General features: G+C 43.6%; 1 protein-coding gene across 1 annotated transcript; it reads left to right on the top strand.

The window, feature by feature from the left end:
• Positions 1–24,142: 24,142 nt before the first annotated feature.
• gipc2 (GIPC PDZ domain containing family, member 2) lies at positions 24,143–97,279 on the top strand. The gene is made up of 6 exons (XM_043698703.2): positions 24,143–24,516; positions 71,935–72,120; positions 82,067–82,247; positions 92,308–92,420; positions 94,379–94,460; positions 94,860–97,279. The coding sequence occupies exons 1-6, from the start codon at positions 24,235–24,237 to the stop codon at positions 95,009–95,011; spliced, it is 996 nt and encodes a 331-aa protein (XP_043554638.1). The 5' UTR covers positions 24,143–24,234; the 3' UTR covers positions 95,012–97,279.
• Positions 97,280–144,179: the final 46,900 nt, after the last annotated feature.

Genomic DNA, 144,179 nt, shown 5'->3' with positions numbered 1-144,179 from the left:
GGTCTCCGCTTACCCTCTGGCTCCCCTCTCTGTGTGCCCACTGTAGCACTGACGTCGAAACCTCGGAGGTACGCGCTTTTAAATCAAACTTCTTACCTTCCCAGAAGCCTCTGTTGACAACTTCCGGGTTCCCGCTCCTACACAGACTCCCCTCTGTGTGCGCCCGCTGTAGCACTGTCTCTTGGTGCTCACCTCCCCTGTGGCAGGTCTCAGCCTTGTCTCTTGGCGGTGTCCTGGCTTGGCTTGCGACTGGATCTTTCCCGGGCATGTTCCTGGCACACCTGGGTGGGGTGGGGGGAGGAATCGGAGAGATGGTAGTTTCAGCAGCAGCAACAGTATCTGTTGTGATGGCATCGAGAGCAGATAGCTGAGGTCTCCCAGAGAGCGAGATAAGTGGAGGACTCATCAAAGACTATTGAACTTTTAACTTATACCTTACTTTCTCTCGTTGAAACTACGAAAGACTTTAATGTTAACTATTACCTTATTTCTTTATTTTTCTACTATTCTAAGAAGTAATGCTACACTTTCAAATTCTCATTTTTTTTAAGACTTTGTAACCAAGCTTTTTGTTCCTGGTTAACTTGATACCTAAGATGGCACCATGTGTATCACTTTTTACTGTACTTCTGTACTTGAATACGCGTCACAATAAAAATCTGAAAATCTAAAAAAAACTACTGGGATGCTCACAGCATCTTTGCTTTTTTGCAAAGTATCCCCTCATCCTCATAAAGGCTCACATTACCTCTGACTTGCTCGTGCCTTTTTCTCTCAGACAAACCATTATATCTTGTCATGGCTCTCAGCAGTCATCAGCCAACAGGATGTAAGACACTGTTTTCCATCAATGATAGTCTAGGTTAGAGTGGTGCTGAAAAAGCACTGCAGTTCAGGCAGCATCCGAGGAGCAGTAAAATCGACGTTTCGGACAAAAGCCCTAAAGCTTCCACAGCAAATACACTGCATGTGCTTCAATGTCTCACGACTATGGATAGAGTTCCAGGATTGTGATGCAGCAACAGTCAAGGAACAGTAATATAATTGCAGTCAGGACAGTGTGGACGTTGTAGGAGAGCCTAACGGTGGTTTTATTCAGCTACTGCTATGGATCTTTTATCTGAATATACAAACAAGAAACAATAATCGACCACTCAGCCGTCTGAGCTTGTGCTGAGATTCAGTAAGACCATGGCCGATCTGATTTGAACCTCAACCGTACATTTCTGCATTTCCCTGATAATCTTTCATTTCCCTGAATGTTCACCTTGTTACAACATGGAGACAAGGTGAAACAAAATCAATTTTTCTACCTCTGTATTCACAACACAATAACCTTTAAAGACCCTAATGGTTCCTAACCACACTTTTCAATCCCAGACCCTGCAAACAATCAATTCCAGACACTGCTTTGTATCTTAAAAAAAATCTTAGAAATTTATGAACAATTTAATCGCAACAATAAAGCAAAAATTAAACAATAAATCTCATTAATCTTTGTTATAAATCAAAAAAAAATCTTAGTTTTCAGCCCCATTCACTTGAAAGACAGACAAAAAGAGTTAACAGATAAACAGAAGAATTCAACACAACTGGCCAGGTGAGTTAAGTAGTTTTCACAATGTATTGTTCCACAGGCAAAGCTGATCCCTTCTTGGTTGATTTTCTGAAGATGTCGATCAGGGTCACCTTTCCAGCACACTCAGATAAAGGCAGTAATACTTACAAGTTAGTTTTTTATATGCTGAGCTTCCAAGAACTGCTCATGAGTGTTTAAGGAAGGAGCTGTTAAATCTTAATGCTGAAACATCAACAATCAGACTCTTTTTCCACAGAAAACACTGTCCAAAACTCAATTCAAACTCTCGCTCCTCCCCGACAAACTGATCATCTCCGCCCTGTGGTCCCAATTACCATTCAACATCTGCTATCTGCTTGAGCAGGAGGGCTTTTCCAAACTTGCTGGAACCAATTCCCACATACTGACCTCATTAACAGCCAACTTTTGCTGTCTGGTTAAACAAAATGCTCTTTCCTGATGATGAAGCTTCTGCAAAACAATTTCATCGGGAACCAATCTGCAGATAACCTCCAGGCCGGGCCTCACAAAGACACAAAAAGCTTGTTTGGTCTGTTTCCCTTGTAACACAAGTGGTTATCCACATTTCAAAAGTTATCTTCTGTTCTAAAATAGATAAACGAACAAAATAAAGTTCATGAGAAATCAGCAGGAGTTCCAACAAACTGAGCAGGTGACATGACCGCACTGAAATATCAGCCTAAATTGTTATATCCTTCAGTGCAGCTTAAATCCTTGACCTTCTGAATTAAAGGCAAGGTTCTGGACTAAGTAAAACTAGCTGAAAACATAACTGCCTCTGAAATAAAAAAGCAGGAGACTGCTCCACATCATGAGTTTTTTTCATGTGAAGTCCCCAGGAAGAGGGTCAAGCCCAGAATACTTAGTAAACTGAAGTAAAGTTTTAAACAAAAATAAAAACCTAAACATGAATGTGGATGTATGTATACCGGAAATTGTTTAACATTTATAGGGATCATGGTTGGTAAGCTGAGGGAAGACATTAAAATTGGCAGTGTAAAGGACAGTGGAGAAGGTTATCTAAGATTACAGAGATCTTGATCAATTGAGTCCATGGGCTGTGGAGGGACAGATGGAGCTTAATTTGGATAAATGTGAGCTCCTGCATTTTGGTAAAACAAACATGGACAGGAGTTATACAATTAGTGGTAGGGCCCTGGGTAGTGTTATAGAACATAGACCTCAAGGTTCAGGTACATAATTCGTTGAAATTTGCATCACAGGTGGACAGGATGGTTTAGAAGGCATTTATCATGCTTGCCTTCATTCCTCAGAACTTTTGAGTACAGGAGTTGGGAGGTCATGCTGAGATTGTTCAGGATATTGGTGAGACCTCTTCTGGAGTACTATGTGTAGTTCTGGTCACCTTGTTTTCGGAAGGATAATTGGAGAGGGTTCAGAAAAGATTTACCAGGATGTTGCTGGGAATGGAGGGTTTGAGATACAAAGATAGGCTGGGACCTTTTTCACTGGAGCAAAGAAGGTTGAGGGTCACCTGATATAAATTTATAAAATCATGAGGGGCACAGATAAGGTGAATGGCAAAGATCTTTTCCTGAAGGTGAGGGAGTTTAAAACAAGGGGGCATTTTTTAAGGTGAGAGGAGAAAGTTTTATAAAGGACGTGAGGGGAAACTTTTTTTAAAAACACAGAGGGTGGTTCTTTCATGGAATGAACTTGCAGAGAAAGTGGTGGATGCAGGTATTGTTAGAATGTTTAAAAGACATTTGGATAAGTTCATGAAGAGGAAAGGTTTGGAGGGATGTGCACCAAATGCAGGCAGGTGGGACTAGTTTAGTTTGGGAACACGGTGGGTGTGAACTAGTTGGACTTATGGTCTGTTTCCATGCTGTACGACACTACAACTCTATTTACCAGTTAGAAATTGAGTTCTAGCAAGAGTGATTTGGAGATGCTGGTATTGGACTGGGGTGTACAAAGTTAAAAATCACACAACACCAGGTTATAGTCCAACAGGTTTAATTGGAAGCAATAGCTTTTGGAGCGCTGCTCCTTCATCAGGTAGTTGTGAAGTACACAATTGTAAGACACAGAATTTATAGCAAAGGTTACAGTGTGATGTAACTGAAATTATACAAGTATGTCACTGTGCAGAATAGATCCCTCTGGTGGGGAGGTAGATGCAGATTAGACAGTCTGGCTACCTCCAATCTAATTCCAATGCTTCCTTTCTTCTTTGTGTTCATTGCAACAAACAGTCTTACATTGGTTATGCGATGTCATTACAGTTTTAAAACTTCCACATATTGGCAATGATAGTGTAACTGCTGAAGACTACTTCATGGGAACAGTGTGTGGAGATAAGTTAAAAAAACCAAAGATAGATTTGCATTTATACGTATCTTTACCAGACTCCGGGTACCCCAATAAAGTGTTTGGCAGTCAATTTAGAGATTTTGATGATTGGTTATTGTTGTGGTATAGGATATGAAGCAGTACATGTGCACATAGAAAGTTCCTAAAACATTGTGATAATGACCAGATAATTGGCAGCAGTGATGTTGTTTTGACCATAAGATCAGAAGCAGAGTTAGGCCATTCAGCCCACTGAGTTTGCTCTGCCATTCGAGCATGGCTGGTGTGTTTCTCAATCCCATTCTCCTGCCTTCTCCCGGTAACTCTTGTGCCTCTTACCAATCAAAAACCTATCTATCTCTGTCTAAAATACACTCAATAACTTGGTCTCCACAGTCGCCTGCATTAACGAGTTCCACAGATTCGCCACCCTCTGGCTAAAGAAATTCCTCTTCATTTCAGTTCGAAAGGGTTGTTTCCTTCGCTCCAAGGCTGTGCCCTTGGGTCCTAGTCTCTCTTACATCTTCTCCTCATCCACTCTATCCAGGCTTCTCAGTATTCTCCAACTTTCAATAAGATCCTTCCCTCATCCTTTTAAACTCCATCAATATACAGACCCAGAGTCCTCAACTGCTCCTCATGTGCCAAGCACTTCATCCCTAGAACCATTCTTGCAAATTTCTTCTAGACCCCCTCTAAGGCCAGCACATCCTTGCTTGGATATGGGTCCCAAAATTACTCACAATATTTCAAACTATACAACCTTATAAAGCCCAGCAGTACATATTTGCTCTACTACTCTAGTTCTCCTGAAATGAATGCTTACATTGCATTTGGCTTCCTAACTGCCAATTACACTTGCATGTTAACCTTAAGAAAATCCTGATCTAAGATTCCTAAGTCCCTTTGTGCTTTAGATTTCCGAAGCCTTTCCTCATTGAGAAAATAGTCAATGCCTCTAATCTTCCTACTCAAGTGGACAACTTCACACATTCTTACATTGAATTCCATCGGTCAGCTCTTTGCCCACTCTCCTAGCCTATCCAAATCATTTTGAAGCCTCCACATTTCCTCAACACTAGCTGTCTTTCCACCTATCTTTGTGAGGTCAGCAAACTCAGCAACAATGTTCCTTTGTTCTTTTGTCCAGATTGATAATACATAACATGAATAGTGTAGTCCTAACATGGACGCATTCGGTCCAACCCGTCCACGCCGATCAGATATCCCAACCCAATCTAGTCCCACCTGCCAGCACCCGGCCCATATCCCTCCAAACGCTTCCTATTCATATACCCATCCAGATGCTTTTTAAATGCTGTAATTGTACTAGCCTCCACCACTTCCTCTGGCAGCCCATTCCAGACACACACACCACCCTCTGCATGAAAAAGCTGCCCCTTACGTCTCTTTTATATCTTTTCTCTCTCACCCGAAACTTACGCCATCTAGTTCTGGACTCCCCCACTCCAAGGAAAAGACCTTGTCTATTTACTCTATCTACATCCCTCATGATTTTATAAACTTCTATAAGGCCACTGCTCAGCCTCTGATGCTCCAGGGAAAACAGTCCCAGCCTATTCAATCTCTCCCTATAGCTCAAATCCTCCAACCCTGGCAACATCCTTTTAAATCTTCTCTGAACCTTTTCAAGTTTCACAACATCCTTCCAATAGGAAGGAGACTAGAATTGCAAGCAATATTCCAAAAGTGGCCTAGCCAATGTCCTGTACAGCTGCAATATGACCTTCCAACTCTTGTACTCAATACTCTGACCAATAAGGGAGCGCACACCAAATGCCTGCTTCACTATTTTATCTACCTGTGACTCTATTTTCAAGAAGCTATGAACCAGGACTCCAAGGTCTCTTTGTTCAGCAACACTCCACAGGACCTTACCATTAAGTGTACAAGTCCTGCTCTGATTTGCCTTTCCAAAATGCACCACCTCGCATTTATGTAAATTAAACTCCATCTGCCACTCCTCAGCCCATTGGCTCATCTGATCAAGATCCCATTATAACCCGAAGTAACCTTCTTCGCTGTCCACTACACCTCCAATTTTGGTGTCATCTGCAAAGTCACTAACTATACATCCTATGTTAATTTCCAAATCATTTATATAAATGATGAAAAGTAGTGGACCCAGCACCAATCCTTGTGGCATTCCACTGGTCACAGGCCTCCAATCTGAAAAACAACCCTCCACCACCACCTTCTGTCTTCTACCTTTGAGCCAGTTCTGTATCCAAATGGCTAGTTCTTCCAGTATTCCATGAGATATAACGTTGCTAACCAGTCTCCCATGGGGAACCTTGCCAAACGCCTTAATAAAGTCCAGATTGATCACGTCTACTACTCTGCCCTCATCAATCTTCTTTGTTACTTTTTCAAAAAACTCAATCAAGTTTGTGAGACATGATTTCCCACGCACAAATTAGTCCTTGCCTTTCCAAATACATGTACATCCTGTCCTTAAGGATTCCCTCCAACAACCTGCCCACCACTGACGTCAGGCTCACTGGTCTATAGTTCCCTGGGTTGTCCTTACCACCTTTCTTAAATAGTGGCACCACGTTAGCCAATGTACAGTCTTCCAGCACGCCAAACTTTTTTAAGTAAGTACAAGCTTTGGAGGAAGCCTTAACACACTTTGCAATGCTTGCGAAGCCATGTCAAGAGACCTCTCTTATCAAAGGGACCAGTTCTTCCTTTATATTTGATATCACAGTCAGTCATGCCCACAAGACAATCCCCAGCCACTCCCCCATAGTCACATGCCACTCAAGAAACAATGTAGTGATTTGATTATTTTCAGAAACAATGTGATTTAGATCATTCCTTAATTGCAAGATCTGGTGCAAATATTTTTTAAACTGCAGGGTGTGGTTAGAATCTTAACTGCGATGATTCTGAATAGTAGGTGATGGCAATGTAAATCTTTTAATTCTACCTGCAAGACAGAGAAACATACCACCCTAACCCCGGGACATCCAATTTATTGAAGGTCAGCAGAGCAAATTGACCCCTCAACATCTCATTACCTCCTTTTATCACTCCATGATAAGCACCTAAATGGGGGGTGAGAAAGGTGCTATCAGCTTGTCCCTAAGAATCTGACAGCCAGTACTTAAGCAAGTTATCAACATATAACTTTATAACAACAAAATTACTGATCCATGCGGTAGATAGGATCTGCAGGATCCTCCTACGTGAAGGAAAAGTGTTCACCAGTAAAGTTCTTAAATCCACAGTCCTTAGTGACCACTCCATTCCCTCTACGTTGAATGGAAACGAGCCAGTTCTCCAAAATCTCCTTGGATAAGGGCAGTTAAAAACTTAACAAAACTGACGGGACTTCTATCTTTGCAGAGATGCTTCAGCTGGAGGATACCAGCGCATCAGAGTGTGAAATGCAGCAGCAGGCTAGGTGAATGCAGCATTCTTTACTGCTTCTGCTCCCGCGCTGCTGTCAAATGTAATAAAGTCGTGGCTGTTTTGATGTTAGTTTGATCAGTGAACCTTCATATTTCTTAAATGATCGAAAGAGAAGGCAAAGCTCACATGATTTCATATCCATAGGAAGGCCACTGACAAAAAACTTAAGGACTTCTTCTTCACCATTGCTAGCTTCTTCACTTTTCGTGCTCATGACTGGGGAGCTGATTGAATCCATTGCATCAGGTTGTGGAAGGATGGGCAGTGGTCCGAAGGCATGCTTTACCTGTGAATGAAGAAACTCTAGACATTATGTTCGCTGATGAAAGTATCTTTGCATTTCCTCTCTCATTCCTTCCTTACCAAGGTGGGTATCAGTATGAAGACAGTCACATATTTAACTACATTGTGTCTGCCTATTTCAAAATTCTCAGTAGTCTTGAAGTCTATTACTCTGTTCACTATTTATGTCATGATCAAGTTTTATACAATCCATAAACTTCTAAATTGTACTGCCTAAACAATTCAGTCATTTATAAACAATAATCAATGGCCCTAAAACCAACCCCTTGGGGGACCCCTATCAGGTTTATTCAAAAATTATTTTCCTTTGACAAATACTTCTGTTATGAAGGTGTAGAGGTGTACTGCACCTTTAAGAGTGTTGAAAAGCTAGCAGAACTACCTGACACAGTAAAGTGTTCTGAACAAAGTAACAATGTAACATTTGGTCAAACAGTTAGAGTAGCTGGGTTGCCTGGATATAAAACAAATTCAAATTCGGCCAATCAGTTTAAATTATGCCCAAAGATACCAAACTCCAATCAAGTTTGAATTTAGTACTTTGACAATATTAAAACCAGTGAAATGATCTAACAATTTGGTGTATAAATATTAGCCATTTTGAACAACTACCCAGAGTGGCAAAGAGAACTGCCGGAAGACCAAGAGATATAAGCTACTAGTAAGTACTCTCTGAGAGGTACCTGCCTGGAGAAGGAGTTTGCACAGAAAAAGAAACATCGACACCGACCTGGAGGGAAAATCTACAGAGGAAGATACAAAGCTAAGATTCGACAGCTGGCTGGTTTTAAAATTGGAATTTTTTATAAATCTTAATCAGGGGTTTTATTGGACCAGTGTTGTAGAGGGGGAGGTAAAAGATAGGTTTAGAGAAAGGAGCTGTAAATAGTTGTTAGTTAATATTCCCAGTTAGACTTTAAGAATAAAGTACTTAATTTTTTTGTACTTTAAATAGTTACTTTAGGATAGTTCCTTGCCTCTCAAATTTTAACAGATTACAGCACGGGATGAATCTTTTTTGTGTTGCTGGTTTAAATTAGCAGAGGGTTTTACCCTGTGTTGTAATACTTGGCGAATGTGAAAGCTGTCAGGAAAAGTATTTCACAGTTCCTGATTGCTAACTAAGTTTTTCTTTAACTTCTGTTACTATTGCCTTTATGCTTAGTTGTAATAAAGTTTAATTTCAAGTCTTCTACTTTTCTGATCACTTAAGCAAGGCTTTACCAGCAATATTCACACATAGACTACTAGACAATTTTTAAACAGCTGAGACCCATTCAAATGGAACCGATAGCCCATTCTTGGACTCACTGCATTGTGTCCTGTCCAAAATTACAGTAAGCACTATATCAATTAAGTTCTTGTGTCATCTCACATACAAAGAGTTCTAATTCTAAAACATTGGAAATAATTGACAGAAATAATATGTTTTACATTGAATATGAAACCAATACACAATAATTTCAATTTTCTTTACCAAGTACTAATAGCTAATAGTATTGTGTAAACTTATAAAAAATGGAAATGAATAGTCACTTAACACAAAAAAAAAAGCAGGGCGGCACGGTGGCTCAGTGGTTAGCACTGCTGCCTCACAGTGCCAGGGACCCGGGTTCAATTCCAGCCTCAGGCAACCGTCTGTGTGGAGTTTGCACATTCTCTCCATGTCTGCGTGGGTTTCCTCCAAGTGCTCCGGTTTCTTCCCACAATCCAAAGATGTACAGGTTAGGGTGAATTGGCCATGCTAAATTACCCACAGTGTTCAGGGATGTGTAGGTTAGTCAGGGGTAAATGTAGAGTAATAGGGTAGGGGAATAGGTTTGGGTGGGATACTCTTCAGAGGGTCGGTGTAGACTTGGGCTGGAGGGCCTGTTTCCACATTGTTGGGATGCTATGGAAAGCAACATGTGAATATTTTCTGAACAGCTGCAATTTAAATTGACATCTATGAACTGAAACTTAAAATGACAATAAAAACATAATAAAATTAAATATTCTGTTTCTATTAGTATTGGTAGCAAAGCATCAAGTATATATGCTTGGCAAATGGGACTGACTCAGAGGTCTTTTGATGCAGATGTGCAAACACCCATGCACCTTCCATATTGGTTTTTCTGGATCAGGTGCATCCCCCATAAATGCTGCACATTGACAATGTCTGGTATGCCTGTTGTTTTTGAGGCAGGTGATTGACTTAGTGCCTGCCACTTCACAGAGGGCAGCACATTTGATTATGGTCAATTGCTTGGGGAGGAGAATGGCTTTGAGGAGATTTCGAACATACAGTGAGTTCAGAATAGGTGCCCCTGAGGTGGTCAGAAATCCACATTGTGACCATAGCTGGTCATTGGTGTCATTATTTTGAAATATTATTGGCAGACCAGACACGTCAGAAGGTGCCTCCATTTTATTCTCATTCGATAGGGCTTTTCCTGTTTTCCTCTACTCATATTATAATCCTCACACTGACTCTTCAGCATTCCCCAAGACTTAGGATTTCCCTCATTATCACACACTTTAATCCCTCTTTGATATGCATTATTCTCCCAGCTGGCTGGTTCAGATTTGTTCATTATTTCCTCAGCAGTCTTTCCCCATGCAGGTGTTAAAAGTTTTCCATTTAGTCACTGTATTACATTTCCAAATGGCCTCCTCTGCTTTTAAACATTTATCTATATCCCAAGTTCCTCCTCACGGCCAAACTTCATTTCCCAACTTTATATTTAAGCATTCTAATAGGCACCTGAACCTTTCCTCGTTTTGGCACTCATCCCGGCATAACCGATGCAAAGGGGTTCTGATCCCTGACTTATCCAACGTTTGCCCCATTTTTAAAGTCTCAACTTCCTAACTTATCTCTATATACTAGTCCCGTGTCATCAGTCTCCATACCCATTTCAGGGTCCTGACCTTCGCATGGGGGATTCCCCCTCTCAACAACTGGTCTAAGGCAGGGTGATTGAGACAGACACAGTAGTTATCCTTTATCTTATGCACTATGTTCCAGGACCTCAAAACCTGCTATTAGAAGACTCTAACCTCCGAATCCGAGATGGACTCTAACCTCCCTTTCCAAGAACTTACAGTTCTGAGGACTCTAACCTCTGAATTCTGGGGCACTTTAAGCTCCCTTTCCAGTGAACGTATGATTCTCAAAGTGAACTTGTTGGCGTGCAAGTGCGTAAATTACCTCAGAGATTGCGTCAGTCCCAGGGGGATGAGGGGTTGACTGATTGATAGGTTAATGAGAGAGATCAAGGTAAATTTTACCTCGTGGGCCCATCCATCTCACACAACTGGCACTCAGGCGATCATTTATTCAGTCTGCCGAGAAACTCCGTATATGTTGGAATCCCACCACTACCACCTTGAGATTCTTACACACTTGATGCAACTGCAATATGCCAACTTCTGTGAACAGCCAAAATTTAATTAGCAAGTACAAGCTTTGGAGGAAGCCTTAATACTCATTGTGATGCTTGTGAAGCCATGTCAAGAGATCTCTCTTAACAAAGGGACCAGTTCTTCCTTTATATTTTACATCACAGTCAGTCATGCCCACAAGACAACCCCCAGCCACTCCCCCATAGTCACATGCCACACAAGACACAATGTAGTGATTTGATTATTTCTAGAAACAATGTGATTTAGATCATTCCTTAATGGCAAGAGTTGGTGTTTTTTTTTCCCAACTGCAGGGTGTGGTTAGAATCTTAATTGCAATGTTCTTATTGATTCTGTTGTTGTGGTTCTGTTCGCCGAGCTGGGAATTTGTGTTGCAGACGTTTCGTCCCCTGTCTAGGTGGCATCCTCAGTGCTTGGGAGCCTCCTGTGAAGCGCTTCTGTGATCTTTCCTCCGGCATTTATAGTGGTTTGTCTCTGCCGCTTCTGGTTGTCAGTTCTAGCGGTCCGCTGCAGTGGTCGGTATATTGGGTCCAGGTCGATGCGCTTGTTGATTGAATCTGTGGATGAGTGCCATGCCTGTAGGAATTCCCTGGCTGTTCTCTGTTTGGCTTGTACTATAATAGTAGTGTTGTCCCAGTCGAATTCATGTTGCTTGTCATCTGCATGTGTGGCTACTAAGGATAGCTGGTCGTGTCGTTTCGTGGCTAGTTGGTGTTTATGGATGCGGATCGTTAGCTGTCTTCCTGTTTGTCCTATGTAGTGTTTTGTGCAGTCCTTGCATGGGATTTTGTACACTACATTGGTTTTGCTCATGCTGGGTATCGGGTCCTTCGTTCTGGTGAGTTGTTGTCTGAGAGTGGCTGTTGGTTTGTGTGCTGTTATGAGTCCTAGCAGTCGTAGTAGTCTCGCTGTCAGTTCAGAAATGCTCTTGATGTATGGTAGTGTGGCTAGTCCTTTGGGTTGTGGCATGTCCTCATTCTGTTGTCTTTCCCTTAGGCATCTGTTGATGAAATTGTGGGGGTATCCGTTTTTGGCAAATACATTGTAGAGGTGTTCTTCTTCCTCTTTTTGCAGTTCTGGTGTACTGCAGTGTGTTGTGGCCCTTTTGAACAGTGTCTTGATGCAACTTCTTTTGTGTGTGTTGGGGTGGTTGTTTTTGTAGTTTAGGACTTGGTCTGTGTGTGTGGCTTTCCTGTGTACCTTTGTGGTGAATTCTCCGTTCAGTGTTCTCTGTACCATCACGTCTAGGAATGGGAGTTGGTTGTCCTTTTCTTCCTCTCTAGTGAATCGGATTCCTGTGAGTGTGGCGTTGATGATCCGGTGTGTGTTCTCTATTTCTGTGTTTTTAATGATTACAAAGGTGTCATCCACATATCTGACCCAGAGTTTGGGTTGAATTTGCGGTAAGACTGTTTGTTCTAATCTTTGCATTACCGCTTCTGCTATGAGTCCAGAGATCGGTGAGCCCATGGGTGTGCCGTTGATTTGTTCATATATTTGGTTGTTGAATGTGAAGTGTGTTGTGAGGCACAGGTCCAGTAGTTTGAGTATGCCATCTTTGTTGATAGGTTCACCGTCTTGTTGTCTGTTCTGTATGTCCAGCAGGTTGGCTATTGTTTCTCTGGCTAGGGTTTTGTCGATAGAGGTGGACAGTGCTGTTACATCGAATGAGACCATGGTTTCTTCCTTGTCTATGTGTATATTTTTGATGATGTCCAAGAATTCCTGTGTTGACTGTATAGAGTGTCTGGATCCGCTGATCAGGTGTTTCAGTTTCTGCTGTAGTTCTTTAGCCAGTTTGTGAGATGGTGTCCCTGGTAGTGATACTATGGGTCTGAGTGGGATGTTTGTGCACTTTAGGTAGTCCATAGAATCTGGGGGTGTTGTTGCTTTCAGGTTTCATTCTGTGTAGGTCAAACCTGGTTATCTGTCCGTTTTTTTGTAGGTTTCTCAGTGTGTTGTTTATCCTATTGGTGAGCTGTGGGGTGGGGTCAAACTCCCTCTTTTGGTAGGTGTTGGTCTCTGCAAGTAGTTGTTGCACTTTCTGGATGTACTCTGCTTTGTCCAGGATGACCGTCATTCTGCCTTTGTCTTCTGGTCGTATGATTATGTTCTTATCGTTTCTTAGTGCTTGTAGTGCTTCCCTCTCCTTGGTGTTGAGGTTATGTGTTTGTCTTTTCCTTGTTATCAGGGGTGCAATACTTTGTCTCACTGTTCGTTGTGTCTCTTCTGTCAGTCCATTGTTCCCGAGTGTGCATTCTAGTGCTGCTCGGAAGTCTGCTGTCTTGGCGTCCCTGTGGTTGTAGTTGGCTAGTATTGTTTCTTCTGTGTCTGTGAGCTGTCTGTGGGAGAGGTTTCTAACCCAGGTATGTGTTGTGGTGTTCTCTCTGTTGTGTGTTAGTTTGGCCATTTTTTCTTTTAGTGCCGTTCTTTTGTGGTGTGTGGTCCTGTTCTGTCCTATGGTGACGGCCTGTTCTATGGTCCGGGTCCATTCCTGCCAACCGGAAGCGGCAGATTCAAACCACTCCAAATGCCGGAGGAAAGATCACAGACGCGCTTCCCAGGAGGCTCCCAAGCACTGAGGATGTCACCTAGAAAGGGGATGAAACGTCTGCAACACAAATTCCCAGCTCGGCGAACAGAACCACAACAACGAGCACCCGAGCTACAAATCTTCTCCCAAACTTTGAATCTTAATTGAAACATACAGAATACTGAATGGCCTGGACAGAGTGGAGGTTGTGGAGATGTTTCCATTGATGAGAGACTAGGACCTGCGGCACAGCCTTACAGTAAAGGGAAGACCTTTTAGAACAGAGATAAGGACAGAGAGTGGTGAATCCATAAGACCATAAGACATAGGAGCGGAAGTAAGGCCATTTGGCCCATCGGGTCCACTCCGCCATTCAATCATGGCTGATGGGCATTTCAACTCCACTTACCCGCATTCTCCCCGTAGCCCTTAATTCCTTGTGACATCAAGAATTATCAATTTCTGCCTTGAAGACATTTAGCGTCCCAGCCTCCACTGCACTCTGTGGCAATGAATTCCACAGGCCCACCACTCTCTGGCTGAAGAAATGTCTCCGCATTTCTGTTCTGAATTTACCCCCTCTAATTCTAAGGCTGTGTCCTAGTCTCCTCACCTAACGGAAACAATTTCCTAGCGTCCACCCTCTGCAAGCCATGTATTATCTTGTAAGTTTCTATTAGATCTCCCCTTAATCTTCTAAACTCGATGGAATTCATTGCTACAGAAGGCTGTGGATGCCAGGGTCATTGAGTATATTTAAAACTCAGATAGGCAGGGTCTTGAGTATCAAGAGGATCAAGGGTAAAAGGGAGAATGGGGCTGAGTAACTTATCAGACTTGATTGAATGGTGGAGCAGACTTGATGGGCTGAATGGCCTAATTTTTGTTCCTATGTCTTATGGTCTTAATTGTCTTTTCCCTAGTGGGCTCCATCACAAGCAGCTTCAAATTCTACAAATTCTTTTTCTTGAGATCTGCTACCAATCTGATTTTCCCAGCCCACCTGCATAGTGTGAACCCCATGATTATTGTAACAGAGCATTCCTTACATGCCTTTTCTATCTCCTGATTTTTCTTCCCTACATCTTGACAATTGCTCAGAGACTTGTACATAACTCCCGTCTTTTGCAGTCCTTCAACCCTACCCATACAGGCTCTAAATCTTCCAACTCTATTTCAATTCTTGCTATTGATTTAATTTCACTACTTACTGACAAGACATCCCTGCCTCCTCTGCCTGTCCAGTCAACAGGACATGTATCTTTGGATATTTAAGTTGATCAACTTGCAGCTACATTTTTGAGCTAAGTATTGACCAGAACTCATCTGTTCTTCTTCAGCATTGTGCTCTCGGATCTTTACAGTCACCTGACGAGCCTTGGTTTAATGCCTCCCATGAAGCTCGATACCTCTGACTGAACACTCTCTGTATGTTTGCATCAAGGTCTGAAAAGGGTTAATACTGAGGACTACCTTTAGCACTGCTTACTATGATTAGATTAGATTCCCAAAGTATGGAAACAAAGATTAACCCACCCCGACCCATTTCCATACCCTATATTTACCCCTGACTAATGCACTTAACACTATGGGTAAATTAGCATGGCCCATTCACCTGGCTTGCACATCTTTGGATTGTGGGAGGAAACCAGAGCACCTGGAAGAAACCCACGCAGATACGGGGAGAATGTCTGTGTGGACATTGCACAGTCGCCCGAGGCGGGAATCGAACCCGGGTCCTAGGTGCTGTGAGGCAGCAGTGCTAACCACTGAACCACCATGCCGCCCCACGATGTCACATGAATCTGGTGGAAGAATAGCTGAGGATGCTGAAGGAATGCAGCTCCCCATTCATGTCCTCCTCATGGTCATTATAACGATGTCTACTGTTATCAGTGTAACTTGTACTTTGTTGCTGACATGAAACAAATTATATACTTTAAGAAAAGAGCCTATTCTCATTCAACTACCAACTAAGGTAATGGTGGCAGAGTAGACAATGTCTGGGCTCCTCTGCCTGGGTTTCTCCATTTTTTCTATTCTTTCTTTTCCTCCCTTCTTTCTCAGTTATTTTCTTAGTTTTTGCTTAAACCTATCTTTTAACGAGAACTCTTTATGAGGAAGGAGGCTTCGATAGGGTCAGGAGTCATGATGTCTTCAGAGGCAGCATGGCTAAACAGTTGGCCGGCCTGTAAAACCTGAATTGGGATGTTGGCGGTGATGGCATGGTGTGGGCTGGTGTAGCCTGGAGCAGGGATCCTGGTGAAGGCATGGTGTAGCCCACAGTGGGACTCTGGTGGTTACATAATGTGGGCTGGTGTAGCCCACAGTGGGACTCTGGTGGTCATAATTTGGAGATGCCGGTGTTGGACTGGGGTGTACAAAGTTAAAAGTCACACAACACCAGGTTATAGTCCAACAGGGTTAATTGGAAGCACTAGCTTTCGGGGCGCTGCTCACACCCACCTGATGAAGGATTAGCACTCCAAAAGCTAGTGCTTCCAATTAAACCTGGTGTTGTGTGATTTTTAACTTGTAACTCTGGTGGTTACATGGTGTGGGCTGGTGTAGCCTGGAATGGGACACTGGCAGCGGCAAAGAAAGTGTTGGACTCGCTTTAAGTTATCTTTCTTTATTTTGTTTAAGCTAATGTGAATGGTGCCAATGCATGGTGGTGGTATAGACTTTTCACTGTATTTTCTATTGAATACACATGACAATAAACAATTCAATTCAATTCAGTTCAGTTCAAGTGGTTTTCTTCTACCACACCAGATCAAGTGAGCCCTGTAGACCTCTACCCAAAAAAAACACTAATGGCCATGAACCTATCCCATTGTAAGAAATGGTGCAGATCCAAACACCACAGTTGCCTTTCATGAGGATTACTCATGCAATGGGTACTGCACCAAATGCCAGCCTAGATTATGCAATCCTACTTTCAGAAATGGGACTTGAATCTCCAACCTTTTGACTCTGGCTGGACTGCTCCCCACTGAGCTATGGCTGACATGAGTCATAAAGTCAAAGAAATGCACAACATGGAAACAGACCCTCCGTTGAAAAATGTGGTGCTGGAAAAACACAGCTGGAAAAACACAGCAGGCCAGGCAGCATCCGAAGAGCAGGAAAATCGACGTTTCAGGCATAAGCCCTTCTTCAGGAATGAGGTTGGTGTGCCAAGCGGGCTGAGATAAAAGGTAGGGGGGAGGGAATTTGGGGGGGTGGGGGTGGGGCGCTGGGAATACAATAGGTGGAAGGAGGTGAGGGTGAGGGTGATAGGCCGCAGAGGGGGTGAGGGTGGAGAGGTCGGGAAGAAGATTGCAGGTCAAGAGGGCGGTGCTGAATCAGAGGGTTGGACTGAGATAAGGTGGGGGGAGGGCAAATGAGGAAGCTGGAGAAATCTACATTCATCCCGTGTGGTTGGAGGGTTCCTAGGCGGGTTCCTCAGAATTCCCTGCAACAACTTGGCTCACTGATCTATAGTTCCCTGGCTTGTACTTACCACCTTACTTACATAATTGTACCATGTTAGCCAACCTCCACTCTGCTGGCAACTCACTTGTGACTATCGCTGATACAAATATCTCAGCAACGGGCCCAGCAATCACTTCTCTAGCTTCTCACAGAGTTCTAGGGTACACCTGATCAGGTCCTGGGGATTTACCTATATTTATGCACTTCATGACATCCATCACTTCCTTTTCTGTAAGATGGACATTTTTCAAGATGTCACTATCTATTTACCCACATTCTATACCTTCCACGTCCTTCTCCACAGTTACACTGATGCAAAATACTCGTTTAGTATTTCCCCCATCTCCTTGCAGCTCCACATAAAGGCTGCCTTGCTGATCTTTGAGGGGACCTATTCTCTCCCTAGTTACCCTTTTGTCCTTATTGTACTTGTAAAGACCCTTTGGATTCTCCTTTACCCTATTTGCCAAAGCTACCTCATGTCCCCTTTTTGCCCTCTGATTTCCCTCTTATATATACTCCTACTGCCTTTATATTCTTCTAAGACTCTGGTGTCTTGATTTTTCTGAGAGATTATCTGCTGAGCAGCCAAATCAAGCAGACTGTGATAGTCCAAAGGTCATCCTAGGTTGGTACTGACATTATCTATCTGTGTTGAACTGATGGTACGAGAGCTGCAATAACACATACCTTCCTCCTGTTAAGGTGATCAATGTTCCTGCTCCATATTGCTGTCCTGTGGGTCCTGATTCAAGATTTCGGGAATCACTAACCTGATTTCATCCGCTGATCTTGCTTCCACTGCCTCCAAGTTCACAGTCTCCAAACCCTCCACAGCTCGTCTTCTACCTCCTTCCCAAAATGCAAAAGCAGGAGTGCCCAGGCAGACCCATTGTTTTTGCATCCCACAGACCTCATCAATTCCTACCTCGACTCCCCTTGTCCAGTCCCTTCTCACTTACATCTGCAATTCCTCCCATGTTTTATATCAGTTTCAGAATTTCCAGTTTGTGGGTTCCAGCTGCCTACTTTTTACCATGGACATGCAATCTCTTTACATGTCCATCCCCCATCAGGATGGTCTCAGAGAGCTCCACTTCTTTCTGGCAAAAGAAAGGCCTGAACTATCCCCATCCATCAGCCTTCTCTGCCTGGCTGTCCTCGTCCTCATTCTGAACAACTTCTCTTTAAACTCCTCTCACTTTCTTCAGGTCAAAGGAGTGGTCAGGGATATCTCTATGGGGCCGAGTTATGCCTGTTTCTTTGTGGGCTACATGGACATTCCTTGTTCCAGCCCTATTGCAGTCCCCACCCACAACTCTTTTTCTGGTATCTTTTTCTATCATCAGAGCTGCTTCCCATTCTCATCTGGAATCAGAAAAGTTTGTCAATTTTCCCTCTAACTTCCATCCTGCTCTAACCTTCACATGGTTCATGTCTGACACCTCCCCTCCCTTTCTTGATATCTCTGTTCTATCTCTGGGATAGGCTGGCTACCAAAATACACTACAAAGCAATCGACTCCCACAGTTACCTTGACTATACATCCTCGCACTTTGTTTCCTGTAAAGACCCAGTTTCTCCATCTCCATCGCATTTGTTCTGATGATGCCAACTTTGACAAGGTGGCATCCAAAATGACCCCCTTCTTACTCAACCGAGGATTCCCCTGCAACATAGTTGACGGAGCTCTCAGCCACAGTTCAACCCTCACCCCCTGTCTTCTCTCCCACAACAACAATAGGGTCCCCTTAGCCTTCACCTACCATCCCACCAGCATCAACATTCAGTGGATCATTAGCCACCACCAGACAATATACACCTGCTCTCCCTTGTCAGCCTTCCGCAAGGACTGTTCCCTCTGGAACATCCTGGTGTACACCTCCTTTCACTTCCAACATTCCCCATAGCCCAACGGCAGCTTCCCCTGCAACCGCAGAAGGTGTATCATCTGCCCATTTATCTTCTCCCTTGTCAGTATCCAAGGGCCCAAACCCACTTTTGAGGTGAAGCAGCCTACTCAATCTAATCTATGGTTCCACTGCTCACAATATAGTCTCCTGTACATTGGGGGAACAAAGCATAGACTGGGAGATTGCTTCACAGAACACTTAGATTCTGTCTGCAGAAAAGACCCGAGCTTCCAGCTGACACGTCAACACACCACCCTGTTCCCTGTCCAACATCTGTCTCAGCCTTGCTGCATGCCCCAGTGAAGGTGAGCGCAAGCTGGAAGAACAACATCTCATCTGAGGAATAAGTTGATTAGGATAGTCAACACAGTTTTGTGAAGGGTATGTCATGCCTCACAAACCTTATTGAATTCTTTGAGAAGGTGACCAATCAGATGGATGAGGATAAAGCAGTTAATGTGGTGTAGATGGATTTCAGTAAGGCATTTGATGAGATTCTCCATGGGAGGCTATTGCACGAAATACGTTGGCATGGGATGGAGGTTGATTTCGCGATTTGCATCAGAGATTGGCGAGCTGAAAGATAATAGAGGGTGATGGTTGATGGGAAATGTTCATTCTGGATTTCAGTTACTCGTGGGGTACTGCAAGGATCTGTTTTGGGTCCACTGTTGTTTGTCATTTATATAAATGATGAGGGCATAAAAGGATGGGTTATTAAATTCGCAGGTGACACTAAGGTGGGCAGAGTTGTGGATAGTAATGAAGGATATTGTAAGTTACAGAGAGACATAGATAAGCTGCAGAGCTGGGCTGAGAGGTGGCAAATGGAGTTTAATGTGGAAAAGTGTAAGGTTATTCACTTTGGAAGGAGTAACAGAAATGCAGAGTACTGGGCTAATGGTAAGATTCTTGGTCGGGTAGATGAGCAGAGAGATCTGTGTCCAGGTACATAGATCCTTGAAAGTTCCCACCCAGGTTGATAGAGTCGTTAAGAAAGCATAGGGTGTGTTAGCTTTTATTGGTCGAGGGACTGAGTTTCAGAACCATGAGATCATGCTGCAGCTGTACAAAACTCTGGTGCAGCCATATTTGGAGAATTGTGTAAAATTCTGGTCATAGGAAGGATGTGAAAGCTTTGGAAAGGGTTCAGAGGAGATTTACTAAGATGTACCTAGTATGGAGGGAAGGTCTTACGAGGAAAGGCTGAGGGATTTGAGGCAGTTTTTGATCGAGAGAAGAAGGTTGAGAGGCGACTCAATTGAGACACAAAAGATAATCAGAGGGTTAGATAGATTGGACAGTGAGAGCCTTTTTCCTCAGATGGCGATGGCCAGTACAAGGAGACACAGCTTTAAATTGAGGGGTGATAGATATAGGACAGATGTCAGAGGTAGTTTCTTTACTCAGAGAGTAGTAGGGGCATGGAACACACTGCCTGCAACAGTAGTAGACTCGCCAACTTTAAGGGCATTTAACTGGTCATTGAACAGGCATATGGATGAGAATGAAATAGTGTAGGTTAGATGGGGTTCAAATTGGTACCACAGTGCAGCGCTGTTATGTCCTGCTTTCCACGTAGGAACACTAAAGCCTTCAGGACTCAATATCATGTTCAACAATTTTAGGGCTTAAGGCACCTTCTCCCGTGTCCTTACCCTAGCTTCCACGTCCTCCCAGCCTACTTCTTCAACCAGGATTCTCGCCCTCTCTCTGACGACCCCTTCTCCCGCCTCCAACACACCGCATCCACCTGGATACCCCGTGTTGGCCTCTTACCCGCCCTCGATCTCTTCATAGCCAACTGCCGCCGCGACATTGACCGCCTCAACCTGTCCACCCCTCTCACCCACTCCAACCTCTCACCCTCACAACATGCAGCCCTCCACTCCCTCCGTTCCAACCCCAAACTCACTATCAAACCGGCAGACAAGGGAGGCGCGGTGGTAGTTTGGCGCACTGATCTTTACACTGCTGAGGCTAAACGCCAGCTCATGGACACCTCCTCCTACTGCCCCCTTGACCATGACCCCACCTCCCACCACCAAACCATCATCTCCAAGACCATCCATAACCTGATCACCTCAGGGGATCTCCCATCCACCACCTCCAACCTCATAGTCCCACAACCCCGCACCGCCCGTTTCTACCTCCTGCCCAAAATCCACAAACCTGACTGCCTTGGCCGACCCATCATCTCAGCCTGGTCCTGCCCCACCGAACTCATCTTTACATACCTCGACATGGTCCTGTCCCCCTTAGTCCAAGAACTCCCCACCTACGTTTGGGACACCACTCATGCCCTCCACCTCCTCCATGATTTTCACTTCCCTGGCCCCCAACGCCTTATCTTCAACATGGACATCCAGTCCCTATACACCTCCATCCCCCATCACGAATGCCTCAAAGCCCTCCGCTTCTTCCTTTCCCGCCGAACCATCCAGTACCCTTCCACTGACACCCTCCTTCGACTGAATGAACTGGTCCTCACTCTGAACAACTTCTTTCCAATCCTCCCACTTCCTCCAAACCAAAGGAGTAGCCATAGGCACCCGCATGGGCCCCAGCTATGCCTGCCTCTTCGTCGGATATGTTGAACAGTTCATCTTCCGCAGCTACACTGGCACCACCCCCTACCTTTTCCTCCGCTACATCGATGACTGTATCAGTGCGACTTCGTGCTCCCACGAGGAGGTTGAACAGTTCATCCACTTTACTAACACCTTCCACCCCGACCTCAAATTTACCTGGACTGTCTCAGACTCCTCCCTCCCCTTCCTAGACCTCTCCATTTCTATCTCGGGTGACCGACTCAACACGGACATTTACTACAAACCGACCGACTCCCACAGCTACCTAGACTACACCTCCTCCCACCCTGCCCCTGTAAAAACGTCATCCCATATTCCCAATTGCTTCGCCTCCGCCACATCTGCTCCCAGGAGGACCAATTCCAATACCGAACAACCCAGATGGCCTCCTTCTTCAAAGACCGCAATTTCCCCTCAGACGTGGTTGATGATGCTCTCCACCGCATCTTCTCCACTTCCCGCTCCTCCGCCCTTGAACCCCGCCCCTCCAATCACCACCATGACAGAACCCCATTGGTCCTCACCTACCACCCCACCAACCTCCAGATACATCGTATCATCCTTTCTCATTTCTGCCACATCCAAACAGACCCCACCACCAAGGATATATTTCCCTCCCCTCCCCTATCAGCATTCCGGAAAGACTACTCCCTCCGCGACTCCCCCATCAGGTGCACACCCCCCACCAACCCAACCTCCACTCCCGGCACCTTCCCCTGCAACCGCAAGAAATGCAAAACTTGCGCCCACACCTCCCCCCTCACTTCCCTCCAAGGCCCCAAAAGATCCTTCCATGTCCGTCACAAATTCACCTGCACCTCCACACACATCATTTACTGCATCCGGCGCACCTGATGTGGCCTCCTCTACATTGGGGAGACAGGCCACCTACTTGCAGAACGTTTCAGAGAACACCTCTGGGACACCCACCCCAACCAACCCAACCGCCCCCTGGCTGAACACTTTAACTCCCTCTCCCACTCCGCCAAGGACATGCAGGTCTTTGGCCTCCTCCATCGCCAGACCATGGCAACACGACGTCTGAAGGAAGAGCGCCTCATCTTCTGCCTAGGAACCCTCCAACCACACAGGATGAATGCAGATTTCTCCAGCTTCCTCATTTCCCCTCCCCCCACCTCAGTCCCAATCCTCGGACTCAGCACCACCTTCTTGACCTGCAATCTTCTTCCTGACCTCTCCGCCCCCACCCCCTCTCCAGCCTATCACTCTCACCTTAACCTTCTTCCATCTATCGCATTCCCAATGTCCCTCCCCCAAATTCCCTCCTCCCTACCTTTTATCTTAGCCTGCTTGGCACACCCTCCTCATTCCTGAAGAAGGGATTATGCCCGAAACATCAATTCTCCTGCTCCTTAGATGCTGTCTGAACTGCTGCGCTTTTCCAGCAACACATTTTTCAGCTTTTTATCACATGGTCTGCTTTTACAACCATCCATTATTACACACTAAGAGTCCCCATTGGCAGCCATTCATTCTCCTAGGCTGACTATTCTCCATTTCTTTGGGTATCCTTCTGCTCTTCTCTCTCTTTAGGCTCTGCCTCGATCTATCATTTATTCCTTACCCTCTCCTTCCACGATATCTTTGCTAAGAAAATTTTTGTTTTTGCAATCATCAGTTCTGAAGAAGGGTCATTGGACCCAAAACGACAACACTGGTTTCTCTCCACAGAGCTACTGAGATTTTCCAGCAATTTCTGCCTTTGTTGGCAATGAAGTTTCACTTGATTGATTATGCCAGGAACCACAGTTCCCCCGTCATTAGAAAGTAAGCAGCTTTCACATTTACTCTGAAGTTGACAGGCCTCATTATAAATATGTAAAATTCTTTAGACTTTTTTTAAAGCAGATGCTGGAAAGCATAACACTGGGATTTATACATTCAGGATTCTTAAAACATTTGTTGACAGGATGTGAAAATTCTACACACTGGATAGGCCAGCATTTACTGCTGATCCCTAACTGTCCTCCAGAAGGTGGTGGTGAGCAATCATTATTGAATAGGGAAGGAGATGAAAGGGATCAATTGATCTTCTCCTGTTATGTTATGTATATTGGTAAATAGTTTCATCAAAATAAACAATTCAGAATCTTTTTCTCGTAAAAATTATTGTTCACACTTAAATTTGATTTAAACATAAATGAGAAGGTACAAAGGTACAGTATCAATGTGCATTCCTATACAATGACAAGCTCACATTCCAGGTATGTCACTCACATAACTCAACCAAGCCCAAATCTTTCCAGCTCACTCCAAAATGCGCATGCGTCCGAAGCCATTGGGCGGAAGCCATTGCGCCTGCGTCCTCAGGAAAATGGATTGGAGGAGGTGGCAAAAACGGCACGACCGAGCATGCGCAATCCGGACTGGGCCATGGTGCGCATGTGCAAACCGGAATTAAAGCGAAATCCTGGATGGGGATACTGCGCAAGCGCCGTAGCGCACGGGCCGGTAGAGTACGCATGCTCCAGAGGGTCGGCGCGCACGAGTCAGTGCGCCTGCGTATCAAACCGGCCCTTCCCCGGAGAGAAGGTGGAGGAGTGCGCCTGCGCGCTGTTGCTCCGTGGTCCCTTCCTCTCTTACCTGCGGAGCGCGGCCGTTGTGGCTAACGGCAGGTCAGTGAAGTGAACGGCAAAGATGCCGCTGGGTCTGAAAGCCAGGAGGAAGAACAAGTCGCGGGACAGCTCCACCTTGGTGGATAACGAGGGGGGTACGGCGTGGAGGGGCGGCAGTGCCGGCGCTGTTTCCCCCGGTGTTGGTGGACCGGGGCTCCCCGCGCCGCCGCCCCATGCCCGGCCCAAGCTGGTCTTCCACACGCAGCTGGCGCACGGCAGCCCCACCGGCCGCATCGAGGGCTTCTCTAATGTCCGCGAGCTCTACGCCAAGATCGGCGAGGTGTTCGGTATCCCCGCCTCTGAGGTAAGGGACCAGATTCCCCCCCCCCGATCCCTCCCCCCCCCCGATCCCTACCCCCCTCCCCCCCCCGATCCCTACCCCCCATCTTCTCCTCCCCCCCGATCCCCCCCTCCCCTTGATCGCCCCCGATCCTCCCCACCCCCTCGATTTCCCCCTACCCCCCTTCGATTCCACCCTCCCACTTCGATCTCCCCTCAATTCCCCCTCCCCCCCCCGTTCCTTCTTGGATCACTCCTCCCCCCGCATCGTGCCCCCCCCCATTCCCACCTCGATCGCGCCCCCCCAGATCCCTCCTCCCCCCCCCCCTTGATCGCCCCCAGATCCCCCCGCCCCACTCGATTTCCCGCCCCAGGATCCCTCCATCATTCCCCCATCACTCCCGCCCCCCCAACACTCTCGCCCCCCCCATCACTCTCGCCCCCCCATCACTCTCGCCCCCCCATCACTCCCGCCCCCCCATCACTCCCGCCCCCCCCATCACTCTCGCCCCCCCATCACTCTCGCCCCCCCATCACTCTCGCCCCCCCATCACTCCCGCGCCCCCCATCACTCCCGCGATCCCCCATCACTCCCGCCCCCCCATCACTCCCGCCCCCCCCATCACTCCCGCCCCCCCATCACTCCCGCCCCCCCCCATCACTCTCGCCCCCCCATCACTCCCGCCCCCCCCATCACTCTCGCCCCCCCATCACTCTCGCCCCCCCATCACTCTCGCCCCCCCATCACTCTCGCCCCCCCATCACTCCCGCCCCCCCATCACTCCCGCCCCCCCCATCACTCTCGCCTCCCCATCACTCTCGCCCCCCCATCACTCTCGCCCCCCCATCACTCCCGCCCCCCCATCACTCCCGCCCCCCCATCACTCCCGCCCCCCCCATCACTCCCGCCCCCCCATCACTCCCGCCCCCCCATCACTCCCGCCCCCCCATCACTCCCGCCCCCCCATCACTCCCGCCCCCCCATCACTCCCGCCCCCCCATCACTCCCGCCCCCCCCATCACTCCCGCCCCCCCATCACTCCTGCCCCCCCCATCACTCCCGCCCCCCCATCACTCCCGCCCCCCCATCACTCCCGCCCCCCCATCACTCCCGCCCCCCCATCACTCCCGCCCCCCCATCACTCCCGCCCTACCGGCCCCCCACCCCCCCCACCCCCCCATCCCCCCCACCCCCCCCACCCCCCCATCACCCCACCCACCCCCCCCATCACCCCACCCACCCCCATCACCCCACCCACCCCCCTATCACCCCCCCCACCCCCCCATCACCCCCCCCACCCCCCCATCACCCCCCCATCCTCCTCCCCCCATTCTCCTCCCCCCATCACCCCAATCCCCCAATCACACTGGATTCCCCTCCTCCCTCCCCCTCCTCCCTCCCCTCCCTCCTCCCCTCCCTCCTCCCGCCCCCCCATCACTCCCGCCCCCCATCACTCCCGCCCCCCCATCACTCCCGCCCCCCCATCACTCCCGCCCCCCCATCACTCCCGCCCCCCCATCACTCCCGCCCCCCCATCACTCCCGCCCCCCCATCACTCCCGCCCCCCATCACTCCCGCCCCCCCATCACTCCCGCCCCCCCATCACTCCCGCCCCCCCATCACTCCCGCCCCCCCATCACTCCCGCCCCCCCATCACTCCCGCCCCCCCATCACTCCCGCCCCCCCATCACTCCCGCCCCCCCCATCACTCCCGCCCCCCCCATCACTCCCGCCCCCCCATCACTCCCGCCCCCCATCACTCCCGCCCCCCATCACTCCCGCCCCCCCATCACTCCCGCCCCCCCATCACTCCCGCCCCCCCATCACTCCCGCCCCCCCATCACTCCCGCCCCCCCATCACTCCCGCGCCCCCATCACTCCCGCGCCCCCATCACTCCCGCGCCCCCATCACTCCCGCGCCCCCATCACTCCCGCGCCCCCATCACTCCCGCGCCCCCATCACTCCCGCGCCCCCATCACTCCCGCCCCCCATCACTCCCGCCCCCCCATCACTCCCGCCCCCCCATCACTCCCGCCCCCCGCATCACTCCCGCCCCCCACATCACTCCCGCCCCCCGCATCACTCCCGCCCCTCCCATCACTCCCGCCCCCCCATCACCCCACTCCCCCATCACCCCAACCCCCCATCACCCCCCCACCCCCCATTACCCCCCATCACCCCCCCATCACCCCCCCATCACCCCCCCATCACCCCCCCATCACCCCCCATCACCCCCCCATCCTCCTCCCCCCATCCTCCCCCCATTCTCCTCCCCCCATTCTCCTCCCCCCATTCTCCTCCCCCCATTCTCCTCCCCCCATTCTCCTCCCCCCATTCTCCTCCCCCCATCACCCAATCCCCCAATCACACTGGATTCCCCCTCCTCCCTCCCCCTCCTCCCCTCCCTCCTCCCCTCCCTCCTCCCCTCCCTCCTCCCTCCCCCCTCCCCTCCCCCCTCCCCTCCCCCCTCCCCTCCTCCCTCCCCTCCTCCCTCCCCTCCTCCCTCCCCTCCTCCCTCCCCCCCTCCTCCCTCCCCCCCTCCTCCCTCCCCTCCTCCCTCCCCCCCTCCTCCCTCCCCCCCTCCTCCCTCCCCTCCTCCCTCCCCCCCCTCCTCCCTCCCTCCCCTCCTCCCTCCCTCCCCTCCTCCCTCCCCTCCTCCCTCCCCTCCTCCCTCCCCTCCTCCCTCCTCCCTCCCCTCCCTCCTCCCTCCTCCCTCCTCCCTCCTTCCTCCCTCCTCCCCGTTCCCCCCTGATTCCCCTCGCCCTCTGCCCTCTCCCTGATTCCCCTCGCTTTCTGTATGCCCTCCCTGATCCCCCTGTCCCTATACACCCTCCCTGATCGCCTTTGTCACCCCCTCCCCAATTCTCCTCCCTGACTCCCCTCCGTCCTCTCTCCCTCTGTCTCCCCTCCCCGATTCCCTTCCCCTTTGTCCCTCCTTTGTCGTCCCTCCCCTCACCTGTCTTCCCCTCCCAATTCACCTCCTGCCCACCAAATCCACCTTGATCCTCCTCGATCCCTCCCGATTTCACTCCCCTCCCCGATCCCACTCCCCTCTGTTTCCCCCTTCTCGATTATCTGCCCCCATCCCCTCTCTGTCATCGATCTCCCACTGCTCCCCCTGTCCCCACCCCCTACCTCCTTGATCCTCCTCTATTTCTCCCCCCCATCCAGATCCCCCTCTCCTCTCCCCTCACACTTACCTACCCTCTCCCATACCAACTCTCCTCTTCCTTCACCTCCCCTGCTTCCCCCTCATCCGTCTAGCATCTACTCCCTCTCACTTACCCCTGTTCTCTGACTCCTTCAACCCCACATTCATTTCTTCCCCCTTTTGTCCACCCCCCTCTCCTTTTCCACTCTTTTCCCCCCTCTTGCCCTCAGCTTCCTTTCCCTTTTTGCCCTTTGCCAAGCATTGAAGTTGATTTGTTTCCTTTTCACTGCTGCATCCACACCCACCGTCCCCAAGTGCAAAGGACAATTTTACTAAGCCAACAAACCTGTTGCAACGTCTCTAAACATTGCTCGATTTTGCATGTTTCAATTGGTTTCTTACAAAACACTCATTGTGTAACTGAATTTGGTTTTGTTACTAATTGTTATGACCATTGTTGTGTATTTTTGTCATGTGATCTGCATACTGAGTCTTGAATTCTTACATCTGACTAATTCCTAAAAGTTCGAGTTGCTGCCTCAGGGTTTATTTCACAACCTGTAAGTGTGGTGGAGTGGATTCAGCTCCATCTTTCAAACAGACATTGAATTAACTCTTCTGGATCAGTGGTGCTGGAAGAGCACAGCAATTCAGGCAGCATCCGAGGACAGGCAAACTCGACGTTTCGGGCAAAAGCTATTCCTGATGAAGGGCTTTTGCCCGAAACGTCGATTTTGCCTGTCCTTGGATGCTGCCTGAATTGCTGTGCTCTTCCAGCACCACTAATCCAGAATCTGGTTTCCAGCATCTGCAGTCATTGTTTTTACCTCACTGAATTAACTCTTGACAAGGCAAGAACTGGTGATATGAAGACTGATTGGATAGCTCTTTCAGAAAGTTGGCATCAGCAACATGGACTGAATAGCTGTGTCCTGTGCTTGAAATCAATGACTGGTATATTATTTGTGTTGTATTTTGTGGCTTCATTGGAGACAAGCATTCAACTCAGCATCGTTTTGCATTTGCATATCACCTTTTGATGTCATAAAACAGCCCCAATCATTCTAAGGTGCTTTATCAAGTTAATCTTGAAAACCTTTTTTGTTCCTACAAAAAGTAGAGAATGATATAGCATTTGGCCCATCATACTTGATGTAAATTTTCTGTTTTTCACCCTGTTTCTAAAATAAAAGATTTTGAAAAGTATATTTGGGAAGGATATTTCAAGAGTGGGGCCTGGATTTACATCAGGCGTTTCATGTCCTTGACAAGTTCCAAAATGTTTTAAAACCAGTGAAGTTACTATTAAATCTAGTCAATGTTGTCACCATCCATTTGCACGTAGCAAGACCCCACAAAATGCAAGTGATAATAACCAGATAGGAGAAAGTGAGGTCTGCAGATGCTGGAGATCAGAGCTGAAAATGTGTTGCTGGAACAGCGCAGCAGGTCAGGCAGCATCCAGGGAACAGGAGAATCGACGTTTCGGGCATAAGCCCTTCTTCCTGAAGAAGGGCTTATGCCCGAAACGTCGATTCTCCTGTTCCCTGGATGCTGCCTGACCTGTAATAACCAGATAATCTGTTAATTGTGTTGGTTGAGGGATAAATACAAGTTGGGCCTCTCCAAAATCAATCATTTGAATTTTTAAAGTCTTTCTGGGTGACAGGCAGTGCCTTGGTTTAATGTTAAGCCTGGAAGGTAGCACTGCTGACAGTACCACATTGGACTGTGAACCTAGATTTAGTGTTGAAGTTTCTGGAGTGAAGCTTGATTTCTGACTCTCTTAACTGATGGGAACCATCATCAACAAGAGTTACACACCCGCTTGACAATTACCTGCTCACTGCCACTCTAATTTCAATTAATTCAGACTCTGGTACAGCCATGATCAGAGATGGACATGTGAGCAAAATGCCAGAACAGATGTGACTGCCTGTGACATTAAGACCTCATTACAATCTTTGGGGCGCAGATACCTTCAGGTGCTTGACAAATGACCATTCCTCTATTATATGAGCTCGGCAGGGGTGCTGAATACTAATTATTTCAGTGTTCAGTTTCATTTGATCAAGATTTAATTGAAGATGAGTGCATAACCTCAGTAATATTTCATGACCTCTTAAACGTATGAAAAATGCTATATCAGTAAGATTTGTTCTTCCAGGATTTGGTGGTTTATTCAGTATCAGTCATGGAAATGTGTAGTGAATAGTTGTATTTGGTTCCTACTCCTTTGAGACCACTGATGTACGTGCATCCTGCATTTTTCTGCCACATAATCCATTTAAAGAGCTGCCTGTGGGTGTATCTCACATCCTCTCTATAACTGAAACCTGATCTGTCATGCCCATTTATTTCTTGTAATTGTCTTTTTCCGATTTTTCTTTAACTCAAGTTTGATTGCAATTAATATATTCTGAGGTGCTTGCAGCTGTTTAGTGTTCCCTCTGTTGAATTGAATAACCCAGTCTTTGTGTCGGCAGTTGTAATATTACCAAAATAATTATCATCGAGGAGATGTTAGTAAGTGGGATGCATTGTAATTCCTTTGTAACAGTGGAGCAGTAACTGGAGTTCAAGCAAAATTGATTGCAGTGTTTAATGAAGATAGGCAAATCTCATTCAACTTTGAATGTGAATGGAGTAATTTCTGTTTTTGTCAATTGGCAAGTGAAGGTTTTGTGCACCAAAATCAAGCAGTCACATGAAAGACTGGGGAAATTGTCTGCATCCTGTTTCGAAGCAAAATGGTTTTGTGCGTGAAACTTTGTGTAATGGTCAGCTCTGACAACTTGCAGAATGTTGTATTGATCCTGTCTTCGTGATCATATTTTAACAAGCACAGAAAAACTCAAGTTTTTCCAGTATTAAAAACTCAGTTCCTTGATTTCCTTAAAACAATCAGATATGCTCATGAATGTAAAGAGAAACAAAAATATTGCACAGTGCCGTTTTCCTTTGTATGCTGTTTTGCATGAATGTTTTGAATATTTTTATATAAATAGAATGCTGTGACTTGGGATTGGTGCTAGAACCTAAACTTACAATTTATATTTGTTATTCGTGGAATGTGGGCATGTGTGGCCAGGCCAACATTATTGCTCATCCTTATTTGCCCAGAGAACAGTTAAGAGTCAACAACATTGCTGTGGGTCTGGAGTCACATGTAGGATGGACCAGGTTAGGATTCCAGATTTTATTCCCTAAAGGACATTAGTGAAATGTCTTTTATAGAGCAATAAGACAGTGCTATTTACTGGGTCTGGAGATTGGAAGGAGTGATATGCTCTTATTGTCGGATGTGGAAATTTAGGGAGAGTTTTAGGGTTACTGAGGATTATATCTGCAATAAATGTTGTTGGCTGTGAATCCTGACATATTGAATGGATTGGTTGGAGTGACAGTTAGAGGCACTGAGGAATTTACAAGAGCTGGGGGTGTGATGGATGGCAGTTACAGGAGGGGAGAAAAGCCACAAATAAAGTCAGATGGAGGGATTAACTCCAGCAAGGTAGGCAGTAGTACGGTGTCTTCTGTGGCTATCCCCATTTCAAACAAGTATGCCGTTTTGGAAATCGTAGGGGGTGATGGATGAACAGTCTGGTATCGAGGCTGGCTCTAATGAGGGGCACATCAGGTTCCAAACGATTGATTCTGTTGGGGGACTCTCTAGTCAGGGGCACAGGCCGATGTTTATGCAGCCAGCAGAGAAAAATCAGAATGGTGTGTTGCCTCCCTGGTGCCAGGTTCAAGGGTGTCTCAGAGGGTGCAGAATGTTCTCAAAGGGGGGAGGGACCAGCAGGAGGTCATTGTACACATTTGGTACCAATGACATAGGAAGGGAAAAAGGTGAGATTCTGAAGTGAGAGTACAGAAAGTTAGGCAGGAATTTTAAAAAGGTGGTCCTCGAGGGTAATAATATCTGGATTACTCCTGGTGCTATGAGCTAGTGTGGATAGGAATAGGAGTTTTGAGAAGATTTGTAGCTCAGTTTGAGGTTCTGGATGCAGGTTTGCTCGCTGAGCTGGAAGGTTCATTTCCAAAAGTTTTGTCACCCTACTGGGCAACTTCTTCAGTGAGCCTCCGGGCGAAGTACTGCTGATGATTCCTGCTTTCTATTTATATGTTTGGGTTTCTTTGGGTTGGTGATGTCATTTCCCGATCTTTTTCTCAGGGGATGGTAGGTGGTGTCTAACTTGATGTCTTTGTTGATAGAGTTCCGGTTGGAATGCCATGCTCCTAGGAATCCTTGTGCGTATCTCTGTTTAGCTTGTCCTAGGATAGATGTGTTGTCCCAGTCGAAGTGGTGCCCTTCTTTATCTGTATGTAAGGATACTAGTGATGGATGTGTTGTCCAAGCTGAAGTGGTGTCCTTCCTTTTGTGGCTGTGACCCTCTCTCACTAGTATCCTTACATACAGATAAAGAAGGACACCACTTTGACTGGGACAACACATCTATCCTAGGATAAGCCAAACAGAGACATGCACAAGAATTCCTAGAAGCATTGCATTCCAACCGGAACTCGATCAACAAACACATCTAGTTAGACACCGTCTACCACCCCCTGACAAAAAGAACAGGAAATGACATCACCAACCCAAAAAAAAAATAGAAAGCAGGAATCGTCAACAATGCTTCACCTGAAGGCCCACTGAAGATGTCATCTAGTAGGGTGACGAAATGTCAGGAAGTGAACCTACTCAGCAAGCAAACCTGCATCCAGGAATAGGAGGATAGAGCAGATGAATGCGTGGCTGAAGTGCTGGTGTATGATTAGATTACCTACAGTGTGGAAACAGGCCCTTCAGCCCAACAAGTCCATACCAACCCTTTGAAGAGTAACCTACTCAGACCCATTTCCCTCTGACTAATGCAGCAAACACCATGAGCAATTTAGCATGGCCAATTCACCTGAGCTGCACCTCTTCGGACTGTGGGAGGAACCCGGAGCACCCAGAGGAAACCCACACAGACACGGGGAGAATGTGCAAACTCCACACAGACAGTTGCCCGAGGCTGGAATCGAACCTGGGACCCTGGTGCCCCATTGGGAGAAGGTTTGACATTTTTGGATCATTGGAATTTCTTCTGGGGTAGAATTGACCTGTACAAGAAGGATGGATTGCACCTGAATTAGAAGGGGACTAATATACTGGAAGGGAGAATAGCTGGAGCTGCTCGGGAAGATTTAAATTAATAAGGAGGGCCAGGGTGGGACTTGGAGTGATAGTGAGGAAAGAGATCAATCTGAGACTGGTACAGTTGAGAAAAGAAACTAGTGAAACTGTTAGGGCAGGCAGGAACAAAGCAGAGAACAAGGTAGGACTGATAAATTAAACTGCATTTACTTCAATGCAAGAGGCCTCACAGGGAAGGGAGATGAACTCAGGGCATGTTTAGGGACATGGGAGTGGTATATCATAGCAATTACAGAAACGTGGCTCAAGGATGGATAAGACTGACAGCTTAATGTTCCAGAATACAAATGATATGGGAAGGTTAGAAAAGGAGACAAGAGAGGAGGGGGAGTGGTGTTTTTGATGAGGAATAGCTTTACAGCTCTACTTAGGAAGGATATTTCCAGAAATACATCCAGGGAACTGAGAAATAAGAAAGGGATGATCACCTTATTGGGATTTTATTATAGACCCCATAATAATCAGCGGGAAATTGAGAAACAAATTTGTAAGGAGATCTCTGTTATCTGAAAGAAAAATAGGGTGGTTATGGTAGGGGATTCTAACTTTCCAAACATAATCTGGGACTGCCATAGTGTTAAGAGTTTAGACATAGAAGAATTTGGTTATAGTGTACAAGAAAAATTTCTGAATCAGTATGTGGATGAATCTACAAGAGGGGGGCAAAACTTGACTTACTCTTTGGAGCACTTTGGGGCCAACCACCATAATTCTATTAGTTTTAAAATTCTAATGGAAAAGAATACACCAGACAGAACAGTTGAAGTTCTAAATTGGAGGAAAGTTAATTTTGATGGTATTAGACAAGAACTTTCAAAAGCTGACTGGGTGCAGATGTTCGCAGGTAAAGGGACGGCTGGAAATGGGAAGCCTTCAGAAATGAGATAATGAGAGTCCAGAGACAGTATATTCCTGTTAGGGTGAAAGGAAAGGCTGGTAGGTATCGGAAATGCTGCATGACTAAAGGAATTGAGGTTTTGGTTAAGGAAAAGAAGGAAGCATTTGTCAGGTATAGACAGGATAGATCAAGTGAATCCTTAGAGTATCAAGACAGTTGGAGTATACTTAAGAGGGAAGTCAGGAGGGCAAAACGGGGACATGAGATAGCTTTGGCAAATAGGGTTAAGGAGAATCCCCCCCAGAGAGTTTTCACAAATACATTAAGGACATATCATCGGTCGTCACAGGTCAGGTGCCAGAAGACTGGAGGTTGGCTAAAGTGGTGCCACTATTTAAGAAAGGTGGTAAGGACAAGCCAGGGAACTATAGACCGGTGAGTCTGATGTCAGTGGTGGTAAAGTTGATGGAGGGAATTCTGAGGGACAGGATTTACGCAAATTTGGAAGGACAGGGACTGATTAGGAATAGTCAACATGGCTTTGTGCGTTGGAAAGCATGTCTCACGAACGTGATTGAGTTTTTTGAAATAGTAACAAAGAGAATTGATGAGGGCAGAGCATTGGACGTCATCCATATGGACTTCAGTAAGGTGTTCGACAAGGTTCTTGTTAGCAAGGTTAGATCTCATGGAATACAGGGGGAACTAACCATTTAGATACAGAACTGGCTCGACGGTAGAAGACAGAGGGTGGTGGTGGAGGGTTGTTTTTCAGACTGGAGGCCTGTGACCAGTGGGGTGCCACAAGGATCGGTGCTGGGTCAACTACTTTTCTTCATTTATATAAATTATTTAGATATAAGCATAGCAGGTACAGTTAGTAAGTTAGTGGGCCAATGGGCTGAGGAGTGGCAGATGGAGTTTAATTTAGCTAAATGCGAGGTGCTGTGTTTTTGGAAAGCAAATCTTTGCAGGACGTATACACTTAACGGTAAGGTCTGAGGGAGTGTTTCTGAACAAAGAGACCTTGGAGTGCAGGTTTGTATCTCCTTGAAAGTGGAGTCGCAGGTAGATAGGATGCAATCTCAGAATAAAGGCTGCACATTAAGACACCGGTGAGGATTTTCTATTCTGATGGTAGTGAATCCGTGGAACTCTGCTCCAATGTCTTATGGTCTTACACAAAGTTTTGCACAGCTTTTCTGCTGATGTATTATTTTCTGTGTCTTTTGATAACACTTAATGTTGGAGCACACACGATTGCTGAATTGTACAATGTGTAAACGTGGACAATGAAGCTTGTAATACTTTTGCAGAAAGCACATCAATACTGTCAAAGTTATGAGAAGAACTGGAGGTCAGAGCTACTAGTTCCTCCTCCACCTTCTCCCATCGATTTTCCCCCCCACTACCCCAAATCCACATTGCAAACTTGGGAGAAGAGGTCTTGTGTTATTCAGCAGGGTAGTCATGGTTCCCCTGTTGATTCTGAAAATCATCAGTGACTGAAGGTTGAAAGCTTCCTTTTGGTGAACTTCAGTTAATTTTATAAACCTAAATTTGTTGAGCACTTCAGATTGTTAGTTGATCCACCCAAATTAATTGAGATGGGGTGAGTTTAAAAAAATGTTGTTTTGTGTGTGACCTTTATTTGAACTTGGTGTACAAATTACTGCACAACAAAAAGAATATTGATGGACATTTGGCAGCATTGGCACAAGACTAAAGATCTGTTAAGGCTAACAATTAAAATAGACAAAAGCACAACGTTGCTATTTCAAACAATGCAAAAGTGAGTTTGTTGCAAGATTGTGGGCGGCACGGTGGCACAGTGGTTAGCACTGCTGCCTCACAGCGCCAGAGACCCGGGTTCAATTCCCGCCTCAGGCGACTGACTGTGTGGAGTTTGCACGTTCTCCCCGTGTCTGCGTGGGTTTCCTCCGGGTGCTCCGGTTTCCTCCCACAGTCCAAAGATGTGCAGGTCAGGTGAATTGGCCATGCTAAATTGTCCATAGTGTTAGGTAAGGGGTAAATGTAGGGGTATGGGTGGGTTACGCTTTGGCGGGTCGGTGTGGACTTGTTGGGCCGAAGGGCATGTTTCCACACTGTAATGTAATGTAATCTAATCTAATCTAATTGGACTGTCCACTTATTGGCCTGTAGTTTTGAATGTTTACAGGTTTTGGATTTTTCTTAATAAACATGGCGAATGGTCCACTCTTGCCGCATAAAGTGCAGCAAAGTCGATTTTGAGTCCAGATTCAGATTATTTTGCCTCAACCTGGTGGTATTCCCCAAAGTTTAAAGGTTTAATTTAGTTGCTGAAATAATGTGTTTCTTCCCTGGGGAAGCTGATAACAAGTGGACGTAAGGCTAAAATGAGAGGTACACTGTTCAACGTTGAGACCATACAAAACTTCTACATGGTCGTGGAAAGTTGCATAACCCATGTTTCCCCAGCTCCCCCCTCAAAAGGATGTTGCAAATTGCTTTTTAAGTAAAGGTATCAGATGGTAGAAATCAGAACAGCATTTGACAGTGTGGCATCAAAGATCCCAAGCAAAATTCAAGTTGATAAAATCTGTTGCTTGGAATATATTAAAGATTGTTGTGGTTGTTTTTCAGTCAATTAATTCTCATGATATGACTCCCTAAGTTTCTCACGGTAGCTTTCAAGGCCCAACCATCTTCAGTTGCTTCATGAATAACCTTTCCTTCAACAGCTGTGGGAATGTTTGCTGATTGCATCCAGTTGAGTACCATTTGCAGTTCCTCAGATAATGAAGCAGTCAGTGTTCCGATGAAATAAGATCTGTATGGTATTTCGTATTGGGCTGACAAATGACCAATTTCTTGATTCCAACCAATTTCAACTTGAGGTTTAATTTCAATGTACTTTGTCAGTTTCTCTTTATAAATGTCTCCAGCAGTTTGTCTTTATGTTGCTTTCCCTTAGGAATTTGACATCATTGGATTGCTACAAGAATCTGAGCTTGGGACCATGTTTATATGAATGACGTGAAAGTAGATCTTAAAAAATTTCCCATGTTCACTGAGTATGTAAATGCATGTGCAAAACCTATAAGCTGGGTAGAAATGCTGGTCCCCCAGCCTGCTCAAGGCACTGAACAGCGCAATTTGAGTCAATACTTACTTCAGTTATCACCCAGGCCAATACAACCATTTTCCTGCACCACTGTAATCTCTGGAGACACAAAAACTGGTACCCAGGAGCAGGCTGCTCAATTACTTAGGTGTGTGTTTGTGTGAGAAAGAGAATATGGACATGGGAAAATGTAAGATTAAGGGTGGTTTATTTAAAGCTTTCAGTAATTTGAAAGGAATCATTGTAAGCTGTTTGCCTCTATTGGTGAAGAAGTCTAGGCCTTTGGGATGCAGACTTAAAATCATTCATGGAAGGTGTTGAGAAGCATTTTCTCGTGCAAAGAATTGTGAAATTTGGAATGTTCTCCAACAACCATGTTTACTTTTTTTAAAAATGTCTGCACTTGTTTTAGCCTGCTGTATCAAGGGATGTGGAGCTAAGATGGACAAATGAAGTTGGGATCCAAATCAGACAGAATCCTTTTGAATGGCAGAACAGTCTTTGGGGCTGGATAACCTAATCCTATTCTCAAGTGAAGAGTACAAGCTGTATGCAATTGATTGCTACGGGAGGGAGTAGGGACTGACTGCATCAACAAATTCAACAGTTACTTGCATAGAAGGAAAATGACCAATCAGGATAGGGATAATGTGCTCATGGAGAACAGCTAGTGGAAATGCAGTAGTTTTTGCTAATCCTGAATGTTTCTGTGTGCATGTCTTTGGTCTTGGGCCGAATTCCTACTTGTTTAAGAAATCCTAGTGTAAGAAGGTTGACTACATTGATTTAACTCCTCACGTATTTCAGGTCCACTCACCGACATTATCTAACTGTGTGGACTGTGTACCATCTGTAGGATTTTTATTAATTTGGGGAGCATTAAGTGACGCAGTAAATTAAAGCTGGCAATAGTAGCGCTCCCTTGTTGAATATTTCTTGAACACAGTTGGTTGTTTCATTATTTAGGAGAAAGTGAGGACTGCAGATCAGAGCTTAAAAATGTGTTGTTGGAAAAGCACAGCAGGTCAGGCAGCATCCAAGGAACAGGAGAATCGACGTTTCGGGCATAAGCCCTTCTTCAGGAATGAGGACAAACTTTCCTCATTCCTGAAGAAGGGCTTATGCCCGAAACGTCGATTCTCCTGTTCCTTGGATGCTGCCTGACCTGCTGCGCTTTTCCGGCAACACATTTTTAAGCTCTGTTTCATTATTTGGCAATGTTTGCACAGGCAAGCCAAATATTATAATTGAAGGTACTTGGAATTTGCTAAATAGTGGATAGAGCTTGGTAGCTGCATTGTGTGGTTCTGTACAGAATGAGAGCATTTCACTCTCGTGTGATAAGCTTGTATAAACATACATTTATATTTGAACTGGTGTGCCATAACTTCCTGCACTGAGTCAGTGCATCCTATTTGGGTAAAATTGTGTCCCAGTGGTGAGATTGTGGCCAGTGTGCTGTACACATTTTGAATTCGGCAGCATGGTTAGGACGCTACTTGTTATGGTCATATTCATCATGTTTAGCACTTTGTTCCCAAGTTCTTGACTAACATAGGCACTTGTTCAAGAATGCTGCATGAAGAGGGATTTGAATTAATTTATTTTGTATGAGTCAAACTGAGGATATCTCATGCTTTACAGCCAGTAAATTACTTCTGAAGTGAGATTTCATATTTAAATCCTTAGTTTAATTTTAATCAATTTGCCACATTTTGCACTGTGCTGTGGTTTCAGTGAAAACATGAGGCTGCTTATCAAAATAGATGATATTCATTTTTTTTTCATCTTGACAGCATGAGTCATCTTGGAACTGGCAAGCCTGATCTTGTCTTTAGATGATTTTCCAGCCTGGAATGGAAACCTTGCTAGCTTTTCTCCTTCCCTTGGAATTATTGAATTATAACAATCAGCTTTTATCAACTAGTTTGCAAACAGTTTATTAATACACGAAATGAGGAGAACTCAAGAGATGGAGAGCTTTGGGAGTTGTGTTGAAAATCACTACCTGTTCATTCCCTGTCAGATACAGCACAAGTCCTTTCTAAAATTACTCATGCAAATTACAATGTTCAAAAATGTTATTTTTGGCAAAATATTTATCCCTTTCACATTCAAGACACTCAATACATTGTACTAAATCTGTGAAACTGTTGTGTGGCCATCAGTCACAGTTGGGATTTTCAATCAAACTGAAGATAAGGGAGGCTATTGATTCTATCATCTTTCATCTTGAAACAACAAAAAAGCTGTCTCTGGATATGAATGGCACTCGATCAGAATTTAATGCCCTACCTAGGTTTTTACTGGAACTAAATGGCTTTCGAGGCTGCCTCAGTAGTTAAGTGCCAACTGGTAAGGGACTTGTCACATGCACTGTGGTTAAAGCTGACGATGCTTTTACAAAGGTTATCAGTGAGCCAGTTAAGTTTCAGGCAAACTTTTGACTTTGTTTTGACCTGGTGGTATTAAGAAAAAAAATAATTAATATTTATGCTTTGTGGTTCAGATGATAGAGAGCTTTCCATGAACATCTGAGCCCACCAACGAGACCACTCAAATAAGGAAGCTGTTTTTGAAATGCAAAAACAAGGATGCAGCGAGGTAAAGTTAAGCACTGCCTGTTTATTTTGTCGTAGAATAGTTCAATCTTTTCCATCGATCCTAAAGTGAACACCAATAGCAGAGTCAAGATTAACTCAAAGGGATAAATCTTGATAAAATGCATATTAGTAGTTTAGAATAGAGAGGGTTGAAGTGGAATGACTGAAGTGATTTAATTGTTTTGCGTATATTTGAGAGTGCATGAAGAGAGGAAGGAATTCTTCAGCGGTTTTACAATTTGACTTGTCAGTTTCTACAATAAATTGATACAGTAGATCAGTGTAAAGCAAAAGCTCTCAATGGTTTAGGTGGAGAGGAATTCAAGTGTGTACAGGAAAATGTTCTGATTTAGTATGTGGATGCACCGACGAGAAAAGATGCGAAACGTAACCTACTCTTGGGAAATAAGGCAGGGCAAGTGACTGAGGTGTCAGTGGAGGGACAGTTTGGGAACAGCAACCATAATTCTATTAGTTTTAAAAAGAATAGACCAGATCTAAAAGTTGAAGTTCTAAATTGGAGGAAGGCTAATTTTGACGGTATTAGGCAAGAACTTTCAAAAGCTGACTGGAGGTAGATGTTCGCAGGACAAGGGACGGCTAGAAAATGGGAAGACTTCAGAAATGAGATAACAAGAGTCTGGAGACAGTATATTCCTGTTAGGGTGAAAGGGAAGACTGGCAATTATAGGGAATGCTGGATGACTAAAGAAATTGAAGGTTTGGATAAGAAAAAAGGGAATAGACTGGAGAGATCCATTGAATCCTTGGACTGTAAAGGCAGTAGGAGTATACTTAAGAGGCAAATCAGGGTGGCAAAAAGGGGACATGAGATAGCTGTGGCAATTAGGGTTAAGGAGAACCTAAAGGGCTTTTATAAATACTTTTAAAGACAAAAGGGTAACTAAGGAGAGAATAGGGCCCCTCAAAGATCAGCAAGGCAGTCGATGTGTGGTCCGCAGGGGGTGGGGGAAGATACTAAACGATTATTTTGCATCGGTGTTTACTGTGGAGAAGGACATGGAAGGTATAGAATGTGGGGAAATAGATCGTGACATCTTGAGAAATGTTCATAATGCAGAGGAGGAGGTGCTGCATATCTTGAAAATGCATAAGAGTGGATACATCCCCAGTACCTGATCAGGTGTACCCTACAACTCTGTGGGAAGCTAGAGAAAGATTGCTGGGCCTCTTGCTGAGATATTTGTATCATTGACAGTCACAGATGAGGTGCCAGAAGACTGGAGGGTGGCTAACGTGGTATCACTATTTAAGAAAGGTGGTAAGAACAAGCCAGGGAACTGTAGATTGGTGAGCCTGACGTCGGTGGTGGTCAGGTTGTTGGAGGGAACCATGAGGGACAGGCTTTACACGTATTTGGAAAGGTGTGGACTGATTAGGGATTGTCAGCATGGCTTTGTGCGTAGGAAAGCATGTTTCATGAACTTGATTGAGTTTTTTTTTGAAGAAGTTACAAAGAGGATTGATGAGGGCAGAGTGGTGGACTTGATCTATATGGAGTTTGGTGAGGCGTTCGACAAGATTCCCCATGGCAGCCTGGTTAGCAAAGTTAGATCTCACGGAGAACTAGCCATTTGGATACAGAACTGGCTCAAAGGTAGAAGACAGAGGGTGGTGGTGGATGGTTGGTTTTCAGACTGGAGGCCTGTGACCAGGGAATTGCCACGCGGATCAGTGCTGGGTCCATTACTTTCCATCATTTACTTAAATTATTTGGATGTGAACATGGGAGTTATAGTTAGTAAGTTTGCAGATGATATCAAAATTGGAGGTGTAATGGACAGTGAAGAAGGTTCCCTCTGAGTACAATGGGCTCTTGATCAAATGGGCCATTGGGCTGAGGAGTGGCAGGTGGAGTTTAATTTAGATAAATGTGGGGTGTTGCATTTTGGAAAAACAAATCAGAGCAGGACTTATACACTTAATGGTGAAGTCCTCTGGAGTGTTGCTGGTCAAAGAGACCTTGGAGCTCAGGTTCATAGCTTCTTTAAAATAGAGTGGTAAGTAGATAGGATAGTGACGAAGGCATTTGGTATGCTTTCCTTTATTGGTTAGTGTATTGAGTACAGGAGTTGGGAGGACATGTTGCGGCTGTCCAGGACATTGGTTGGGCCACTGTTGGAATATTGTGTCCAATTTTAGTCGTTTTCCTATCAGAAGGATGTTGTGAAACTTGAAAGGGTTCAGAAAAGATTTACAAGGCTGTTGCCAGGGTTGGAGGATTTGAGTTATATGGAGAGGCTGAATAGGCTGAGGCTGTTTTCCCAGGAGCATTGGAGGTTGAGGGGTGACCTTTTAGAGGTTTATAAAATCAAGAGGGGCATGGATAGGAGAAATAGAGAAAGTCTTTTTCCCAGAGTCAGGAAGTCCAGAACTAGAGGGCATAGGTTTAGGGTGAGAGGGGAAAGACATAAAAGAGACCTAAGGGGCAACGTTTTCAGACAGATGGTTGTGTGTCTATGGAATGAGCTTCCAGAGGAAGTGGTGGAGACTGGTACAATTACAGCATTTAAAAGGCATCTGGATGGTTATATGAATAGGAAGGGTTTAGAGGGATATGTGCCAAGTTCTGGCAAATGGGACTAATTAGGTTGTGATATCTGGTCAGCATGGATGAGTTGGACTGAAGGGTCTGTTTCTGTGCTATACGTCTCTGTGACTCTATATCAGTTGGGGACCAGCAATGGATTTCATAGAATCCCCAGTGTGGAAACAGGCCCTTTAGCCCAACAAGTTCACCAGAAAAAAAATCCTTTTTTTTAAATCAAGCTTGGATTATGTTAAACCTTTTGTCCAAGGGAGCATTTCAATTCTGTTTGTAATATGAAAGATGAAATCCATTTGATTGCAAATTTGAGTTTTTCAGTTTCATTCTCCTGATTTCATTGGTTAATGAAGTAAACAGATAAACTCTGAAAATGGTAAATAGTGAAAATGGTCATTGCCTGGCATTTCTGTTGTCCAGGTCTTGCTGCATTTTGTCATGGACTGCCTCAGCATCTGACAGAGTTGTGAATGATACTGAACATTTTAGTCATCAGCAAGCATCCCCACGTTTGACCTTATTACGGAGGGAAGGTCATTGATGAGGAAGCTGCTAATGGTTGAGCTGAGTACACCACCCTGATGAATATCAGCAGAGATGTGCTGAGCTGAGAGGTTTGACCTCCAACAACCATATCCATCATTGGATGTGATAAGTACAACTTCAACCAGTGGGGATTTCCCCTGATTCTTAGTGACTCCAGCTTTGCTAGTGCTCCTTGATCCCACACCCAGTCAAATGTGGCCTTGATGTCAAAGGCAGTCATTCAGACCTCACTCTGGAATTCGAGAGGTAAAACAATTGGAGCATTCTTCATTTTTTGCAAACCTTCATAAACACTTGAAATGAGCAGATTGCATTGTCTCCTACAATGTTCGGTTTTTGTACATAAATGTGCTCTGAATTGTTGCTTCTGTTTGTGGAGCTGAAGGAATCTTTTTTGCCTTTGTTGGATAGTGAAGCTCCAGTGTTGGCACTTCAACTGACTTGCAATACTGTATACAAATAAAGTTATCACAATGAGCTTCCTTTTGCATAGAATGACCATCTTGATTCTATTATGCAGACTATCAGTCTAGCTAGTCCATATCAGTGTTTCTGCTCCACCAGAACGTCTTCCTGTTCCCTTCATTGCCTGTCATATTTGTTTTATTTCTGTTTCTTTCTCCCTTGTGTTTATCCAGCTGTTCCTTAAATCCACTTCATTTCAACTCAGTCCACATTCTCACCACTCTGGAGGTTGAAAAAGATAGTTTTCCTGAATTCTTGAGTTAATTTATTGGCAATTTAAATTTATGGCTTGAGCTTTGGACTCCCTGAGTAATGGGAAAGCATCTCTATCTCTACCCTATCAAGCCCTGTCATAAGTTTAGAAACCACACCGTATTTAATTGAACTACACTTCCTAAAATAGTGAATAACTAGAGAAGACAGTAGACCCATGAAAATCCCTTCAGGTTTTCCTTTATCCTAATTTTGTTTGCATAAATTCCCAGAGACAGTGTTGTATTAACCAATTGTCCCTATGTATTTAGGAAGTCTGGAATGCTGCAGGTCACTCATGATGAGTGGTTACCTTGGTTACATTTGACATTAATGGTTGGAATGAGTGTGCAGCTGTTCAGTTTCTCAGCTGTCAGCAGCTTATGGGAGGGAGAATTGTTGAGTTGTCTTGAATTTGTAAGAAATTCCATCACTTGTATGCAGCTAACAGATCCCATGTTCTGTTTTGGGCAATGTGTGAACCTTTGTATTTGTCAAGGTGAAAGATGTTTAAACAAGAGAATGGAACTGATTAAAGCTGCTTGGTTGACTATATGTATGCATCAAGCATGTACTTCTCACACCCTGATGTGAACACAGTAGAGATGCCGGAATATCAAAAGTTAATTAAATTCTGAAGAAAGGTCACTGGACCCAAAATGCTTTCTCCAGACCTGTTGAGTTCCTGCAGCAATTTCTGTTTTTGTGCAAGATAATTGCGTATTGGTTTTAGACTATAGTAGGTTTTTAAAAACTAAGACCACACACTTGAATTAAGTGAATATTTATTTCCTCTTCAAGTTGTGAGATTTGCTTGGTGACCATTAATAGAACAAGGCTGAGACTTAGACTTAGGATTGTTTAAAATATTGTTTCTTTAATATAGGATACAGAGTACCACTATTAAATATGACTGTCGTGACCCATTTTTGCATGTGCCAAGATTAGATTGGTGCTGGAAAACACCCAAGGAGCGGAAAAATCGACGTTTCGGGCAAATTGACATTTTGCACGAAACGTCGATTTTTCTGCTCCTCTGATGCTGCCTAAACTACTATGCTTTTCCAGCACCACTCTAATCTTGACTCTAATCTCCAGCATCTGCAGTACCCACCTCCGCCCATTTCTGCATGTCTCATTACACCTGAGAGTTAGTTGCCAAGACGATCTGCAGCCTTGGGAATAAGCAGGACTGGTCCCAGAATTCGCTTTTGCTGATCCCCCTCCACTTTTGGAAACATTTTCATAGAGTCATAGAGATCTACATCACAAAGAAAAGGCCCTTCGGCCCATTGTGCATGCGCTGGTCACTTCTCTAAAGTCACTTCCCCAAACACCTTCTGTTACTTATAATTTTTCCATCCCTAAATACTGTAGTCCTGTCACATTTTCTCCTCCCCTTCTTAGAGCTGTGTGTTGATGTGTTGATTTAATTTTACAAAGTCCAACCATCATTTAGGGTAGATAATAAACTTTGAGCTTCACGAAAGTGACTTTATTAGGGTGTTTTGACAGATTTGCATAACTTAGGCTGAATGGCTCTTTTTCTGTACTGTTATTACAGTGTAATTTGGGTAATTGCAGGATAACATAATGAAAGATAGGTTGTGCTTAAATTTGTTCCATTCTGTCTTCACCTTGCCAAAATTGACAGTATACCCGTGTGAAAAATTGGATTGTTTGGATGAGTAATTGACTCTTGATTTGAGACTTGATTCTTGAGATTCGTTTAGAATTCACCCTTGCTTGTTACTGCCAACCTATAGCAAGTAGACTGCAGTGGTACAAGAAGGCAGCTCACCACCACTTTCTTGCGGGAAACTCTGAACAGGCAATAAATGCTGGCCTAGCCAACAAAGCCAATGTTCCACAAATGGGAAGAAAATCTCAAGTGCTTTAGTGCAGCAGACAGTACATGTGGTGAGTTAAAGGACTTAGAAATAACTCTGACCTGAAATTGTTTTTTTTTGTTTGAGGTAAGCACATTTGCTTCAAAATTGTACATCAGTTCTTGAATTCGTTCAGCATCTTGTAATTCTTTTATCTCTTCCTCCCTCCTGTAGCTGCTGAAATTATGAATAATTGAATTGGAGCCAATTATTTTAGTTTGTTTTGTTCTGTAATAATTCCGACTCCAGTTGTTCGTCCTTCTGTTTGGGTGAAGTACAGCATGGGTGAGTGAATCCTATATCCATGTACAGCCTCAAAGTGAAACTCCAAACTCTGTTGATAACTGACTTATAAGTAATGAATCATGCAATTTGATCCAATTTAGACTTGAAGATTAGGCTTATTGAAAAGTCTGTTGACAGCATGCTGCTCTGTATGTGTTAACTGCAGTGTAACTCAGTGGTCTAAGGTGACTGTCACATTTATGCTGGCTATTACACCCCAAATGTTATACTCTCAGTGACTAATCTAGGTTGCCACCAAATAGTGAGTGCACTGTACAGTCATGAGATGTTCCTCGGGTTAACATGGAGATCACATGACATAATGTAAAAGGTGAGTTGTGTTCTTTCCAGTGCTTGATCAACAATTTGTCAGCCAACAGGCAAAACCAATACCGTCTTCCTTGCACTAATTGTATTTGTGGGACATTCCTGTGAATGAATCTTTTGCAGTATGTTGTTTAAGTTGCAATTATACTTCAGCAAAGTATTTATTTAGAATATCTTGGTGGCTGTGAACGGTGGTGCAGAAATGAGTTAATGCTTAAGTCTACATAAATAATTTGTCTGCGCCATATTATTATGGATTTAGGACCATTCGGCGCAGTCATTTTGGCGCGAGCGATTTGGCACAGCCTGTTTGGCGCAGCCTATTTTGCCATAGACCCATTTAGGCACAGAACTATTTTGGCGCAGAAATACGGTAGTCATCAACGAAAATCATCAGAGTAGTAGAATTATTTAATGGGTAGTTTCCAGTAGTTTGTAGTTATTTGTGTATCAACTGTATTTAGTCTGTGATTAGTCCACTCCTAACCGTGGTTCCTCAAAATTTCTAAAAAAAAAGAGAATATAACCCATTAAATTCCCTGAATTTCTTTAATTTCAACGGAATATTGTGCCATGCAAGTTCAAAGTCGCAGTTGATAATGTCAGGGCGGCATTCAGGCTGTATTTCCAGAACCATTTCAAATGTTGTTCGTAACTTATTTGGGAGTAAAGCATACAACAGTGGAACACACCTTTATGTCTTTCCCCTAAAATAACATAAACTTGTGAAAATAGAGGTGGGGAAATTTTGAATGCTCCATCAACGTATAACTTTTTTTGATTGTTTCAGAAACTTGGCATTCCCTTTTCTTCCAAATATAAGAATTCTGCAGGTGGTACTACCGCTATCGGCTAGTAAAAATTGTTCTTCATTATATTCATTAACAGAATATGTTTTAAAGCTATCTGGAATTACAAGTTCTTCTAAATTTCTTGGATTTACTGGGTAAGCAGCAATTCCTTTCCTTGTCCTACAAACCATTTTCTTCAGCGCTCTGTTGTTAGGCATCATTCCGAAAAATTTTCTCTGCGCTCGTTAATCACTTGTAAAGTTCCCTTTATAGTTTTTTTTCTTTGATGACTAGTTATTTTAATAATAACTACAAACTATTGGAAACTACCTATTTAATAATTCTACTATTATGTTGGTTTTCGTTGATGACCACCATATATCTGCTCCTAAATGGGTCTGCGGCAAAATAGGCTGCGCCAAACAGGCCGTGCCAAAACGCTTGTGCCAAAATGGCTGTGCCGAATAGTCCCACTACGTATTATTATGGCCTTTCCCAATGCAAGTCCAGGATTTAAAGTTTGTACTCTTGTTTGCTGTCTTTTGAGCTTCTTGAGTATATTGTTTTCATTGATAGATGAAACCTCAGTTGGAGGTCCAAAGTGTGCCTTGGCACCCTTGCTGCATACCAGATTTTTTTGATCTTCAAAATTCAAGCCAGGCAATGCACAAACTACTATGTATGCATAATTAGAACTGACCTTTTTGTATTGGATTGATGAAAGTTTGCAGGGCAACTCTCGATGGGTTGCATTTTGGACACCCTACTTTATGGAAGTGACAGTATGTCATGCAAACTGTCTGTGGACTTCCTTTGGCTGGTTTAATCTCGCAACTTTTTGGGTATACCCATGGATTTTCAGGCTTAGGAATGGGAGGTGGCGGGAGTGTTGTTCCATTTCTCTATCCCCGTATCAGTCAAAGCAAGCACTCAGATACAGTATGGCTTTACCTCCTTCATCTTTACCTTGGGCCATGGAGGGAGAGAAAACGATCGCCCATGTGCACAGAGACATGAGTTCTCAGTCTTCTCTCGAACAGCAGATTCTTAATGAATTGTATAGTCGCTTACAAGGAGCAGCCTCCAAATAAGGCAACATCTATATTGATTGGATGGCAGTTACAATCAGCGAGCACCAACAGTAAAGATTAAGCCATCTGGTGTTAAACAATGAATGTTCTCAACCTTGTTAACTGACTTCACATAATGAATGCTTTTCACCTTGTTACCTGACTTTACATAATGAATGCTTTTTCAGCTTGTTAAATGGCTTTACATAAGGAATGCTTTTTCACTTTGTTAACCCACTGCCCTTGCCTCCAACACCCCATTATTTACTCCAAGTTCTTATCTGATCCATGTCATGCTAGCTGAGCCCCTCTCTCTCTCTCTCTCTCTCTCTCTCTCTCAACCCAAAACTTAACTCTTTCCCTACCTGCTCATGCCTTATACACTTTCTTATTCCATCCTATTATTATTTCATGCTAATGACCTAGATGGCACTACCAGCTTTTATAAGACTCTGACAGCCAGTATTTAAGCAAGTTATTGACACACTGCATACAATTACTATAACAACAAAAACTACCAGTCAGTTAAGAGCAAATAGTGTTTGAAGAATCCTCCCATGTGGAAAACATTCACCAGTAAAGTTCTTAAATCCACAATCCTTCATTACCACACCATTCCTTCCAGGTTGGGTGGAAATGAGCCAGTTCTCCAAAATCTCCTTCATTAAAGTCTAACCTGAAAACAAAATCCAGTCTGTCCTTGTGCATCACTCCATGAAGAAATCTGAATTCTTGGATAAGGGCAGTTAAATACTTAACAAAACTGACGAGACTTCCATCTTTATGGAGATGGTTCAGATGAGGATAACAGCAACAGCAACAGGCTCGGTGAATGCAGCATTCTTTGCTGCTTCTGTTTCCACTCTGCTATTTAAATGTAACAAAGCCAACTGGCTATCGTGATGTAAGCTTGATCAGTGTACCTTCATATCCCTTAAATAGTAGAAAGAGATGGTAAAGTTCACGTGGTTTAATGTCCGTAGGAAGGCCACTGGCAAGAAACATACTGATCTCTGCCATCCCATTTCCCCCCTCCGTCGAAGCAAAATGCTCAGAGACACAGTATAGTTTTCCACCTTCGTCTTTATTCCGGGCCCTGGAGGGAGAGAAAACGATCGCCAATGTGTGTACAGAGACATGAGTTCTCTGTTTTCTCTGGAAGAGAAGTTTTTAACTGAGTTATATAGCCATTTTACAGGGGGGAGCATTCATTGGGTGATCATTACAATCAGTGAGTAACAATAGCAGAGATGAAGCCATCTGCTGTTACACAATGAATGTTCTTAACCTTAACTGGCTTCACAGAATGAATACTTTTCACCTTGCTAAACTGACGGTACATACTGAATGCTTCCAATATTGTTAATTGGCTCTACATAATGAAGTTTTTCCATTTTGTTAACCATTACCCTTGCCTCCAGCTCCTCATTGTTAACTGTAAGTTCTTATTTGAGTCATGCTCAGCTGAACCTCTTGTTTCACAAAACTCCAGACTTAACTCTTTCCCTGTCTGCTCATACTTGGTACACATTCTCATTCCCTACAGTTAACAATGAGGAGCTGGAGGCAAGGGGAGCTGATTGAATCCATTGCATCAGGTAGTGGAGGATGGGTGCTGTCCTAAGGCGTGTTTTACCTGTGAATGGAGAAACTCTAGACACAGTTAGCTGCTGAAAGTAACTTTGCATTTCCTCTCCCATTCCTTCCTTGCCAAGGTGGGTATCAGTATGAAGATAGTCACACATTTAATTTATACTAAATTGTGTCTGCCTATTTCAACGTTTTTTTTTTATTCTTCAAGTCTGTTCGTCTGTTCACTATTTATGACACTTCAAGCTTGGTACAATCCATAAACTTCTAAATTGTACTGCCTAAACAATTCAGTCAATTATAAACAACAATCAGTGGTCCTAAAATCAAATTCTTGGGGGACCCTGTTCAGGTTATTCAAAAATTATTTTCCTTGAACAAATTGATACTTGGCTAATATGAAAGCTGTCAGGAACAGTCTTTCAAAAGTCTGGAACAACAAGAAAACAACAAAATGTTTCCTGTGCTTTAGCAATTGAAGAGGCAGTTTCAATTCAGATTTAGCTCTCAAATATTTGTGGGAAACAAATGCAGAATATTTTAAGATATGTTCTCCAAATGAAACTTCCTAAATAAAACAGTTGAAATTACAGTGGCAACTTTGGTAGAGATCAACATTCTTTAAATTTGCAATATGAAGGAAGCCAATGAAATCTTAATAATTGATAGAACTGAATCAGCTCAGCCTCAAGTTCTAATATTCTGTAAAATCTTAACAAACGATCAAACTCAAAATGCACTTTTCTTTTTGTGAACACTCTACATTAAAAACACAGCAGCAGAAAAGATATTTTAATACAATACTCTCATCTGGCTAAAGCATGACCACTGACCCAACTGTTCCATTTGAAACAGGCATTATAGAATTTCAGATAAATCAGGGACTCAAGGCACTCAGCAGAAAGTGAGGACTGCAGATGCTAGAGATCAGAGCTGAAAAATGTGTTGCTGGAAAAGCACAGCATATGCTGCCTGACTCAAGGCACTCAGTCAATTTGCTTTACGGTTGCAAGTTTGATAATTCTAAAAAGAACAATGTTATACAATTTCAATGTAAAAACAAAATCTGCCCCATTACATAGTCCACAAAACACATTGAATTGAGATTCTGATTCAAACAAGGCAAAACAGTTACTTAAAAGGATTTTCTGAACCAGTATTTTAACAAACCAACATTTTTAAACATCAAACACTCTCAATATGACACAATTTACATTAAACCCCCCCCCCCCACCCAAGTATTAGTATAACCTTAATTTCAGCTTTTATTTTGCATCCTCTTGCTGAAATTACACTTATAAAAAGAGAAAACCTTCGCAGAGGACCACATTATGCCGCGGTCCAAGTCACCCTCTCTTTCCCCCCCACCCCAAACAAAGACTCACAGAGTTGAGTTCACAGCACAAAAACCCAGACAAAATTGCCCAGTGAAAGTGCATTTCACTGTTGGGACCCGAGTGGGCCAGCTCCACTTTCTCCTGTTTCCTAGTGATGCCATGTTGTCTAAAAGTACTTCTGAGGGGAGGCGTGGGGGACAAAGGCAACAATTTAAAGAAGTGCTGTATTCTAACTCTTTTTTTTTAACTCTTTAGCCTCAAATTTCGCCACTAGGGGACTTTAACCCCCTTCTCACTTGACTTCTCACCGGGACTCGAACACATGTAAACTGAGAAGGCGAATGGAATGTTGGCTTTAGCTACATGAGTATTACTAGTTCCCATTGGAATTTTCATGAAAATAAGCATATTGGGTCTGATGGCCTGTGCTACTCCCAGGTCAAAAACCTCCTGACGTTTACTTCCTTGGTTTATGTGTGACTTTATGACCTCTCAGATGATGTACTGGAGAGCAATTTGTGTCGATTCTCCAGCAAGGTTTTGGTGATCAACTGAGAAGGGTACGCTAGATCAAGATGTGCCAACTTACCCTGAATGGATTCCTTCCTTAAACCTCTGCAGCTCCCTTTAATGACCCAATCTCCACAGCTCTCTTCTGCAAAGAATTCCACTCATTCATTATCTGAGAGAAGCATACCTCTTTATTTCCATCTTAAATGGGCAGCCAGTTGTTCTGAGATCATGCCCTCTGGTTCTAGACACTCACACGAGGGGAAATAACCTTTCTGCATCTATCCTGCCTAGTCTCGAAGGAACCTTGCCTGTTTTCTAAGGTTGCCCCTCAAACTTCTAACTCCAATGCGAAAGTTCCAGTCTGTTCAACCTTTTCTAATAAAATAATACCTTTTATAGGAGAAAGTGAGGACTGCAGATGCTGGAGATCAGAGCTGAAAATGTGTTGCTGGAAAAGCGCAGCAGGTCAGGCAGCATCCAAGGAGCAGGAGAATCGATGTTTTGGGCATGAGCCCTTCTTCAGGAATGGCTCATGCCCGAAACGTCGATTCTCCTGCTCCTTGGATGCTGCCTGACCTGCTGTGCTTTTCCAGCAACACATTTTCAGCTCTAATACCTTTTATACCCAGGAACAACCTCGCTGGATTTCCTCCAATGTCAGTGTGTCTTAGGTAAGGGACCAGACGTGTCCACGATATTCCTGGTGTGGTTTAATTAGTGCCTAGTTTTAGTTAGCCCATCTAATTTTATATTCCATTCCCCTTACATTCAAGCCAGCATTCCATTTGCCTTTTCTGTTTATGTTGGATTGAATGCTTTTTGTGATTTATGCATGAGGATTTCTAAATCCCCCCATGTGGTTAGCTTTCTAGGTTCTTTCTCCACTTAAATAATACTCAGCTCCCCTGTTCTCCCTGCTATGTTTTTGCCCATTTGATGATCCTTCTGCAAACTTTGTCATCCTAATCACTTAACTCCTAACTACTTTTGTCATCTGCAAACTTGTTGGGACGAATGACCTGTTTCTGCAAATGTAGGGATTCAAAAAAAAACTTGACGACTGCATGCACCTTCTGATCCAACTCATTAGTGTCTGTTGTAAATAATTGTGATCCCGGCACTGAACCATGTGGCACTGTACTAGTTATGATTATAACAAAAAAATTGTCCATTGTTCAAAGCAAGAATGTTGAATTGTAAGCCTTGTATGAAGTACTTGTACTCTGGGAAATATGTGGAATTCATGTTTTGGCAAAACAAATTCTAATGTGAATAATATGGCACTCCTGGAATGTATCAGGCAAATGAACCTTTTGAATGTGGCGATTTAGATATGTATCTGTTCTCAAACACCAATGTTCGATGGTATGTTATTGTATTTCTTTATGTATAAAGCAGACTGAGAAGCAGCATAGTGATTATTGAGAGTTTACAACCACAGCTAGCTAGTTTGCTGACATTAATGCGCATTAAAAGTACTAAGTGCACCAAGGTGGCTTTTTAAAAATGAAGTCTTCCTGATGATAATAGTATTGCGTAATTGGAAGTTGAGTATTTTGTCTCTGTGTTGAGGGGAAGACATGGGTAATCATTTTTAAGAGTTTCATTTGTGAGTTGTGGTGAAGAATCTGGGAGCTTCTATTGTCTATATTTTCATAAACATGACTTGGAAGATCTGCTAGGGTTACCAGTTCATTGTGCTAAAGAAAACTGTATGATTGCCTTGCAACTGAATCCAGTAACACTGCAGTAGAATAATCTAAAAATACATCACTCAGTCTGTGACAGCCAGAGTGTGGAATCAAGTCTGCTGGACACTCTCTGATTAGGGATCTCTGGTACTTGTTCTGAAAGTAAGTTTGTAGTGAGATTAGTTTGCAGTTTCAGGGAGCGATTATTATTCAGGAAAAATAGCATCTGATGAAAACGTAAATTGTGTTAAGGTGTGTTGTCTCGTGACCCAGGTTTGAATGTTTGTCTGGATTTTGCTGGGATAAAAAGAATGGTGTGAATTTGAATCCTTTTATAGTGTCTGCAGTGAATCCTTTCCAGTCTTTCATTTTGTCTAGTGTATTGAGGCTTGGATAGAATTGAGGTGGAGGAGATATTTGCATGAGAAGGAGAGACCAGGACCTGAGGCTAGAACCTCCAGTGTGAAGGGATGACCCTCAATTGAGATGAGTATGAATTTCTTCAGCCAGAGGGTGGTGAATTTGAGGAACTCGTTGCTGCAGAAGGCTGTGGAGGCCAAGTCTTTGAGTGTATTTATGATAGAGTCTTGATTCATAAGTGAATCCAGGGTTATCATAGAGTCCCTACAGTGTGGAAACAGGCCATTCACCCCCATTGAGTTCACACTGTGACCCTCTGAAGAGCAGACCCAGACCCACTGCCTCTACTCTATCCCTGTAACTCTGCATTTCTCATGGCTAATCCATCTAGTCTAGGAGAAAGTGAAGACTGCAGATGCTGAAGATCAGTGTTGAAAGGTGTGGTGCTGGAAAAGTACAGCAGGTCAGGCAGCATCTGAGCAGCAGCAAAGTTGATGTTTTGTGCACAAGCCCTTCATCAGGTATGGATGCTCCTTGGATGCTGCCTGACCTGCTGTGCTTTTCCAGCACCACACTTTTTGACTATAATCCACCTAACCTGCACATCCCTGGACACTATTGGGCAATTTAGCATAGCCAATCTACCTAAACTGCACATCTTTGGACTGTGGGAGGAAACACTCGCAGATACGCGAAGTTGTGCAAACTCAGACAGTTGTCTACGGCTCGACTTGAACCCAGGTGCCTAGCACTGTGAGGCAGCAATACAAACTGCGGAGCCACTGAGTCGCTCCATTATGGGGAGAAGGCTAGAAAATGGGATTGAGAAACATATTGGCCATGATCAAATAGCAGAACAGACTTAATGGGCCAAATGGCCTAATTTTGCTCCTATATCTTATGGTCTTATGATTTTGTCGTCTTGTTTACTAAACATTTTACTCTTTGTGGGGCAAGTACTCTGGCAGCCTTATGAATGTGTTCAGTAACTGACTTGCATATCTTCCAGAAAAAAAAAGAAGTAAGGATTTTAATAGACCACGTTTCATTCTGGATTCTGACCTGTCCAGCATTAGCGCCTGCTCTGATTATAACAGTAGCAACCTGGCACGTTTTCCAAGTGTTGAGGAGCTGAAAAATCAGCCTAACTTCTGTTTTTTCCATAAATGCGACCTGCCCTGATGAGAATTTCCAGGAATTTATATTTCCATTGGGTTTCCATCATTGCAATATTTTGATTGTCTCACAAAGCTAATGGAATGTTTAATCTTTTTCTCAAGGGTTGTTGAGGAGACAAAACGATAATTGAGTTGCTTTACGCTGCGAGTCAACAAAATCTGGAAAAGTATATTTGGTACAGCACCCAAGGAGGATAGATTTTCTTGAACAACCTGTTCAGGCACGCATCTGGAGAAGATGAGACTTGAACCCGGGTGTCTGGCTGAACAGTAGGAATAATACCACTGCACAGTGAGCCCCCGCAAAGGAAGGATGTATTGGTCTTGGAGGAGGTGTAACAATTTAGATGAAAAAGGTTAACGTGTGTACATTGGTTGCACAGCCTGTATTTGTTTGCTACTGCTTGATGATAGAAGAAGCAGAGGTGATCTAATTGCGATGTTTAAGATGATTAAAGAATTTGTTGGGAGAAGGAAAGATGGAAGAGTGGCAGAAAATCCGGATAAGGACGAATAGCCTTAAAGTTGAAGCCAGGTAGGTCAGTAGTGATGTTAAGAAGCACACCTCTACAGAAGCTTGTGGAAATCTTAAAACTGCTCCAACAGGTCCAAAAAAAGTATCAGACTGAGGCTGGATGAAAATTTCAAAGTAGTTTTTTTTTTGTTGATTATTGATATAATGGAATTAAAATACTTATTAAGCTAATTTCAAGCTCAAGGGGCTGAATAGATTCCTTCTGTTATAAAACAAAGAACTGCAGACAGTGTGCGATTAAAAACCGAAATTGCTGGAGATTTTCAGCAGGTCTGGCTCTGCCTCCGGAGAGAAAGCAGAGTTAATGTTTTGAGTCAAGTGACCTTTCTTCAGAACTGGCTTCCTTCTGTTCCTGTTCTAAAGTTTTAACTTGCCAATGGCAATTTTGGAACGGGTATTGCCACACCAATTGCAATGTTAAAAGAAGTAAGTTTCTACTTGACAATAACTTGGATTTGATATCAGCCCCAAGGTTATAAAGAAACTGCTTGGGCATGTATGTGGTTCTCAGGACTGCAGAAAAGCAACTTCCTTTTTTTAAAGTCGCAATGGTATGCTTCTTTACATCTACTTGTGTTGCACAAAGAATGTTATCAAATCCACTCATGCAGTCTTTTGTCTATTCTCTGGGAAAAAGGAGGTGACTATTGCACCTGCCAAGAATTTCTAACTGGGTTTCCTGTTACTCTAATGCAGTTGGGCAATTTAATCTGTTATGAATATTTTGGTTGGAGTGTGATGGGAAAGCAAGAAGATTGATTGACTGTAAGGCAAATTTAATCTCATAGTTTATGTATTAATTTAATAAAGTTTCCTTATGTCCTGTACCTCTTCCCACATCTACCTCCTGCTTCCCATTACGCTGTGTTTTTTTTTTGAGACAAGTTACTTCAATAAATAAATGTATGAGAGGCCATTACAGGCAGATTAGGAATTGCACAGAGTGAGATGGGCTCACAGCTAATGTAAACCACAATGCATATGACAAAACACACAATCAGGGCATGAATTAACTGGCAACATTTTTCAAATTGTCTATGAAGCTTAACAGAGAATTTAAACCTACTTGTTTTGTTGTTATTAATAGTTTACAGATATGTTAGAATGAAATATATTGCTGTTTTTTATATAGGATTTATATAGTCCACACAGTTTGACAACCTGTATTCATCACATTCCTTTCTTTATGCCAGATAAGTGGAACAAACCAAAATGCCCCTTTAGCTTCATGGGTGCGCAGAGTACAGGGGATAAACATTCCACATATCCAGAAACAGTCTGTTTAAGGTGTGCGCGTGTGTGGCTGTTAGTGCTCATTAGGGTCTCTTATGACAAGGTGATAGTATCCATACCTCTGGATCAGAAGGGTTGGGTTTCATTCCCACCTGCTACGGAGGTGTGTCATGTCTGAACAAGTAGATGATTTTTTTTTAACATGGCTACACGATAATATGTAAAATCACTGCACAATTTATAGACAGCAGAAGGAAATTAGTCACCATTAGACGAAGCGTTGTGCTGATGATTTGCCATTACTGTTGTTTGCGTCACTTTGGTGGAACTTGGCTTTTGAGACACTTTCATGAGCTTTTTGCACCTGTTAGAGTGCTCAACTATTTATTCCAAAATGTGACTACCCTTGAGCATTACCCACCCATTTTTGAATCTCTTTATAGTTACAAGGATCAGATGACTGAAACTGGCAAGGGTTTTCAATTTCAGGCTCTGCAATTATTAATAGTAACAACAACTGATAGAGGTCAGGCTAGACAAGCAGGACGCTGAAAGAACACAACAAGCCAGGCAGCATCAGGAGGTGGAGAAGTTAACATTTCAGGTGTAACCCATATCTGAAACATTGCCTTCTCCACCTCCTGATGCTGCCTGGCTTGCTGTGTTCTTCCAGTCTCCCGCTTGTCTACCTTGTGGATTCCAGCATCTGCAGTTTCTTTGTGATGAGTTCAGGCAGCCATATTAATAAATGCAGCCTGATTTTTGATCAATTCCATGGATGCCACTTTTTAACTCTATTTTGTAGGCAACATGGAGTCTTAGATTTAGAGACTAGACTGGTTAATGGGTAAGTTGTTTTTGCATGAATTTACCTGGCCTTAGTGGAGGAAGCTGTACTGGGCTGACCAAACTCTAGATTCACTGATAGCAACTTGGTGTTTATAAATATTTGTCATCAACCTTGCAAATTGGATGTGGGGCTTGAAATTGTACCTTTGTGGCCCAAGGTAGGGACGCTACTCCTGCACCACAAGATGCTCAAATATTGCACACAGCACCTTTAAATCTCATAAATTCTGCAGCTGTTGATTGCCCACAGTGCTTCAAGGATGCTCAGTCTTGCTAGATCTGTTCAGAATCTGACCCATTTAGAACAATGATAGTGCCCACATGATGGAGGGTATTTTCAATGTGAAGGCGAGATATGGTCTCCATAAGGGTTGTGCAGTGGTCACTGTTAGCCATACTGACATGAACAGATGCATCTGCAGCTGGCAGTTGGTAAGGATGAGGGAGAGTGTTTTTCTCTCTGTTCATTCCCTCACAAACCCAGTCTAGATACAATGTCCTTAAGGACTCGATCTGCTCCATCATTATTGCTGCTGCCAAGCCATTGTTGGTGGTGGACATTGAAATCCCCATCTAGAGTACATTTTGTCACCCTCAAGTCTTTTTAGATTAATGCAGTCCTTCGTATGTAGGGACACCCATATGAGGACACGCCGCAACCCAGAGGACTAGCCACACTACCATACATCAAGAGCATTTCCGAACTGACAGCCAGACTACTGGAACAACGAGGATTCGTAACAGCACACAAACCAACAGCCACGCTCAGACAACAACTCACCAGAACAAAGGACCCAAATACCCAGCATGAGCAAAACTAATGTTGTGTACAAAATCCCATGCAAGGACTGCACAAAACACTACATAGGACAAACAGGAAGACAGCTAACGATCAGCATCCATGAACACCAGCAGCTATCCTTAGTAGCCACACGCGCAGATGACAAGCAACATGAATTCGACTGGGACAACGCGACTATTATAGGACAAGCCAAACAGAGAACAGCCAGGGAATTCCTAGAGGCATGGCACTCATCCACAGATTCAATCAATAAGCACATCGACCTGGACCCAATATACCGACCACTGCAGCGGACAGCTGGAACTGGCAACCGGAAGTGGCAGATTCAAACCACTACAAATGCCGGAGGAAAGATCACAGAAGCGCTTCACAGGAGGCTCCCAAGCACTGAGGATGTCACCTAGACAGGGGACGAAACATCTGCACCACAAATTCCCAGCTCGGCGAACAGAACCACAACAACGAGCACGCGAGCTACAAATCTTCTCACAGACTTTGAACACCCATAGTGCTGCAAGAGAGGAAGTGTCAAGATTTTGACCCAGCAACAGAGGTTTGATTATAAGACAATGGTGTGTCACTTGGAAGTGTTGGTATTCCCAAATATCTGCTGTTCTTATCCATTTCCGTGGCAGAGGTTGCAGTTTCTCAAGATTCTGTTCAAGGAGGATTGCTGAGATACAGCAGTACACCTTGTAATCAATACATGCTACTGCCACTCTGCATTCATGTAAGGACATGTATGTTGAATATGAAGTTAATAGCTGAGGTTAGGTGATATTTCAAAAAATCAAAGTGGCTGCAAAGATTGGTCATCAGTTAGACTCCTTTCATCCTCTTTCTTTAGTAAGCCAATTAGCTGGGAGTTGGTGCCATGTGCACTTCAAGTTTGATAAAAGTTTTGTGTTTGTTCCAAAAAGGCTCAAAATTATTGGGATTGCAACAACAGGATGAGACATAGTTTGGTCTTGAAGCATTGGGTGATCTGTCTACTTTTTATTGCAGCCAATAGCCTATGCTGTTTGTCCGCTACTTAGAAGATGGCCACTTACTGATTGGAAGTCACTCAGAGTGACTTATGCTGTAAGGTGATTGGATATTCTGGATCCTTTGCAATTGAAATTGCCTTTTGTATGAAGAACGCCCTTTGGTTGGGATCTTGGGAATTTAATTTTCTTATTCTTCAGATGATTAGTCATTGGTTTTGGAATGTGCCCAGGCAACCTTTGAATGCAGGAATTACTGTTGTGGTCTAGTCGAGTGGAGCTGAGGTGAAAACCCATTACTTTATGTATAATTATCCATTGATGGTGCAACTCTGTACCTTGGTTTCCATCTGGGAGCGATTGGAAAAACCCCATGTTTTATACATCTCATTTACACAGGTGTAGAAAAGGTTGTGTAGTCTGCTGCCAGTATTCTGGTATGTGTGCTGTAAAGAAGCAAGCATATCACTTCCAGTGTCTTGAAGTGTTACACAGTTGGATAAGCAAAAACTCACCCACTTTGTCAGTGCCAAGACCATTTGTTCATTGTGTGCTTAATTTGTTTCTTTTTTTAAATGTTTGAGAGGGAAGCAGACCATATGAGTTGCTGACACTTGCTTGAATTCACCATGTAGTATCTTGCATTCAGCTCAATTTAACATGCTATCTGAAAAGATGGTATATTTGTAACTACAACATTCATTTAATGATTTTAAGTGTCAGCCTACAATACATGCCCAAGTCAATTGTAGGGTTAATTTTATTTTTTGTTCATGTGATTGGTCTCCACTAGTTAAGGCAGCATTTATTGCTACACTTATCAGTGTTATCAATCCATGTATTTTCCCTTTTTCAGCTGATTGGCATTTTGCCCAACTTGTTTTTTGCATTGTCAAGAAATTGTGCACCATCTTGATACTGAGCTGTCACTATGCCAACATTAGGCATTGGGTTGTAGAGTGCAATGTTGATTATCTGTAGTAATGGAGGTTAATTGAAAATTAATATGTAATTGAGTTATCAAAAGTTGTAGCTTGCATTTGGAGCATAGCAGTAGTCTTGCCATACTTTTCAGGAAGTTTATTCAATTCACTGGCCAGTCTGTAAATTCAAACTTTACTTTGTAGTGAGGGCAATATTTGAATGATACAAGATGCTAGTGAGAATGAGTATGAGGTATAAGTGGGTAGGGAAAGAGTTAAGTTCTGAGTTTTGTGAAACAAGAAGTTCAGTTGAGCATGACTCAGATCAGATAAGAACTTGCAGTTAACAATGGGGTGCTGGAGACAATGGCAATGGCTTAACAAGGTGGAAAAGCATTCATTATGTCCAGCCATTTAACAATATTGAAAGCATTCAGTACGTAAGGTCAGTTTAACAAGGTGAAAAGTATTCATTCTGTGAAGCCAGTTAAAGTTAAGAACATTCATTGTGTAACAGCAGATGGCTTAATGTCTACTATTGACACTCACTGATTGTAACAGACACCCAATCAATATGTATGTTGCCTACTCTGGATGCTCCTCCCTGTAAAATGACTATATAATTCACTAAGAAACTACTGTTCGAGATATAAGACCGAGAACTTATGTCCCTGCGTACATGGGCGATCATTCTCTATCCCTCCAGGGCCCAGAATAAAGAAGGAGATAAAACTATACCGTGTCTCTGAGCGTTTTGCTTCGACTGAGGTGGGGAAACAGGACGACACTGGTGCTGTGTGACGTCAAAGGTTCATAATCGGTTCTCATCATGTGATCACTTTTTGATTCCATATTTGGCCATGCAAACTGGTTATTATGAGATTGTGTGAGTTTGCTCACTGAGCCAGTAGGTTTGTTCTCAGATGTTTTGTCACCATGTTAGTTAACATCATCAGTGAGCCTCCGGTGAAGCGCTGGTGTTCTGTCCCATTTTCTATTTGTGTGTTTTGGTCTTTCAAGGTGAGTGATGTAGTTATTTTGACTTAGATGAGATACCAAATGTTTTATGGTATCACTTGATATTACTGATTAGATTAGATTACATTACAGTGTGGAAACAGGCCCTTCGGCCCAACAAGTCCACACCGACCCGCTGAAGCGAAACCCACCCATACCCCTACATTTACCCCTTACCTAACACTGCAGGCAATTTAGCATGGCCAGTTCACCTGACCTGCACATCTTTGGACTGTGGGAGGAAACCGGAGCTCCCGGAGGAAACCCACGCAGACACGGGGAGAATGTGCAAACTCCACACAGTCAATCGCCTGAGGCGGGAATTGAACCCGGGTCTCCGGCGCTGTGAGGCAGCAGTGCTAACTGCTGTGCCACCGTGCCGTACTGCTTCTGGTTCAGATCCCAGAATGAAATCTGGCTTGATAAGATCACTTTTGAACTTAGCAGTTTATTCACAGCAACATAGACACACAAGGTTTCAGACTTTTATCTAACAACGAAATGACATTATAATGAAGAAAGAAAAAATATCAAGCTATCTAAACAGCGAACAAGGTTTGAAAGATCTTATAACACAGGAAAACAAAGTATTTTTTACCCCAACACCATCACTTGATAGCAATCCAAATTCACAGTTATAAACCTTAGGTTCCAAATCTTGAGGTTTGACTTAAATTCTTCCTACTTCTGACCTGCAAACTGTGAAGTTGCCTTCATGAATGCACAGAATAGTGAAAACTGAGACTTCCTTAGTGTTCCAACAGTCTGATTTCTCACTGAACACCAAGGATCTGGAGGTTTCACAAGTTAAATGTTTACACCAAGTTAACTGAGCTTTAGGTGAACTGTCCTCTGCTTGTTTGCTTCTAACCCAGTCAGGTCTCCTCCAGAATTGCCCTCAAAGCTTTTAAATTAAAATTAAGCCTTGATTATTCTAAACCATAAACAAGTTAATACCTTTCAATGTTTGCACTCCCTGCTGTAATCCCCATTATATCAATTACCTTCTTTTAATATTCACAGTATGCAGTCACTTACCCTCTGACACTTAATGGTTGTGGATCTGGTAGGACATTTTGACATTTTTAAAAATCCTTCACAAAAGTAATCAGCACCCATAATTTGAAATCCAAACTTTTAAAAATGATATTTATACATACAAATAAAACACACGTATATAGAAAGCATACAGCTTTCATCAGACGAGTACTTTTTCCTTTAACTTTTAAACAACACCAAATATTCTTGATGCGCTGAACTTCATTATGTGGATTGACAGCCCAGTTAAAGTCAACTTCAGTTTTATTTTTATATTGCGCGCAGGTATTGATGAACAAGGAAAAGCAACCAAGTTCTAAGTGACGAATATGATAGAAAGGGAGTAGGAAGAGGATGTAGTGATTTCTCTGTGATGGATTTATACTGATTGTGTGATGTCGAATTGAATATTCAGACTACTGTAATGTATAGCAATATCATGGGGATACTTTACACCTATCTATCCAACATTTTAAAATGGACATACCTCATCCTCAGAAAATTGATAATTTCCTCTACTGCCAGAGCCAGATCATTAGATGTGTTGCTTGCTCCTGCAATAAGTTCCTGATATCTGCCTTAACTTTCTTATTCCAGTGATTCAGTCTGTCCTCCCACAGTATCATACTTCTCTCCCCACCCCACCCCCCTAAACACAGCTCAATGTACTGCTCAGGATATACTTCAACTATGATACCTTGTCTTGCAGAGTTCGATATGTTCCCCATTTGGTTGCTTATTTTCTGTCATCTTGCTTTAGAACTAGCTCTGTGAAATGTATGAATATAGAATAGAATATCCTTTATTGTCATTAGATTAGATTAGACTAGATTACTTACAGTGTGGAAACAGGCCCTTCGGCCCAACAAGTCCACACCGACCCGCCGAAGCGCAACCCATCCATACTCCTACATCTACCCCTTACCTAACACTACGGGCAATTTAGCATGGCCAATTCACCTGACCTGCACATCTTTGGACTGTGGGAGGAAACCGGAGCACCCGGAGGAAACCCACGCAGACACGGGGAGAACGTGCAAACTCCACACAGTCAGTCGCCTGAGGCGGGAATTGAACCCGGGTCTCTGGCGCTGTGAGGCAGCAGTGCTAACCACTGTGCCACCGTGCCGTCATGTGTACTCAAGTATAGGAGTACAGTGAAAAGTTTACAATGTCACCTCTCATGGCGCCATCTCTGGTACAAATTACCAAGGCACAAATCAAAAGAGGAATAAAAGAGTAAAGAAGTTGCATTACCTTACAGTGATTCACAATATAAGTTAGACTTAGTTAAAAGGATAAACATTACAGTCAGATAAACAAATTACAGGTTTGGCAAAGAAGCCATTTGCTATGTGTCTTGTTGCCCTGACCTCAGAGTTGATCTAGCACATTATCAGAGATGGCCCATTGGCATAGTCTTATATTTGTTTGATGTTGTCTCACATCACTCTGTACTCTTAGTCACGGAATTAAATGTTCTGATCTAGATGTTTCACCATTTTTCTCATATTGCCATGTGAGTTAATAATATTTTAAGTACCAACATCTGGAATTTAATAGTGACCTCCAACTTCACCATCATGTTGCTTCAGTGCTGGAATCACTGGTCTTCAACTGTCCAAAGTAGAGGAGAAGGAGCATCCAGGAAGGCATCGTGCACCTTGGGACTTGCTGCCAGGGGAAAAGTAAAAGCCACCTGAAAACAGCGAAAGGAGTGCACTTCCATACCAACATCCCACCTACACCTTCCCGTGACCACCTTCTGCCCCAAGTGTAAGAGAGTCTGCAGTAGCTTCAATGGTCTGTACAGCCACCTACGGAGATTGGAAGAGAGTCATCCTCACCTGCAAGGGACTACCGATGATGAATGATGTTTCATAGCAGATTCTGCACATTATCTGTATCTTTGTTCCTACAACATCTTCTGATATTTTACCCTTCAAATATCATCTGCACTTTACTTTGTGCACCTATATCCAAACCCTGGACAGCAAGTGGATGGCACGGTGGCACAGTGGTTAGCACTGCTGCCTCACAGCGCCAGAGACCCGGGTTCAATTCCCGCCTCAGGTGACTGACTGTGTGGAGTTTGCACATTCTCCCCGTGTCTGCCTGGGTTTCTTCCGGGTGCTCCGGTTTCCTCCCACAATCCAAAAATATGCAGGTCAGGTGAATTGACCATGCTAAATTGCCAGTAGTGTTAGGTAAGGGGTAAACATAGGGGAATGGTCTAGGTGGGTGCACTTTGTTGGGTTGGTGTGGACTTGTTGGGCCGAAGGGCCTGTTTCCACAGTGTAAGTAATCTAATCTAATCTAATCAAACAATGCTATGTGCGGACTGCATCCTATCTGCAGCAATGTTATCGAACTGTTCAATTAGACTTGAATTCTTGATTCTGTCTTAGTGTTGTCCACTTGGTTATGTATTCCCATAATACTTATATGTCATTGTTCAAGGTCTGCTTGCAAGCATTGTCATGAAGACTATAGGCATGGAGTGTCACACTTAGGAACCACCAGTTGATGATGGAGGAAAACAGTAATGTCTCCAGTAGGCTGATGTGCGCAATGGACATTAGCTGCAGTAGCTTGACAATGGCTGCCAAAAAGAACAGCCCAAAAGCCCCTCGGCAACTTCGAGTCAGAATCTCCACATAAGGGATAGGCTTCGTTAGTCATCAGCGACAGTGTACGTTATGCAGCTACTCCAACACTTCTCTGTAGATGGAAGAATGCTAGAAAATTTTTTGATTTTCGAAATTCACTGGCCCATACTGGTTACTGCTCCAGACCTGAAACTATAACCCTGTTTCCACTTTCTTCTTTCATCCTTGTCCATCTACAACTTCTTTTTCCTGTTGCCTGCAATATGTTTCACTTCTCTTGCAGATACTCCACCCTCCCCGATCCTTCAGTTCATTATCTTTCCCAGGCTTGGCACTCGTTCAGCTATGTTACAGCTTCCTGCAATGCCTCTTGGCCTCTTATAAAATAGCCCTTTGAATACTTCACTATAAGCAGCAAACAAAGTGCTCTATTGCTGAACTCACTGCCGACTGTGCCCTGGGGTTAATTTTGTCAACTTCCTTCTTACCCCAACTTTCTTGGTGTCTGTAAACTCTGTTGATTGAAGTGCTCATTCTATGTCCTCCTCTGTATCTCCCTCCAGAGCCTTTGTTAATTTGTGAGCAAGGCCTTTCACATCCTTGAAGTTATTATGGATAATTATAATAACATTGTTGCTTTGATGCAAGTGCAGCTTGAGGAGTATTGCAGCATTTCTTTAAATGAATAAATGCACTGGAGTGAGTGTTTGGCTTGGAAGCATCTGACAGGAGGTCGTCAACTGGAAATTTAAATCAGGTTTTTGCTCCGTTCATATCTGACTGGAGTATTTACAGTGCATTATGTATTATACAACAACATACGCCAATAATATGTTCTGTATTAGAACAGTATTCACGTAGTAATTTAATTACTAGATTTTCATCAGGTTAATTTAAACCAGAAGAGGGTGAAACTGATAGCAACTGGTCAAAACTGTTATTGGTTAAATATAAACATGAGCAGTGGGATGTGTTGAAAAAGCATTTAAGTTTATGCGGGGCCAGTATCTATGCTAAAGGAGAGAACTCTCCAGAGCAAATAACACAGCCATGGTTGACAAAACAGATGTGATTACATAAAACTATAAGGTGATTATGAAAGTGCAAAGGATTGTGTGGACTCGGAGGGCTGGGGGTGTGAGGTTTCGCAAAGGAAGATTTTTCTTTGAAAAAGGAAGACCTGCAAAATTGAATGCAAAAAGAAACTTGGGTTTATCCATGTTAACACACAGTTTTTGTTTATTTTCAAGACGGTCAGTATAACATAAAATCTTCAGAAACAGATACAGGAAATATCACAACCGAAAGTAAGGAAATTGCAGATTTGTTATGGTGGTTAAGTTCTACCTTCACAGTTGAGGGAATGAGATACTGTACCTGACCTTCGAGGTAACCAAGATGTGGAATTTGAAGTTCATGTAAACAACAAAACAGTTTTGGGAAAAATAATTGCTTGAAAGACTGCCACTTGCCCAGGAACTAGTGAAGGGTAGTATCCCCTTTTTGGTCCATCTCTTGGGGATAGAGGATTCTGTATTTTTACTCGAATTGTGGGCCCTGAGGTGACTAAATTAACTAATCCTGGTTTCACTACCCTGTCAGAGGTGGAGGATTTGAAGGTGGAATACTCTTTTCCCATGCTTATTCTAGTATTTGCATGTGGTTTCCACCGAGGTTTGTTTGAGCTGCTTGAAATGGTTTCACTCCTTCGTGTATGCTTCTTTGGGTTGTCTTGTGCAAGAGATTGTCGATTGGATTTCAGACTCTGAGGCTTTGAGGACAGCCTTGAAACATTTCCTCTGCCCTCCTGTTAAGCCCTTGTGATGCAGCTTGGAATGGAGCATTGTTTTTGGGAGTCTTGTATCATGCGTATAGACATTGTGGCCTTTCCCAATGCAGCTAACCATAAACCATGTCTCTACTTAGGGGTGTTTGCCTGAGAGTGGACACTGATATTTGAACACCTATGCTGCTATTAAGCTGAGGTTGTATCTACCTTCTTGAGATGTGTGTGAAACATTATGTTGTAAAATTGCAAAGAAGACCTCATGTTCTGTCTGGTACCCTGACAGATATTTCTTTCTCAAGTAGTGCTTAATAACAATAACAAAACAAAAACAGACATTGCTGGAGAAACTCAGCAGATCTGTTAACATCTGTGAGGAGAAAGCACAGTTAATGTTTTGAGCCCAGTGACCCTTCAGAAAGGAAGTGTTTCTAATTTCTAGCATCTGCACTTCTTTGTTTTATCCTGATAACAAATGATCTGACATTAAGTTGTGGGATCTTGTCTGACATAAAATCATATTACCTATTTATAACAATGACTGACTTCACTTGGAAACATATTTCAGAGACTGCCAACCATGTTGGAAGGTAAATTGCAGGTTAGTTTTAATTAAGATTAGATTACATTACAGTGTGGAAACAGGTCCTCCGACCCAACAAGTCCACACTGCCCCGCCGAAGCGCAACCCACCCATACCCCTACATTTACCCCTTACCTAACACTACGGGCAATTTAGCATGGCCAATTCACTTGACCTGCACATCTTTGGACTGTGGGAGGAAACCAGAGCACCCGGAGGAAACCCACGCAGACACGGGGAGAACGTGCAAACTCCACACAGTCAGTCGCCTGAGTCGGGAATTGAACCCGGGTCTCTGGCGCTGTGAGGCAGCAGTGCTAACCACTGTGCCACCGTGCCACCCACAAACAAAGGACAGAGCGCGCAAGATTAGAAACAATCTTTCTGAAACCTCAGGGGTTCGATTATGATAGCCTAGTTTTTTTGCTTCTATTCCTTTATTGACTGGTTCCTTGTTTTAATCCATCTGCAAATGTTGTATCTCCCTCATTCCTTTCAGTTGTCTTTTTTGTCTTTCCTTTTCTTTGCATTCATCTATTTGTCCACATTTCTTTATGTTCCTGGTTGTTCTTCATTGCCAACAATTGTGACTTACCTGGTTACCGTCCTCTCCAACCTTGGACTCATCAATATGCTTTTAGGCACGATGCATTATTCGACTGACAGCTTCCTTTACAAGATTTCCAGTTGCTCAAAGTTGATTGCTTTCATTTATTTGTGATTTACCATGATTTTGTCACTAATTGGAGCAGGTAGTGTACAACAGGTGAACGATTCTGCCAAGAGAACAGAACAAGATCTCAGCGACTTAACTCATAATCATGAAAGGTGCTTTATCGGCCTTTTTTTGTAAATATTTCACAGTTATGTTCATAGTCATCCAGTAGGATGAGAAAGGTACTTCAAAGAATATTTTTAACAGGGCAGCAGCATTTCCACCTAAGCAGTGAATCTTTAGGAGCTAGTTCTACATATATAATGTATCTTTACCTTTCTCCAAATTGCACCAATGTGAAAGGTGTTTTAAAGCATACCTTGCTCCTCTAATGTTTGGAATTTTTGTTCTTTCCTACTGTTTCTTTATTGCAATTCAAGAGGACATGGTTGACTTACTGTCTTTCAGATGGGATATTAAACTAATGACCCATGTGCCTTCCGTAGTTGGACATTAAAAAGTACTGTGGTACTTATTAAAATGAGAGCACGAATCTTACCTGATGTCGTGACATACATTTATTGTTCAACAAATCTTTTCGTTTCTATCCTTGTGGTGGATGAGGCAGGTAACACACGTGCTTGTGCCTGTTTCCATGGCTAGAGCGGCTATGTTGCAGAGGAGGAAGTGCTGGATGTCTTGAAACGCATAAAAGTGGTTAAATCCCCAGGAACTGATCAGGTATACCCTAGAACTCTGTGGAAAGCTAGGAAAGTGATCGCTGGGCCTCTTACTGAGATATTTGTATCATCGATCGTCACAGGTGAGGTGCCGGAAGACTGGAGATTTGTTAACATGGTGCCACTATTTAAGAAAGTGGTAAGGACAAGCCAGGGAACTATAGACCAGTGAGCCTGATATTGGTGGTGGGCAAATTGTTGAAGGGAATCCTGAGGCACAGGACATACATGTATTTGGAAAGGCAAGGACTGATTAGGGATAGTCAACATGGCTTTGTGCATGGGAAATCATGTCTCACAAACTTGATTGAGTTTTGTGAAGAAGTAACAAAGAAGATTGAGGGCAGAGCAGTAGATGTGATCTGTGTGGACTTCAGTAAGGCATTTGACAAGGTTGCCCATGGAAGACTGGTTAGAAAGGGAAGATCTCATGGAATATAAAGATAACTAGCCATTTGGATACAGAACTGCCTCCAAGGTAGATGACAGTGGGTGGTGGTGGAGAGTTGTTTTTCAGACTGGAGGCCTGTGACCAGTGGAGTGCCACAAGAATTGGTACTGGATCCTCTACTTTTCATCATTTATATAAATGATTTGGATGTGAGCATAAGAGGTATAGTTAATAAGTTTGCTGATTACTCCAAAATTGGAGGTGTAGTGGACAGTGAAGAAGGTTACCTCAGATTACAACAGGATCTTGATCAGATGGGCCAATGGGCTGAGAAGTGGCAGATGGAGTTTAATTTGGATAAATGTGAGGTGCTGCATTTCGGGAAAGCAAATCTTAGCAGGACTTATACACTTAATGGTAAGGTCCTAGGGAGTGTTGCTGAACAAAGAGACCTTGGAGTGCAGGTTCATAGCTCCTTGAAAGTGAAGTCGCAGGTAGATAGGATAGTGATGAAGGCATTTGGTATGCTTTCCTTTATTGGTCAGAGTATTGAGTACAGGAGTTGGGAGGTCATATTGCGGCTGTACAGGACATTGGAAGGTCACTGTTGGAATATTGCATGCAGTTCTGGTCTCCTTCCTATCAGAAAGATGTTGTGAAATTTGAAAGGGTTCAGAAAAGATTTACAAGGATGTTGCCAGGGTTGGAGGATTTGAGCTATAGGGAGAGGCTGAACAGGTTGGGGCTGTTTTCCCTGGGGCATCTGAGAATGAGGGGTAACCTTACAGAGGTTTATTAAATCATGAGAGCCATGGATAGGATAAATAGACAAAGTCTTTTTCCTGGGGTGGGGGAGTCCAGAACTGGAGGGCATAAGTTTAGGGTGAGAGGGGTAAGATATAATAGAGACTTAAGGGGCAATGTTTTCACGCAGAGGGTGGTGCGTGTGTGGAATGGGCTGCCAGAGGATGTGGTGGAGGCTGGTTTAATTGCTGCGTTTAAAAGGCATCTGGATGGGTATATGAATAGGAAGGGTTTGGATGGATGTAGGACTAGATTGGGTTGGGCTGGTTGGACCGAAGGGTCTGTTTCTGTGCTGTACATCCCTATGACTCTGACAACTAGCTTGCACCCTGTTATAGAGGCTGTAGCTTGTGGACTGGCACTCCACATCAAACATGACTGACCAGGAGACTTGCTTGCGTTTACTACTCATCATAGATATAGTGGAAGGTGATGATCATCCCCCCGGCCATTTTAGAAATGCAACTTCTTGGCCACCAAGTCCTGGAGTGGACCTTGTGAACCTGGTGTTTATGGTTCAGGCTGGAATGCTGCTCTTTATATCACAAGGCTTATCCAAAAAGATTAGCTGGACATCGTTTAATTGCCATTTGTACAAGCTTTATTTGGAAAATTGCCTGTCTCGTTTCCTAACATTCTAATGATGATGGCATTTGAAAATAGTTTCACTGATTGTGAAAGGAATTGGGACATGAGTTCATAGACGACAAATAAGATTTTTTTGCTGACATGGTGGTAACTGGATCAGATGCTGACAGATGAAACAAACTGATCTTCCGTAGTGAATGGCAGTTAATTTGAAATGGCAGGTAAACTCTGTCCATCCTATTCACTTCCCCTCCTTTGGTCCTCACAGTCACTGATTTTTTTGGTGACCATATGTTGTTGCTATTTAATGATTCCTCAATCTTTCTGATTAAAATGCCTGTAAATAAGCTTTAAATCCTTTTTTAGATCCTTACATGATACAGTTTAGCAATGGTCTTCAAAAAGCAATTTGTGTATATTTTACTTCATGATCTAGACAGGTGTGCAGGGCATAATTGAAAATTAACAGATGACAAAACTAGAAAGTGTAGTGAACTATGAGGAGGTTAGTGTTGAACTTAATGGGGATATAGACAGGCTGGTGGAATGGACAGACAACTGGCAGATGAAATTTAATGGAGACAATTGTAAAGTTTTACAAGATTACTTTTAAAAGAAAGAGTGAGGAGAGCAATACAACATTAAGGGTACAGTTCTAAAGTGGTAGAAAAGCCATAGCACCCTGAGTATATGTGCACAAATCATCAAGGTGACAGGACATGTTGAGCCTTTTTTTTGAGGTAGTTTAGGTGTTGGAGGTGATTTCCTCAAATTCTAGGAGCAGCAATTACTGTTTCATATGCAGTTGCATTGTTTTGGAACTTTGGAGAAAAAAAGTCAAAACAACAGCAGTTTTGAAAGGGAGAAGAACAGGCAAAGGAAGCTCATGGTGAGGTCAGTGCAAGAGAGAGAGAGAGAGGAACCCACATTGCTAACTGAGAGAGTTAGCAGTTACTGCCTTTGCTAATGAAATCATGTATCTAGTACAATTGCAGCATTTAACAGGCATCTGGATGGGTATATGAAAGGAAGGGTTTGGAGAGATATGGGCCAGGTGATGGCAGGTGGGACTAGATTGGGTTGGGATATGTGGTCGGCATGGACGAGTTGGACCTAAGGGTCTATTTCCATGCTGTACATCTCTATGACTGTATGACTCTATAATACTATGAGTGACTCTGGCCTTTCTGAAGAGGTGCATAGAATACAAAAACAGTAAAGTGTGATAAGCCTGTATAAAACACTAGTTCAGCCGCAACTGAAGTAATGTCCTGTTCTGGCACTTCACTAGATAATGCATGTGAAGGTATTAAGAAAATGCAGAAAGGAATTGTTGTGAATGGATCTAGGGCTGAAGGAATTCAGTGAAATTAGAGAGGTTAGACCTAGACTCTTCTGTTGAGAGAAGTCTCCTGATTGAGGTGCTTAAAATCATTAAAGTTCTGCACAGAGTAGATGGGGAGAACCTTTCCATTGGTGGTAAGATCAGAGGACACCAATTTAAAGCAAATAGCAAAATAAACAAAAGAACAGTGATGTGTTCTGATCTGTGTGTGGCAGAGACAAAGTCAAGGCCTTCAAAGAGAAATTGAACAGTTATTTGAAGAGGAACCAGAGATGGTGGGAGGAGGAATTATGATGGACTCGTGACCTTGTCTTGCTGTCCATTGTACTGCTAGGAATTGGAGGAACTAAATCAATGGAAGACAGGTGGAGGAGTGGTACCGAGGGATTTGCCTTAGTAGAAATCTGGTGTGGTCACAGCAGGTTGAATAGCATTTGCCTGTGCTGTAACTGTGCTGAGATTTGATTTAACAATTACAATAAAATAGCAAAATCATTCTCCGAATCGGGCAAAAACTGGCACTGGACTACAAATGGGGATTTTAGGGACAAATAATCAAAACACTGTTTAAATAGATGAGCAGTGAGAAAGTCCCAGTTTGAACCAAAAACATCAACAGTGGTGGAGTAAACTAATTGGCAAATCTACAAATGTTATGAGTTGAATGGGTTGAAATTTTTCATGGATTTGTTTGATAAATGCAAGAAATAACTAGTTTGAAGGCAACTTGTGTCATCCTGTAGGTTAGGGCCCCTGCTGTCCTATGCTCACCATTCATGTTTTTCTTCCCACACAGATTCTTTTCTGCACATTGAATACGCACAGAATTGACATGGAAAAACTTCTTGGAGGACAAATAGGCCTGGAAGATTTTATTTTTGCGCACACAAAGGGCCTGAAGAAAGAAGTGGATGTGTTTAAAGCAGAGGATGCTCTGGGATTAACTATAACTGACAACGGGGCCGGATTTGCTTTTATAAAAGTAGGTTTGAATTCTATACTTAAGCAAGTGGAGGAAGTCGCACTCACTTTCCATCAAGTGTAATGTGGAACATTTCTAGTCAAGGAATTCCCTTTTGTTGCTTGCTCTAGTAATACAGTTACAAATGTTACTGCTATTGATAGCTGTTTTGAACTTTATCTGTATGATTATTGAAGGTTTTTTTTAACCTCTTAAAATAAAGTTGCACACCATCCTGACTTGGATGTATGTCACTGTTCCTTCATGTTTGCTAGATCAAGTTCGACTTGTTCAAATTCCTACTTATCTCATTGCAGTGTAACAGTATCATCATCATGAGTACTGAGGTGCGAGTTGATTCATTAAATCATCTTCAGGCCAGTTAAGAATGGGTAGTAAATGCTCATTATGCCAGTGACTTGTATCCAGAGAATCATATTGCAAGTTGAATTGGACTCTGGTGTTCCTATTGGCAGGGCTCGTACATAGAGTCATATAGCACAGAAACAGATGCTTTGGTCCAACCACAATCCCAAACTAAACTAGTCCCATCTGCCTGCTCCTGGTTAACATCCCTCCAAATCTTTCCTATTCATGTACTTATCTAAGTATCTTTTAAATGTTGTAACTGTGCCCATATCTACCATTTCCTCAGCAAGTTCATTTCACATACAAACCACCCTCTTAAAAAAAAAATCTCCTCATGTCTTTTTTATATCTCTGTCCTTAAATGTCTCTGTCCCCTGGTCTTGAAATCCCCCATTCTAGGGAAAAGACATCTACCATTAACCCTATCCATACCCCTCACAATTTTCTAAATCTCAATAAGGTCACCTGTTAATTTCCTACAGTCCAGTGAAAAATGTACCAACTTTTTAGCGTTTCCTTTTAACTCAAACCCTCCATACCTGGCAACATCCTGGTAAGTCACTTCTGAACCCCCTGTTTCTTAACAATATCCTTCCTATAAACTGGCTGAACAGAACTGGACACAGTTGTCCAAAAGAGACCTCTGTACAATCTGTCAGTTTACACTCTTCTTCTTTGATTCCTGCCAATCTTTATATGACTTCCACTGAAGCTAAGAGTGATCATGTATTCAATGATGCCTGCTTTTGTTAGCTGTACTGCTGTGTATATTTATAAAGTTTGTTAGCTGCAGATCTTGGCATGGTGGGAGAGAATATCATCATCATGGGAGAAAAAAGCCACCTTCACTTGGAGAATGTTTGCTTTTTGCCTTTACCTCCCCTGAGGTGGCATTGTGTTAACATGATGATCTTGGAATGGGTATTGGTGTGCTTTTTACTTCTACAAAGCTCAGAAAACTTCAGCTTAATGTTAGTAACCCAATGCTAAGCAGATCTGCATGGCAATGTCTTGACCTGTTCGGATGTTGAATCCTTTTTCTTGCACGATGCACTGGAGATGAAAATGTTATCTGGATGTAACTGTGTTGCTGCTTGGATTGCACACTTGTCATCTGTAACTATTGAGTTAAGGCAAAAGAACAGGTGGACAGATGAAAATACTTCTTAACGTGGTAAGCTATGATGATCAGAAGCGGACTTTAGAAGGTCACAGAGCAGATGTGCAACTTTGAAAAAGAAATTGGATAAAATCTTCATGTGTTTTAAAAGAGACCTAAGGGGCACCTTTTTCACCCAGAGGGTGATGCGTGTATGGAATGAGCTGTCAGGGGAAATGGTGGAGGCTGGTACAATTATAGCATTTAAAGGGCATCTGGATGGTTATATGAATCGGAAGAGTTGAGAGGGATACAGGCCAAATGCTGGGAAATGGGACTAGGTTAGGTTAGAATATCTGGTTGGCATGGATGAGTTGGACTGAGGGGTCTGTTTCTGTGTTGTACATCTCTGAGTAGCTTAGGCTATGGCAGAAAGCAATGAAGACTAATTAATTCCATTCAACAGAGCCAGCAAAGATACACGGTGCTGAATGGCCACATCCTGTGCTTCATATTCCAAGATAAAATCCAAAATTAAAAGACTATTTTGCATAGCTGTACAAGACTTTTTCAAAAAAACCTTATAAATTGGGAATGCTGTAATTTAAAACAAAAGTACTCAACTGCAGGGACTGGAAGTACAATGTCAGTGTCCTTTTGCAGGCTCAGTGCAGGAGGAAGTGCCAAAAGGGTTGGGTTTGGGTGTGGATATTTCCAGTAGGCAGTCAACCAAGTGAAAAAGCCAGCCAGCAGATCATTGTTGACATAATAAGCACTGTAAAATGTTGGCAAGGGGAAGGAAATCATTACTGCTGTGTTTGCCCTGAATAATGACCTTTTTTTTCTGTGTTATAGTCAGAATAATAATTCTAGGTGAAAACAAGGGTTGGCTACTCATTTACGTAATTGAATTCATTAGTGTTGGAAGATATATGTCATTAGTTCCCAGAGTAACTTAGAAGGTTCACAGGTAGATATTGTGGGCGGCACGGTGGCACAGTGGTTAGCACTGCTGCCTCACAGCGCCTGAGACCCGGGTTCACTTCCCGCCTCAGGCGACTGACTGTGTGGAGTTTGCATGTTCTCCCCGTGTCTGCGTGGGTTTCCTCCGGGTGCTCCGGTTTCCTCCCACAGTCCAAAGATGTGCAGGGTCAGGTGAATTGGCCATGCTAAATTGCCCGTAGTGTTAGGTAACGGGTAAATGTAGGGGTATGGGTGGGTTTCGCTTCGGCGGGTCGGTGTGGACTTGTTGGGCTGAAGGGCCTGTTTCCACACTAATGTAATCTAATCTAATCTAATATTCACAGGGTTTACGGCATAAACTGTAATTGACAATTAAATATGCAGTTAGATTCTCTGGGTTATAAACTCTCAAGTACTGATAACCATGAAATTCCCACTGGATCAGATCTCAGTGAATTCAAAGATCTATCATGTAGCCATAACAGTTCTAGATTGCTTCTTTGTAATCTGTTCTGTTTTATATTACCGAATGTTCCGTTTTTGTGCCTCATTAATGATTTGATTCATTGGTCAAACCGATCATGAAGACAAAGCTACTTATGGAGCTACCTAAGGCTGTCTCTCAGTACCACTCACAATTACTTAGCTAATACATTAAAATATATTCCTTTTGACAGAAGTCACTTTCCAGGATGCCCTTTGTATCTTACTGTTTATGTATCAATACAAACACCTAACCACTCTGAAACTGACACACCTGTGAAACTCAAAACCAAATTTTGACCAAGATGACGTTATGACTACATGCCCCTCCCATTCCCCTTTCTGTATGGCTTTGGGAGAATAGGGAATAAATCTGAATTGTTTCGGTTAGCACTTGGGTCCTTCAATCACATATATGTATGCTTGTTATTTATCTGTCCTCAGAAATAGCTATTGACTAATGTCAACAAGTTGACAGTTTAAGTTCATGGATATACACTTTAATGGGAAGAAAGCATTCTGCTTCACATTCCTAAAAATACTTGTCTGATTGCAGTTCATGTAATTACATCTGAATTGTATTCATCATGGTCTCATACTAGCATTGGAGGTAGTCCAGAAAAGGTTGACTTTGCTGATGACAGCTCTTGAAATTTTGTTTTGTATGGAGAGATTGAATATTTCCTGTTCCTGTGCTATATTGTTCTTTGTTCTTTGTGAAGACAGTTTTAGTGTAGAAGGGCAAAATGTGTCTGCACAGGCTTGAGAGATGTTAAAGGGTTAATTTGTTCTGCTGACATGTAAGACATTGGATGTCCTGGGGGTAGGAGGGTGTTTTTTTTCTGTCTTGCAGGCAGGATGTGACTATCAATTCATACTCTAAATACTGCTGTTTGAGGAATAACCTAATCACTCACTGTTTTGAGAAATAAAATGTGATTATGGGAGAGTGGCAGGGGGTGGTGTCTTGCATGCATGACTGACTGTGATGTAAAATCCTGTACAAAGGGGGGACTGTTCCCTTTATCGGGAGACATCTCTTGATATGGCTCCACAAGCCTCGCGAAGAGTGTTTAGTGATCCTGCAAAGGCTTGTACTTGCTGAAATAAATTGTGGCTGTTCGCAGAATTTGGAGTATTGCAGTTGCATCAAGCGTGTAAGAATCTCAAGAAGGGAACTAACACATGGAGGGCCAAAGGACCTGTCCCTGTGCTGTATTGTTCTTTGTTCTCAGCTTGGGTCGGTACTTGTTGGAATGTAGAAAAATGAGAGGCAACCTGACTGAAACATCCAAGAGTTTTCGGGAACTTTATAGAGTAGATGCAGACAAGTTGTTTTCTCTTATAGTTGAGTCAGGGAGCAGAGGGCATCATTACAGGATAAGGGTTCTCCCATTTGAGACAGATGATGGGGAATTTCTTCTGAGAGGGTAGTGAATCTGTGGAATTCTTTACTGCAGAGGGTTGTCAAGGCTGATTCATTGAGTACATTCAAGGCTGCGACACAGATTTAATCAGTAAGGGAATCAAGGTTGATAAGGAAAAGGCGAAATAGTGGAGTTGGATCTCAGGTCATCATAGTCGCAGTGGCAAAACAGGCTCAATGGGCTGAAAGGCCAACTTCTGCTCCTATGCCTTGTGTTTGCCAGGGACCATTGGAATGAATGTGTATTGCATTGCCATCTAGTGGCTGTAAGAAGCCTATACCAGAGAGTTGCATTGCTGCCTTCTCTTTCGCATTTCTGATGTGTTCTTGAAAAAAGGCCATGCTAAAGGAAAATTACTTTCCCATATATAAACATGTTGTAAAAACGAGTTATGTTTCTAAAGTGTATTTTTAACATGAACGATGTATTGGACACCTTGAACCTAATCAACCCAAAAATCACCCACCCACTACTCAGTAATTCTTAACATTTTTTCTGACTCATCCATTTCCTGGCTCACTTCTCTCACTTTGGGTGAGGGCCTGGGGGAGCTAGCTGAAGGAAGCAGCAAGTGGGAGGATAGAGATACGGAAGTGAGGAAGTGGCAGTTTGTTTTTCAAACAGTGACCGTGCTTTATTTAAAAAAAAAGAGACAGTACCATTTAGGAGAGAACCCTATTTTACTGACTCTGCCTAAGTAGGAAGTCACAGCTTTTGTCTATTTGAAGCATATTCAAACTATCATTGAAGATCTGCATGACAGATTTGTGCATGATGATTGTGATTGTTGTTAATGTAATAATTCTTCTTCCCCTCCCTATCAGCAGATTGTGTATCTGTGAGAAGCCAGTATGATCAAAAATCACATCACACCACACCACACCAGGTTATAGTCCAATGGGTTTATTTGAAAGCACTAGCTTTCGGTGCACTGCTCCTTCATCAGGAAGGAACAGCACTCTGAAAACTATTGTTTTCAAATAAACCCGTTGGACTATAACCTGTTGTGGTGTGATTCTTGACCTTGTCCAACTAGTCCAATGCCGGCACCTTCAAATCATAGAAACCAGCACAGCCTAGTTCACAGCTTATTACCTGTCGAGATCTGTTGATTACAATCAAGATTAGTCTGAGTTGCTTCCTCTCTCATTCATTATGGTAGTGTAGATTATGGTGTCTCTTAAGTTTGGAGACTGAGAATTGGGGATTGACCCAATTTTGCACGGAGTTGAAACTTTATTGCTGGAACAGCACAGCAGGTCAGGCAGCATCCAGGGAACAGGAGATTCGACGTTTCGGGCACAGGCCCTTCTTCCTGAAGAAGGGCCTGTGCCCGAAACGTCGAATCTCCTGTTCCCTGGATGCTGCCTGACCTGCTGTGCTGTTCCAGCAATAAAGTTTCAACTTTGATCTCCAGCATCTGCAGACCTCACTTTCTCCCCAATTTTGCACGGAGTCCAACTTCTTTATTTTTAATTGCATTTTTCATTATTTTTAAACATTTGGTTTGTACTAAATAATATAGTGACTCTCAAATAGTTTGAGGTGGACAGTCTGGGATAACTAGGTTACTTAAGAATTGATCTTTGACAGAGATCTTGCTGCTTGGTTCACCAGGAATATTCTCATCAATGTGCACCTCCTATCCTTTTTCTTGGGGAAATTTCTTCAAAGATTTGCTTTATTCAAACATGTCTAGGTGGAGCATAGAGAGTTGGTTAGACTCTCTCTTGTAATAAATTACATAGTTTAAATCACACAGAAATATGTTCCATTTGCGTCCTTCCATTTTTCCTGATCTAAATCCGCCATCTTTGCGACCATTTATTTCAATATATCTTCTATTCTCTTTGCCCCCATGTATCTGTCTAACTTCAAAGCATCTGCACTAATCACTCCAAGAGAAATTGAGCATTTCATATTTTAAAATTCGTTTGTGTGATATGGACATGGCTGGCTTGGTATGCATTTACAATCTATCTCTAATTTCCCCAGAGGAGTTGGTGGTGAGCTGCCTGCTTGAACTGCGACTGTCCTCGGGGAATAAGGGCCCTCACAGCTGTTAGAAAGAGGATTCTGACCCAGCAACAGTGAAGAAAAGGTGATATAGTTTCAGGCCAGCGTGGTGTGTGGCTCAGAGGGAATTCCCATTTCTTGCTCTTGCCCATTTCTTGCTCTTGCTCATGTTGGAGCTTGTGAGTTTGACAGGAGTTGTCAAGGGAGGCTTGGTGAATTCATGCCATGGATCTTGGAAATGACACATACTGCTGCCACAATGCATCAGTGATAAAGAGAGTTCATGTTTGAGGGCGGCTTATGGGCTGCTAATCATGCAGACTGCTTTGTTCTGAATGGTTTTGAGCTTTGTGTATTGTAGGAACTGGACTCATTCGGGCAAATGGAGAGTATTCCATCACAATTATAACATTTATATTGTTGCAGGCATTGGGGAGACAGGATGTAAGTTATCAACCATAGAATTCTTCGCCTCTGACCAGATCTTGTCATCACAGTATTTATGACTGGTTCAAGTTTTGGTCAGTGGTAACCCTGAGGATGTTGATAGCAGGAGATTAGTAATGCCATTGAACATCAAGGCATTTACAGAGGAATCTCGATTATCTGAATTCTGGTGCATCCGAAGAAGATCTCAAGGTCCCAATAGAAACATTACATCAAAGAGGTGTTTCCAACACTGATCACTTCTTTTGTTTACAATGATTAAAAATGAATTCGGCTTACTGAAATGCTGTCAAGAACAGCCCTGGGCATCGATGGGAGCCCAGGCACCGTCTCCAAATGACTGTCTGCCCGCTCTCTCTCTCTTCCCACACTTTCCCTGAAGTTCTACGCAGGGGTGTATCCTAAACCCCCCTTCCCCAGATAATCTCTCCAGCATTGTCCTGTACAGGGCAAAGGTGGAACTTGTCAAAATGTTGCAGTAAAAAGTTTGTGTGCGTGCGCGCGCATATTTGTATATATGCTGTTTTGAGACCCCCCCACCCCCAAAAAAAAGGCAACAGCAGTCTTGCTGTTGGTGTCCAGTCTGGCTGCCCTGGGGGGGGCTGACTGGGGAGGCAGAAGCACGCATGGTTAGGGGGTGGAGGTGGGTGGGGGTGAGGGGGCACGTGCGCAGTGTGCTGCTGGCTAGTCTCCGGAACGGGAAGCAGACCTAGCTGGTGACCGCTGTGTCAATCCCATTGAACTAATGGAAGTGTGGAAGGCTTCAGCAGTGCTGCAGGCCCCTTACACACAAGTGTGTGTCTGCTTAGAAACAAACCCTGAGACAGAGAGAGGGAGAAAGGCAGGCAGAGCGAGGAAAAAGAGTACTTCAGAAAATTCCGAGGCCCAGAGGAAAGACATTAACCGAATAATCAATTGTCCGAACGAAATATTGCCCGCCCATCTCATTCGGATAATCGAGATTTCTCTGTATTACTAAAGGATTAGAGGGTAAAAGTAGGAAAGTGTTTCTGCAACTACACAAAGCAGTCGTGAGATAACACTTGGAGCATACAGTTTTGATCCCCTTACTTGGGGCTCAATTCCAGAGATGACTTATGAAGAGAGATTGAACAGTTTAGGCCTTAACTCTGGAATTTAGAAGAATGAGAGAAGATCTAACTGAACTTTGCAAGATGCTAAAGATGACTGATAAAGTAAACACAGAGTGGATGTTTCCTCATAGAGCAATCTAGAACGAGAGGTCATAATTCTCAGAAAAGGGATAGCAGATTTCAAAATGATGAACATTTGCTGAAGACAACCGCATAAGACCATAAAATACAGAATTTTAATTAAGCCATTGGGCCTACCAACTCTGTTTCGCCATTCAATCCTGGCTGATATGTTTCTCAACCCCATTCTCCTGCATTCTCCCTGTAATCCTTGATCCCCTTACTAATCAAGAATCTATCTATCTCTGTTGTAAATACACTCAATATCTTGGCCTCCATAGCCTTCTGCAGCAATGAATTCCACAGAATCAGCATCCTCTGGCTGAAGAAAGTCCTCCTTGTCTCAATTTGAAAGAGTCATCACATCACTCTGAGGCTGTACCCTGGGGTCCTAATCTCTCCTCCTAGTTCTCTCAAAGTCTGTGGAGTTAACTACCTCAGAATATGGTGGTTGCTGGAGCATGCATAAATTTGAGGTGATTGACAAATGTTTAATTAGTGATGATTGAAAGTTATTGGAGAGTAAGCAGGAAAGTGGAGTTGAGGCAACATGAGATCAGTATTGATTGTATCAAATGGTGAGCTGGCTCGAATTATCTGTTCCTGCACTAAGTTCATGTGTTTTTAGATTTGATCTGTTGATCATTATTTCATCATGTCCATGGCAGGAAAGGGTGCAAAAAAGATTTACAGTGATGTTGCTGAGACTGGAGGGTTTCAGTTATAAGGAGAGAATGGATAAGCTGGAACTTCTCCCTGGAGCATCGGAGGCTGAGGGGAGTCGAGGTTTATAAAATCATGAGGGCCATAGATAAAGTGAATAGTGAAGGTCTTTACCCCAGGCTATGTTTAAGATGTGGGGAGAAACATTTAAAAGTACTTGAGTGGCATTTTTTTCCACTCACAGGTTGGTTTGTATGTGGAATGAACTGCCAGAGGAAGTGATAGATGCAGGTACAGTTACAACATTAAAAACATTTTTGGACAGGTACATGAATAGGAAAGGTTCAGAGGGGTATGGGCCAGAAGCAGGCAAATGGGACTAGTTCAGTTTCGGAAACCTGATTGGCATGGCCAAGTTGGGCTGAAGAGTCTGTTTCCGTGCTGTACGACTGTATGTTACCTAACTTCTACGGATGTTGTTGGCATGCCTACTTGCATTTTTCAGTAAAACAGAGTTAAAATCAGAGTTATTATCTTGTTAATGATACTAAAGTGGGAGACATATAACACTGAGGTTACAGACTGAGATTGAATGCAATTCTGCTGATGACCTACAGCATCTCATGGGTGTCCAGTATTGCTTAATTTGTCAGAGTTGCTGGATTTTTTCGAAGCTTGTTAGTTAGCATGGGGATCAAAAGGCAGTGTACAAATTTGACGTTGCTGACCTGGTGATATTTTGAGGAGATTTCAGGTTTACAGTATTAATCACATAAGCTCATAATTGCATTGGTATGGCTCACTGTTTGAGATGAGGAATAGCTGGATCTGCTTAGTTTTCATTCATTTATGTTGGAGTTTTTTTTTCTTCTGTAGATAAGGTACCACATGTGATTCTGCCAATGTCCTGAGAAGTTTAGAAAGAAGACAGCCAACTGGGTAGCACTTCGTCAAGTGAAGCAATGAGCAGAACATTGACAGCTTGAATATTGGCTTCCTAAACCATGTTGGCTTCCTAAACTGAGATTTTTTCCAACTTAAACATATCTTTATTAACAATAACATTTTGGAGTGATTATAGTCAGCATTGCAGAGAGGCCTGATTTGGAGGAGTGCAAATATATTAATGTGTTGAATATAGCATGAGGTAAGAATTAAAATATAGCAGACATATTGAGTATGTTGACAGTCACAAGCTATTTCTGTTGCAGAGTGTTTATTGGAAAGAAGTTAATGCTGCTTGACCCTAACAGTGCTTGTTATTTTCATTTTCTTTCTTTTTCTAGCGCATTAAAGAGAACAGCATCATCGACCGAGTCAAAGTAATCCTTGTCGGTGACCACATTGAGTCAATTAATGGCCAGGGTGTAGTGGGATGTCGGCATTATGAAGTGGCCAAGATGCTGAAAGAGTTGCCAAAAGGCCAGACATTCACTTTGAAGCTGGTTGAAACGACAAAAGCATTTGGTAAGTTTTGACAACTAATGTGGTTACAGTCCTACTCCTTCCTCTCTCAGCCCACCCTGGAGCTGTTTAACAACAAAGATGGATACTATGGCCTCAATTATTTAAATCTATATTCATGCCTTGAAGTGGGAGCAGAATATAATGTATCCAAATTTGCTACTGGTACAAAGATAGGTGCATATTGTGATGAGGGCAAGGATCTGTAAGGGGTTAAATGATTTGAGTGAGTGGAATTTAATGTAGGAAAATCTGAAGTCATGTATTTTGGTAGGAAGTATCAAACGACACATAATTATTTAAATGGGGAATAGCTCCCACAAATTGCAGTGTAGAGGAATCTGGTTACTCTTGAGCACAAAAGACAAAGTTAGCGTGCAGGTGCAGCAAGTAATTAAGGTAAACTAAATTTTGGCCTTTATTGTAAGGGAACTGGAGTTTAAAAACAGGCATGTTTGTTTAGAACTGTACAGGCTGTTGGTGTGGCCACACCTGGAGTACTGTGTTTTATTCACCACATTTAAGAAATGATGTACTGGCTTTGGAGACTGTGTTCAGATGAGATGCACTGGATTGATTCTTGGGATGAAGGGGTTGCCTTATGAATGATAGCTAAACAGATTAGTATTTGGAAGAATGAGATGTGTTTATATTGGGCAATACAAGATTATAAGTTAGCTTGGTAGGGTAGATGTTAAGAAAGTGTTTCCAATAGTGGAGGAGTCTTGAAGTAGGTGACATATCTAAAGAATAAGGGTATTTTCCTTTAAAACTGAGAGGCAAAGTAATTTCCTTTTGTGGAATGTAGAGTATACCTGGAATTCTCTATTCCAGAGACTTGTGTAGGTTAGATCATTGGAAATGTTTGAAGCAGAAGTAATAGATTTTTGAATTGTCAGAATTGAGGAGTATGAGGAGCTGGCACAAAAGAGGAGTTGAGGTCTGTGGCAGTTCAGCCATCATTTTATAGAATGATAGAACAAGCATGAGGGGCTGATCAACCTACTCCCGCACCTATTTCTTATTCTTATTTGCATCAGTCTGTATCTAGGGCACGTTTAAAGACTGATTCTTTTCTTTAAAACTGTGTGCTGCATTGTGGCTGTGTTTTTTTTGAAGAGTTAGTGAATGCTACCTAACCCACCACCATCAATTTATCCTGCCTGCTCTGCCATTCCAAAGTGACCGTGAAACTATTGAGTTGTTGTTTAACAGAATGCACATCTTTTTTATTTGTTTGCAGAATGTGGGCATTGTTAGCTGGTTCTGCATTTATTGTTCGTCATACTACCAATTCATGATTACCCTTGTCAAGGTGCCTTCATGAACTGCAGCTGTTGCTGTCATTCATGTTGAGGGGGGGTACATGTGCAGTGCTGGTGAGAAGCAAATTCCAGGAATTTGACCCAGCAACAGTGAAGGGATTGCAATACAGTTAGAATAGAGTATGCTTTGTGATTTGGTGGGGAGCTAACAGGTGGCCGTGCTTATTTGCTGCCCTTGTCCTTTAAGGATTGTTCTTCCCGTGCTTGGAAAGTGATGTTAATGTAACCTTCACAATTTATCGTTGAGTCTAATGTGAACCTCTTGGGGGGGTTGGAGGGGGGTGCAGTATAGTATAATTCCGTTCCGTCCTGAATGAAAAGGAACTGCTCAAAATCATTCTCTGCTTAGCTAAATTTGTACATTACGATCACTTAATCATCCAATTCTAACATCCTGGGAGTTGCCACTGCCCAGAGACTAAGTTGGATTTGTACCAACAGTGGTGGGTTTCACCAGTTTCCCCATTCTCCCTCCCCCACCTTATCCCAGTCCCAAGTCTCCAACTCAGCATTGCCCTCTTGACCTGTCCATTGTCCTTCCCATCTATCCGCTCCACCCTCCCCTCCGACATATCGCCACTTCCCCCACCTTCATCTACCTATTGCATTCCCAGCTTCGTGCCATCTCCCCCCTCCCATTTATCTCTCAGCCCTCCTGCCCACAAACCTCATTCCTGATGAAGGGCTTATGCCTGAAATGTCAATTTTCCTGCTCCTCGGATGCTGCCTGACCTGCTGTGCTTTTCCAAAACCACGCTGTTGACTCTGATCTCCAGCATCTGCAGTCCTCACTTTCTCCTGGAGTAACAGTGAGCATAGTATTGCAAAGCAGTTACTGTTTGAAGCGCTATTGATTGATAATAGACTGATGGGAGTAATTGGCTGCGTTGGATTTGTTGTTTCTGATGAAAAGCCATAGCAGACTGGAAACATTAACTCTGTTTTCTCCTCTCAGATGCTACCTGACTTGCTACGTTTCTTGAGAAGTTTCTGTTTCTGTTGGATTTGGACTTGTGTGTGTGTGAGAGACAAAGCTGAGCAATTTCATGACTGGATGTTGGCAGAACTGCAGAGGTCTGACCTGTTAGTTGTGGGATCATTGGTTCTATATATCACTTGCTGCTTCTGTTGTTTAAACGCACTAGTTCTGTATTTTTGCTCTATTTGTAGGTTGTACCTCGTGCTGTCCTTGACATGCTTCATGCGTTTTGCATGGAACCAGGGTGGATCTGATGGTAGTGGTAGATATGCACGGCCACAGAAGTTGCTACTTGTGGTTACATATAATTCTGCTGTTGATGGCCAGCAGTGTCCTTCGTATCAAATCTTTTGCGTTTTTAATCAATTCATGGGATATGGGTGTTGCTGATATTTATTATCCATCCCTAGTTCCCCAGAGAACAATGAAGAGTATTATTATGGAACAGTGAAATCCAGACATGGAAAAAATTTCCGATTTCTTTCCTTTAAACAAATAGCAAACCAGATTGGTTTTTATGACAATCGACAGTAGCGTGATTGCCAGTATTTAAGTCTGGATTTTTCTAATTGCATTCATGTTTCACCATCTGCCATGATAGGATTTGAGCCTGTGTCTCCAGAACGTTAGAGGAGTTCTGGATTACTGATGATAAGTCTGTAATGGTTAGGCTGTGATGTTGAGGTCTCATCTATTTTTCCCTCTTATTGGTTCCCTCACCAGTTGCTGTAGACCCTGTTTAGTGGTTGAGTCCTTTGGGGCTCTGTCAGTAATTTTGCTACCGAGCTACTCATTGTGATGGACATTCAGATAACCCATCCAGAGTGCCTCCTGTGCTCTTACCAGCCCTGGTGCTTGTACCAGTTGTTGTACAACATGGAGGAGAACTGATTCATCAATTGAGGGTGTTTTGTAGATGGCAATTAGCAAGAGGCTTTTTTGACCATGTTTAACTTTATACCATGAGGTTTCATGGCCCTGAATTCAATACCAAGGACTTCGTTTCAACTGTATACCAGCTATAGCTAAACCTATAGAAAGCAGAAATGGATGTAGGTTTGCATGCTGAACTGGAAGGTTCATTTCCAGACATTTTGTCACCCTACTAGGTAACATCTTCAGTGGGACTTTGGGCGAAGCACTGCTGCTGATTCATGCTTTCAATTTATGCTTGGGTTGGTGATGTAATTTCCTGTTGGAATGCCCTGCTTCTAGCCAAACAGAGACAGGCGTGAGAATTCCTAGAAGCATGACATTCCAACCAGAACTCTATCAACAAACACATCGAGTTAGACCCTGTCTACCACCCCCTGAGAAAAAAACAGATGACGACATCACTAACCCAAACATATAAATAAAAAGCAGGAATCAGCAGCAGTGCTTCGTCCGGAGTCCCACTGAAGATGTTACCTAGTAGGGTGACGAAATGTCTGGAAATGAACCTTCCAGCTCAGTGAGCAAACCTACATCCAGAATCTCAATCTGAGCTACAAATCTTCTCAAAACTCGCTAAAAGCAGAAATAAAAGGAATTTAGTAGAATTTGCATGTTAATGTCCAGATTCAACTCTTCAATATGATTAGAAACACAGCAAGTGCCTCATTCAGTGTATTTGCAGAATATTTCAAACATGAGATGTTCTTGCCTGAGTATGTGATTGGACATTTAATGTTTTGGCATCAGTCTCTGAGACAGGCGGGTCCCAATTTTTTCATCATGCTATATAATTGTGCATTTATTTGGGAAGAAGTAAAGCATCATCTAGGTGAAGGTTTTAGAACTTGAACTTGAAAGTCAAAGGAGAATTGTTGCAAGTAATCTGAGTTTAAAAAAAAGCTGTCAGTTATTTGTTTGAAAGCTTTGAATTTTCCTTTGTGGTTAAGCCAATGGTCTTTGGCAGTGGTTTTTATGTCTTCCAGTAAATGTTTATAAATTCTCGGTTGCCTGCTGGGAAGTATAGGTTTTGCAGTCTTTTAAATAGATCTGGGGGTTTTTCATTGAGTTGCATGTGTTATTTTGACTTTGCGCATGGAACAGTGCTGACCAAGTCTGCAGTAGGCAAACCCTCCCCTGAAAACCCTTTTGCTGTAGCTGAGGAGAGAGTGGCAGAGGCTAGTGCTACAAAGGAGCAAAAACCGTTTTCACCAGTTGGCAAAAGACTAGAAAATATGAGCAAAAGATGGCTATTCAGACCATGGAGTCTGTTCTACCATTCAACATGATCATGTTTGATCCTCTATCTCAGTGCCATTCTCCCCTCTCCCCAAACACCTCGATAATACTAACTCATTGACATATATTCCTTTCTTAAATATATTCACTCACTTCGCCACCACAGTCATCTGTAGTAGAGAATTCTACGTTTACCACCTTCTGAAGAAATTGCTCCTTATTTCAGTCTAGAATGGACCATGATGTACCCTGAGACCAGACTCCTAGTTCTGACTCCCTTGCCAAAGGACACATTATTCCATCATCCAGTCAGTTTTTTTTTGTCAAAGTGGCAGCACTGGCAAGGTAGGTAGCTTTTTGGCTCCTGAGCTTGTTTGCTCCAGACTGGCTGCTTCCTCCCTTCCTCCTCTTCCTATCCGTAGTGGCAGAGAAGGTGACATCATGGAGGAGGGCAGCTGGAGCAGCTCTGGGGGCTCCTGGTTGTGGACGGCCCAGAGGGAAGACTCCAGTCCTCGGCAACAGCGTGGTCGGCTTGGAGTGGGGAAGATCCAGCATGGCACCCAGCTTCAGTGCAGTGTTGGCGAGGTGGACCCAGCCACGACGAGGTGGCGATTCTGCCATTGGGTCTGGATCAGGTGGCAAGGTGGTGGAGGTGTGGTGAAGGTTCAGGTTTCATTGGTAACCCAGCTCAGGGCACAGATCTCATGGTGGAGGCAGCAGAACGAAGATGGGCTCCTTTTCAGCTATATATTTTTATTCTTTTATTCTTAAATTATTCAAAATAGTGCCGATTGTGATGACAGTTGAAGCTTTTGACTGTATTTTACTGTATTATTTGCTGTGAAATAAAAGTGACAATAAATCATTCCAATTCAAATCATGTTGCTGCTGTGTAAAACTTTAGTTCAGCCACTTTTGGAGTACTGTGTGCAGCTCCATCCCCTCACTGTAAGAATGTTGTGAAGGCTTTGGAGAGGATGCAAAAGAGGTTTACCAGAATTTTATCTGGATTGGACTGTATTAGCTACAAGGAGAGGTTGGACAAAAGTGGATTGTTTTCACTAGAGTGTTAGAGGCTGAAGGGTGACCCGATAGAAGTGCATAAAATTGTAAGAGGCATGGACTGGTGGATAGTTGGAGTCTTTTCTTTATCCCCTGAATGGAAATATCAAATACTTGAGGACATCGGTTTAAGTGGGAGGGAGAAAATTTAAAGGAAATGTGCCAGGCTAGGTTTTCGCACAGAGCGTAGTAGGTGCCTGGAACGTGCGAGCAGGGAAGACGGTATTAGCAGAATGGATAGCACTGTTTAAGAGGCATTTAGACAGGCACATGAACAGGCAGAGATTCGAGGAATACCGATCATGTGCAGGCAGCTGGGATTGATTTAGACAGTATCGTGGTTGGCATATATGTAGTGGGTCAGAGGCCCTGTTCAATGTTCTAATAAGGTCTATTTTTATGCAGCTTGGCTGGAGTGAGGATGTTGAATGCAGAATTGATGAGTGAGATGTTCTGAACCTGCTATCTGTAAAGTTCCAGTGTGGAAGTCACATCTTGCAAAATGTCCAGATTACAAAGGAGGAAGTGCTGGATGTCTTGAAACGCTTAAAGGTGGATAAATCCCCAGGACCTGATCAGGTGTACCCGACAACTCTGTGGGAAGCTAGAGAAGTGATTGCTGCGCCTCTTGCTGAGATATTTATATCATCGATAGTCACAGGTGAGGTGCCGGAAGACTGGAGATTGGCAAACGTGGTGCCACTGTTTAAGAAAGGTGGTAAAGACAAGCCAGGGAACTATAGACTGGTGAGCCTGACCTCGGTGGTGGGCAAGTTGTTGGAGGGAATCCTGAGGGACAGGATGTACATGTATTTGGAAAGGCAAGGACTGACTTGGGATAGTCAACATGGCTTTGTGCGTGGAAAATCATGTCTCACACACTTGACTGAGTTTTTTGAAGAAGTAACAAAGAAGATTGATGAGGGCAGAGCAGTAGATGTGATCTATATAGACCTCAGTAAGGCATTTGACAAGGTTCCCCATGGGAGACTGATTAGCAAGGTTAGATCTCATGTAATACAGGGAGAACCAGCCATTTGGATACAGAACTGTCTCAAAGGTAGAAGACAAGAGGGTGGTGGTGGAGAGTTGTTTTTCAGACTGGAGGCCTGTGACCAGTGGAGTGCCACAAGGATCGATGCTGGCCCTCTACTTTTTGTCATCTACATAAATGATTTGGATGCGAGCATAAGAGGTACAGTTAGTAAGTTTGCAGATGACACCAAAATTGGAGGTGTAGTGGACAGCGAAGAGGGTTAACTCATATTACAAGAGGATCTGGACCAGATTGGCCAATGGGCTGAGAAGTGGCAGATGGAGTTTAATTCAGATAAACGCGACGTGCTGCATTTTGGGAAAGCAAATCTTAGCAGGACTTATACACTTAATGGTAAGGTCCTAGGGAGTGTTGCTGAACAAAGAGACCTTGGATTCATAGCTCCTTGAAAGTGGAGTCACAGGTAGATAGGATAGTGACGGTGTCGTTTGGTATGCCTCCTTTATTGGTCAGAGTATTGAGTACAGGAGTTGGGAGGTCATGTTGTGGCTGTACAGGACATTGGTTAGGCCACTGTTGGAATATTGCGTGCAATTCTGGTCTCCTTCCTACCGGAAGGATGTTGTGAAACTTGAAAGGGTTCAGAGAAGATTTACAAGGATGTTGCCCAGGGTTGGAGGTTCTGAGCTACAGGGAGAGGCTGAACAGGCTGGGGCTGTTTTCCCTGGAGTGTTGGAGGCTGAGGGGTGACCTTATAGAGGTTTACAAAATTATGAGGGGCATGGATAGGATAAATGGATAAAGTCTTTTCCCTGGGGTCGGGGAGTCCAGAACTAGAGGGCATAGATTTAGGGTGAGAGGGGAAAGATATAAAAGAGACCTAAGGGGCAACTTTTTCATGCAGAGAGTGGTACGTGTATGGAATGAGCTGCCAGAGGATGTGGTGGAGGCTGGTACAATTGCAACATTTAAGAGGCATTTGGATGGGGATATGAATAGGAAGGGTTTGGAGGGATATGGGCCAGGTGCTGGCAGATGAGACTAGATTGAGTTGGGATATCTGGTCGGCATGGACGGGTTGGACTAAAGGGTCTGTTTCTGCGTTGTATATCTCTATGATTCTTTGACTCCTGAGTGCAGGCCTGAAGGTGTCAAAGGAAATGGTTGCTGGGAACAGGCCAGAACCGTGCAGTTAGTATACATTGTCTCATCTGGGATTGGTTTATTCACTTCACTGCTTTCTGTCAGGATTTGACACCAATGTCCTGCTACAACATGGTCTGGGAATGATAATACTATGATTTCACTTCTCTGAATGTTCATGTGACATCTGTATACTGCGAATCTCGTTTACAGATGACTGCTATGTGACTTGGTTGGCAACACTCTCCTGTCATTCAAACCCAACTCAAACACACAAATGACACTTCCAGTGCATTATTCAAGGTGTGCTACATTGTTGATGGCCCTATCTTTTGGATGAGGCTTTAAACCAAAGACTCATCCACCTTCTCTGGTGCTCAGAAAAGACAGCAGGGAGATTCTTCCAACATTCTGTCCAATATTTATTCCACTGCCAAATCAGTTTGAGAGAAAATAAAGCTTAATCATTGTCACATTGCATGGAGCTTCTAAAGCAGAACATGTAGTGCTAATATGTGACTGCACTCTGACTTAGCCACTTGGTGGAGCTATGGACATTGTTTTACCAATGCCTCTCATTTCATGCTGAATTTGACTGGAATTTGTGTGACCTGTTACTGAGAGGTAATCATTGAGTGGAGTCGTTTACGGTGGCACGGTGGCTCAGTGGTTAGCACTGCTGTCTCACAGCACCAGGGACCTGGTTTCGATTCCAACCTCGGGTGACTGTCTGTTTGTGTTCAGTTTGCACATTCTCCCCCTGTCTGCGTGGGTTTCCTCCAACAATCCAAAGATATGCAGGTGAGGTGAATTGGCTGTAGTAAATTGCGCACTGTTCAGGGATGTGTATGTTAGGTGCATTAGTCATGTCCAGTATGTACAGTACTAGGGTAGGGGAATGGGTCTGGGTGGGATACTCTTCAGAGGGTCGGTGTGGACTCGTTGGGTCAAGTGGCCTGTTTCCACACTGTAGGGATTCTATCATGATTCCTGATAGATAAGAGATTCCAAAGGTATTGTAGATTAGCAATCTAACACTTTCTGATCATGTTGTGAAGTTTCAGTGAATTCAGATTTGCTATATAACTGCAGGTTATTAACAATCCAAAGATTCCACCTGCATTGTGCAGTTAAATTCATTGATCTTCAGGTTTGGAAGAAAGATCATTGATTTGAAATGTGCACTTTAGTTGCATTACAGATACTGTCTAATCACTGAGTATTTCTTGTATTTTCTATCTATGCCCCAGAATTTAAATGAGTGTAAATCAAGGTGCACCTATACTTACAGCCATCTCCATATCTAAATCAATATTCTACCCATGTCTGTTGATCTCTCGGTACCTTCTGTTTCTTTCTTGTATTTGAAAACCTCCTGACCATAGAGAGTGAACTCTCAGCTGTCACAGGTCTGCATGCTTTCATTCTGAAGTGTCACTTCCACTGTCTTCAAATGGCCTCCATTAGTGGTGATAGTTTCAGGCTCCCCACTTGAATTTTGTCACTTCCTGCTTGCCCAGGTACTGTTGTGCATTTTTCTTTAAACATAGTTAGCAATTTGAAAGGAATTGATTTTCTCTTTTTGAAATCATGGTTCAGGCACAGGCGGCACTACATTAAAGTGAGGGTGCAAAACAGCATCTGCAGCGTTTTCAGACTTATCCATGAGTTCATGTTCTGCAACCACCTGTCCTTATTCTCTTTCATCTATTCTTTATAATATAACCACTTTTTCCTCATGCCCTCAGCTAGCTACCCTTCAAATACTTCCATGCTATTTGTTGACTTCCACATTATCGCCATTTTCTGGGTAAAGAAATTTTCCTTGATTTTCATATGGGATTTATTAGTGAATCTTAAACATATGGGGTTTGTTTCTTCCCTGACTCTAGCCATTTCCTACGTTCTCAAAGTCCATCACATGAAAATATAATTAAGCATTCTGTGAGATCATGCATCTTTTTATTGTGTGATTGCGTGATTAAGTCATATGACCAAATATTAATTGAAACAAAGTTTTTAACAGCATTGTAAGTGCGAACTTATGGATTTAACAATTTATTTGCTAACTGATGTTTCACCTCGTACAGCTGGAGTCACTGTCAAAAGCAACATTTTTATCTGTTAACTGTTTTCTGACATTTCTGGCAGCAATCCAAGATGGAGCACCAATGCACACCTGTTTGAATCATTCTGTTCATTCATTTATTTGCCACCTTTGGGAAATTGGCTGCTAGTCCACTTTGTCTAACAGTGGATTCAAATCAAAATTTTTAAAATTGGCTATGAAGTGTTTTAGGCCATCTATATCGCGCACATTTTGTCACAGTTTTCTCTTTTCCTTGCTATGTTTTCACTTTAACTTAATTTCCATTCCCTTGTTAGAAGCGATTGAACCAAGGTCACGAGGAGCCAGACCTGGTGGTGAAGCCAAGATTGGCACAGGGAGGGGCACATTACGATTACGTTCAAAGGGCCCTGCAACTGTTGAGGAATTGGTAGGTGCTACAAAACATCATTCAAGTATCAAGTATTCAAGTAGAAATGTTGTTGTCTTTCCACTGAAGATAAGGAATTCTTAGCAATGCATTAAATCCAATCCAGCCATGGATAGTATTGACAAATAAGGAGTGAAGCTCTCTGCTCTGACTCAATAGTGTGCCTCAGCCTGAACCTCCGATATGCTGCTGATAGTGTATCAGTTTGGCAACATGCAAGTATTCTAAAATTCCATTTTTCATGTCTTTCAGTCTGGGAGATTGTTGATTCATGCTGAATAGAAGATAATTGTGTATTCAACTTCATTTGCCGTAAGAACATATTTTTCTGATAAAGACCTTAGAGGAAAGTTGGTTGGGACAGTTTGAAAATTGAGAAACCTTTGTTGAGATAGATGCTAAGATGCCATTTTTGTGTATGAAAAGGGCCACCAGACTTGTTAGAGAAAACGGAGGACAGTTTGCTGGAGAAGAATTGTGGGGGATAGGGTACTGATAAGGATAGATTCAGGGGGCCTCTAGTCATCCATCTGTCAAAATTGGAGGAAAGGGGTATGAGCCACTATTGCTGCTGCTTTCATATGGTAATGCATGGACATATAAAAATAATAATAATGATAAATAATTTCTTGGGCAGTTTTCTTCATCTCTGCATTGAGAAATATGGGACAGTGTGTGCCCTGGACAACACATACCTAGGATAATTCCAGGATAATCCTAGAAAATCTTGCAAAAGCAAATTACTGTGGAGATCTGAAATAAAAACAGTGCTGAACAAACTGAGGAGGTCTGCCAGCATCTGTGGAGGGAGACGCAGAGTTAATGTTCAAGTCCTTTGACTGTTCTTTGGAATTGTTGAAATCCAAAATTTTGGGATGGTTGGTTAATTTGTGACAATGAGTTCACAATACTGGAGTATAAATATATGATGGTTATTGATAGATCAGATTGAGTTGAAGAACATTTCCACAGATAGGTGAGAATTTTGAATTCATTGCAATGTGGAGTGATTGAAGCAGATAACGTTAACCCATTTATGGGGAGAAATGCTGCATATCTAATTAATACAGGGCAGGCTGAGAAAGATAGCCAGAGTAGAAAAAGGCTTGTATAGCTAATGAACACTGACATAGACCTAGTAGAGGACAAAGTAGCCTATTTCCATGCTATAAATTCTATTTAGTTATACAGTTCCATCAAATGGGCCGGATTTTAATTCAGATTTTATAGATTATAGGCTAGTGTCAAGCCACCCAGTTTTCATCCACAGTCTGTTGAAATTTCTAAGTTAAGGTAATTACAGTTGGTACTGCTGTAACACGTGTTTCTTCAATGCAAATGTGCTTTAAACTGATTGAAGAATGTAGACTGTTTTTTGTGGAATGCAAACTTTCCTTACCTGTATTGTCTGTAATGTGATTCTGTAAGAACATATTTTTCTGATAAAGTAAAGACCCAAGAGGAAAATTGGTAGGGCATTTTGAAAATTGAGAAACTCTTGTTGAGATAGATGTGAAGCCAATTAGTTTAAATGGCGTGGCTATTACACAAGATCGCACGAGAATGGTACTATCGCATTATATCAGAACCAACTGTATTTATTAACTAATTTCTGTTGGCTTTGTGACCAATACCTGAACTTGTGTAAATAATGCCATAAATTAGTGCCAACGTCAGTTTACCTCATACCTTTAATGTAGTCCATATTACTTCACAGGAGCAACTTGACACTGGACAAACTTGCATCTGTACTTTATTGAAATGCGATCACCACCGCAAAGATAATTCATTAGCTACAAAATTCATTTGAGAGATTTTGAGGTTTCAGTGGGAGCTTTTTTTGTATCCCTATAGTGAGAAGATTTTGTCGTTGTGCTCCTGTATTTGCTTTTCCATTTGTTTATCACTTGCAGCTCTAAGCCAATTGCCTTTTAACCTTGAACTTTCTTTAATCACAGCCCACTGAATTTGAAGAGAAGGCCATCGCTAAAGTTGATGATTTATTGGAAAGTTATATGGGTATAAGGGATACAGAGCTAGGTGAGTTTATTGCTATTGTGCATATTTTTGGAACAGTTAATCTTTAGTCAAAATGTTTCTCTGTTTTTCATGGTTACCTGCAATGTCACGTTCGAAGTGTTTCACTGGGATTTTGGGGTGTAATATGCCCACAATGTTTCAAAATGTCTGGTTATTTAAGGAAAATACTGGATTGCCTGAAGGAAACAATTTTGGGCCAATTTGAGTATTCTGCAACAATATACCTTATTGTCTAAGCTGTGAGATGGCACCAGGTGACATGTTCTGGACAGAGGAAAGGCAAATTTTGACCTGATGTTGAGAGGCCCTTGAGAATCTCAAATACTTGAAACAGACGCCTGGTTCTATTTGCGTGCAAATGTATTGTTAAAATCTGTACCCATTTTTATTTTCGTGCAGCTGCAACCATGGTTGAAGTTGGAAAGGACAAGAAAAATCCCGATGAATTTGCAGTGGCTCTGGATGAAGCTCTTGGAGACTTTGCATTTCCGGATGAGTTTGTCTTTGACATTTGGGGTGCAATAGGTGATGCAAAGAAGGGAAGACTTTAGTGCCAACATTTCTTTAGAGATCAGAGGACAGTGTTTGAAAACTCTTGGTTCACTGTTCCCTTTTTAATGTCAAATGGACAATTAACTGTGTCGATTGAAAGTGGAAAGAATGCAGTTTTAATTGAAACAATTCATTTGCCCTATAACTGTCAATTCATGCTATTTCAGTCTAATTTTAATAAATGCTTTTGGATTTCTAAATTAGAAGATGATAATCATAAACACAAGGCCATGGAAAATACAGCCAATGGATGAAGCACTCTTCATACTACACCACTCTGCCAGCAGTCGTGTTCCCCCCCCCCCCCCCCAATGCAGACTTTCCCCAAATGATTTGTTGGGGAAAAAGACATGCTGAGCTGCCTTGATCAACCCTAGTGCACACTCACTTTTGTTCCATGAGTATCGATTAATTTTTCAAGTTGCCTTCTCTCTCTCCCTGGTGCCTGCTGGAGATCAGCATTTGATACAAATATAAAGGAAGGTGACTGGGATTAAGATCAGTTTGTGCTTGCTCTGCCTCTACTCAGTTCACACAGTAATCAAAGTACTTATAACCTAATTGACCATTTACCAATGACGCCGGTGAAATGTAATGTGAGCAGGATACAATTCAAGTAAGAAATTACAGCTATAGATGTATTCAAAACTAAGCTTGTGTTAAAGGCAGCATGTGAAATTTATGGAACTCTGGCTTGTTGCTTTTGGTAGCACTCTGAGGTGCGGAATGAAGGGTACTGTATACTCAATTATATAACAGCTTCCTATAAATATCCTGAAAGGCTGGCAACATCATTGATTAACCATAGCTGTATAAATTAGACCAAAGATTTTCTAAAATAATATTTTGCACTCTCCAGTTGCTGAATCGAGTGGGGATTTTATATAATGTTAAGCATTTATGGGTCTAACATAGTTTGACTCAAAGTATCAAGAACTGCAAACCAAGAAGTTTTTTTTATAATGACTACCTGGGTTTTTTATGAAAACGTAAATTTACTCACCGCAGTGTGCCTAATGCCACATCACAGTGTTTTATAACCAAATTATTGATTTTGATCTTTGCATGAAATGTGGTACTAGAACTACCATCTGATGAGAATTTTGTTAGGGTTTCTGTTCACATATCGATCCAATACTTTCTACTTTGAGTTCATTTAATCTGTAAATGCCCATTGCTTGTTGATTTATATGAATGCAGCTGCAAATGTACTGAAATCACTTAGCTTTTCCTTGGACCAATATCCTCATCTGCCACAGTTCCTCAGTACCCAATATCTGATTCCTTGGAAACTATTCTTTAATCCCAGTGATGCAGGGAACCTGGGAAATGAGCCAGAACTTCTTGGGAGTGTCATTATTGTATAACATTGTTGGTTGACTCAAGCTACATAATTATTTTTCCACACAGGTTTAGAACATTATAACTTTTAATGCAGTATATAATCTGATATAATTGAGATTGCATCATGCTTTGGATGTCTATAATCATTTATTTATTTAAACTTTTTATTCTGCATCTTGGTGAATTTGTTCAAGTTGCTATATTTTTCAGTGGTGTATTGGTGCTTAATCTATATTATATCTCTTTATCCATCTAATCATTTTACTGAAACACTTACCTCAAAAACTGCTACCCTAAAGCATTTAACCGTAGTGTGTTTGGGAGCCTTGCCCTCTCCCAACTGAAATTTAAATCAACATTCCCAATTATTTGTTTCTCGAACTGCAAATATCAGCAGGTTTTGGTATTTCAATTCGGGATTTATTGACTAATAATGGGATAGCACAATATGTCCTTTCCACCACTGTTCTCCCATGCCTCTCCCAACCTCCCAAATAACTTGGCACTTTCCGAATCCACATGCTCTCAAAATTGAAGCAGGACTAACCAGAGTCAAAAAGTAAGATGGCTTGACCTGCTCAAAACCTGGTGATTGCTTATCAATCAGTTTGGATAGCTCTGTTCAATGGGACCACTTTTTGTTTCCAATTCAACTAAATTTCTACTGTACTTGCATTTCCAGAAGAAATCAAACTATTATAGAATAACATAATCATCACTTTTCACAAAGGGTGTCACACAGTGGGGGAAAAGACATTCTGCCATTATTGTATTTCATAATGCAACAATGGATTACAATGACTACTTTGTCTAAAGCAATGCATGTGTGTGTGAACTACTGAAAATTAGAAATTCGATTTACACTACATCAGGTGAAAATGTCTTCTGTAAAGATTATTTTCTATTAAAAAAATTAAAATGTCTTGTCTTGTGTGAAAAATGTTAATTTGATAAATAACTTTGCACAGAAATGCAGCTGTTGTGTTCTTGCTGTTAAGCCCATTGTCATTTCTTTCGTTCATCATAGTGTATCTTCATTTCTGCAATACAAAATTTTCCACTGTTGGCTATTCTTAATGCACTCCCAGGTCAGTGCAGAGCGAAGTCTGCTGTATTCCTTTTTCAGTAATGTGCCTTGCATTTGCAACCTTTTTCATTGCTGGTTAATGTCCCATTGGCCAAATTTTGTGCAGCATCTATTTCAACTCTGGGATGACTCGAGGCCACTAAACCTCACGTTTCATAGACTGCTCTGAGTCCATCACTTTGACTTATCTCGAACTGAATTGGTCTCTTGCTGTTTGCAGTGCTGTTGTGTTCTTCACATAGCTTACATTACATTACATTAATAGCCGACTTGTCTGATGGCACAGTATATTGTCCCTGCCTCTAGGTTGGAGGGCCCAGGTTCCGGTTCAATAAAGTGTGGAGCTGGAAAAAGCACAGCAGGTCAACCAGCATCTGAGTTATGATGAAAGGTCCCGACCTGAAACACTGACTCTCCTGTTCCTCTGATGCTGCTTGACCTCCTGTGCTTTTTTCAGCTCCACGCTTTGTTGACTCTGACTTTCCCACATCTGCAGTTCTCACTATCTCCAGATTCAAGTTCCACCTGTACTGGAAATGTATCATGACCTGTCTGAATGAGTTGATTTAAAATACTTGCGTTATATTCAATCCCCACATCAGAGTAATTGATGTAGATTGTAACTGGCTGAGAACTAAGCCCTGATCCCTGAGATACCCACAAATTATGACTAATCCAAAAATGACCCCTTCATTCCTATTTTAGTTTTAGCTCCTAACCATTGCACAATCCACTGTATATATTACCCCAATCCCAACAGCCTTAATTGTTATCGCCTCAAAACACTCTAGTCGATAAATCGAATGTAATTTTCCTTTCATACATCAGTGTTAAATTTGCCTCATCATTTTATGATTTTTAAGAGCACGTTAGCATGTCTCTCCTAATAGATTTTAATATTTCCTCTACTACTGAGACCAGGCTAACGAGCTTGTATTTCCCTGCTTTTGCTCTCCGTCCTTTCTTGGATAATGCAGTTATGCTTACTTCCTTTCATCACTGTGATTGTTAGAATCTAATAGAATCTTAAAGTCATACAGCATGGAAACAGACCCTTCAGTCTAACCAGTCCATGCTGACCATAATCCCAAACTAAACTAGCTCTACCTGCCTGTTCCTGGCCCATATCCCTCCAAACCTTTCCTTTTCAAGTACTTATCCAAATGTCTTTTAAACATTGTAATTGTTACCCACATCCACCAGTTCTGCAGGAAATTCATTCCACACATGAACCACCCTCTTTGTAAAACATTTGCCCCTCATGTCTTTAAAATCACTCTCCTCTAACCTTAAAAATGTGTCCCCTAGTGTTGAAATCCCCCATCGTAGGGAAAAGATAACTACCATTAACTCTATCTTTACCCCTCATTAATTATAAACTTCTATAAGGTCGCATCTCATCCTCCTCTCCACTGAAAAGATTCTGGAAGATCAATACCAAGGTATTCACTTAAAATAAAAATTCTACTGAAGAAAAACTGGAGACATTAACTATTTTTCTCTCCACAGATGGTGCCAGACCTGCTGAGTTTCTCCAGTGCTCTGTTTATTCATTTTAGATGTTTGTCATTTTAACTCTACTATTTTATATAGTCATAGAGACGTTTAGCATGGAAACAGAAATCCTAAATTAATCTAGTCCCATTTGCTGGGACTAGCACCACTTTCTGTTTTCTACCTTTGAGCCAGTTCTGTATCCGAATGGCTAGTTCTCCCTCTATTCCATGAAATCTAACCTTGTTAACCAGTCTCCCATGAGGAACTTTGTCGAACGCTTTATGGAAGTCCATATAGATCACGTTCACCGCTCTGCCCTCATCAATCCTCAATCCATCAAAAAACTCTATCAAGTTCATGAGACATGATTTCCCACGCACAGAGACATGATTTCCCACGCACAAACCCATGCTGACTATCCCTAATAAGTCCTTGCCTTTCCAGATACACAAGTCCTGTGTCTCAGGATTCTCTCCAACAACTTGCCCACCACTGATGTCAGGCTCACCTATAGTTCTGACTTTTCCTTACCACCTTTCTTAAGTAATGGCACCGTATTTACCAAAGCTATCTCATGCTCCCTTTTTGCCCTCCCGATTTCCCTCTGAAGTATACTCCTACTGCCTTTATACTTTTCTAAGGATTCAGTCGATTTCTCCTGTCTTTACCTGGTATATGCTTCCTTCTTTTTCTTACCAAAGCCTCAATTTCTCTTGTCATCCAGCATTCCCTGCACCTATCAGCCTTTACTTTCACCCTAACAGGAATATATTGTCTCTGGACTCTCGTTACTTAATTTTTGACGGCTTCCCATTTTCTAGCCATCCCTTTACCTGCGAACATTTGTCTCCAATCAGCTTTTGAAAGTTCTTGTTTAATACGTCAAAATTAGCCTCCTTCCAATTTAGAACTTCAACTTTTAGATCCAGTCTATCCTTTTCCGTCACTGTTTTAAAACCAATAGAATTATGGTAGCTGGTCTCAAAGTGCTCCCCCACTGACACCTCACTCACCTGCCCTGCCTTATCTCCCAAGAGTAGATCATGTGTTGCACCATCTGTAGTAGGTACATCCACATACTGAATCAGAAACTTGTCTTGTACACACTTAACAAATTCCTCTCCATCTAAACCCTTAACATTTTCATCTATGTTTGGAAATTTAAAATCCCCTACCATGACCACCGTATTGTTCTTACAGTTAACTGAAATGTCCTTATAATTTGTATCTCAATTTCCTGCTGACTATTAGTGGGTCAATAATACAATCCCAATAAGGTGATCATCCCTTTCTTATTTTTCAGTTCCACCCAAAAACTTTTCTGGATCTATACTTAGAGTATTCTCCCTAAGTTCAGCAGTAATACTATCCCTTCTCAAAAATGCCACTCGCCTTCTCTCTTGCCGCCCCACCCCAACCCCAACCTCAACCTCTTTCTATCCTTCCAACAGCGTTTGTATCCTGGAACATTAAGTTGCCAGTCCTGTCCATCCCTGAGTAACATTTCTGTAATTGCTATGATATCCTGGTCCCATTGTTCCTAACCATGCCCTGAGTTCATCTTACTTTCCTGTTAGGCCTCTTGCATTGAAGTAAATACAGTTTAATTTATTGGTACTACCTTATTCTCTGCTTTGTTCCTTCCTGCCCTGACTGTTTGTTTGACTCGCTCCCTTTCCCAACTGTACCAGTCTCAGATTGATCTCTTTCCTCACTATCTCCCTGGGTCCCACCCCGGCCCTTCTTACTAGTTTAAATCCTCCCAAGCAGCTCTAGCTATTTTCCCTGCCGGTATATTAGTCCCCTGCCAATTCAGGTGCAATACATCCTTCTTGTACAGGTCACTTCTACCCCAGAAGAGATTCCAGTGATCCAAAAATATGAATCCTTCTCCCATGCACCAGTTCCTCAGTCATGCATTCATCTGCTTTATCCTCCTATTCCTACCCTCACTAGCTCATAGCACTGGGAGTAATCCAGATATTACTACCTTCGAGGATCTCCTTTTTAAATTGTCTAACTTTCTATATTCTCCTTTCAGAATCTCAACCTTTTCCCTTCCTATGTCATTGGTTCCAATGTGTACAATGACTTCCTGCTGGTCCCTCTCCCCTTTTGAGAACTTTCTGCACTCTCTCCGAGACATCCTTGATCCTGGCATCAGGGAGACAACACACCATCTGCCTGTGCCTCTGACTAGAGTCCTCTATCACAATCGATCACTTGGAACCCGAAGTACCCCCTCATTGCATTAGAGCCTGACTTGATACCAGAAACTTGCCACTTTGTGCTACATTCGCCTGAGAGTCCATCACCCCTCCCCCACCTACATTTTCCAAAACAGCATACTTGTTTGAAATGGGGATAGCCACAGAAGACTCCTGCACTACCTGTATACTCCTTCTACCTTTCCTGGAGTTAATTCATCTACCTGAATTTATCTGCAGCTTTCCTCCCTTCCTATAACTGCCATCCATCACACCCCCAGCTCTTGTAAATTCCTCATTGCCTCTAACTGTCGCTCCAACCAATCCATGCGATCTGATTGGATTTACAACCAAACACACTTACTGCAGACATAATCATCAGTAACATTGAAACTCTCCCTAAACGCCCACATCTGAAAGAAAAAGCATATCACTCTACTAAAGGCCATCTTTGCTCCTTCACGATCTGTAGATCCAGAAAATAGCACTTTTTTTAGAAAATAATGTGCTTCAGGCTAACTTGGTACTTATGGTTTATATTTTTAAAATTCAATAGAGATAGATTTCAATAAAACCTAATCAAGACAGGCCACTATATTCACTATTGCAGACTTACAGCAAGGTTACACGTTAAAATCTATGTACTTATCTGTTCCTGTGTTGTGAGCTTTCCCACATAGGTTCCTCCGAGGTCAGATGTGAATTTTGCTATTTGTTAATTTTTTCTAGACGTACTCCAATGTCCAGGGATACATGTACTCAAACAGCAAAGGCAGTAATGGTGCAGATTCACTGCTGTGTCAGTTAGTATTGTAGGTTTCTTTCTCTCCCTCTCCCTCTCCCTCTCCCTCTCCCTCCTGACCATGTGCTCGGTGCCTTTGTCTGTTTTTGTTTCTTTTTTAAAGTGCTGTTGTTTTGAATTTTTTCCCAAAGTTCCAAAATAGTGCAACAGCATGTAAAATAGTAATTGCTACTCCTGGAATTTGAGAAAATCACCTCCACCACCTAATAAACCTCAAAAAAGGAGCAGCTCTACAACCACAATTTTTTCCTGTCCTCCATCTTAGATTACCCAGAATCCTTTTATCTTTCAGTCTAATTTCCCAAATGACATTAGCTAGCCTGCCCCTCATATCTTGGTACATTGTGTAAAGGGTACTCCATAAGCAACGGTGATGGAGGGCACCTGAGGCAGTTGCTGAGAGAAAGAAAACTGCTAGAAACCGTGTTGGTGGAAAGGCGAAACCCCCAGGCTCATTCCAATGAATGCTGTGAATAGTTCCTCATTTATCTTTAATTTTTGGCACTTTGTGAAATGTGCTAGTGAAATAAAATCACCATCCAACTTGGTCAGCATGGATGAGTTGGACCGAGGAGTCTGTTTCTCTGCTGTATGACTGTGTTTAAATTTCATGTTACTTTTGCTTTGTTCGGTTTTAAGACCACGGTTTTCCAAACTATGTAAAATTCTACCATATATGGATCACTTTTCCTACTGACACTTTAATGTGAGATTATTAATTAACTCCTTGTTGTCTTGGACTACAAGATCTTAAGATAAATCACTCCCTACTTAGCCTTCGAGATCACTATGACAAGAAACTCGGGTTCAATGAACACTTGTTGATATTTATTTCTAAGGGACATGTCTTATACACTAGGATTGAGAAAGTCTATAGCCTTAAAACTTGTCTTTGTACATTTAGACTAAAATGTAATGCTGAATTATAGAACACATTTGCTGCACACTAAAAATCAGACAGGAAGGCTCAGAAAAAGGGGGAACTCAAGGTATGCAGAAGATAAAAACATCTGTGCTCACCAAGAGATAACAGGATGCTCTAAGGCAATTAAGAACATTTGCCTTAACATCAGTGAATCTGTGTAAACAGGACACCAAGTGATAACATTCACAGCTGTTCCCTTGTGAAATTAATGAATGTATGATTCTGACCCCAAAACAAAACTCACTACTATCAAAAGCCTTCTAATTGATGGTCAGATCCTGTCAATTATAATGGATTCTCATTGCCCCTTGCAAGCTCGGCAAACACAGAGGGAAAAACATTTTTGCTGTTACAAGTCCCTGACTTGAGAGTTCAAAAGGACACTAGAGAGAGAGACCATTTTAGTGCTGAGGCTGTTGAAGCCAGTAGAAAATTAACTCTTAGTTAACGCTATGGATTGAATTTAATTGCATTTTGGGACTTTATGATGATTACCGTTTATTAAATACAAACTCTGTAAAAAGGTAATATTGATGAAGCTTTAACTTACTTGCTGTTCTTGTAGACCACTCTACAGACCTTACACACTGCCCCACTGTCAGTTCTAACTAATCAGATCTTATTTGAATTTGAATCACAACCCTGAAAAGAAAGCATGTTTTATTCAAAGATTAATGAATCAGTTTCAATGTAACTTTACGGTAACACCTCAGCCTCAGGTACAGAATGATTCAGTGCTTAAAAAGCAGGAGTCTGCTCCTGGCTTAGAAATTATCCTAGGCCTAACATTGAAGAGATTCTGGCACAATATGTCAGGAAGCCATTTTATGGTCAAAAGTTTGCCCTCCTTGCTAAGAAGCCATTTTGTAAAACAATTGTATCAGACATGTGAGCTGTGCAAGGTGACCTGATGAACTCTCCAATTAGCTCAGACTGGTATCTCTTATGGTCGGAGTTTATCTCACTAGCAGGCGCCTAACTCAGCTGGGTATGTTTTTCCAACCTGATGAATGGCTTAGGGCCTGTAGGAGTGATTCGTCAAGTGTACATAGACCTGTCAATTAACTTTTCTTTCATACGAATTATTGTCTTTCACTGTTATTTGTCTAATTAAGAACATGCAATGTTTTTGTAAACTTATATATAAAGGAAACCACTTTGTATCAGTACATCGGAGTAGCCTGCTGGGGCACTTGAAGAGCTGGTACCCTACTCTCCTAGGTTTTAGGACCTAGTTAGTTTAGCTTATAGGTATCACTGTTCTGTTGTAACAGTGATGCTATTGGTAAATTAAGGTGATGACTAAAATTAAACTAATCTTTTCTGTAAGAGGTTTTTTTATTCCTGACTTCCAAAGAGTACGATCTCCGGGATGAACCAAGAGAGGCTTAGCGGTCTGGCTCTATAAGGGATTGCCTGGGCCATCTAAAATCTTTACAGGATGATTTGTCAGAGGCAATAGATGAGCCAGGAGTAGTGACTTGTCACTTGTATTGAGGGAGGAGAACCATGACCACAATTTGAGTTGTCTCAATTATCTTTGATCTTGGTGACACAAGCGTTGCTATTTTTATTTCCTTTTGGAAACAATCCAAATTTTTAACAGCCCAGATGCCAAAATTGAAATGACATTGACCACAGCTAATTTTAGTATTCAGAGTTTTGCAATTTTGTCTAGATTCTGTCATTTGCCATCTTGCTTTTTCTTGTAAACAGAAGTAGTGAGTCAAACAAAAAGGTATACTCCTCGTTAGAACGGTAAATATAGCTAAAATTGAAGATCCCCATCTCTCAGGTTTAACAAAAGCTAGATTTAGATTCATACAGAGCTTTAAAAAGTGCCTTGAGGTATCCCAAAAGAACACAGAAAATGCTTGAGAAATTCAGCAGGTCTGGTGGCAGCAATTTAACAAGCTTCTGAAGAAATTCTAACCCCAAACCTATCCCCATAGTTTCCCCCATTTGCCAAGGCTAACCCGTCTGGACTGTATATTCCTGGACACCACTGACAATGTAGTGCAGCCAATCCACATAACCTGTGTATTTTTGGACTGTGGGAGAAAACAGAGATTTTGGCAGAAACCCAGAAAGACACAGGGAGAACGTACAAACGCCACGCCAAACCTGAGACTGGAATTAAACCCAGGTCCCTGGCAGTATGAGACAGCAGTGCTAACAATTAGCCACTTTTGCAGGCCATCGAGTATCGATTCGATTCGATTCCCTACAGTGTGGAAACAGGCCCTTCGGCCCACAAGTCCACACCAACCTGCTGAAGAGTAACCCCAGACCCATTTCCCTTTAATTAATGCACCTAACACTATAGGCAATTTAGAATGGCCAATTCACCTGACCAGCACAACTTTGGACTGTGTGAGGAAACCAGAGCACCTGGAGGAAGCCCACGCAGACACAGGGAGCATGTGCAAACTCCAAACACAGTCACCTGAAGCTGGAATCGAACCTGGGTCCCTGGCAATGTGAGGCAGTAGTGCTAGTCACTGAGCCACCATGAGTTGCTCTCTTGTTAGATGATGGGTGGTAAGACTAACTTGAGGCTCACCATGCCTTGGATAAGGGGAGAGATTCAGAAGGAGACTCCATCATTGTAATGTCAGCCAGTCCAGGAATTGAATCTTTGCTCTTGGAGCCAGTCTAATGTGATAGTTAATACTGCAATCTATGGTCTGTCATTCAGTGTACTCACGTTCTTCTGACCAATATTCTCCTGTCCCATTCTGTTACTGACACTCCTGTTGCATAGACATTATTTATGATCTGCAACAATAACCTCTCTTCCCTCAGGCTCCTGTCCTGTCCCAATGAAGCTCAGCAGAAGCTGGACAAATAGAAACATATAGGATTCTTAAGGAGCTTGACAGTGGAAATGTTATTGAGATGGTGTCAAAACAGGACAGAAAGCAAGGTTTTACAGATCCTCGGGTAAGTGCCCTCGAAGGCGGACTTTGAGATACACATGAATTGCTGAGCAGAAACTGATAGCCAGGTTCTGTAATCATGAAGACAGCCTTTACTCTGATCTTGGGGTTATGTCATGCTACATGTGAGTCCACCACACTTCCATATCTGTAAAATCTTCTTTGCTGTCCTGTTTGACAGCATCACCTTTACAAATTATTGTGATCTCTCTACCTTAATTAGTTTGTACAGGTTTGGGTTACTTATTACTTTGGTTAGACCCTCAGCATGCTACTTTATACCTGTCAGGTTATTCCAGTCATTTAGTTTGTCTTCAGCACCATCTTATTTTTAATTTTTTGTAATTATATCTGTGCCTCATGTAATCAGATTATAGGTCATCCCTTCTCTTGTTCAGCTGATGACACTTTACTCGTGCCATCTAACATGCTTGGTCACCAGCAGAGACTCATTATTCAACACTCCACCCACACCAGTTGTATGATGTTTTGATCTCGCTGCCCTTGATCTCTGTGCCTATAAATTCTGTGACTGAGTGAGCTTCTCTTCATTTCACCTGACGAAGGAGCATCGCTCTGAAAGCTTGTGATTTCAAATAAACCTGTTGGACTATGACCTCGGGGTCACATGACTTCTGACTGTCCACCCCAGACCAACACCAGCATCACCACATTTTGGTTAGGTTTGGCAGTCATGCAACTCAATAAGTTGAATAACTCAAGAAGTTTAAAGTTATCAGTTCATCACCACTGCTCTTTTTTTCCAGGCAGTTGGCATGGGTAATAATTCTGCTGTTGACTCACACAGCCTATCTTTGATTTGTTTTATGTTGGTCAGTGTGGTAGCGTGTTCACGTCTTAGTCAAAAGTTTGTGGGTTCAAGACGCATGTCAGAGGCGTGGGCACAAAGATATAAATTAATACTTAACCACAAGACGTGAGTGAGTGCTGAACTGACGGTGTAGTAACGGCTGCCCTTCACATTGCGATTAAGCCCTGTCTACCCTCTGAGTGGGTCTAATTCATCCCAAGTCACTATTTTGAAGAAGAACAGAGGAACTTTCCTTGGTATTTTGGCCAAATTTATCTCTCAACATCAAAAGATCAAACTATATGATCATCATCACAGAGCTGCTTGTGGGAGTTGTGTGCAAATTGGCCAACCCATTTCCTCGATTCCAACATTGATGTCTTCAAATGGAACTCTATTAGCTATAAGTGAAACTGGGACAGCTTGAAGTTGTGAAAGGTGCCTATGGATGCCAAAACACAGAGAATTTGCACTTATTCAGCACCTTTAACGTAATGAAATACCCCAGGGCATCTCCCAAAATTGTTCCAATCAAGCCATGATGGCAAGATACATGAGATACATGAGGGGATATTAGATCAGATGACACAAAGCTTGATCAAGGAAGAGGTTTTTACGAAGTGTCACAAAGAAGGAAAATGGGGTAGAGGTCCTGAAGGATGTGAGAAGGGATTTCCAAAGGTTAAACGCTAAGCAATTGGAGTCACCATTGGTGCAGCAATTAGTATTTAGAATACGCAAGAGGTCAGAATGCAGATATCTTGGAAGGTTGTAACGTTGGTGACTGCAGGTTTGGGGTGAGGTGGGGGTCAAAACGAATGGAGAGTTTGAAAAACCACAATGAGAATTTTAGAATCAAAATGGAGAATCCAGAACTAGAGGGCATAGATTTAGGTTGAGAGGAGAAAAATTTATAAAGGACCTAAGGAGTGACTTTTTCACGCAAAGGATGGTGCGTGTATGGAATGAACTGCCAGAGGAAATGATGGCACAAATATGCTGTTTATTTTCTGTTTGTCTTTCTACTCCCACAGCTGCTGCTGATTCGCTAGGAGCCTGGATTCAGACATTCAGAAGGTGACAGAACAGTGAAGAGCAACAAAGTCAAGTCAAGTCAAACGCTGCTCTCACCTGACATTCACACATTGCAGCAGGAGCAGGAACTCTGCTCTGATCTGAAGAAAGGTCTGTAGAAGAAGGACCTGAAACATCAACTCTGCTTTCTCTCCGCAGATGCTGCCAGACCTACTGAGTTTGTCTAGCAATTTCTGGTTTTGTTTCTGATTTCCAGCATCCACAATCCTTTGGTTTACTTGAGGAGATTATTTATCTCTCAAGCCCAAGGAGAAAGTTATAAATTATACAACACCAGGTTTATTTGGAAGTACCAGCTTTAGGAGCGCTGTCCTTTTGTCAGGTAACTAGTGGGGCAGGATCATAGGACACAGAATTTATTGTAAAAGATCAAAGTATCATACAACTGATGCGATGTATTGAACAGACCTAGATTGCTGTTACATTTTCAATTATTTAGAATGGGATTGCAAGTTTTGATTGATAAATATGTAAATCCCAAAACTTCACAGTCATCGTTCTGGTATCGTTTACCGTTTTATTTAAAAAAAGGTGACTTCTCAGCTCAGACAGTGCATTATAGGTGTGATTTTAAAGTCTGTATGTATCTGCAGATTTGTATTTGCAGCTACTCTCTATTTTGTTCAAAAAGCTCACAATCTGTCGGCACTCAGTCCATGTGACATTTTATAAGTTCCTACTTTGGAAATAGACCCAGTCTGACTCAAAGTTGGGAAACAGACAGACTCTGACCTCACACTTTTAATGCATTGTCTGAGCTGAGATGTCACTTTTTTTATAAAACCTTTTAAGTTATCTCGAAACTGTGACTTGAAAGAAGTTCTGGGATTTTACATACTAATTAATCGAAACCTGCACTCATCCTAAGTTATTAAAGACCCAACAGCAATCTAGGCTTGTTCAATACATCGCATCAGTTGTGGGACACTATGATCTTTTATTATAAATTCTGTGTCCTATGATCTTGCCCCACTAGCTACCTGATGAAGAAGTGCTCCGAAAGCTAGTGCTTCCAAATAAACTTGTTGGATTACAACCTGGTGTTGTGTGATTTTTAACTCTGTCCACCTCGGTCCAACACCAGCACTTTCACATCATAGCCCAAGGAGGACAAGGTTTTAGACATCCTTAATCTGTGCTGCTGGTAGAGGTGGTGGATGCGATAGGGGTGGGGTGGTGGTGGTGGAGGAGGTGTTGGTGATGGAGGAGGTGATGGAGGTGGTGTTGGTGATGGAGGAGGTGGTGGTGGTGGTGGAGGAGGTGGTGGTGGAGGAGGTGGTGGTGGAGGAGGTGTTGGTGATGGAGGAGGTGTTGGTGGTGGAGGAGGAGATGGTGGTGGTGGAGGAGATGGTGGTGGAGGAGGAGATGGTGGTGGAGGAGGAGATGGTGGTGGAGGAGGAGATGGTGGTGGAGGAGGAGATGGTGGTGGTGGAGGAGATGGTGGTGGAGGAGGAGGTGTTGGTGGTGGTGGAGGAGATGGTGGTGGAGGAGGAGATGGTGGTGGAGGAGGAGGTGTTGGTGGTGATGGAGGAGGTGGTGGAGGAGGAGGTGTTGGTGGTGATGGAGGAGGTGGTGGTGGAGGAGGTGTTGGTGGTGGTGGAGGATGTGGTGGTGGTGGAGGAGATGGTGGTGGTGGAGGAGATGGTGGTGGTGGTGGAGGAGGTGGTGATGTTGGATGTGGTGGTGGAGGAGATGGTGGTGGTGGAGGAGGTGGTGATGTTGGATGTGGTGGTGGAGGATGTGATGGTGGTGGAGGAGATGGTGGTGGTGGAGGAGGTGGTGATGTTGGATGTGGTGGTGGAGGATGTGATGGTGGTGGAGGAGATGGTGGTGGTGGAGGAGATGGTGGTGGACGTGGTGGCGGGGGATTCTGGGTAATCCAAGGTGGAGGACAGGAAAAAATTCTGGCTGTAAGAGCTGCTCCTTTTTTTTTTTGAGATATTTTAGGTGTTGGAGGTGATTTCCTCGAATTCCAGGAGCAGCAATTACTGTTTTATATGCTGTTGCATTGTTTTGGAACTTTGGGAAAAAAAAGTCAAAACAACAGCAGTTTTAAAAGGGAGAAGAACAGACAAAGGAAGCACATGGTGAGGACAGTGTAGGAGAGAGAGAACCTGCACAGTTACTGCCCTTTGCTGTTTTTGAATTCATGTATTGCTGGACATAGGAGTGCGTCTAGTAAAATTAACAAACAGTGAATTTCACAACTAATCTTGGAGGAACCTGTTTGGGTGATGTTCACAACACAAAATCAGATATGTTAATCGTTGTTTCGGCTGCAGTAGTGAGTACAGTGGGTTCTTTCTTGATTATATGTTTTTGGAGGTAAGTTTCTTGATTAAACTTAAAACATAAGCCATAGCTATTAATTTAACCTGGGGCAGTGTTTTGTAGAGGAATAAGACGGTGTTATTTTCTGGGTCTGTAGATTGTGAAGGAGCAAAAATAGCCTTTGCAGTGATATGTACTTCTTGTCAGATGTGGGAGTTTAAGGGTTACTGCGGATTATATCTGCCATAAATGCTGTTGGGTGCGAATCTTATCAGATCGAATGGATCGGTTGGAGAGACAGTTAGAAGTGATGAGGAATTTGCAACAGCAACAGTATGTGATGGATGGCAGTTATAGGAAGGGGGGAAAGTCTCAGATACAGTCACAGAGATGGGTTAACTCCAGGTAGGATAAGAGAGGTAGGCAACGAGAGCAGGAGTCTTTTGTGGATATACCCATTTCAGACAGGTATGCTGTTTTGGAAACTGTAGGGGATGATGGATTCTCAGGGGAACGTAGCACGAACAGCCAAGTTTCTGATATTGAGACTGGCTCTAATGCAACGAGGGGTACGTCAGCTTCCAAGAGATCAATTGTGTTAGGGGATTCTGTAGTCCGAGGTACAGACAAACGTTTCTGTGGCCAGCAGAGAAAAAGCAGAAGGGTGTATTGTTTCCCTGGTGCCAGGATTGAGGATGTCTCAGAGAGGATGTGGAATGTTCTCACGGGGTAGAGGGGCCAGCAAGAGGTCATTGTCCACATTGTACCAATGATATAGGAAGGTTGAGATTCTGAAGGGAGATTACAGAGAGTTAGGCAGAAATTTAAAAAGGAGGTCCTCGAGAGTAAATAATCCTGCTCCCATGCCCACATGTCTGTCCTTGGCCTGCTGCAATGTTCCAGTGAAGCTCAACGCAAACTGGAGGAACAGCATCTCATCTTCCGACGAGGCACGTTACAGCCTGCTGGTCTCAACACTGAATTCAACAACTTCAGATGATTATCCCAGCTTGACCCCTCTGTTTTCATTCTGTTCCGTAATTTTATTTTGATTATTTTATTTGTTTTTAAAACTTTTTTTTTTCACTGTTCTGTACCTCTTATTTCTTGATTGTCTCTCTTTCTCTCGCTCCCCACTTTCTCATCACCTTTTCCTCTCCTCTTCCTGCTTTGCTACCCTTCTCCCCTGTTTTCCATTTTGCCTCTGCTTCACCCACCCCCCCATCCCCCACATATTTTGTCACATAGCACTGGCTTCAGCCTTGGTCATTCACAGCTCCTAATCTCCCCATAATCTCTCTATGCACTGTCATAAAGTAATAAAGTAATTAACTAAGCAGAGATGGCTGGGCAGGTGGTGTGCTGTAGCTGTATGATGTGGGAGCTGACTGATCCCATTGTGAATGGTAGTGACCACATCTGCAGCAAGTGTTGGTTGCTGGAAGAACTCCGGATCAGAGTTGATGATCTGGAATCTGAGCTTCAAACACTGCGGCGCATCCGGGAGGGGGAGAGTTACCTGGATGCTTTGTTTCAGGAGGCAGTCACACCTGGGAGATTAAGTAATTCACATTCAGTTAGTGATCAGGGACATCGGAGTGTGACTGTTAGTGAGGCAGGTAGGGGGAACCGGAGTTCAGGAGTGCAGGAGCCTCAGCCCTTGACCTTGTCCAACAGGTATGAGATTCTTGCTCCCTGTACAGATGAGGAAAAGGCTCTGGACAGGATGAGCCAGCTGACCACAGCACCATGGTCCAGAAGGCCATTCAAGAGGGGGGAGCTAATAGACAAGTAGTTGTTATAGGGGATTCTATAATTAGGGGGACGGATAGTATCCTTTGCAAGTCAGATCGGGAGTCTCGCATGGTGTGTTGCCTGCCCGGTGCCAGGGTTCGGGACATCTCTGACCGGCTTGAAAGGATATTGGAGCGGGAGGGGGAGGATCCAGTTGTTGTGGTCCACATTGGGACTAACAACATAGGCAAAGCTAGGGTGGAGGACCTGTTTGGGGATTATCGAGCACTAGGAAGGAAATTGAAGTACAGGTCCTCAAGGGTCATAATCTCTGGATTACTGCCCGAGCCAATTGGCATAGGAATGAGAAAATTAGGGAAGTAAACACGTGGCTAAGGGATTGGTGTGGGAAAGAGGGATTCCACTTCATGAGGCATTGGCATCAGTTTTGGAACCGGGGGGATCTGTGCCGTTGGGACGGTCTCCACCTGAACTGATCAGGTACCAATGTTCTAGCGAAGAGGATAAATAGGGTGGTCAGTAGGACTTTAAACTTCTGAGTTGGGGGGAAAGGAAAATGAAAGCGACAGGGAGTATGGAGTTAAATGGAAAGATAAGCGGCAGGATAGCATATGTGCAGGCAGATTTAAACTTGAGACAGACTGGGAATGCAGCAAAAAGGAAGGATAACTTAGGACATCTTATGACTTCCAATATCTCTAATGATAAGAAAGTTAGCATTAAGGCACTTTACCTGAATGCTCGTAGCATTCATAACAAAGCAGACGAACTAATGGCAGAGATCATCGTGAATGATTATGATGTGGTAGGAATCACAGAGACATGGTTACAGGGGGTTCAGGACTGGCAGTTAAACATCCAAAGGTTTTCAACTTATCGAAAAGACAGGGAGGTGGGCAGAGGGGGCGGGGTTGCCTTGTTAGTTAAGAACAAAATTAAATCTATAGCACTGAATGACACAGGGTCGGATGATGTGGAGTCTGTGTGGGTGGAATTGAGGAACCACAAAGGCAAAAAAACCATAGTGGGAGTTATGTACAGACCTCCTAACAGTGGTCAGGACCAGGGGCACATCATGTACCGGGAAATAGAGAAGGCATGTCAGAAAGGCAAGGTCACAGTGATCATGGGAGACTTCAATTATGCAGGTGGACTGGGTAAATAATGTTGCCAGTGGATCCAAAGAAAGGGAATTCATGGAATGCTTACAGGATGGCTTTTCGGAACAGCTTGTCATGGATCCCACAAGGGAGCGGGCTATTCTGGACCTAGTGCTATGTAATGAACCAGACTTTATAAAAAATCTTAAAGTAAGGGAACACTTAGGAAGCAGCGATCATAATATGGTAGAGTTCAGTCTGCAGTTTTAAAGAGAGAAGGCAAAATTGGATGTAATGGTGTTACAGTTAAATAAAGGTAATTATGAAGGCATGAGAGAGGAACTGACGAAAATCGACTGGAAGCAGAGCCTAGCAGGGAAGACAGTAGAGCAAAAATGACAGGAGTTTGTGGGTAAAATTGAGGACACTGTACAGAGGTTCATCCCCAAGAAGAGAAAGATTATCCAGGGAGGGATTAGACAACCATGGCTGACAAAGGAAGTCAGGAAATCTATCAAAGAAAAAGAGAGAGCCTATAAAGTGGCCAAGAGCACTGGAAAATCAGAAGATTGGGAAGGCTACAAAATTGAAACTTTATTGCTGGAACAGCACAGCAGGTCAGGCAGCATCCAGGGAACAGGAGATTCAACGTTTCGGGCACAGGCCCTTCTTCAGGAATGAGCAGAGAGTGTTCTGCAGGAGAAGATAAAAGGTAGGGAGGAGGGACTTGGAGGAGGGGAGTTGGAAATGTGATAGGTGGAAAGAGGTCAAGGTGAGGGTGATAGGTCGGAGTAGGATGGAGGCGGAGAGGTCAAGAAGAAGACTGCAGGTCAGGAAGGCGGTGCCGGGCTGGAGGGATCCGGCTGAGACAAGGTGGGGGGAGGGGGGATGAAGAAACTGGTGAAGTCCAAGTTCATCCCCTGCGGTTGGAGGGTTCCCAGTCGGAAGATAAGACGCTCCTCCTCCGACCGTCGGGTTGTTGTGGTTTGGCGGTGGATGAGTCCAATGACATAGAACATAGAACAATACAGCACAGAACAGGCCCTTCGGCCCACGATGTTGTGCCGAACTTCTAACCTAGATTAAGTACCCATCCATGTACCTATCCAAATGCCGCTTAAAGGTCGCCAATGATTCCGACTCCACCACTCCCTCGGGCAGCGCATTCCATGCCCCCACCACTCTCTGGGTAAAGAACCCACCCCTGACATCTCCCCTATACCTTCCACCCTTCACCTTAAATTTATGTCCCCTTGTAACACTCTGTTGTACCTGGGGAAAAAGTTTCTGACTGTCTACTCTATCTATTCCTCTGATCATCTTATAAACCTCTATCAAGTCACCCCTCATCCTTCGCCGTTCCAACGAGAAAAGACCGAGAACTCTCAACCTATCCTCGTACGACTTCCTCTCCATTCCAGGCAACATCCTGGTAAATCTTCTCTGCACCCTCTCCAAAGCTTCCACATCTTTCCTATAGTGAGGCGACCAGAACTGCACACAGTACTCCAACTGTGGCCTAACCAAAGTCCTGTACAGCTGCAACATCACTTCACGACTCTTGAATTCAATCCCTCTGCTAATGAACGATAATACTCCATAGGCCTTCTTACAAACTCTATCCACCTGAGTGGCAACCTTCAAAGATCTATGTACATAGACCCCAAGATCCCTCTGTTCCTCCACCTGACTAAGAACCCTACCATTAACCCTGTATTCCGCATTCTTATTTGTTCTTCCAAAATGGACAACCTCACACTTGGCAGGGTTGAACTCCATCTGCCACTCCTCAGCCCAGCTCTGCATCATATCTAAGTCCCTCTGCAGCCGACAACAGCCCTCCTCACTGTCCACAACTCCACCTATCTTCGTATCATCTGCAAATTTACTGACCCACCCTTCGACTCCCTCATCTAAGTCATTAATAAAAATTACAAACAGCAGAGGACCCAGAACTGATCCCTGCGGAACTCCACTTGTAACTGGGCTCCAGGCTGAGTATTTACCATCTACCACCACTCTCTGCCTTCGACCGGTTAGCCAGTTTTCTATCCAATTGGCCAAATTTCCCTCTATCCCATGCCTCCTGACTTTCCGCATAAGCCTACCATGGGGAACCTTATCAAATGCCTTACTAAAATCCATGTACACTACATCCACTGCTCTTCCCTCATCCACATGCTTGGTCACCTCCTCGAAGAATTCAATAAGACTTGTAAGGCAAGACCTACCCTTCACAAATCCGTGCTGGCTGTCCCTAATCAAGCAGTGTCTTTCCAGATACTCATAAATCCTATCCCTCAGTACCCTTTCCATTACTTTGCCTACCACAGAAGTAAGACTAACAGGCCTGTAATTCCCGGGGTTATCCCTATTCCCTTTTTTGAACAGGGGCACAACATTCGCTACTCTCCAGTCCCCTGGTACCACCCCCTTTGCCAGTGAAGACGAGAAGATCATTGCCAACGGTACTGCAATTTCCTCTCTAGCTTCCCACATAATCCTAGGATATATCCCGTCAGGCCCGGGGGACTTGTCTATCCTCAAGTTGTTCAAAATGTCCAACACATCTTCCTTTCTAACAGGTATCTCTTCTAGCTTACCAGTCCATTTCACACTCTCCTCTTCTACAATACGGTCCGTCTCGTTCGTAAATACTGAAGAGAAGTACTTGTTCAAGACCTCTCCTATCTCTTCCGACTCAATACACAGTCTCCCACTACTGTCCTTGATCGGACCTACCCTCGTTCTCGTCATTCTCTGGTTTCTCACATACGCATAAAATGCCTTGGGGTTATCCTTGATCCTATCCGCCAACGATTTTTCATGCCCTCTCTTAGCTCTCCTAATCCCTTTCTTCAGGTCCCTTCTGGCTATCCTGTATCCCTCCACTGCTCTGTCTGAATCCTGATTCCTCAACCTTATGTAAGCCTCCTTCTTCCTCTTTACCAGACATTCAACCTCTCTCGTCAACCAAGGCTCCTTCACACGACCATTTCTTTCCTGCCTGATAGGTACATACATATCATGGACACGTCGTATCTGCTCTTTGAAAAAGTTCCACATTTCCACCACATCCTTCCCTGACAGCCTATGCTCCCAACGTATGCTCCTCAAATCCTGCCTTACAGCATCGTAATTTCCCTTCCCCCAATTATAAAATCTACCTTGTTGTGCGCACCTATCTCTCTCCATAACCAAGGTGAAAGTCACAGAATTGTGGTCACCATCACCAAAATGTTCACCCACTAACAAGCCCACCACTTGTCCCGGTTCATTACCGAGTACCAAATCCAATATGGCCTCCCCTCTGGTTGGACAATCTACATACTGCGTTAGAAAAGCTTCCTGGACACACTGCACAAACACCGCCCCATCCAATCTACTTGATCTAAAGAGCTTCCAATCAATATTTGGGAAGTTGAAGTCGCCCATGACCTGCATATCCTCGGTGGAGTGGGAGGGGGAGTTGAAATGCTGTGCCACAGGTTGGTTGGGTTGGTTCGTCCGGGTGGCCCAGAGGTGCTCTCTGAATCGCTCCGCAAGTAGGCGGCCTGTCTCCCCAATATAGAGGAGGCCACACCGGCTGCAGCGGATGCAGTAGATGATGTGGGTGGAGGTGCAGGTGAATCTGTGGCGGATATGGAAGTTTCCCTTGGGGCCTTGGAGAGAAGTGAGGGGGGAGGTGTGGGCGCAAGTGTTGCACCTCCTGCGGTTGCAAGGGAAGGTGCCGGGAGTGGAGGTTGGGTCGGTGGGGGGTGTGGATCTGACAAGGGAGTCGCGGAGGGAGTGGTCTCTACGGAAAGGCTACAAAAACAAACAGAGGATAACAAAGAGAGAGATAAGGAAGGAGAGGATCAAATATGAAGGTAGGCTAGCCAGTAATATTAGAAATGATAGTAAAAGTTTCTTTCAATACATAAGAAACAAACGACAGGCAAGAGTAGACATTGGGCCACTTCAAACTGATGCTGGAAGCCTAGTGATGGGAGATAAGGAAATAGCAGGAGAACTTAACAAGTACTTTGCATCAGTTTTCACAGTGGAAGACATGAGTAATATCCCAACAATTAAAGGGAGCCAGGGGGCTGAGTTGAGTATGGTTGCCATTACAAAAGAGAAAGTGCTAGAAAAGCTAAAAGGTCTTAAAATTGATAAATCTCCTGGCCCTAATGGGTTACATCCTAGAGTTCTGAGGGAGGTGGCTGAGGAAATAGCGGAGGCGTTGGTTGAGATCTTTCAAAAGTCACTGGAGTCAGGGAAAATCCCGGATGATTGGAAGATCACTGTTGTAACCCCCTTGTTCAAGAAAGGATCAAGGCAAAAGATGGAAAATTATAGGCCAATTAGCCTAACCTCGGTTGATGGTAAAATTCTAGAATCCATCATTAAGAATGAGGTTTCTAAATTCTTGGAAGAGCAGGGTCGGATTAGAACAAGTCAACATGGACTTAGTAAGGGGAGGTCGTGCCTGACAAACCTGTTGGAGTTCTTTGAAGAGGTGACAAGTAGGTTAGACCAGAGAAACCCAGTGGATGTGGTCTACCTAGACTTCCAAAAGGCCTTTGATAAGGTGCCACACGGGAGGCTGCTGAGCAAGGTGAGGGCCCATGGTGTTCGAGGTGAGCTACTGGCATGGATTGAGGATTGGCTGTCTGACAGAAGGCAGAGAGTTGGGATAAAAGGTTCTTTTTCGAAATGGCAGCCGGTGACAAGCGGTGTCCCGCAGGGTTCAGTGTTGGGGCCGCAGCTGTTCACATTATATATTAATGATCTGGATGAAGAGACTGAGGGCATTCTAGCGAAGTTTGCTGATGATACAAAGTTAGGTGGACAGGCAGGTAGTACTGAGGAAGTGGGGAGGCTGCAGAAGGATCTAGACAGTTTGGAGGAGTGGTCCAGAAAATGGTTGATGGAATTCAATGTGAGCAAATGCGAGGTCTTGCACTTTGGGAAAAAGAATAGAAGCATGGATTACTTTCTAAACGGTGAGAAAATTCGTAAAGCCAAATTACAGAGGGATCTGGGAGTGCTAGTTGAGGATTCTGTAAAGGTAAACATGCAGGTTGAGTCCGTGATTAAGAAAGCGAATGCAATGTTGTCAATTATCTCAAGAGGGTTGGAATATAAAAGCACTGTTGTGCTACTGAGACTTTATAAAGCTCTGGTTACGCCCCATTTGGAGTACTGTGTCCAGTTTTGGTCCCCACACCTCAGAAAGGACATACTGGCACTGGAGCGTGTCCAGCGGAGATTCACACGGATGATCTCTGGAATGGTAGGTCTCACATATGAGGAACGGCTGAGGATCCTGGGATTGTATTCATTGGAGTTTAGAAGATTAAGGGGAGATCTAATAGAAACTTACAAGATAATACATGGCTTGGAGAGGGTGGACGCTAGGAAATTGTTTCCGTTAGGCGAGGAGACTAGGACCCGTGGACACAGCCTTAGAATTAGAGGGGGTAAATTCAGAACAGAACTGCGGAGACATTTCTTCAGCCAGAGAGTGGTGGGCCTGTGGAATTCATTGCCGCAGAGTGCAGTGGAGGCTGGGACGCTAAATGTCTTCAAGGCAGAAATTGATAAACTCTTGATGTCGCAAGGAATTAAGGGCTACGGGGAGAATGCGGGTAAGTGGAGTTGAAATGCCCATCAGCCATGATTGAATGGCGGAGTGGATTCGATGAGCCGAATGGCCTTACTTCCGCTCCTATGTCTTATGGTCTTATGGTCATTATCATCTCTTTATTGCTACGTTTGCTTCTGGAGCCATGACTCACCTTCTCTCAGCCTAGTATAAATACCTCCCTATTTCTCCCTTTTTTTAGCTTTGACAAAGGGTCAGCTCTTTTCTCTCCTTACAGATGCTGCCAGACCTGCTGAGATTTTCCAGCATTTTCTCTATTGGTTTCAGATTCCAGCATCTGAGGTAATTTGTTTTTATTTTGGTCCTTAAGGGCAGTAATATCTGGATTGCTCCCAGTGCTACGAGCTAGTGAGGGCAGGAATAAGAGGATATGGCAGATGGCTGAGGGATTGGTATATGGGGGAAGGATTCACATTTTTGGATCATTGGAATCTCTTTTGGGGTAGAAGTGACCTGTACAAGAAGGACGGATTGCACCTAAATTGGAAGGGGACTAATATACTGGCAGGGAAATTTGCCAGAAGTGCTCGGGAGGAGTTAAACTAGTAAGGTGGGGGGGTGGTGGGGAGGTGCAACCCAGGGAGATAGTGAGGAAAGAGATCAATCTGAGACTGGTACAGTTGAGAACAGAAGTGAATCAAACAGTCAGGTCAGGCAGGGACAAGACAGGACTAATAAACTGCATTTATTTCAATACAAGGGGCCGAACAGGGAAGGAAGATGAACTCAGGGCATGGTTAGGAACCTCGGACTGGGATATCATAGCAATTACAGAAACATGGCTCAGGGATGGGCAGGACTGGCAGTTTAATGTTCCAGTATACATATGCTACAGGAAGGATAGAAAGGGAGGCAAGAGAGGAGGGAGAGTGGCATTTTTGATAAGGGATAGTATTACAGCTGTGCTGAGGGAGAATATTCCCAGAAATACATCCAGGGAAATTATTTGGATGGAACTGAGAAATAAGAAAGAGATGATCACCTTATTGAGATTATATTATAGACCCCCTAATAGTCAGAGGGAAATTGAGAAACAAACTTGTAAGGAGATCTCAGCTATCTGTAAGAATAATCGGGTGGTTATGTTAGAGGATTTTAAATTTCCAAACATCGACTGGGATTGCCATAGTGTTAAGGGTTTAGATGGAGAGGAAGTTCTTAAGTGCATACAAGACAATTTTCTGATTCTGTATGTGGATGTACCTACTAGAGAAGGTGCAAACCTTGACCTACTCTTGGGAAATAAGGCAGGGCAGGTGACTGAGGAGTCAGTGGGGGAGCACTTTGGGGCCAGTGGCCATAATTCTATTCGTTTTAAAATAATGATGGAAAAGGATAGTCCAGATCTAAAAGTTGAAATTCTAAATTGGAGAAAGGCCAATTTTGCCGGTATTAGGCAAGAACTTTCGAAAGCTGATTGGGAGCAGATGTTAGCAGGTAAAGGGACGGCTGGAAAATGGGAAGCCTTCAGAAATGAGATAACGATAATCCAGAGAAAGTATATTCCTGTCAGGGTGAAAGGGAAGGCTGGTAGGTATAGGGAATGCTGGATGACAAAAGAAATTGAGGGTTTGGTTAAGAAAAAGAAGGAAGCATATGTAAGGTATGGACAGGATAGATCGAGTGAATTCTTAGAAAAGTATAAAGGAAATAGCAATATATTTAAGAGGGAAATCAGGAGGGCAAAAAGGGGACATGAGGTAGCTTTGGCAAATAGAATTAAGGAGAATCCAAAGGGTTTTTACAAATATATTAAGGACAAAAGGGTAACTAGGGAGAGAATAGGGCCCCTCAAAGATCAGCAAGGCGGCCTTTGTGTGGAGCCGCAGAAAATGGGGGAGATACTAAATGAATATTTTTCATCCGTATTTACTGTGGAAAAAGATATGGAAGATACAGACTGTGGGGAAATATATGGTGACATCTTGCAAAATGTCCATTTTACAGAGGAGGAAGTGCTGGATGTCTTGAAATGGGTAAAGGTGGATAAATCCTCAGGACCTGACCAGGTGTAACCGAGAACTCTGTGGGAAGTCAGGCAGCATCAAAGGAGAAGGAGAATCGACGTTTCGGGCATAAGCCCTTCTTCAGGGAAGGGCTTATGCCCGAAATGTCGATTCTCCTTCTCCTTTGATGCAGCCTGACCTGCTGCGCTTTTCCAGCAACACATTTTTAAGCTCTGATCCCCAGCATCTGCAGTCCTCACTTTCTCCTAACTCTGTGGGAAGCTAGAGAAGTGATTGCTGGGCCTCTTGCTGAGATATTTGTATCATCGATAGTCACAGGTGAGATGCCGGAAGACTGGAAGTTGGCAAACCTGGTGCCACTGTTTAAGAAGGGCGGTAAAGACAAGCCAGGGAACTATAGACTAGTGAGCCTGACCTCGGTGGTGGACAAGTTGTTGGAGGGAATCCTGAGGGACAGGATGTAATGTATTTGGAAAGGCAAGGACTGATTCGGGATAGTCAACATGGCTTTGTGCGTGGGAAATCATGTCTCACAAACTTGATTGAGTTTTTTGAAGAAGTAACAAAGAGGATTGGTGAGGGCAGAACGGTAGATGTGACCTATATGGACTTCAGTAAGGCATTCGACAAGATTCCCCATGGGAGACTGATTAGCAAGGTTAGATCTCATGGAATACAGGGGGAACTCGCCATTTGGATACAGAACTGGCTCAAAGGTAGAAGACAGAGGGTGGTGGTGGAGGGTTGTTTTTCAGACTGGAGGCCTGTGACCAGTGGAGTGCCACAAGGATCGGTGCTGGGTCCTCTACTTTTTGTCATTTATATAAATGATTTCGGTGTGAGCAGAAGAGGTATTGTTGGTAAGTTTGCAGTTGACACCAAAATTGGAGGTGTAGTGGACAGCGAAGAGGTTTACCTCACATTACAACAGGATCAGGACCAGATGGGCCAATGGGCTGAGAAGTGGCAGATGGAGTTTATTTCAGATAAATGAGAGGTGCTGCATTTTGGGAAAGCAAATCTTAGCAGGACTTATACATTTAATGGTAAGGTCCTAAGGAGTGTTGCTGAACAAAGAGACCTTGGAGTGCAGGTTCATAGTTCCTTGAAAGTGGAGTCAGAGGTGGATACGATAGTGAAGAAGGCATTTGGTATGCTTTCCTTTATTGGTCAGAGTATTGAGTACAGGAGTTGGGAGGTCATGTTGTGGCTGTACAGGACATTGGTTAGGCCACTGTTAGAATATTGCGTGCAGTTCTGGTCTCCTTCCTATCGGAAAGATGTTGTGAAACTTGAAAGGGTTCAGAAAAGATTTGCAAGGATGTTGCCAGGGTTGGAGGATTTGAGCTACAGGGAGAGGCTGAACAGGCTGGGGCTGTTTTCCCTGGAGTGTCGGAGGCTGAGTGGTGACCTTATCGAGGTTTATATGAGGGGCATGCATAGGGTAAAAAGGCAAAGTCTTTTCCCTGGCGTCGGGGAGTCCAGAACTAGAGGGTATAGGTTTAGGGTAAGAGCGGGAAGGTATAAAAGAGACCTAAGAGGCAACTGTTTCATGCAGAGGGTGGTACGTGTGTGGAATGAGCTGCCAGAGGATGTGGTGGAGGCTGGTACAATTGCAACATTTAAGAGGCATTTGGATGGGTATATGAATAGGAATGGTTTGGAGGGATATGGGCTGGGTGCTGGCAGGTGGGACTAGATTGGGTTGCAGATCTAGTCGGCATGGACGGGTTGGACTGAAGGGTCTGTTTCCATGCTGTACATCTCTATGACTCTATGGTGGATGTGGTGGCGGTGGTGGTGGAGGTGGATTTGGTAGTGATGGTGAAGGTGGACCTCCTGTTTGTGTCACTGCAGGTTATTAAACAGGGGGATCTCTCATTTTGACCCAATGATGGTGAAGGAACAGTCAATATGTTTCCAAAAAGGGGATGGTGTGTGTGCTTAAGGGGGCAGTGTTCCCATGCAACTCCTGCCTTTGTCCTTCTAAGTGATAGACGTTGTGTGAGATACCACTAAGAAAGCCTTGGCAAATTGCTGCAGTGCAAGGGTGGCTCAACGGTTAGTGCTGCTGCCTCACAACGCCATCGACTTGAGTTCGATTCCATACCTTGGGTGACTGTGGAGATTGCACATTCTCCATGTGTCAATGTGGGTTTCCTCCAGGTGATCTGGTTTCCTCCCACAGTCCAAAGATGTGCAGGTTAGGTGGATTGGCCATGCTAAGTTGTCCATAGTGTCCAGGGGCGTGCAGGCTAGGTGGGTTAGCCATGGGTAAATGCAGGGTTTCAGGGATAGGGCAGGGGTGTGGGTCTGGCTGGGATGCTCTTCAGAGTGTCAGTGTGGACTCGATGGACAGAATGGCCTGCTTTCACACTGTAGGGATTATGTGACTCTATCCAGTGTACAATAAATGCTATGGCCAATACATGTCAATGTTGCTGTATTAATTGGAAATAACAAGCCTGCCAATTCCTCACTGAGAAAGGGAAGAATTAAGCTTTTTTTTACGTAAAGCCAACAAAAGTCAGGACGATGTTTTCCTGTATATTTTATATTATTCTGAACTCTGCCAAATTTGAGGCTGCCAACACAATGGCTCTGTTTAGAAGACATGTTATTAATGGAAAGTTCAGTTTCATGACTGTAATGGTTTTTAAAATACATTCTGCAATTCTCTAAGTGTCCCTAATTTTTAGAAAATGTTATGCAGATTAGCAGAATAAAATGAGTGGTGACTGACAACTATTGGAAAAGCGTTTACTTTGGGAGGCCAAACCAACGAGACTTACAGTCCATTGGAGTGACATGTTTTGCTGGCATTTAGAGTCTTAGAGTCATAGAGATGTACAACATGGAAATAGACCCTTTGGTCCAACTCATCGATGCCAACCAGATATTCCACCCCAATCTAGTCCCACCTGCCAGCACCTGGCCCATATCCCTCCAAACCCTTCCTATTCATATACCCATCCAAATGCCTTTTAAATGCTGCAATAGTACTAGCCTCCACCACTTCCTTTAGCAGCTCATTCCACACATGCACCACCCTCTGCATGAAAAAGTTGCCACTTAAGTCTCTTTTATATCCTTCCCTTCTCATCCTAAACCGGTGCCCTCTAGTTCTGGACTCCCCCACCCCAGGGAAAAGACCTTGCCCCTCATGATTTTATTGACCACTGTAAAGTCACCTCTCAGCCTCCGACGCTCCAGGGAAAACAGCCCCAGCTTGTTCAGCCTCTCCCTATAGCTCAAATCCTCCAACCCTGGCAACATCCTTGTAAATCTTTTCTGAACCCTTTCAAGTTTCACAATATTCTTCTGATAGGAAGGAGACCAGAATTGCACACAATATTCCAAATATGGCCTAATCAATGTCCTGTACAGCCTCAACGTGACTCCCCAACTCTCTTATACTCAATGCTCTGACCAGTAAAGGCAAGCATACCAAACGCTGCCATCACTATGCTATCCACCTGTGACTCTAATTTCAAGGAGCTAAGAACCTGCACTCCAAGCTCTCTTTATTCAGCAACACTCCCTAGGAGCTTACCATTAAGTGTATAAGTCCTGTTAAGACTTGCTTTCCCAAAATGCAGCACTCGCATTTATCTAAATTAAATTCCATCTGACACCCCTCAGCCCATTAGCCAATCTGATCAAGATCCCATTGTAATCTGAAGTAACCTTCTTCACTGTCCATTACACCTCCAATTTTGGTGTCATCTACAAACTTACTAACTATACTTCGTATGCTCACATCCAAATCATTTATATAAATGATGAAAAGTAGTTGACCCAGCACTGATCCTTGTGGCACTCCACTGGTCACAGGCCTCCAGTTTGAAAAACAATGCTCCACTATCACCCTCTGTCTTCTACCTTTGAGCCAGTTCTGTATCCAAATGGCGAGTTCCCCCTGTATTCCATGAGATGTAATCTTACTAACCAGTCTCCCATGGGGAACCTTGTCGAACACCTTACTGAAATCCCTATAGGTCACGTCTACCACTCTGCCCTCATCAATCCTCTTTGTTACCTCTTCAAAAGCAGGCCAGAGCCCTCAAAGAAAGTAGCCTGGACCCTAACTTTGCTAGTTATTTTAGGCAAGTGTTGAGTTGATATTCCAGGAGTAATGCAGCTGGCTCCACCACTTAAACAAAACAGAATTTTTTGCAAGATTACCGAATGAAGTATAAACAAAAGGAACAGAATGTAGAATAACAACTTATCCAAAAATCCAACAGATTATCCCAGTTTAATAATGCCGTTCCAAATACTTGCAATATTCCCCATAAATACCCCTTTGGCACAAAAGGTAAAATCCAACACCGGTTCTTACAGGAGAGATGTCAGAGAGAGGGAGGATCAGCATGGACCTGCTTCTTTGGGTCCAACAGCTTCACCACTGACCGCCTGCCAGATTGCTAAAACCAAACCAAACCAGACCAGAGAAAAGCTGAGCTGGGAGAACTGCCACTGCCCTTTCATTGCACAAGGTTTTTTTAAAACTTGAAAGCATTCTCAAGTAGTTAAACCCAGACTTTTTGGAATGGCTGCTTTTATGACCTCTCTGAAAAAAAGGTCAGCGTAACCTTGTTAAAGGAGCAGCATTATCACCCATTATAGTGTGAGCAGAATCATAGGTGTTGAGATTGCATTGCCTCTGCTTTGTTGCCATCAACTTGTTGCTACAAATTATTATTGTATTGGAATGAACTGGCCCTAACTACATGACACAAGACCATAAGGCAAAGGAGCAGGAGTAGACCATTCAGCCCATCGGGTCTGCTCTACCATTCATCTCCCACTGTCCGGGTGAGTCCCTAGGTGGCCCTACAGGCGACTACCACAGGCTCTGTTACAATTGGGACAGAAGGTGGTGGTCCCAGAAAGGGGCGGGTGGGGCATTGGAGTGGAACGCGCTCCTTTTGCTATTTGCACCTGGCTTCCACTTTTTCCCAGTCGCAAGTCTCGAGGTTGTTCGCTCCTTTCCGGATGCTCCTCGTCCATTTTGGATGGTCTTGTTCCAGTCATTCCCAGGTGTCTGTGGGAATGCTGCACTTGCCCAGTGAGGCCTTGAGGGTATCCCTGAAGTACTTCCTCCTTCCCACCTGGGACTTGCCTGCCGTTTCAAAGCTGGGTATCGAGCAGCTGCTTGGGGAGACTGGTGTCCGTCAAGTGGACGACATGCCCAGCCCACTGCAGCTGATTGGTGCCTCAATGCTGGGGAAGTCGGCCTGGTCGAGGACACTAGTGTTGGTGCTTCTGCTTTCCCAGTGGGATTGGCAGGATGTTGTGCAGGCAGCATTGGTGGGACTGCTTCAGGGCCTTGAGGTATCTGCTGTAGACAGTCCATGTCTCAGAGCCATGTAGGAGCGTGGGAACCACCACAGCTCTGTATACTATGAGCTTGGTGTCAGATTTGATGTTGCTGTCCTCAAACACCCTTTTCCTCAGGTAGAGTCATAGAGATGTACAGCATGGAAACAGACCCTTCAGTTCAACTCGTCCATGCCGATCAGATATCCCAACCCAATCTAGTCCCACCTGCCAGCACCCGGCCCATATCCCTCCAAACCCTTCCTATTCATATACCCATCCAGATGTCTTCTAAATGTTGCAATTGTACTAGCTTCCATCACAGCTCATTCCACACACGCATCACCCTCTGCATGAAAAAGCTGCCCCTTAGGTCTGTTTTATATGTTTCCTCTCTCAGCCTAAACCTATGCCCTCTAGTTCTGGACTCTTCTCACCCCAGCCAAAAGACTTCGTCTATTTATCCTATCCATGTTCCTCACGATTTTATAAACTTCTATAAGGTCACCCCTCAGCCTCCGACACTCAGGGAAAACAGCCCCAGCCTGTTCAGCCTCTCCCTATAGCTCAAATCCTGCAACCCTGGCAACATCCTTGTAAATCTTTTCTGAACCTCTTCAAGTTTCGCAACATCCTTCCGACCAGACCATGGCTAATCTGATAATCTTCAATTCCACTTGCCTGCCTTTTCTCCATAAACCTTGATTCCTTCACTGATTAAAAATCTGTCTACCTCAGCCTGCAATATTCTTAATGATGAAGCCATGACAGCTCTCTGTGGTAAAGAATTCCAAGGATTCACTGCTCTCTGAGAGAGGAAATTCCTCCCCATCTCTGTAGTGAGCCATGGGCAGATATCCACATGAGCCAGCCAGCTGACACGGATGGAGGATCATATTACGGAAACATGGATATGGTGGAGGAAGAGGGTAAGTGGGGGGGAAGAGGTTGAGTGTGGGGAATGGTCTGAAGAAATGGAGTGCATGGAAGAGAGGTTCACTGATTGTGGTAACATGGGGTGTGCAGTGAAAGGGAGAATAAAGAAGTGCTTTGGAGGGAGGTAGAGTGAACACAAGAGTGGGAAAATCTTCAGGGTAGTGGCAGGGAAATCAGGAATGTCTGGGAGTGGGGAATATGATTAGCAGGGAGCGGATCCAATTGTTTGGAAAAATGTTAGGTGAAGGAAAGGGGAGCAGTTCGGAAGAAGGCTAGAGGTGGGGGATCTTGAGAGATGTTGTGATAAGGGGATTGAGACTAACCGGGCAGAGAGAAAGGAGCCTGATTCAAACTTTGGAGGCCCTTTTCCAGCCTTTGTCAAAATGGTCGGCAGACTGTTAAGAGTTTGAGCCTATCCTACAAAGGAAAATGCATGGTCGTCAAATTGTTGGTGGGACCTGCTGACTGCCATATTTCTTGCGTTACACCAGTGATGTCAATTCAAAAGAATTTCATTGGCAGGGAAATGTTCTGGGATATCTTGAGGTTGTGAAAGTTGCTATATAAATGCAGGCCTTTTTAAATTGCAATTTCCTGCTGTGGTTCTTTGAACAGGTGTGTAAAATCTCTTTTTTTCCCTGTTTTTCTAATAGTGGGCTGAAATGAGGAAAGAGCTGTTCTAAAAAACTCTTGCTGCATATTTTGAAAACAAATAACCTGACCCTCACTGTAAGTATTGTTTACACAGTTGCTTATTTGAGTGTGGTTAAGCTGAGGTTGCCGATGAACTGGAGCTAAGAGGTTGTGGACAGATGGAGCTTTGGTTGGTAAAAGTAACTGATTGGATACTATTCCACAGATCAATGAGAAAGGTCTTCTACCTGCCAATAACAATATGATTGGTTCTCAGGTAATTGAACAACTTGGAGCTATGAACAAGATACTGAGAAGCCTTCTGATGCCCATCAGCTTAGGAGCTCTCTCACTGTTCTCTGCAGTAAAGGTCACTTTATATCTAAAGAATACCAGCTTACCTTTCCCTTCTCAGTTGTTATAAGTCGTGGCTTCTAATTGAAAAGTCAGAGACCTTTTATAAGTGAACTAGCCACCCTGTGTTTCTTGCAAACCAATGGAAGCATCTGCAGAAAGATAACTAAGAAGGGGTATTCTGACCAGCACAAGCATCATCTCAGCAACCCCTGTGAACAAGAACCATTGAACTGCATTTCTGCTTTTTCCCTCTTTCCACAACACCCTTGTTTTCTTTTCCTGTTTGTATTGGGGTAGTTTGTTAAGGGTTTAGAGTTTTAATTAATAAAGTTATAGATATATTTTTAATCAACCTTCTTAGAGATGTTATTACACACCTCTGGAACATGAACCCAGGTGTCCTAGCTCAGAGGTAGGGACACTACCACTGTTCCATAAAAGCTCCTATTAGTACAGTTATATATTGATGTTTTAGAATTGTTTACCTGTAGCTAGAATCTAGTTACTTGTAATAAATAGGCATTTTTGTTGTGCGTGCACAGTCCATGCTTTGTGTCAACCTAGGTCTACAGGTAAGGCAAATTTTTAACTGTTGTGATGAGTCCGAATTGATCTCCAGTGCATTGCCCTGGTGAGGCGTGAATTGGTGTTGTTGCCAAGCAGCTGTCAATCAGCATCTCGCTGCCTTGTTTTATTCATTTGAGTGATATGAGAAATGGTGCAAGGCCAGCTGGCTAATCCCAGATTGCCCTTGTGAAGGTTAATGGGACCTTTGCTCACTTTGCTGACATCCGAGAGTATACTCGGGGTGTGGGGCAATGGTGGATCAGGTTCGGTTTGTCCTGCTTTTTAGTGGACAGGAGATACCCGGGCAATTTGCAAATTGCTGGCTGATTTCCAGTGTACAGGCTTAACTTGGCCACTGACTCAGTTAGTTCTGGAAGTTTAGTCCTTCGTACTATTGCCAGAATATGGGCCACAGTCTTTGCAGTATCTGGTTGTTTTTTATTATCTCATGGAGGGAATTACATTGGTGGATGATGTGAAGTTGGAGAGGTCAGGAAGAGCTTGCTTAATGCCCGCCTGCAGAAATTCACTAAAATGTAAAGAATCAGAAAAACATGTCCTGATATTTATTAGAATGTTGTGCAGCCTGAAGCAAGGAAAAAGTTCATCAGCCAATCGAACTTCAGTTTCATCAATGCTACATGCCTCTGTTAGAGTCTTAGAATCCCTACAGTATGGAAAGAGACTATTTGAGTCCACACCAGCCCTCCAAAGAACATCCCAGTCCCCTACCCTGTAACCCCACATTTCCCATGGCTAATCTACCTAGCCTGCACATCCTTGGACACCACTGGCAATTTAACATGGCCCATCCACCTAATCTGCACATCCCTTGTACTGTGGGAGGAAACCAGAGCATCCAGAAGAAAGCCAAGCAGAGGCAGGGGGAATGTGCAAACTCTACAGACATTTGCCCGAAGCTGGAATCAAACCTGGGTCCTTGGTGCTGTGAGGCATCAGTGCTAACCACTGAGTCATCGTGCCATCCCAATAGGCTTCTATTTTGTTTTGTTTTTGGGGTGTAGATGGGAAGGTTGAAATTTATTGATCACTCTGAGAAGACGTTGAGTGTTGTGAAGTGGCAAGCACTTTAGTGTTGGATGACAGACAAAAAAGCTAAAATTGTGTTGCTGGAAAAGCGCAGCAGGTCAGGCAGCATCCAAGGAACAGGAGAATCGATGTTTCGGGCATAAGCCCTTCTTCAGGAATGAGGAAAGAGGGACTTGGGGGAGGGTCATTGGAAATGCGATAGGTGGAAGGAGGTCAAGGTGAGCGTGATAGGCCGGAGTGGGGTGGGGGCGGAGAGGTCAGGAAGAAGATTGCAGGTTAGGAAGGCGGTGCTGAGTTCGAGGGATTTGACTGAGACAAGGTGGGGGGAGGGGAAATGAGGAAACTGGAGAAATCTGAGTTCATCCCTTGTGGTTGGAGGGTTCCTAGGCGGAAGATGAGGTGCTCTTCCTCCAACTGTCGTGTTGCTATGGTCTGGCGATGGAGGAGTCCAAGGACCTGCATGTCTTTGGTGGAGTGAGAGGGGGAGTTGAAGTGTTGAGCCACGGGGTGGTTGGGTTGGTTGGTCCGGGTGTCCTAGAGGTGTTCTCTGAACCGTTCCGCAAGTAGGCAGCCTGTCTCCCCAATATAGAGGAGGCCACATCGGGTGCAGCGGATGCAATAGATGATGTGTGGAGGTGCAGGTGAATTTGTGGCGGATATGGAAGTATTCCTTGGGGCCTTGGAGGGAAGTAAGGGGGGAGGTGTGGGCGCAAGTTTTGCATTTCTTGCGGTTGCAGGGGAAGGTGCCGGGAGTGGAGGTTGGGTTGGCCTGACGAGGGAGTCGGGTGCGGAGGAGGGCATCGTCGACCACGTCTGGGGGGAAATTGCAGTCCTTGAAGAAGGAGGCCATCTGGGTTGTCTTTGAAGAAGGAGACCATCTGCATCTCTTCCACTTCCTGCTCCTCCGCCCTTGAGCCCCGCCCCTCCAACCGCCACCAGGACAGAACCCCACTGGTCCTCACCTACCACCCCACCAACCTCCATGTACAGCAGATCATCCGCCGTCATTTCCGCCACCTCCAAACGGACCCCACCACCAGGGATATATTTCCCTCCCCTCCCCTATCAGCGTTCCGAAAAGACCACTCCCTCCGTGACTCCCTCGTCAGGTCCACACCCTCCCACCAACCCAACCTCCACTCCCGGCACCTTCCCCTGCAACCGCAAGAAATGCAAAACTTGCGCCCATACCTCCCCCCTTACTTCCCTCCAAGGCCCCAAGGGATCCATCCATATCCACCACAAATTCACCTGCACCTCTACACACATCATCTATTGCATCCGCTGCACCCGATGTGGCCTCCTCTATATTGGGGAGACAGGCCGCCTACTTGCGGAACGATTCAGAGAACACCTCTAGGACACCCGGACCAACCAACCCAACCACGCTGTGGCTCAACACTTCAACTCCCCCTCTCACTCCACCAAAGACATGCAGGTCCTTGGACTCCTCCATCGCCAGACCATAGCAACACGACGGTTGGAGGAAGAGCGCCTCATCTTCCGCCTAGGAACACTCCAACCACAAGGGATGAACTCAGATTTCTCCAGTTTCCTCATTTCCCCTCCCCCCACCTTGTCTCAGTCAAATCCCTCGAACTCAGCACCACCTTCCTAACCTGCAATCTTCTTCCTGACCTCTCCGCCCCCACCCCCACTCCAGCCTATCACCCTCACCTTGACCTCCTTCCACCTATCGCATTTCCAATGCCCCTCCCCCAAGTCCCTCCTCCCTACCTTTTATCTTAGCCTGCTGGGCACACTTTCCTCATTCCTGAAGAAGGGCTTATGCCCGAAATGTTGATTCTCCTGCTCCTTGGATGCTGCCTGACCTGCTGCGCTTTTCCAGCAACACATTTTCAGCTCTGATCTCCAGCATCTGCGGTCCTCAATTTCTCCTCGAAGACAAAAAAGGTAGACAGCTTTGTGAGATGGAGCCAGAAGTAGGCCATTCAGCCACTTGAATCTGTCTCAGCCCTATTTCAGTCTTGCATATAGTTAACAACCCAGCCTAGACAACTCTCTGCGGTAAAGAATACCACGGGTTCACTCTGCTCTGAGAGAAGAAATTCCTCCTTGTTTCTCCATTGGGCTCAGACTTAGAGGTTTAGATCAGCAAACGTCAGGCAGAGGGTCTAAAATGTCAGCAAAGACCCCTAAAAAGCAAATGCCTTGTCCACTATCCATACTCTTTTGGATTTATAACCCTTCAATGTTTTCATTCTAGGTATCAGACCAATATTCGCAACCCTGAAAAACAAACCGGGTAAATTTTTGTGAGATGTCCTGGGCTTTGCCTTGCAATTTCCATCCATCACTATTCTGCCAGATTTAGCTCATCGATGGAAAATTCTTTTTGGGCAATGAACAAGAAAACAACGCATCCCTCTGTTATTGGAAACAGATCATCTGCAAAATTCTTGCATTAGTTTGTCTGACATGTTCATCACAGATATTTTATCTTTCCCACATGTGGGCTCTTAAACGAGCAGCAAATTCTGTTTTCCAGCTGCACTGTGATGGACAGCTGTTTGGAAGGAAAGAGCTTACATTTATATAGTGCCTTTGATCTTGCACTCATCAGAACATCTTGCAGTATAAAGTGATACATAACTTTTATTTTACAGTATAAGAAGAGAGTGCTGATCGCTTGACAAGCACTTGATGTTCTTGCAAGTTGTCCTGATGAGTGCACTTCAAAAAGTGTCCTTTTTAAGAAATATTGACGCTCTGAACTCTGAAAGTGAGCTATTGATCACAGTTTCAGACTGGCCTAAAGGACTTTGCAACCCTCAAAGTACTTTTTATTCACAACTGCAATGTAAAAACAGCACACAAGTTTTCCCAGAATAGTTAGGGTGGATCCAATGGTTCGAAGGACAGATATGGAAGTGAAGCAGAAAAAGGCATTACTTGATATGGGGTGGGTGCTGGCAAGTGGGACTAGGTTAGGTTGGGATATCTGGTCGTCTTGGACGAGTTGGACCGAAGAGCCTGTTTCTGTGCTGTACATCTCTATGACTCTGGTGTAGAATTGGGAGACATTTTCAAAACATTTATCCATTAATAAGAATAGGTGACAACACCTCTTCCACCATAATCCTATATACCGGGGCCCCGCAAGACTGTACTCAGCCCCCTACTATACTCCTTATACACTCAACGAGTGTGTGGCCAAATTCTAGCCCAACTCCATTTACACATTGGTTGATGATACCACCATTATAGATTGGATGTCAAACAACAAGAAGACAGAATACAGGAAAGAGATTGAGTGCTTAACGGCAGAGTGTAAACACACCAATCTCTCCACCAATGTCAGCAAAATGAAGGAGCTGGCCATTGATCTCAGGAAGTGGAGTGGAGGGCATGCCCTTGTCTGCATCAGTGGTGCTGAGTGGAGATGGTCAAGAACATCAAGTTCCTGGGGATGATCCTGGAATGAAGAATCTATCCTGGTCCACCCATGTCGATGTTGTGATTTCTTGACCATTGCAATATTCAACTTCCTCAGGAGGCTAAGGAAATTCAGCATGTCCACAAGGACTCTTACCAAATTTTATAGATGCACAATAGAAAGCATTCTATCTGGATGCACCACAGAATGGTTTGGCACATGTTCTTCCTGCAAGAAACTGCAGAGGGTTATGAATACAGCCCAGTCAATCACGCAAACCAGCCTTCCATCCATTGACTCCGTCTATATTTCTTGCTGTCTTAGGAAAGCAACCAACATAATCAAAGACCCCTCCCACCCCGGTTATACTCTCTTCTACCATTTTTCATTGGACAGAAGATATATACGTCCGTACACATGCATGAACAGATTAAAGTACAGCTTCTTCCCCACTGTTATCAGACTTTTGAATGAATTTCTCAAATGTTAATGTTGTTCTCTCTCTTTGCACCTCCTGTGAGGCTGTAGCACTGTATTCTGCACTCAGTACCCTGATGCACTAGTATGATCTGCCTGTAGGGCATGCAAAACAATGTTTTTTTACTGTATCTTGATTCGTTTGATAACAATAAATCAAACTTAAACTTATACCTGAGCAACATTACTATATTGAATCAAATACAAAGGTGTTAACATCTTACCTCAAGGAAAATCCAATATATTTATTTTCAGAATAAATAGCAAATGAGAGGATCAACCAATTTTGCAAACAATGGAAGTTATTAGTAGCCAAATATAATGTGGGAGAAGTGTAAAGTGAATATAAAGTGTCCCTTCAGCTAACACTGTTGGAAAACGCTAGAGAAAAACAAAAAGCTGTCAGACTTGCCAGAGTTCACAAGGTCAGTATTGCTCTCCAAGTCGACAGCCGTTGTAGTTGAACCCATCAAAAACTATGCTTTCAGTTCACCTTCTGTAAACACTAAATGGCTCATGCCACAAAACCAAATCAGAAAACAGTGGTTGTGTAGAGTCAAGAATGTTCAAACAATATCCGGTAATATTCCACAATATCCGGCAATATTCCACAATATCCAGCAATATTCCTCCACAGCCTAGTCCTTCATTGAGAAACAGTAAATCAGCAAAACCTGCAGAAAGTCCAACTTTGCTCATATTGACCACTTATTGAAAGAAAATTAATCACAAGCAATACTATGGCGTCATAAAGTCATACAGCACAGAAACAGACCTTTCGGTCCAACTCATCCATGCCAACCAAGTTTCCCAAACTAAACTATAATCCCACTTGCCTGTGTTTGGCCCATATCCCTCTAAACCTTTCCTATCCATGTACTTGTTCTATCCATATACCCATCCAAATGTCTTTTAAATGTTGTAACTGCATCCACATCCACCACTTCCTCTGGCAGTTTATTCCACACGTGCACCACCATCTTTGTGAAAAGGTTGCCCCTCAGGCTCCTGTTAAATCTTTCTCCTCTCACCTTAAAAATATGCCCTCTAATTTTAAGGCATCCTAAGTATGCCCATCCTGTGGAAAAGATATTCACTCTTCACCTTTTGCCCTTTATGATTTTATAAACCTCCATAAGGTTACTTCTCAGCCTTCTCCACTCCAGTAAAAAAAAGTCCCTGCCTATCTAGCCTCACCTTATAATGCAAACTCTCATTCAAAATCCTGGTGCTTCTCTTCTGCATCTTCTCCAGTTTAATGGGCGGCACGGTGGCACAGTGGTTAGCACTGCTGCCTCACAGCGCCTGAGACCCGGGTTCAATTCCCGCCTCAGGCGACTGACTGTGTGGAGTTTGCACGTTCTCCCTGTGTCTGCGTGGGTTTCCTCCGGGTGCTCCGGTTTCATCCCACAGTCCAAAGATGTGCAGCTCAGGTGAATTGGTCATGCTAAATTGCCCGTAGTGTTAGGTAAGGGGTATGGGTGGGTTGCGCTTCGGCGGGTCGGTGTGGACTTGTTGGGCCGAAGGGCCTGTTTCCACACTGTAATGTAAACTAAACTAAACTTAATAATATCCCTCCTATAGCGGGGTGACCAGAACTTTGTAAACAGAACTTCAAAAGTGGCCTCACAAATGTCCTGTACAACCTCAGCATGACATCCCAACTCCAATACTCAATGATTTCTGTTAAACACCTCCTTAACCACCCTGTCTACCTACGAGGCAACTTTTAAAGAGCTGTGTACCTGAACCCCTAGATCATTCTCTTCAACAACATTCCCCAGGGCCCCAGGGTATGAATCCTGCCCTTGTTCATTTGACCAAAATGAAGAGTGCCAGGTATACAGCAAATGATGAGCGTGTGCACCCAAAATAGAAACAGGTGAATATGAACATGCTCTTGGGCAGCGTGGTTAGCACTGCTGCCTCACTGCACCAGGGACCTGGGTTCGATTCCAGCCTCAGGTAACTTCTATGTGGAGTTTGCACATTGTCCCTGAGTCTGCGTGGGTTTCCTCTGGGTGCTCTGATTTCCTCCCACAGGTCATACTAAATTGCCCTGTGGTGTGCAGGCTAGGTGGATTGATCAGGGTTTAGGCCAGGGAATGGGGGGGGGGAAGAGGTTGGGTGAGAAGCTGTTTGCAGCGTAGGTGCAGACTCAATGGGCCAAATGGCCTCTATCTGCACTGTAGAGATTCTATGAAGTGTGTGACAGTGACCACTATCTGCTCAGATATGAATGCTATCATAGCTGTGGGCGAATGTTACAGGAGACTAACAGTATTATTATCTGAGGCAGTGGTGCTCATTAGTGCTGCCTGCATATTAAACATATGGCTAACCATCTGGGAAGGCTTGGGTAGGTTCACCACCACCAATACTTCCTATTGGTGTTCGTCTAATATACTGGTACCAAGTGGAGAAGGATGTCCACGTGAAATCTTCATCAGAAGATAGGCTCACTCTGGATTAACAGTCAAGGTTTATTACCTAGTAGTTAATGGCTAGTTACATCCAGCTAAGACTCATGAGTATTCTCATGAGACTTCAACTGAGCTGAAGAGTAAGTAAAGATTGTTTCTTTAGCCATGTGCTGTTAAATTCTAAGAACAATCAGTGAAGAATTGGTTTGCACCTCCTGTGATCAGTCCTTGATATCCAGATGGGTGGGGCTTCACTTGTGATGTTAGTTAACCCTTTCAGGTACTAACTAAGATGAATACAAGAATCTTCAGGACAGCCCATTCCCTACAAACCAGGAAATTAGAAACTTGTCCCTGGCAATCATGGCAAACCACTGAAGTTCCTCTATTGTTTGAAATACCCATCTCTTTAAAAGGCAGGAGGCTGAAGGCTGTATGATCCCTCCTCCCTGGAGCATCTGAAACCCACATCCGTTTTTACTGATTTCTATGACATTCACAATCCCCACACATTACCAGCAACAGCTAACATCTTAACTGCTTAGGTTTAAATGTGGTGTCTAAGTCTGAACTGTTGGAAGAAGGTTAGCTCAGAGTACAACAGGATCTTGATCAGATGGGCAAATAGGCTGAGGAGTGGTGAATAGAGTTTAATTTAGATAAATGTGAGGTGCTGCATTTGGAGAGGCAAATGACAGTAGGACTTATTCACTCAATGGTAAGGTTCTGGGCAGTATTGCCGAACAAAGAGACCTTGGCGTGCAGGTTCATAGTTCCTTGAAAGTGGAGTAGTAGGTAGACAGAATAGTGAAGAACGTATTTGGTACACTTGCCTTTATTGGTTGATGCATTGAGTAGAGGTGTTGGGAGGTCTTGTGTTGCTGTACAGGATATTGGTTAGGTTACTTTTGAAATGCTGCCTTCAATTCTGGTCTCCCTGCTACAGGAAACATGTTGTTAAACTTGAAAGGGTTCAGAAAAGATTGACAAGGATGTTGCCAGGGTTGGAAGGTTTGAGCTAATGGGAGAGGTTGAATAGGCTGGGGCTGTTTTCCCTGGAGCGTCAGAGGCTGAGGGATGACCTTATAGAGGTTTACAAAATCATGAGGGACATGGATAGGATAAATAGACAAAGTTTTTTTCCCAACAGAGGGGAGTCCAAAACTAGAGGGCATAGGTTTAGGATGAGAGGGGAAAGATTTAGAAGGGACCTAAGGGGCAATTTTTTTCACACAGAGGGTGATGTGTGTATGGAATGAGCTGCCAGAGGAAGTGGTGGAAGCTGGTACACTTACAGCATCTGGATGTGCTAATGAAAAGCAAAGGTTTAGAGCGAAATGGGCCAAATGCTGGTAAATGGGATGATTAATTTAGGATATCTGGTCGGCATTGGACGAATTGGACCAAAAGGTCTGTTTCTGTGTTGTACAGCTTTATAACTCTGTGACTGTAATGGTTTGATGTCAAAGCAGCAACGAAACAAGATGAAATGCTACAACAATATATGAAGGCCATAGAATCACAGAAGGTGATTCAGGAGATGAGTGACAGTAATAGGGTGGTTGTTATGGGGGACTTTAACTTTCCTGATATTGATTGGGAAAGCTATAGCTCAAGTTCGTTAGATGGGTCAGTGTTTGTTCAATGTGTGCAGGAGAGTTTCCTGACACAATATGTAGACAGGCCAACAAGAGGTGAGGCCATACTGGATTTGGTTCTGGGTAACGAACCAGGCCAGGTGTTAGAATTAGAGGTAGGTGAGCACTTTGGGGATAGTGACCATAATTCGGTGATTTTTACACTCGTGATGGAGAGGGATAAGTGTGTACTACAGGGCAAGAATTATAGCTGGGGTAAGGGAAATTATGATGCGGTGAGGCATGACTTAGGATGTGTGGCTTGGAAAAGTAGACTCCAAGGCAAGAGTGTAAATGAGATGTGGAACTTGTTCAAGGGGCAACTATTGAGTGTCCTTGATAATTATGTGCCTGTCAGGCAGGTAGGAAAGGGTCGTGCGAGGGAGCCGTGGTTTAATAAGGAATTGGAATCCCTTGTTAAATGGAAGAGGGCGGCCTATCTCAAGATGAGACGTGAAGGTTCAATTGGGGCGATTGAGAGTTATAGGGTAGCCAGGAAGGTCCTGAAGAGAGAGCTAAAAGCAGCAAGGAGGGGACATGAAAGGTCCTTAGTAGATAGGATTAGGGAAAACCCTAAGGCTTTCTATAGGTATGTTAGGAATAAAAGAATGACTAGGGTAGGAATAGGTCCAGTCAAGGATAGTAGGGGGAAGTTGCGTGTGGAGGCGGAAGAGATTGGGGAGACACTGAATGAATACTTTTCTTCAGTATTCACTCAGGAACAGGGCATTGTTGTCGATGAGAATACTGAGGCACAAATAAGTAGAATGGATGGCTTTGAGGTATGTAGAGAAGAGGTGTTGGAAATCCTGGAAAAGGTGAAAATAGATAAGTCCCCTGGGCCTGATGGCATTTATCCTAGGATTCTCTGGGAAGCAAGGGAGGAGATTGCAGAGCCATTGGCCTTGATTTTTATGTCCTCTTTGTCTACAGGAGTAGTCCCAGAAGACTGGAGGATAGCAAATGTGGTTCCCTTGTTCAAAAAGGGGAGTAGGGATAGCCCTAGTAACTATAGGCCGGTGAGTCTCACTTCTGTTGTGGGCAAAGTCTTAGAGAGAATTGTAAGGGATAGGATTTATGCACATCTAGATAGGAATAATGTGATCAAGGATAGTCAGCATGGTTTTGTGAAGGGCAAGTCGTGCCTCACAAACCTTATTGAATTCTTTGAAAAGGTGACGAAGGAGGTTGATGAGGGGAAAGCGGTAGATGTGGTATATATGGATTTTAGTAAGGCGTTTGATAAGGTTCCCCATGGTAGGCTACTGCAGAAAATACGGAGATATGGCATTGAGGGTGAGTTGGAGGTTTGGATTAGGAATTGGCTGGATGGAAGAAGACAGAGGGTAGTAGTTGATGGCAAAGTTTCTTCATGGAGTGCCGTCACTAGCGGTGTTCCGCAAGGATCTGTTTTGGGACCATTGCTGTTTGTCATTTTTATAAATGACCTGGAAGAGGGGTTAGAAGGTTGGGTGAGCAAGTTTGCGGATGACACGAAAGTCGGAGGAGTTGTTGACAGTGAGGAAGCATGTGGCAGGTTACAGCAGGATATAGAGAAGCTGCAGAGCTGGGCAGAAAGGTGGCAGATGGAATTCAATGTAGCTAAGTGCGAGGTGATTCACTTTGGGAAGAATAACAAAAAGATGGGGTACTGGGCTAATGGTCGGATACTTGGTAGTGTGGATGAGCAGAGGGATCTTGGTGTCCATGTACACAGATCTCTGAAAGTTGCCACCCAGGTAAATAGTGCGGTGAGGAAGGCATATGGCGTACTGGCTTTTATTGGTAGAGGAATTGAGTTCCGGAGTCCTGAGGTCATGATGCAGTTGTATAAGACTCTGGTACGGCCGCATCTGGAATATTGTGTGCAGTTTTGGTCGCCATACTATAGGAAGGATGTGGAGGCATTGGAACGGGTGCAGAGGAGGTTTACCAGGATGTTGCCTGGTATGGAAGGAAAATCGTATGAGGAAAGACTGAGGCACTTGGGGCTGTTTTCACTAGAGAAAAGAAGGTTTAGGGGTGACTTGATTGAGGTGTACAAGATGATTAGGGGGTTAGATAGGGTCGACAGTATGAACCTTTTCCCGCGTATTGAGTCGGGTATTACAAGGGGGCATAGCTTTAAATTAAGGGGGGGTAGATATAGGACTGATGTTAGGGGTAGGTTCTTCACTCAGCGAGTCGTTAGTTCATGGAATGCCCTGCCAGTAACAGTGGTGGACTCTCCCTCTTTATGGGCATTTAAGAGGGCATTGGATAGGTATATGGAGGATAGTGGGTTAGTGTAGTTTAGGTGGGCTTGGATCGGCGCAACATCGAGGGCCCAAGGGCCTGTACTGCGCTGTATTCTTCTATGTTCTAAGTTGAATACAGGCAGTCCACACGTTGCAAGTGGGTTCTGTTCTGGAGTTTGTTTGCAAGTCAATGTGTACACAAGTTGGAACACAATGCAGGACAATATAAAGTAGCTGACTGTACAGGAAATGTTTGCCTGTGGGGATTTGAAATTATCCTCAATGCGATCACATTCGTAAATACGAGTGTTCATAACTCAGATATTTGTTAATGAGGGATTTCTGTAATGTGATAGAATAAACATCCAGAAATGAAAGCATTCATACACTGCAAGATCTTTCCAATGATTGAGATGTGCTGCTGGCCACATCTAAGTTTGTGCTACGCAACAAGCACACCATTACCCCCCAGACATTGAGGAAATGAATTGTTGATTTGGCCCATGACGTTCACCAGCGAACTAGTAAAACCAAACAGATCTTTAGGAAAATGTGTGAGTTTTGGGAATTGATTGCACGGTTAAATGGCAAATTAAGTTGGAGAAAGTGGGCGGCACGGTGGTTAGCACTGCTGCCTCACAGCGCCAGAGACCCGGGTTCAATTCCCGCCTCAGGCGACTGACTATGCGGAGTTTGCACGTTCTCCCCGTGTCTGCGTGGGTTTCCTCCCACAGTCCAAAGATGTGCAGGCCAGGTGAATTGGCCATGCTAAATTGCCCGTAGTGTTAGGTAAGGGGTAAAGGTAGGGGTATGGGTGGGTTGCGCTTCGGCGGGGCGGTGTGGACTTGTTGGGCCGAAGGGCCTGTTTCCACACTGTAAGTAAGTAATCTAAAAAAAAGTGAGGACTGCGGGTGCTGGAGACCAGAGTCACGTGTTTGATAGCAGATCAGGCAGCATCTGAGGAGCAGGAGAATCGATGTTTCGAGCATAAGCCCTTCATCAGGAATACAAAGGCCAACAAAGAACAAAGAAAATTTACAGCCTAGGAACAGGCCCTTTGGCCCTCCAAGCCTGAGCTGATCCAAATGTACTGTCTAAACCTGTCGGTCAATTCCTAAGCATTTGTATCCCTCTGCTCCCCACCTACTCATACATCTGCCCAGACCCGCATCTTAAATGAATCTACCGTGCCTGCTTCTACTACCTCTGCTGGCAACGCGTTCACAACACCCACCACGCTCTGTGTAAAGTACTTGCTGCATGTATCCCCCTTAAACTTTTCACCTCTCACCTTGAAAGCGTGACCTCTCGTTACTGAATCCTTCACCCTGGGATAAAGCTTATCTCTATCTACCCTGTCTATACCCTTCATGATTTTGTAAACCTCAATCAGGTCCCCCCTCAATCTCCTTTTTTCTAATGAAAATAAACCTAGCCTACTCAACCTCTCTTCATAGCTAGCACCTTCCAGACTAGGCAACACCCTTGTAAATGTCAAGCAGCCATCACGTTAATTCTTTATGATTCTTTTAAGAGGTCAAAATTATTTCCTCGACCCTGGATTGAGGTTGATGTTGCTTTTGCCAACCTCCGCACTGGTGATCAGATCCATGTTCTTGTTGCTGGGTACAACAGACTCCCAGCTGTCGATATCGTTACATCAACTTCACCGGGTGCAGTGACCACAAAGCTTGACCGGATTTTCACCTTTTCTTAGAATCCCTGAAATGTGGGAAGCGGTAATGGATCCCTGCTCGACAGCGATGAATTCAGTAGATTCTCAAGCCATCCAGAATTCACTCAATGAATGGTTGGAAATCTTTGGCTAAGAGTTAATGCAGAGGTCCTGAGATTTTTGTGTACCCTAAAATGTAAGAAATGTGGCTGTGGCTGAGGGCAAATTCTGAAAGTCAGCCTTGTCTCATTTTCTTTGCAATTGCAGAGTGACCCGCTAACAATCTACTGAAAAAGCCTGCAGTTACATTCTCTGTTGCACATCTTGTGCACACACATCTTTCTCAGCCAGCCCAAAGAGCTAATGAGCAATGTGTACTCAAACACGATTGAGAACTGGAGGGTTGACTGAGTGTTGACTCTTCAGCAACCTTGCAACAATGCCATGGATCTGCACCGCCCTGAGCATAAATAACACAGTGTGGGCGGAGTTAGAGAAGAGAGAGAAACATTAGGGGGCTTGGGAGAATGCTGGCCACAAAATAAACTTTCTAAATCATCACATGGAATGGGCCTTTCTCCAAAGCAATGAGAATACATCATAAACGTTGAATCTGACACTGACATTGACATCAGATAGAGAACATGAATTAGATGAGATTTCACCTTATGTTAGATAATATCCTATTCAGTGTATGTAAGTGACTGTGTGGTGATCTGAACTATTTTCAGTTGGTGAACTCCTTAAAATCTTTTCATATATGGTTAAAAATCACGCAACACCAGGTTATATCCAACAGGTTTATTTGGAAGCACTAGCTTTGGGAGCGCTGCTCCTTCATCAGGTGGATGTGTGAAGGAGCAGCGCTCCGACAGCTAGTGCTTCCAAATAAACCTGCTGGATATAACCTGGTGTTGCGTGATTTTTAACGTTGTACACCCCAGTCCAACATCGGCATTTCCAAATCATTCTCACATATGAGTTTGTTGGTAACAAAGTGAAACTATGTAACAAGATGAATGATTCAGTTTATGAGGAAGGGTCACTGGACCTGAAATGCTAACTCTGATTTCTCTTCACATATGTGCCAAAGCTGCTGAACTTTTCCAGCAACTTCTGTTTTTGATTCAGTTTATTGTTCAGACGATGGGAATGAATCATAAGACATGCTATATTTCTCATTTGCAAGAGGGGAGAGGGATGTCATAGACTCATAGAGATGTACAGCATGGAAACAGACCCTTCGGTCCAACCCGTCCATGCCGACCAGATATCCCAACCCAATCTAGTCCCACCTGCCAGCACCCAGCCCATATCCCTCCAAACCCTTCCTATTCATATACCCATCCAAATGCCTCTTAAATGTTGCAATTGTACCAGCCTCCACCACATCCTCTGGCAGCTCATTCCATACACGTACCACCCTCTGTGTGAAAAAGTTGCTCCTTAGGTCTCTTTTATATCTTTCCCCTCTCACCCTAAACCTATGCCCTCTAGTTCTGGACTCTCCGACACCAGGGAAAAGACTTTGTCTATTTATCCTATCTATGCCCCTCATAATTTTGTAAGCCTCTATAAGGTCACCCCTCAGTCTCCGACGCTCCAGAGAAAACAGCCCCAGACTGTTCAGCCTCTTCCTGTAGCTCAGATCCTCCAACCCTGGGCAACATCCTTGTAAATCTTTTCTGAACCCTTTCAAGTTTCACAACATCTTTCCGATAGGAAGGAGACCAGAATTGCACACAATATTCCAACAGTGGCCTAACCAATGTCCTGTACAGCCACAACATGACCTCCCAACTCCTGTACTCAATACTCTGAGCAATAAAGGAAAGCATACCAAACGCCGCCTTCACCTTACTATCTACCTGTGACTCCACTTTCAAGGAGCTATGAACCTGCACTCCAAGGTCTCTTTGTTCAGCAACACTCCCTAGGACCTTACCATTAAGTGCATAAGTCCTACTAAGATTTGCTTTCCCAAAATGCAGCACCTCGCATTTATCTGAATTAAACTCCATCTGCCACTTCTCAGCCCATTGGCCCATCTGGTCCAGATCCTGCTGTAATCTGAGGTAACCCTCTTCACTATCCACTACACCTCATCTGCAAACTTACTAACGGTACCTCTTACGCTCGCATCCAAATCATTTATGTAAATGACAAAAAGTAGTGGACCCAGCACCGATCCTTGTGGAACTCCACTGGTCACAGGCCTCCAGTCTGAATAACAACCCTCCACCACCACCCTCTGTCTTCTACCTTTGAGCCAGTTCTGTATCCGAATGGCTAGTTCTCCCTGTATTCCATGAGATCTAACCTTGCTAATCAGTCTCCCATCGGGAACCTTGTCGAACGCCTTACTGAAGTCCATATAGATCACATCTACTGCTCTGCCCTCGTCAATCTTCTTTGTTACTTCTTCAAAAAACTCAATCACGTTTGTGAGACATGATTTCCCATGCACAAAGCCATGTTGACTATCCTGAATCAGTCCTTGCCTTTTCAAATACATGTACATCCTGTCCCTCAGGATTCCCTCCAACAACTTGCCCACCACCGAGGTCAGGTTCACCAGTCTATAATTCCCTGGCTTGTCTTTACCACCCTTCTTAAACAGTGGCACCACGTTTGTCAACCTCCAGTCTTCCGGCCCCTCACCTGTGACTATCGATGATACAAATATCTAAGCAAGAGGCCCAACAATCACTTCTCTAGCTTCCCACAGAGTTGTCGGGTACACCTGATCAGGTCCTGGGGGTTTATCCACCTTTAACTGTTTCAAGGCATCCAGCACTTCCTCCTCTGTAATCTGGACATTTTGCAAGATATCACCATCTATTTCCCTACAGTCTATATCTTCCATATCCTTTTCCACAGTAAATACTGATGCAAAATATTCATTTAGTATCTCCCCCATTTTCTGTGGTTCCACACAAAGGCTGCCTTGCTGATCTTTGAGGGGTGAAAATGTGTTGCTGGAAAAGCACAGCAGGTCAGGCAGCA

The sequence above is a fragment of the Chiloscyllium plagiosum genome, unplaced genomic scaffold, assembly GCF_037043375.1.
Source record: "Chiloscyllium plagiosum isolate Xiang-an unplaced genomic scaffold, Cpla_swu_hap1 HiC_scaffold_9, whole genome shotgun sequence".
Classification (NCBI taxonomy): domain Eukaryota; kingdom Metazoa; phylum Chordata; class Chondrichthyes; order Orectolobiformes; family Hemiscylliidae; genus Chiloscyllium; species Chiloscyllium plagiosum.
The sequence above is the reverse complement of the archived record's forward strand: the minus strand, read 5'-3'. Positions and strand labels throughout refer to the sequence as shown.

Bases quoted from the DNA above. Each gene is read 5' to 3' on its own strand.
- gipc2 (XM_043698703.2), top strand. From the start codon at position 24,235: ATGCCGCTGGGTCTGAAAGCCAGGAGGAAGAACAAGTCGCGGGACAGC. The intron at 72,121-82,066 runs GTAGGTTTGAAT...TTCTTTTTCTAG, and splicing joins CCGGATTTGCTTTTATAAAA to CGCATTAAAGAGAACAGCAT. The intron at 94,461-94,859 runs GTGAGTTTATTG...ATTTTCGTGCAG, and splicing joins TATAAGGGATACAGAGCTAG to CTGCAACCATGGTTGAAGTT.